We start from the raw sequence: 144,179 nt of genomic DNA on the forward strand, positions 1-144,179 counted from the left end.
CGCTCTGAAGTTCCATAACCGGCTTCAAAGCCTCTCTGACCCCACTCACGAATAGACGTGTGAGTTATAAATTTTAAGGGAAACATTTCGATGAGAATGCATAACGCAGGAGAAATTCGTAAGAGGAGTACAATTATTTCGCGACTAATCATGAAGCCCGTAGAATCTCTACAGTAGCAAGTCTATCACTCTACACAAGTCTAGTCTCAAGTCGCAACGTAAAATAAAGGAATTTAATAGGCAAGAGACAACTCAAATAGTACAGTTATAGCATGGCGGGAACCTGAGTCTACCCGAAGATAACAAGAATCTAGCTACGCACGGACTCTCGTCACCTTGTGTGTACGTAGCCCCTGCAACAAGTAGCACATAACAAATACATCACCTAGGGGTAGTTTCCCCCTCACAGAGTTAGACAGGAGACTTACCTCACTCTGAAGTTCCATAACCGGCTTCAAAGCCTCTCTGACCCCACTCACGAATAGACGTGTGAGTTATAAATTTTAAGGGAAACCTTTCGATGAGAACGCATAACGCGGGAGAAATTCGTAAGAGGAGTACAATTATTTCGCGGCTAATCATGAAGCCCGCAGAATCTCTACAGTAGTAAGTCTATCACTCTACACAAGTCTAGTCTCAAGTCATAAAATAAACTAAAGGAATTTAATAGGCAAGAGACAACTCAAATAGTACAGTTATAGCATGGCGGGAACCTGAGTCTACCCGGACATAACAAGAATCTAGCTACGCTCGGACTCTCGTCACCTTGTGCGTGTGTAGCCCCTGCAACAAGTTGCACATACACAAAAACATCACCTAGGGGAGTTTCCCCCTCACAAAGTTAGACAGGAGACTTACATCTCTCCAAAGTTCCATAACAGGCTCCAAAGACTCTCTAAACCTTCAAACTGATGCACGTCGATCCAAAACTAGTCAAACAAGGTGTGAACCAATCCAAATATACTCTAATACCCATAATTAATCAATTTATAATGATTCCCAAGTCCGCTCAAAAAGCCAATAAGGACAACCCTCGGGCCCACGTACTCGGATTCCAAAGATTTTCGAAGATAAACCTTACTCATAACATTACTAATTCCAATATATAATTTATGCTTAATTCCATTTTCAAAATCATGGTCAAAATCCAAAATTATCAATTCTAGGTTTTCTACCAAAATTTTCCAAAATTTTCTTCCTTAAATCCACATATAAACCTTATATTTAGCTCACAACAAGTGGAAAATTACTTACCTTATGTTACATAATGAAAACTACTCAAAATCACCCAATAACCGAGCTCTAAATATCCACAAGTTTGATCCCTTAATAATCTGCCCAGTTTCGCTTCTGCGAAGCCCCCTGCCCAGTCGCACTCTAGCACCTGCGAAAATAATTCCTCTTCAGCGCCATCGCAGGTGCGAGTCTCCTTTGCGCATCTGTGAAGCCAGCCGCTTCTGCGCAGGAGATTTCCGCTTCTGTGAGTTCACTTTTGCGGACCTTTCTCCGCTTTTGCGCGTCTTCATCTCAAGCCCTATTCCGCTTCTGCGCTCCTGCACCCGCATATACGCACCCGCGGGTGTGGTAAACTCCCCGCACCTGTGTCTCCAGCCAACCTTAAGCCCAACCACTTCTGCGACACCAGTGCCGCTTATGCGGTCTCACACCTGCGGCCCTTTCCACGTAGATGTGATTGCACCAGATCCCAACTGCCTCAGCATTTCTCCCAAGTCCACACTCGATCCATTTTCAATCCGATTCGCACCCGAGGCCCCCGGGACACCGTCCAAACATACCAACACACCCCACAATATGATACAAACTTAGTCTAATCCTCAAATCATGCCAAACAATATTGAAACTACGAATCGATGATCAAAACCCTTCTTTAAACTTTTAAACTTTCAAACTTCGACGAACGCATCCGAACCAAACCAAAATATTCCGGAATGATGCCAAACTTTACGTACAAGTCATAAATTACAATACGAATCTATTCCAAGGCTCGGAACCTCAAATAGACATTAATAACACCAAGGTCAACTTCAAGCCAACTTATGAAATTCTTAAACCTTCGAAACTGATAACTTTCCATAATAAACATCGAAATACTATCGGGTGATCCGATGCTCAACCTGAATATATGTCCAAATCAAAAATAATCATATAAACCTATTGGAACCTTTAAATCCCGATTTTGAGATCGTTTACTCAAAAGTCAAACCTTAGTCATTTCTTCCAATTTAAGGCTTCCAAAATTAGAATTTTCTTTCCAAATCAATCACGAACTTTCCGAAATTTGATTTCGAACACATGTACAAGTCATAATACCTTAACTGAAGCTACTCAAGGTCTCAAGTCAAAATTTCAAATTCTACATTCGATACCGAAACCTATCAAATCAAGTCTGATTGACCTCAAATTTTTTTTAAAGTTAAAAAGGTTGATCGGATGTTGACTTATGTGCAAACGACTCCAGAATAGAGTTTTGATGATTCCAATAGCTCCTTATGGTGACTTCGGACTTAGGAGTGTATCCGAAAAATTATTTAGAAGTTCGTAGTTAATTTTGGCTTGAAATGGCGAAATTAGGAAATGGAAGGTTTGGAAGTTTGACCGGGAGTTGACTTTATTAATATAGGGTCAGAATTTAGTTCTGAAAATTTTTATAGGCCGGTTATGTCATTTATGACTTGTGTGCAAAATTTAAACTCAATCAGACATGATTTGATAGGTTTCAGCATCGAATGTAGAAGTTGGAATTCGTTAGTTTTCATTAAGCTTGAATTGGGGTGCGATTCATGTTTTTGATGTTATTTAATGTGATTTGAAGCCTCGACTAAGTTCGTATCATATTTTAGAACTTGTTTTTGGTGTATCTGGTTGAGGTCCCGGGGGCCTCGAGTGAGTTTCGGATGGTTATCGGATCGAAATTTGGACTTAGAACAAACTTGGAAATTTCTGCCTTCTGGTTCAATCGCACCTGTGGAATTTTTCTTGCAGGTGCGAGCTCGCAGAAACGAGCTTGTCTAGGCGCAGAAGCGGATTGTCCATATACAGTACTGAGTGATTGAGTATTCCGAGAGTGTAAGTGCACGAAGCTTCTAGTGTGGTGCATTACATACAGCATGTTCATTGGCATGTAGATATAGAGAGGTCGTATTCCCTATATCATTCAGAATTGATCTATCTTACTTGCACTGAGTTTAACTGTTGAACTTGAAAGCATGCCTATCTTTCTATGTTGTAATTTCTATAATTGAACTATATCCATGAAGCTCGTCACTACTTTCAGTCCATTATTTAGTCTTGTTACTTACTGAGTTGGTTGTACTCATACTACACCCTGCACTTCGTGTGCAGATCCAGGTGTTTCCGGACACGGCGGTTGCTAGATTTTGGAAATTTATATGTTGGAGACTATCGAGGCAGCTGCTTTGGCATCCGTAGACCTTGACTCTCTCTTCCCTTTCAGTTATTTGTATTGTTCTATATTTTCAGACAATATTTCTATTAGTCAGACTGTGTGATCATTTAGATGCTCATGTACTTAGTGACACCGGGTTTTGGGAGTGTATTGTATATAGATAGTATTTTGTATCAGAAATTGTGGGATTTTACTCTTAAATTTATTTATTGTATTTTCAAACTTAAACGAATTAGTGACTTATTGAGGTGGTCGGCTTGCCTAGTATTAAGATAGGCGCCATCACGACAGTTGTGATTTTTGGGTTGTGACAAGTTGGTATCAGAGCCTAGGTTACATAGGTCTCACGAGTCATGAGCAGGTTTAGTATAGTCTTGCGGATAGGTACGGAGACGTTTGTACTTATTTTCGAGAGGTTGTCGAACCTTAGGAAAATTTCACTTTCTCTTATTCTGTCGTGCGAATTTGTTGATCCCGGAAACTAAGCTTTTGTTATTCTATTCTCTCATAGATGGTGAGGACACGTGCTACCGGTCAGGACAGATAGCCACCAGTGCCATCAGTTGCTCCAGTTCAGGAGCATTTTCCAGATATAGTTAAGCCATCGGGGCCATCTCAGGCACCAGTTATGCCTATTGTATTTCCAGGCCTTCAGGAGGCTTTGGTCCAGATATTGATTGTTTGCACTGGCCTTGTTCAGGTGGTTTTGGCTGAGGCCGCACCAGCCACTTCTTAGGCCGGGGGAGGTACACATACTCCTGTCGCCCGTACTCCAGAGCAGGTAGTGTAGGGACTTCAGATACCGATGATACTACCAACCCAGCCAGTTGCAGCTGCTCTGTAACGACTCGGCCGGTCATTTTGAGTATTACAACCCTGTTTCCCTATTTACTACTCAATTTATGTTTTACAGTTATTTTATGACTTATTGGAATTAGTTGGTTCGGGTCCGGGAGGATTTCAGAGTAAATTGAGGTATGATTTATGTTTTAGCGTTGTTTGATGTGATTTGAGTCTTAGACTAAGTTAGTATGTTGTTTTAGGACCTGTTGGTGTATTTGGTTGCGGTCCCGAGGGCCTCCGGTGAGTTTCGGATGGTTAACGGATTGAATTTTTGACTTGGAACTTTGTTGGAAATTTTTGATGCACCGTCTGGTTTCCTTCTTCACGTTCACGAGAGGGGTCTCGCGTTCGCAAAGAAGAACTGGAGTCATGCGAGTTGTTCTTCGCGTTCACGATGAAAGGACCGCGTTCGTAAAGGGTTGATCTAGTGTTCATTGTGAATGCGTGAAGCCGTTCATTTTCGCGTAGAACGTTTGGGGATAGTGGAACATTAAAGCTTCGCGTTCGCGAAGGGTAGCTCGCGTTCGCGATGGCAAAGCTTGGTAAAACATCATGTTCGCGAGGTTGTCTTCGCGTTCGTGAAGAAGAAATTCGGGCAGCACAAAAAAAATGTGCGAACGCGAGGGTGTTGTCGCGTTCGCGAAGAAGAAACCACTAGACAGAAAGTTGAAGTTCTGAAAATGGGACTTCGTCCCATTTTTCATTTGTACCGATTTGGAGCTCGGAGAGAGGCAATATTTGGGAGATTTTCAAAGAAAATAACGGGGTAAGTGTTCTTAACTCAATATTAGTTAATTTACCCGAATCCATGATTGTTTTTAATATTAATGGGTGAATTACGTTGGAAAATTTAGAAAATCCTCTTGGTTTAATTTGAAGATTTGAGTGTCGAGTTGATGTCAGAATTAAGTAAAATTGGTATGGTTAGACTCGTGGTTGAATGGCCTTTCAAATTTTGTAACTTTTGTCAGGTTCTGAGACATGGGCCCCACGGGCAATTTTTGAGTTAAATTTCGGATTTTTGTTGGAAAATTTGTATTTTCATATGGAATTTGTTTCTATAATTTGTATTGACTGAATCAAATTAATTGGGACTAGATTCGAGCCGATCGGAGACATAAAATAGACGGAAAGGCATTCTTATTGACTGATTAAGCTTGGCTTGAGGTAAGTGGCTTGTCTAACCCTGTGTGGGGGAAATCCCTTTAGGATTTGATACTGTTGTAACATTTTGTGATATGTGAGCGCCGTATACGCGAGGTGACAAGTGCGTACACAGGCTAAATTTGGAAATATCGGTTCTTTCTGAGTAGTCTTCTTTTAAATTCTTTAACTGAGTTGCCTTAGCATATGTAGTGATCATGTTTAGCCTAGTATCACATGTCTACGTTCCTTAATTCTTATGTGCAATATGTGCAACATGCTTAGCTGAATTATCTCCTTCCCTTGATTTGATTTAAATCTTTAAATGTAAGATTTCTTGCTCAAAATTTGTTGTTCCTCCAACTACCTGTTGTATATTTATTTTTGGGACTACGAGGCGGTTCCTCGGGAGATCCCCCTATACTGCATATTTACTTTTGGGACTACGAGGTGGTTCCTCGGGAGATTTCCCTGCACTGCATATTTACTTTTGCGACTACGAGGCGGTTCCTCGGGAGATTCTCCTGCACTAAATATTTACTTTTGGGACTACGAGGGCCCTGTTGTTTACCTTTATTTGCTATGTTGTTCACTTCTCAGTCATTTCGTTATATTATTATATCCTCTGTCTTGCTTTTCTATTATTTCCAGTAGGGCCTGACCTGACCTCGTCACTACTCTACCGAAGTTAGGCTTGGCACTTACTGGGTACCGCTGTGGTGTACTCATACTTTGCTTCTGCACATCTTTTTGTGCAGATCCAGGTACTTCTTACTAGCCCACATATCAGTGAGCTACCTGTGTTCGGAAGACTTCAAGGTACATCTGCCAGTGTTCGCAGACCTCGGAGTCCCCATCTATCTTTATCATGTTGTTTTCCTTATTTTAGTAGACTCTGATTTATAGAGACATTAGTATTTCTCTTAGAAGTTTGTTACTTGTTTCTACCGGGTTTTGGGAGATTGTAGTTCTTTGACTTGCAGTTGTCATTTATTACAACTATTGAGGTTTGCATTTCAGACTCTTGTAATGTTATTCCGCAATTTGTTAGGCATACCTAGTCTTAGAGACTATGTGCCATCATGACATCCTACGGAGGATAAATTGGGGTCGTGACAAGTTGGTATCAGAGCTCTACATTCATAGGTGTTATGAGTCACAAACAGGTTTAGTTGAGTCTCACGGATCTGTACAGAGACGTTTGTACTTATCTTCGGGAGGCTATGGAACTATTAGGAAAATGTTCACTTCTTTGATTCCTTATCATGCGCATTTGTTGACTTCGAAATTCTAAACTCGTCTTTATATTCTCTCACAGATGGTGAGGACACGCACAACTGGATCCGATGATCAGACACCCACGCCCCCTATTGGAGCCACAAGGGGTCGGGGTCGGGGCAGAGGCCGAGAAAGACCACGTAGTGTAGCCAGAGCGCCTGCACGAGCTACTGCAACAGAGCCACCAGTAGCTCTAATTGGAGAGCAGGCACCTGAGACGCCTGTTACTACCCCTGCATTTCAGGAGACTCTTGCTCAGTTTTTGAGCATGTTTGGCACTCTAGCTCAAGCAAGGTTGATTCCACTTGCTCCAGTCACATCTCAGGCCGGGGGAGGACCACAGTCTCTTGCCGGTTGACCATGCCCCAAAGGTTATAACAGTGTAGCCAGTTATCCCAGTTCGGCCCGAAGTTAGGGCAATAGTTTTAGAGGGGGAGAAACTCAAGCTCGAGAGGTACAAGAAGTACCACCCTCCCACTTTCAGCGGTTTGGCTTCGGAAGATGCTCAGGGTTTTATTGAGGAATGTCATTGTATCCTCCGTACTATGGGTATTGTGGATTCTAGTGGGGTTTCTTTCACGGCATTCCAGCTTAGAAGAGCGGCCTACCAGTGGTGGCAGGCATACGAGTTAGATAGTCCGGCTGAGGTAGCTTCACTCACTTGGACTCAATTTTTAGATATGTTCTTGAGAGAATATGTTCTTCAAAGTCTTAGAGATACATGCCGTGCAGAGTTTGAACAGTTGTGACAGGGTTCTATAACATGTCAGAGTATGCGGTCTGATTCAGTGATTTGGCTAGGCATGCACCAGCCTTGGTTGCTACTGTTCGAGAGAGGGTTTGCCGATTTATTGAGAGGCTCCACCCTAGTATCAGATTCAGTATGGACTGAGAGTTGGAGATGGACATCGCATACCAGCAGGTGGTGTCAATTGTTAGGAGATTGGAGGGTATGTGGATCCGTGAGAGAGAAGAGAGGGAAGCTAAAAGACCCCGAGATTCTGGCATGTATAACAGTTCTCATGCCCCATCTACAGCTTGTCAGGGTAGGGGTTATGGGAGTCGTCCTGTTCATTCAGCACTTCCAGCTGCCAGTGGTACTCCGGCCATTCCGAGGCCCCAGGATCCCTATTATGCACTGCCAGTGTCTAGTGTACCTCCTGTACGAGGTGTTTCCAGTGGTCAATCTAGTCGATCAGGACCGAGCCAGTCATAGCAGACACATCCTCCGAGAGCTTGTTTTGAGTGTGGTGACACTCGTCATATGGTGAGGGATTGCCCCAGATTCAGGAGGGGTGCACCTCCATAGATTTTGCATGCTCCACCTATTCTACAGGGTCCTCAGGCTTCTCAGGCCATAGTTACTGCACCAGTTACCACTCCACCCACACAGTCAGCTAGAGGTAGAGGTCAGACAGGTAGAAATCATCCTGGAGGGGAGACCAGGCCAGATATTATGCCATTCCTGCTAGGACGGAGGCAGTTACATCCGATTCTGTTATCACAAGTATTGTTCCGGTCTGTCATAGAGATGCATCAGTCTTATTTGATCCAGGATCCATTTATTCTTATGTGTCATCTTATTTTGTCTCATATTTGGGCGTACCCCATGATTCTTTAAGTTCTTTTTTTTATGTATCTACACCCATGGGTGAATCTATTATTGTTGACCGCGTGTATTGGTCATGTTTGATTGTTATTAGTGGTTTTGAGACAAGAGCTGATTTATTATTTCTCAGTATGGTGGATTTCGATATTATTTTGGGCATAGATTGGTTGTCGCCATATCACGCTATCCTTGATTGTCATGCCAAGACGGTGACGTTGACTATGCCAGGTCTACCATGGCTAGAGTGGAGAGGTACCTTGGATAATATTCCTAGCAGGGTTGTTTCATTTCTTAAGGCTCAACGAATGATTGAGAAGGGGTGTGATGTGTATCTGGCCTATGTGAGAGATGTTAGTATTGATACTCCTACCGTGGAGCCAGTTCCGGTAGTAATGGATTTTCCATATGTATTCCCAGTAGATCTTCCGGGTATGCCACCCGACAAGGATATTGATTTTGGCATTGATTTGTTACCGGGCACTCAGACCATTTCTATTCCACCATATCGTATGGCCCCAGCAGAATTGAAGGAATTAAAGGAGCAGTTGCCGGAGCTGCTTGATAAGGGTTTTGTTCGGCCCAGTGTATCGCCTTGGGGTGCTCATGTCTTAGTTGTGAAGAAGAATGATGGTTCTATGCGGATGTGTATTGATTACCACCAGTTGAACAAGGTTACAGTGAAGAACAGGTATCCATTGCCACGTATTGATGACCTATTTGATCAGCTTCAGGGTGCCAGAGTGTTCTCAAAAATTGATTTACGGTCAGGGTATCATCAGTTGAATATTTGGAACCAGATATTCCAAAGAGTGCCTTCAGGAATCGGTATGGTCATTACGAGTTCTTGATGAATACTGTATTTCATCCCTATCTTGACTTCTTCTTCATTGTATTTATTGCCGACATTCTGGTGTACTCCCGGAGCCGGGAGGATCATGAACAGCACCTCAGGATTGTGCTTCAGACTTTGAGAGAAAAGAAGTTGTATGCAAAATTGTCAAAGTTTGAATTCTGGCTTGATTCGAAGTTTCATGCGAAGGGATCAAGGTAGATCTGAAGAAGATTAAGGCAGTGCAGAGTTGGTCCAGACTGTCCTCGACTACGGAGATCTGGAGTTTCCTTGGTTTGGAAGGGTATTATCGCCGATTTGTAGAGGGTTTCTCTTCTATTGTTGCACCTATGACCAAATTGACACAGAAACGTGCTCCATTCAGGTGGACCGAGGAATGTGAGGAGAGTTTTCAAAAGCTCATGATAGCTTTGACTACAGTCCTAGTATTGGTATTGCCTATAGGTTCAAGGTCTTATACTGTGTATCGTGATACATCGCGTATTTGTCTCGGCACAGTATTAATGCAAGACAGTAGGGTGATTGCCTATGCATCCAGATAGTTAAAGGTACATGAGAAGAATTATCCGGTCCACGACCTTGATTTAGCAGCTATTGTTTATGCCTTGAAGATTTGGAAACATTATTTGTAGAGAGTCCATTGTGAGGTTTATGCCGATCACCAGAGTCTACAGCATCTATTTAAATAGAAAGATCTTAATTTGCGATAGCGGAGGTGGTTGGAGTTGCTTAAGGATTATGACATCACCATTCTCTATCATCCCGGAAAGGCCAATGTGGTGGCCGGTGCCTTGAGTCGTAAGGCGGAGAGTTTCGGCAGCTTAGCATACTTACCGGTAGCAGAAAGGCCTTTAGCCTTGGATGTTCAGGCCTTGGCTAACCAGTTTGTTAGATTGGATATATCCAAACCGAGCCGAGTTTTGGCTTGTGTGGTTTCTCAGTTTTCTCTTTATGATCATATGAGAGAGCGTCAGTATGATGACCCCCATCTTGTCCTTAAGGATACAGTTCACTACGGTGATGCCAAGAAAGTCACTATTGGAGATGATGATGCATTACGGATGCAGGGTAGGCTATGTGTGCCCAATGTAGATGGTTTGCATGAGTTGATTCTCCAGGAGGCTCACAGTTTGCGGTACTCCATTCATCTGGGTGATGCAAAGATGTATCAGGACTTGAGACAAAACTATTGGTGGAGACGGATGAAGAAAGAGATAGTGGAATATGTAGCTCGGTGCCTAAATTGATAAAAGGTGAAGTATGAGCATCAGCGATCGGTGGATTGCTTCAGAAGTTAGAGATTCCATAATGGAAATGGGAGCAGATCACTATGGATTTCGTTGTTAGGCTCCCACAGACTCAGACGAAGTTCGATGCAGTTTGGGTAATTGTGGATAGATTGACCAAGTCAGCTCATTTCATCCCTGTGGTTACTACTTACTCTTCGTAGCAGCTGGCACAAGTTTATATTCGCGAGATTGTCAGGCTTCATGGCGTACCAGCATCTATCATCTCTGACAAGGGTACGCAGTTTAAATCACGGTTCTGGAGGGTCGTGCAGCGTGAGTTGGGTACTCGGGTAGAGTTGAGTACATCATTTCACCCTCAGACGAACAGACAATCCGAGCTCACTATTCAGATATTAGAGGATATGTTACGTGCTTGTGTCATTGATTTTGGGGGTTCTTGGGATCAGTTTCTGTCACTCACAGAGTTTGCTTACAATAACAGTTACCAGTCGAGCATTCAGATGGCTCCGTATGAGGCTTTATATAGGAGATGGTTCCGATCTCTGATGGGTTGGTTTGAGTCGGGTGAGGCTAGGCTATTGGGTACTGATTTGGTTTAGGATGCTTTGGAGAAGGTTAAATTGATTCAGGAGCACCTTCGCACTACGCAGTCTAGATAGAAGAGTTATGCCGACAGGAAGGTCCTTGATGTTGCTTACATGGTTGGGGAGAAGGTTCTGCTCAAGATTTCACCCATGAAGGGTATGTTGAGGTTCAGAAAGAAGGGCAAGTTGAGTCCTACGTATATTGGGCCTTTTGAAATACTTAAGAAGATTGGAGAGGTAGCTTACGAACTTGCTTTGCCACCTAGTCTATCGGGTGTTCATCTAGTGTTTCATGTATCTATGCTTCGGAAGTACGTTGGAGATCCATCTCATGTTTTGGATTTTAGAACAGTGTAGTTGGGACTTGTGATGTGGAGTCGGTGGCCATTTTAGACCGGTAGGTTCGAATGCTGAGATCGAAGAACATAGCTTCAGTGAAAGTGCAGTGGAGAGGCCAGCCAATCGGAGAACTACTTGGGATATTGAGCGGGAGATGCGGAGAAAATATCCACACCTATTTGAGGCTCCAGGTATGATTCTAAACCCGTTCGAGGACGAACATTTGTTTAAGAGGGGGAGAAATAATGACCCGGCCGGTCATTTTGAGTATTACAACCTCATTTCCCCATTTACTGCTTGCTTTACAATTATTTTATGACTCACCGGTTAGTTGGTTTGGGTCTGGAAGGATTTCGGAGTAAATTGAGACACTTAGTCTCATAATTTAAAACTTAAGTTGGAAAAGTTGACCGGATATTGACTTATGTGTAAACGACCCCGAATTTGGGTTTTAATGATTCCAATAGCTCTGTTGGGTGATTTTGGACTTAGGAACGTGTCCGGATTGTGATTTGGAGGTCCTTACTCGAATTAGGCTTGAAATGGAAAAGGTTTAATTTTTGGGAAGTTTGACCGGGGAGTTGACTTTTTGATATCGGGTTTGGAATCCGATTCTGAAAATTGGAACACGTCTGTTATGTCATTTATGACTTGTGTGCAAAACTTGAGGTCAATCGGACTTGATTTGATAGGTTTCGGCATCAGTTGTAGAAGTTGGAACTTCTTAGTTTCATTAAGCTTAAATTGAGGTATGATTCATATTTTTAACGTTGTTTGATGTGATTTGAGCCTTCGACTAAGTTCATCTGATGTTTTAGGACCTATTGGTGTATTTAGTTGAGGTACCGGGGGCCTTGGGTGATTTTCGGATGGTTAACGGATTGAATTTTTGACTTGGACCTTTGCTGGAAATTTCTGATGCACTATCTGGTTTCCTTCTTCGCATTTGTGAGAGGGGTCTCATATTCGCGAAGAAGAACTGGAGGCAGGCGAGTTTGTTGTTAGCATTCGCGATGAAATGACCGCGTTCGCAAAGGGTTGATCCAGTGTTCATCGCGAACGTGTGAAGGCATTCGCGTTCGCGTAGAAGGTTTGGGGACAGTGGAACATTAAAGCTTCGCGTTCGCAAAGGGTAGCTCGCTATCGCGATGGCAAAGCTTGGTAAAGCATCACGTTCGCGAGGCTGTCTTTGCATTCGCAAAGAAGAAATTCGGGCAGCACAAAAAAATGTGCTTCGCGAACGCGAGGGTGTTGTCGCGTTCGCGAAGAAAAAACCAGTGGACAAAAAGTTTATGTTATGAAAATGGGACTTCATCCCATTTTCCATTTTTACCAATTTGGAGCTCGGAGAGAGACGATTTTTGGGAGATTTTCAAAGAAAACAATGGGGTAAGTGTTCTTAACTCAATATTGGTTAAATTACCTGAATCCGTGATTGTTTTTAAGATTTAATGGGTGAATTAAGTTGAAAAATTTAGAAAACCCTCTTGGTTTAATTTGATAATTTGAGGGTCGAGTTTATATTGGAATTAAGTAAAATTGGTATGGTTAGACTCGTGGTTGAATGGCCTTTCAAATTTTGAGACTTTTGTCGGGTTCCGAGACGTGAGTCCCGCGGGTATTTTTGAGTTAAATTTTGGATTTTTGTTGGAAAATTTATATTTTCATATGGAATTTGTTCATATAATTTGTATTGACTGAATCGAATTAATTGTGACTAGATTCGAGCCGATCGGAGTCAGAAAATCGAGGGAAAGGCATTCTTATTGACTGATTGAGCTTGGCTTGAGGTAAGTGGCTTGTCTAACCCTGTGTGGGGGAAATCCCCTTAGGATTTGATACTGTTGTAATATTTTGTGATATGTGAGCACCGTATACGCGGGGTGACAAGTGCGTACACAGGCTAAATTTGGAAATATCGGTTTTTGCTGAGTAGTCTTCTTTTAAATTCTTTAATTGAGTTGCCTTAGTATATGTAGTGATCATGTTTAGCCTAGTATCACATGTCTACATGCCTTAACTCTTACATGCAATATGTGTAACATGCTTAGCTGGATTACCTGCTTCCCTTGATTTGATTTAAATCTTTAACTGTAAGATTTCTTGCAGAAAATTTATTGTTCCTCCGACTACCTGCTGCATATTTATTTTTGGGACTACGAGGCGGTTCCTCGGAAGATCCCCCTGTACTGCATATTTACTTTTAGGACTACGAGGCGGTTTCTCGGGAGCGCCCCTGTTGTTTACCTCTTTGTGTTGTGTTGTTCACTTCTCAATCATTTTTGTTATATTATTATATCCTCTGTCTTGCTTTTCTATTATTTTCAGTAAGGCCTGACCTGACCTCGTCACTACTCTATCGAGGTTAGGCTTGGCACTTACTAGGTACCGCTGTGGTGTACTCATACTACGCTTCAGCATATCTTTTTGTGCAGATCCAGGTACTTCTTACTAGCCTAGATATCAGTGAGCTACCTGTGTTCGGGAGACTTCAAGGTATATCTGCCAGCGTCTGAAGACCTCGGAGTCCCCCTCTATCCTTATCATGTTGTTTTTCTCATTTTAGTAGACTCTGATGTATAGAGACATTAGTATTTCTCTTAGAAACTTGTGATTTGTTTCTACCGAGTTTTGGGAGATTATAGTTCTATGACTTGCAGTTTTTATTTATTACAACTATTAAGGTTTGAGTTTCACACTCTTATTATGTTATTCCGTAATTTGTTAGGCTTACCTAGTCTTAGAAACTAGGTGCCATCACGCATCCTACGGAGGGTGAATTGGGGTCGTGACATGCTCAGGCCCAGGTGGGTCCCGTTATGACTGATGATGAGCAGAAGAGACTAGAGAGATTTGGGAGACTCTAGCCTCCAACATTCAGTGGGGCAGAGTCTAAGGATGCCCAGGACTTTTTGGACAGATGCCAGCGGATTCTTCGCACGGCAGGTATTCTGGAGACCAATGGGGTCTCATTCACTACTTTTCAGTTTACTGGGGCTGCCTTCAGATGGTGGGAGGCTTATGAGAGGCACATATCAGTTAGTGCAGCACCACTTACATGATGTGAGTTCTCCGTTCTCTTCTTGGAGAAGTTTGTGGCGTAGTATCGCACGGAGGAGCTGCGCAGACAGTTTGAGCAGCTTCGTCAGGAGGGCATGTTTGTGACCCATTACAAGATGAGGTTTTCAGAGTTGGCTCGTCACGTAGTTTGGTTGGTTCCCACTGATAGGGAGAGGATTAGGAGGTTCATTGATGGCCTCACATATCAGTTGCGGTTGCTTATGACTCAGGAGAGGGTATCTGGTGCTACTTTTGACGAGGTGATCGATATTGCTCGACAAATAGAGATGGTCCGTAGTCAGGAGCGTGAGGAGAGGGAGGCCAAGAGGCCTCGAGGTTTGGGTGGTCCCAGTGGTATTAATTCGAAGGACAACCTTACCACAACAGGGGTCGTCCTTATAGGCCCACTCAGATAGCTTGTCTTGTTCAACGTGGTGCATCATCTAGCCATAGTTCATACAGTTCTTATCAGAGTCAGTCATCTCTCAGTGCCCTTCCAGTTCAGAGTTTGTCCCGTGCTCCTTCAGTTCAGTTCTCTGGGTCCGTCTCAGTACCTGCCGCCATTTTCAAAGAGGGGTTGTTTTGAGCGTGGAGATTTGGGTCACATAAAAAGATATTGCCCTTGCCTTTCAGGAGGTCCAACTCAGCAGAGGAGTCAGACTACGAATTGAGCACCAGTTACTTCACCACCCACCCACCCAGCTCGGGGTGGGGCTCAGTCAGCTAGGGGTCGCCCAAGAGAGGAGGTCGATCACGTGGTGATCAGGCTCGATGCTATGCTTTCCTTGCCAGGCCAGAGGTTGTTGCTTTAGATACAGTGATCACAAGTATTGTCTCAGTATGCCACAGGGATGCTTCTGTATTATTTTACCCTGGTTCCACTTATTCGTATGTATCATCATACTTTGCTCATTATCTAGATATGCCCTGTGAGACCTTAGTTTCATCCGTTCATGTATCTATGCTAGTGGGCGACACCATTGTTGTGGACCGTGTATATCGATTATGTGTAGAGACTATTGGGGGATTGGAGACTAGAGTTAATATCTTATTGCTTAGTATGATTGATTTAGACGTGATCTTGGGTATGGATTGGTTGTCTACATGTCATGTTGTTCTGGATTGTCACGCTAAGACCGTGATGTTGGCGATGTCGGGGTTGCCAAGGATTGAGTGGAGAGGTTCTCTAGACTATGTTCCTAGCAGAGTGATTTCATATTTGAAAGGCCAGCGGATGGTTGGGAAGGGTTGTTTATCTTATTTGTCCTTTGTGAGGGATGTTGATGCTGATACCCCTACTATCGACTATAGGCAGTTGAACAAAGTTACAATCAAGAACAAGTATCCTTTGGAAATTATTGATGATTTATTTGACCAGCTTCAGGGAGCGAGGGTGTTATCTAAGATTGATCTGAGGTCTGGGTATCACCAGTTGAAGATTTGGGATTCAGATATTTTAAAGACGACATTCAGGACCCGATATGGTCACTATGAATTTCTTGTGATGTCTTTTGGGATGACCAAAGCCTCAGCAGCGTTCATGCACTTGATGAACAATGTATTCCAGCCATATCTTGATTCATTTGTTGTAGTATTTATTGATGATATCCTGGTGTACTCATGTAGCCAGGAGGATCATGCACAGCACTTGAGTAATGTATTACAAAGGCTGAGGGAGGAGAAACTTTATGCCAAGTTCTCCAAGTGTGAGTTTTGGCTTAGTTCGATGGCGTTCTTAGGGCACGTAGTGTCTAGTGAGGGGATTCAGGTAGATTCGAAGAAGATAGAGGCAGTTCAGAGTTGGCCCAGTCTATCTTCAGCTACTGAAATTCAGAGTTTTCTCGGCTTAGCCGGGTATTATCGTCGCTTTGTGGAGGGCTTCTCATCTATAGCGGCGCCTATGACTAAATTGACCCATAAAGTTGCTTCATTCAGGTGGTCGAATGAGTGTGAAGAGAGCTTTCAGAAGCAGAAGACTGCATTGACCACAGCTCCAGTTCTAGTTTTGCCTTCAGCTTCAGGTTCTTATATAGTGTATTGCGATGCTTTTCGGAGCGATATTGGGTGTGTCTTAATGTAGGATGGTAGAGTGATTGCTTATGCTTCACTCCAATTGAAGTCATATGAGAAGAACTACCATGTTCATGATTTAGAGTTGGTAGCCATCGTTCATGCATTGAAAATTTGGAGGCATTATCTCTACGGTGTGTCTTGTGAGGTATTTACGGATCATCGGAATCTCCAGCACTTGTTCAAACAAAAAGATCTAAATTTGAGACAGCGGAGATAGTTGGATCTGCTAAAGGACTATGATATTACTATTATATACTATCCTGGGAAGGCCAATGTAGTGGCCGATGCCTTGAGTAGAAAGGCAGTGAGTATGGGTAGCCTTGCATTCATTCCTGTTGGTAAAAGACCTTTTACAGTTTATGTTCAGGACTTAGCTAACCAATTCGTGAGATTAGATGTTTCGGAGCCTAGTCGGGTTCCAGCTTGTGTGGTTTCTCGGTCTTCCTTATATGATCGCATCAGAGAGAGCCAGTATGATGATCCCCATTTGCTTGTCCTTAAGGACACGGTTCAGCACGGTGATGCCACAGATGTTACTATTGGGGACGTTGGGGTGTTGAGGATGCAGGGTCGGATTTGTGTGCCTAATATAGATGGACTACGTGAGTTGATTCTTGAGGGAGGCCCACAATTTGCGGTATTGCATTCATCCGGGCACCGCAAAGATGTATCAGGACTTGAGACAACACTATTGGTGGAGAATAATGAAGAAAGATATAGTGGGGTTTATAGCTCGGTGTTTAAATTGTCAGAAGGTGAAGTACGAACATCAGAGACCAAGCGGATTACTTTGGAGACTTAAAATTCCAGAGAGAAAGTGGGATCGTATTACCATGGACTTCGTAGTTGGATTTCCACAGACTTCGAGGAAGTTTGATGCTGTTTGGGTGATTATGGATCGGTTGACCAAGTCTGCGCATTTTATTCCAGCCGGTACTACTTATTCTTCGGAGCGGTTGACTGAGATCTATATCCGCAAAATTGTTCACCTTCACGGTGTGCCGGTGTCCATCATTTCAGATTGGGGTACACATTTCATATCATAGTTTTGGAGAGCAGTGCAGTGAGAGTTAGGCACACAGGTTCAGTTTGAGTACAGCATTTCACCCTCAGACAGACGGACAGTCAGAGCGCACTATTCAGATATTGTAAGATATGTTACGCGCTTGTGTTATAGATTTTGGGAGTTCTTGGGATCAGTTTCTACCGCTTGCAGAGTTTTCCTACAATAACAACTACCAATCGAGCATTCAGATGGCTCCGTATGAGGCTTTGTATGGGAGACGGTATCGGTCTTCGGTGGGTTGGTTTGAGTCGGGTGAGGCTAGGCTATTGGGTATTGATTTAGTTCAGGATGCTTTGGAAAAGGTTAAATTGATTCAGGATCGACTTCGCACGGCGCAGTCTAGACAGAAGAGCTATGCTGACCGAAAGGTTCGCGATGTTGCTTACATGGTAGTACAAAAGGAACTCCTCCGAATTTTGCCTATAAAGGGTGTTATGAGGTTTGGGAAGAAGGGAGAGTTGAGTCCTCGGTATATTGGGCCTTTTGAAATACTTAAAAGGATTGGAGAGGTGGCTTATGAACTTGCATTGCCACCTAGTCTATCGGGTGTTCATCTAGTGTCCATATATTCATGCTCCGAAAGTATGACGGAGATCCGTCTAAAATTTTGGATTTCAGTACGGTTCAGTTGGATGGTGATTTGACTTATGATGTGGAGCCAGTGGCCATTTTGGATCGGCAGGTTCAAAAGTTGAGGTCAAAAGACATAGCTTCAGTGAAGGTACAGTGGAGAGGTCAGCTAGTTGAAGAGGCTACTTGGGAGACCGAGCGGGAGATGCAGAGCAGATATCCACACCTATTTGAGACTCGAGGCATGGTTCCAAATCCGTTCGAGGACGAACGTTTATTTAAGAATGGGAGAATGTAACGACTCGGCGGTCGTTTTGAGTATTACAACCCTATTCTCCTATTTACTACTAATTTTGTGCTTTTACAGTTGTTATGTGACTTGCCGGGGTAGTTGGCTCGGGTCTGGTGAGGTTTCAGAATGAATTAAGACACTTAGTCTCAAGGATGAAAACTTAAAGTTGAAAAGGTTGATCGGATGTTGACTTATATGCAAACGACTCCAGAATAGAGTTTTGATGATTCCAATAGCTCTTTATGGTGTTTTTGGACTTAGGAGTGTGTCCGGAAAATTATTTGGAAGTCTGTAGCTGATTTTGGCTTGAAATGGAAAAGTTAGGAAGTGGAAGGTTTGGAAGTTTGACCGGGAGTTGACTTTATTGATGTCAGGGTCGGAATCTAGTTCTGAAAATTTTCATAGGTCCGTTATGATATTTATGACTTGTGTGCAAAATTTGAACTCAATCGGGCTTGATTTGATAGGTTTCGGCATCAAATGTAGAAGTTGGAATTCGTTAGTTTTCATTAAGCTTGAATTGGGGTGTGATTCACGTTTTTGATGGTATTTAATGTGATTTGAAGCTTCGACTAAGTTTGTATCATGTTTTAAGACTTGTTGATGTATTTGGTTGAGGTCCCGGGGGCCTCGGGTGAGTTTCGGATGGTTATCGGATCGAAATTTGGACTTAGAACAAACCTGAAAATTTCTGCCTTCTAGTTCAATCGTACCTGCAGAATTTTGCTCGCAGGAGCGAGCTTGGCAAGGCGCAGAAGCGGAATGGGGATGGCCTGGTTCTGCGGCATAGGTCCGGGAAGACTTCCACATCTGCGAGCCGGCAGGTGCAAGCCAGGCTCCGCAGATGCGGAGTGATGGAAGGGCAGCCAGTGTCGCAGAAGTGGAGCAGCGACCACATAAGCAGACTGTTGTCCGTAGAAGTGTGCTAAGCCGCAGAAGTGTGCTAAGCTGCAGAAGCATGCTAAGCCATATAAGTGAAAGGGATCCTCGCATCTGCGAGACCGCAGATGCGGCCAAGTGTGTCGCAGGTGCAAAATTGCTGGGCAATGTACATTCCAAAGGGGTCCGAGAGTTTTCTCATTTTTGGACATTTCAAACACGGTTTGGGCCGATTTTTCTGAGAGAATTCACAGGGAAACTTGAGGTAAGTCACTTGTGACTATTTTTAGTCGATAATATTGAATTATCATCAACTATTCCGATTAGATTGTGTGTTTTTGAGGTGTAATTCAAGAAATTGGGCCTATGGATTTCAAAATAGAAATTTAAGATTTGGAGGTTGAGTTGATGTCAGCATTTGGTAAATTTGGTATGGTTGGACTCGTGGTTGAATGGGCGTTCATATTTTATAACTTTTGTCGGGTTCTGAGATGTGGGCCCCGTTGTTGATTTTTGGGTGAATTTTCGAATTTAATTGGAAAAATTTAGTATTTTCATATAGAATTGATTCCTATAATTCATGTTGACTGTATCGAATTAATTGTGACTAGATTCGAGGCGTTCGGGGGCCGATTCACGAGGAAAAAGCCTATTGGAATAGAGAATTTGCACGGATTGAGGTAAGTAATAGTTCTAAATTTGGTTCTGAGGGTATGAAACCATGTATTATGTGACATGTGATTGATTTTGAGGTGACACACATGCTAGGTGACGGGCGTGTGGGCGTGCACCATAGGATTTATGACTTGGTCAAATCTATGGAACCGAATAGTTGAAAAAATTATTGTTATCCATATATTCTCCATATGTTATAGAAATTGAACTGCAAATCATGTTAGAAATTATGTTTAGACTATGTGTCGGTACTGTAGGGACCTACAGAGGTCGTGTACATATTGAATTATCTGCTAAATTATTGTTTTGTACTCAATCATAGATTTACTTGCATATTACATCTCAATCTCTATTGTTCATTATTGATACATTATATCATTGATGTTTGGTATGATTATCATTATTATTGAGAGCTCGAGAGACTGGAGAGGTTGATAATTGAGTGAGGCCGAGGGCCTTATTTTGTGAAGATATTTATGGGATCAGGTTGCACGCCACAACATGTTTTATTGATTTATGCTATGATTGGCTTGTTATAGCGCTTGGGCTGAAGGTGCCCCTTCGGAGTCTGTACACCCACAGTGAGCGCAGTTGATTTATATTGAGGGATAGATTTTTCCCGGGCATGGATCTTTCCCGAATCATTTATATTTAGGGATGAATTTTCCCTGGCTGGATTGGCCTTATACAGTACTGAGTGACTGATTGTCAGTCAATATATATATATATATATATATATATATATATATGGGGATGGATCTACCCTGGGCTGGATTGGCTATATGCAGTACTAAGTGATTGAGTATTACGAGTTAAAGAAGTTATTTTATTATTTTATTATAACATCTACTAATATTTTTAATAATTTTTAATTTTGTATTACATGTCATAACTAATCAAAATTCGAAATTGAACTAAGGAGTGCAGTTACAAATTTTTAGTGGAATAATTTGTAATTTATTATGGTGGTACTAATTCGGATATTTCGAATTAAGACCATAATAGGAAGCCTCGTTAATTAAATATTGCGGTCCATATTGTGCCTGAATAATTACGAATTAAATAGAATTCTATTTCTTGGTGGAAAAGGAAGACCCAACAGATTTAGGAAAAAGTTTTAAACCCTAAAACATGTGGCTATATAAAGGGGTCTTCTTCCATGAGGAGGCTATGGTTTTTAGTATACGTTTTTCCTAGGAGAAACTCACCCACACGAGTTTTGCCAATTTCGGGTATTATTTGGGTCACACAGCAGAAGACTGTAGAACTGGAGGATGATCTCGTGGATGGTGTTTGATCTCACTTAAAGGCTCTTTTCTTGATCGCAGTCACGCTTCAAGAGATAAGTATCGATTTTATATTTGATTAAAATTTGTGATTGTGTGTTGTCTATATTACATGCAAGTGATCCTGACTATTTGTTTCCGCTGTTTATACTTATTTTCCATCAGAGACACGCGGCGGCGTTAACGTCAAGTTGGAGGTTTAGAGACATATCTAGGAATATAAAGGTTTAAAGTTGAGCAAGACTAATTCGGAATACTTGGAATGCAAATTAAGTGACGTAACTGATAGGCAGATGTGGAAGTGAAGATTGATATACAAGTCATCCCAATGAGAGGAAGTTTCAAGTATCTTGTGTCAATAATCCAAGGAAATGGGAGATTGACGATGAAGTCACACATTATATTGGAGAGGGATAGATAAAATAAAGTCTCGCATCCTGTGTCCTGTGTAATAAGAATGTGTCGTCGAAACTTAATATTAAGTAAGTTCTATAGAGTAGTTAATAGACCAGCTATGTTGTATGTGGTAGAGTATTAGCTAGTAGAACTCTCACGCTCATTGAGAATAGCGGAAATGAGGATACTGAGATGGATGTGTGGGCATAATATGAGAGATATAATTAGGCACAAAGTTTTTCGGGACAAAATGGGAGTGGCCTCTATGGTGGACAAGATGAGGGAAGTGAGGAAGAGATAGTTCAGCCATGTGAAGAAGAGATGCATAGATGCCCTAGCTAGTGATGAGGTGTGAGAAGTTAGCAATGGTGGGTCTAAGGAGATGTAAAGGTAGGCTGAACAAATATTGGAGAAGTGATTAGATAGGCACATGACATATCTTCAGCTTACCGAGGATATGACCCTAGATAGAAGGATAAAGAGGTCGAGAATTAAGGTAGAATGTTAGTAGGTAGTCGAGTTTAGGACACTATATCTGTTCTTAATTTCCATATCGGTATTATCATTACCATTCTTGTATTATCTTATTATTCGATTTCTATTACTATATGTTGTTTCATTTGCTTCGGATATCTTATTACTTTGTTATTTTATTGTTATTACTGTTTTTGGCTTCTTCACTACTGTTTTACTTTTTCCAAATTGGTCTGAAATATTTTTCTTGAGTCGGGGTCTATGAAAATAAAGTATATATATTATTGTTGTTGTTGCTAAATATATATTGATAGCCTTGTATATTATTGCCAAAAGAAGTTTGCAAGTAGAGATTGAGTAAAATATTTACTCAAAATAAAATTTCATGAGTAAAGCCTAGAATTGTATGAAAACAGTCGAAGTAAAAAAGGAAAATGAATCTTGTAAATTGAAAGGCTAATATAGAAGGAACGTGTTTAGGTTTGCTGCCTAACACCTTTCATAAATAATCCGACAGCAATAACGTGCCTAAAGTTTACTCGTGGCAGGACCTTATAATAGTGAAGCCCCAAAATATCATGGTTCATGCCAACTTTGGTCTTGTTATTAGAAAACTTAATTACTTGAAAAATATTTCAAGCTAACTGATTTTACTCACCGAACTGTAGCTTTTTTCAAGTAAAATTTATATCCAAAAACAACTTTAACTCTTAAGTATTTTTTAAACTTTAACTTCAATCTTTTTCCAACTTCAACCAAATTAATATGCCTAAACGCCACCAATTAATATCATGATCTCCAAAATTTTCTTATTCAATTCACCAGTGCATTTGGTAACTTCCCAAGCTGCATCACAAAAGGAAAATTGAAAGAAAGTGAAAAATATAAAGGAAATTTGGCACTATGTAACAACTTAGCCTATTAATTGGCTAAAATTAACATATTTTTTTATTTATTTGCATTATGTAGCTAATAAATATATATCACAATTATATATGCGTATGTATATTATAACTTTATTTTTTTCTTTGTTTATATCAAAATATATATCAAATATGAAATTATAAATATAGTTATCCAATTATTGTCTCTATATTCAAGTGTATTTAATAAAAATAATTATATTATTTGTATATTATAATATATAACATATCAAATAATATATATACCAAAATGTATATTACTGTTATGAATATATTATATTATGGATGTTCATTTAGTACTCCGCTGTAAATAATCTTCCTGAAGAAGTTTATCCATATGAGACTCCGCCATAAATATGTTTATCTATTTAGTACTCTATTGGAAATAAGCCTCCTGAAGAAATTTATCCTTTCGGTATTCCGTTATGGATAAATATTACCCATGATAGAAGATTATCTATATCTGGCACAACAATTTAGAGCAGCAGCTTACACAGTAGCTTACAAGCAGCTTACACAGCAGCAGCTTACACAGCAGCTTGCAGTAGCAGCTTACACAGCAGCTTCCTTTCTTCTATAAATAGAGGAGAATTCAGTTCATTATGTACAGAAGTTTGAAGTCAGAATAATATATCAGTTTCTCTCTATACTTGTCTTTATTTTACAATCTTTATTTTATAATACGTTATCAGCACGAGACTCTGCCATCTCGAGAAAATACTTTGAAAGTATCAGAGGTACGAACTTTCTTTTTCTAAATAATGTCAAATCTTTCTAAACTTGAGTTTGTAGCCTTGGATATATCGGGCAAAAGCTACATGTCTTGGGTGCTTGATGCCGAAATTCATCTTGATGCGATGGGTCTGGCAGACACCATCAAAGATAAAAATCAGGCATCAAACCAAGACCGTGCCAAAACAATGATATTCCTACGCCATCACCTTGATGAGGGCCTGAAAATGGAATATCTTACTGTTAAAGATCCAGTCATACTGTGGAGTAATTTGAAAGATAGATATGACCACCTGAAGATGGTCGTTCTTCCACAGGCACGTTATGATTGGACTCATCTAAGGTTACAAGATTTTAAATCTATCAGTGAGTATAATTCTGCTATGTTCAGAATTATTTCCCAATTGAAACTATGTGGTGATAATATTACTGATCATGATATGTTGGAGAAAACTTTCACCACTTTTCATGCCTCGAATATGCTCCTGCAGCAGCAATATCGAGAGATGGGATTTAAAAAGTATTCTGAACTTATCTCACATCTTCTTGTAGCCGAGCAATATAATGGGATATTAATGAAAAATCATGAAAGCCGACCTACTGGTTCTTGTCCATTCCCTGAAGTGAATGAGACGAACTTCCACCAAGCTAAACGTGGAAGAGGACGTGACCCCAGTCGTGGTCATGGCCATGGTCGGGGAGGAAACTCTAATCGTGGTAATAATAATGCACCAAAGAACCCTCCTCACCACCAGCAGTAGAAAAGGAAGGAGCAAAAGTATGAAGCGGTGCAAGCAGCAAAGCCAGAAAATGCATGCTATAGATATGGAGGAAAACGGCACTGGTCACGTACATGTCGTACGCCAAAGCACCCGGTTGAGCTATATCAAGCTTCCCTGAAGAAGACAGAGAAAATTGCTGAAGCAAATTTTATTTCTGAAGATAATTTAGACTTCATGCATTTGGATGTAGCTGATTACTTTGCACTCCCAGAAGGAGAAATAAGTCATGTGATCGGTAGTGAATCTGTAGAGATGTAAATATTTTAATTTTTGTTATTTGTAGTAGATAGTATAGTTATGTAATTGTTGTACATAAATAAAAGTTATGCTTTGATAATAATGTTTACTATCATATTTATTTTGTTTATGTCATTTTGAAGAATATGGATAATCCTCAAATTATGTTTGGATCAAAAACCAATCATGAAGATATTTGTGTAGTTGATAGTAGAACAACTCATGCCATATTCAAATATCAGAAATACTTTTCTTATTTGCATAAGAAAAAAGCAAATGTTTCTACAATTTCTGGTAATATCAGTTTGATTGAAGGCTCCGGAAGAGCTATTGTATTTCTGTCTAAGGGAACAAAACTTATTATCGATAATGCATTATTCTCCTCCAAGTCCCGAAGAAACTTGTTAAGTTTTATAGATATCCGCCGAAATGGGTATCATGTTGAGACAATAGATGAAATGAACGTGGAATATCTTTGTATTACAAAGAATATTTCTGGCCAGAAATGCATTGTAGAAAAATTACCAACTTTATCTTCTGGCTTATATTATTCAAAGATTAGTACAGTTGAAGCACACTCTATCGTAAACCGGAAGTTTACTGATTCAAATACTTTTATGCTTTGGCATGGCCGTTTGGGCCATCCTGGATCAATTATGATGAGACAAATTACTGAAAATTCGAGTGGGCATCCATTAAAGAACCTGAAGATTCTTACAAATAATGAATTTTCTTGTGATGCTTGTTATCAAGGCAAAATGATCACTAGACCATCACCAATGAAGGTTGGCATTGAGTCCCCTACCTTTTTAGAACGTATACATGGGGATATATGTGGACCTATTCACCCACCAAGTGGGTTGTTTAGATATTTTATGGTCCTAATAGATGCATCTTCAAGATGGTCTCATGTATGCCTATTATCATCTCGCAACCTGGCGTTTGCAAAGTTATTAGCCCAAATAATTCGATTAAGGGCACAATTCCCAGATAATCTTATAAAGGCTATTCGCCTTGATAATGCTGGAGAATTCTCATCTCAAGCTTTTGATGATTATTGTCTATCAGTTGGGATAAAATTTGAACATCCGGTAGCTTATGTTCATACTCAAAATGGCCTTGCAGAGTCATTTATTAAACGACTGCAATTGATAGCAAGACCACTACTTATGAAAATAAAATTGCCCACTACTGTTTGGGGCCATGCTATCTTGCACGCAGCATCACTTATCCGTCTCAGACCAACACATTATAATAAATATTTTCCGTCACAATTAGTTTTTGGTCATGAACCAAATATTGCCCATCTAAGAATTTTTGGATGTGCTGTATATGTGCCAGTAGCACCACCACAGCGCAGTAAGATGGGCCCCCAAAGAAGGTTAGGAATATATATTGGGTTTGAATCACCCTCTATTATTCGCTATCTTGAACTATTGACGGGAGATTTATTTACTGCTCGATTTGCAGATTGTCAATTTGATGAAACAAATTTCCCACAATTAGGGGGAGAGAAAAAGGAAATCAAAAGAGAAATTATGTGAAAAGTTTCATCATTATCTCACTTTGATCCACGTACCCCTATATGTAATCAGGAGGTCGAGAAGATCATTCATTTACAGAATATAGCAAATCAAATGCCAGACACATTTACTGATTTGAAAAGGATAACTAAATCACATATTACTGCAGAGAATGTGCCTATTCGAATTGATGTCCCAGCAGGACCATCTATTAGCATGAGAGCTACTGAACCTAAAGCACGCCTGAAGCATGGTAGGCCTATGGGTTCTAAGGATCGAAATCCTAGAAAAAGCAAAATCGACAAATGATCAAAATAATATTATGAAGGGATCTCCTGAAGAGACCCAAGATCTGATTAGTTATGAGATTCCTGAAGAAATCAATAAACCCGAGACTCAAGTGAGCGAAGAACTTTTAATAAGTTCTACTGGTGATGGGATTAATTTAAATCGATCTGAAATAGTGGTGGATAATTTTTTTGCATATAATGTTGCACTTAATATTATGCAAGATAGTGAGGATTTTGAACCTCGATCTGTCGAAGAATGTCAACAAAGATCTGATTGGCCAAAATGGCAAGGGGCAATTCAATCAGAATTGAACGCACTTGCTAAAAGAGAGGTCTTTGGACCAGTAGTCCAAACACCTGTTGGTATAAAATCAGTTGGTCATAAATGGGTTTTTGTGCGAAAAAGGAATGAACAAAATAAAGTTGAAAGATACAAGGCTCGCCTTGTCGCACAAGGATTCTCACAACGACCTGGAGTCGATTATGAAGAAACATATTCACCTGTTATGGATGCCATAACATTTCGATATCTCATCAGTTTAGCCTTTCGTGAAAGGCTTGAAATACATCTAATGGATGTGGTTACAGCTTATCTGTACGGGTCACTTGATAATGAAATTTACATGAAAATCCCTGAAGGATTTAAAATGCCTGAAGCATATTCAAAATCTCGAAAAATGTACTCAATCAGATTACAAAGATCTTTGTACGGTTTAAAACAATCTGGGCGCATGTAGTATAATCGCCTAAGTGAATATTTGTTGAAAGAGGGTTACATAAATGATGTTATTTGTCCATGTATTTTTATAAAGAAATAGCATTAGAATTTGTTATACTTGCTGTTTATGTTGATGACATAAATCTTGTTGGAACTCCAGAAGAGCTCCAAAAGGCAATTGAATATCTTAAGAAAGAATTTGAGATGAAAGATCTTAGAAAGACAAAACTTTGTCTTGGACTGCAAATTGAATATTTAGCAAATGGTTTCTTTATGCATCAATCTGCCTATACAGAAAGGGTCTTAAAACGCTTTTACATGGACAAAGCGCACCCATTGAGTACACCAATGGTTGTTCGATCACTTGAAGTGAATAAGGACCCGTTCCGACCTCCAGAAGAGGATGAGGAACTCCTGGGTCCTGAAACACCCTATCTCAGTGCAATTGGTGCACTTATGTATCTTGCTAATGCTACAAGGCCTGACATAGCATTTTCTGTTAATTTACTAGCAAGATATAGCTCTTCTCCTATACGGAGACATTGGAACGGGATTAAGCATATATTGCGATATTTAAAGGGAACTCTTGATATGGGTTTGTTTTATGCTAACAAAGATAGTGCAGATCTTGTTGGTTATGCAGATGCAGGTTATTTATCTGATCCCCATAAAGCTAGATCTCAAACCGGGTACGTGTTTACATGTGGAGGTACTATCATATCATGGCGCTCCACAAAACAATCTATTGTTGCTACTTCTTCAAATTATGCTGAAATAATAGTTATTCATGAAGCAAGTAGGGAATGCGTATGGTTGAGATCAATAATTCATTTTATTCGAGAAAAATGTGGTTTGGAATGTGAGAAAAGACCCACAATTTTATACGAAGACAATGCTGCATGCATAGCCCAATTGAAGAGAGGATTTATAAAAGGAGATAGAACGAAGCACATTTCACCAAAATTATTCTACACACACGATCTTCAGAAAAATAGTGACATTGATGTGCAACAAATCCGTTCAAGTGACAATCTGGCAGATTTATTCACCAAATCTTTACCAACTTCAACTTTTGAGAAGATGGTATACAAGATTGAAATGCGGAGATTTAAATATTTGAAACAAGGTTTTCATCAGGGGGAGTAAAATACGCGATGTATTTTTTTTTCCTTATTAAGGTTTTTTCCCACAGAGTTTTCCTTATAAGGTTTTTAATGAGGCAGTTAGCAATGCGTATTACTAAATATGTGTACTCTTTTTCCTTCACTAGAATTTTTCCCACGGGATTTTTCCTAGTAAGGTTTTAACGAGGCACATTATCTTTTAATGAACATCCAAGGGGGAGTGTTATGAATATATTATATTATGGATGTTCATTTAGTACTCCGTTGTAAATAATCTTCCTGAAAAAGTTTATCCATATGAGACTCCGCCATAAATATGTTTATCTATTTAGTACTCTATTGGAAATAAGCCTCCTGAAGAAGCTTATCCTTTCGGTACTCCTTTATGGATAAATATTATCCATGATAGAAGATTATCTATATCTGGTACAACAATTTAAAGCAGCAGCTTGCAGCAGCAGCTTGCAGTAGCAGCTTACACAGCAGCTTCCTTTCTTCTATAAATAGAGGAGAATTCAGTTCATTATGTACAGAAGTTTAAAGTCAGAATAATATATCAGTTTCTCTCTATACTTGTCTTTATTTTACAGTCTTTATTTTATAACAATTACAACTTTATATTACTTCTTTTTGTATTGTATATAAAAAATAAAAGGAAGCCGAATATAAGAATCACACTGCACCGTATACACCAATAACATCATAAAAGTTCACACTTTATCCATACAACACAAATTCCATTACACCCTAAAAATCATACTGGAAAAAAACATACACACAAATTACATATGCCAAGTAAAAACCAGCTCCGGCGACTAGAGAAATTCGCCGCCGGTAATGAACACTGAACAGTGGCAAAGAAAGTGAAAGAAAAGAAACTTGGAATATAACAGCCATAATTTAAAAAAAAAAAAAATGATTAAACTAATCACTTCTTGCCTAAGAAGTCACCGGCCAACTTAAGATAATCTGGTCCTGATCCTCCTTCAGATGCTTTTGCCGATTCACCATCTCCTGGTTTCAGAAATCCTTCTGCCATTTTCACGTATTGCCCATACCCTTCTCCCTTTTCTTCCTCTGCCGGTGCCTGTGCCGGTGCCGGTGCAGGTGCCGGTGCCTTTGGTTCTTCGGTATCTGTCCAAGAATATACATACAAATCTTATTTTAATCTTAATAATAAAATTTTATTACCACACATATTATAAATATTTAATATCACAAATTTTAAGTCATCTGGCAGTATAAATGTTATAGTATAGTACTTAATTATAATTTTTCAAAGTCTCTCATCTATTTTTTAATCTTAAATAAACTATATGACCATTGAAACAGATAGTACTTCCTCCGTCCTAATTTATAACATTATTTCCCTCCTAATCGCTCCAAGAAAACACTTTTTTATATTGGTACTCTCTACGTCCTAGTTTATGTGGGTACTAATTTATATGGCATTGTTCTAATTTTGAGAGACAAATAAATTATTCTTTCACATCATTTCTTATATGTCTTTAAATATATTGAATGTTAATTGTTGTTATTTATAATAAATTTTAACGTAAATTTTAAATATGTAAATTTTATTTTAATAAGTTAAAAGATTGGGTGTTTAGATTCACGATAAAATTAAAATATTTAACACTCAAAAAGTGCCATATAAATTGCCACTAGGGGTAACAATTTAACTTCAAAATGATCCATCTATATAATTCACTATCTATGACTAATTCTAGATTTTTTTCAAAAAATATTTAGTTCTTTCTCAAACTTCGTGGCCAGTCAAATACATATATTGTGACTGAAAAAGCACTACTGTAATTAACATTATCTTCACCTGCCGGTTCCGGTGGCTTTGTTTCTTCAGTATCTGCTGCGGCCGGAGCCGGTGCCGGTGCCTTTGTTTCTTCGGTATCTGGTGCGGCTGCCGGAGGCTTTGCAGCGGCGGCATCGGTGGTGGTGGAGGGGTTAGCAGAACCGTACTGGTGGAGATAAGTTTCAGCTTTTTCAACATACTGTCCAACACCTTGAGTTTCATCTAATTTACCATATTTCTGTGCAGCGTCAAGAACATCAGCAGCAGCTTCAGCCACCTTTTTGTTATCGACCTTGCCGGAATCTTTGTTGAATTGACTTTGAGCTGCTTCAGCTAACACTTTTGCACTGGAAAAAAGGTCAGTAGTTGAAGCTTCCTCGCCGGCGGTTTTCTTGGGCTCGTCGGCGGATTGGCCGCCGGCGCTCTTAGCCAAAGATGAGAGGAAATTCATGATATTTTCTTGTGAAGAAGAAGTAACTGTGTTTTTATGTGTTGGAGATTGGTTTGAATAGTGAGGAGGTTCATATTATGGAGTTGGTATATATAGAGGTAGCTTTTCGTTGAGTTTCATTATTGATACACCGACCAATAAATAGTGAGGTTTCCCAATTCGGTATAACACTTCAGAATGCAAAAATGCATTTTCATCCCTGATATTTCGTTTATATTTCAATTGAGTTCTTGTCAAAAATTATATCAACCTTATTCTCAAACTAATAATTAGTAAGGAGTACTATAAACCATTTACCTCTGTAACCACAGTCCGTACTCAGGTCTAGTCTTAAAAAATGTAATAACTTATTTCTTTTTCAAATTGATAATGTATTAATTAGTGCATTTTAATGATGTTATTACTTACTTTTAAAAGAAAAAGAAGGTTTGAAATTTTTTAATGGTGTTTGGTTAGATAACAAAAAATATTTTTAAAAAATTATAGGAGTATAATTTAGACAAATATTATGAAAGACCAAAATGGGAAAGGGGTGGGGTGGGGGGAGAATAATAGGTCAGGGTATAGGAGTTGAGATGGCGATGGCGAGGTTAGGGGTGGGGGTGGGGTGGAGCAAGGAATAGGGTGAGAAAGGTTGAAAAAGAGTTTTGAAAAATATTTTTCCTTCTTTTGGTAGGAAAGTCATGTGGAAAATATCTTTTAAAATATTTAATCCAACTAAGTATAAAAAAATTAGAAAATATTTCGGTTAATACAAAACATCCCCTTCGTCTAACTCATTTTTCCTATTATTTCTTTGCTAAATGAAGTTTCATAGGAACGTGTGTATTTTCCAACTGACTTGTAAAAAGAATATCTGCATATATATATATATATATATATATATATATATATATATATATATATATATAACTTCTATATGCAAATAGACTAATAGCCTGTTTGGCCAAGCTGGAAAAATCAGCTTATTTTGAGAAATATTTTTTTCAAAAGTACTTTTGGAGAAAATCATTTTGTATTTGGCTAATCAATTTGAAAAGAACTTTTGAACAATAATTTGTGTTTGACCAAGTTTTTCAAAAAGTATTTTTATGTGTCAAATTACAAATAAGGACATGAAGAGATTTGCTTAATAGTTAATATTGTATAAATAGATAAATAATTACAAATTTTTATTATTAAAGATAATGATTAAGTTTTTTATTTTATTTAAGTAAAATATAAAAATAAAATTGAAAAGTACTTTATTTTTTCAAGATAATTTAAATATATCAAAAATCATCCAATAAATATGAAAGTTCATCCCAATTGTCATTTTATATTACTTAATAGTTTAAACTAAGTAAGGTTATTTTGGTATATATAATATTTTGTAAAGGGTATTTTTGATAGGAAGAAAAGTCAAAACTGTTTCTGCTTCTGCTTCTGGGAGAAGCTATTTTTTTTTACTTCTTCAAAACTGTTTTTGCTTCTAGCTAAAAGCACTTTTTTTTCCAAAAAAAAACTTGGCCAAACATTTCAAATTGAGAAAAAAAAGTATCTTTTTAAAAAAAAATAATACACTTGTGGCATTCTGATAAGCTTGACCAAACAGGCTATAAAGTTCCTTGTTTTAAGACCAAAAGAAAACAAAAGCATGAAATTGAAATTTTAACAAAACTATAGGGACTAAAGTTGAAATTTAGTTAACATGTTGGAGGATAGTGAAGATATTTTCTTGGAAAGCATGGCAAGCTCTCATGGGACCCAGGCCCCCACTCTTCTAGTGGGCCATAACGTGACTGATCAAAATCAATAAGAGGATATGATTTGGTGTCGGCCACACACACATTATACTCGACTTTTCCTCAATAATTCAATTGCTTTTAACTGTAATAAAATGTCTGAGTAATAGGATGTTTGGTCGCTTATTTTTGGCTCAAAAGTCTATTTTTTTTAAAAATTAAGGTATTTGATCAAGATTTTTTTAAAAACAAAATTTAAAAAAAATACAAAAATAGTTTTTGAGAATCAGAAAAAAAAAATTCTCCAAAATTATTTTTCTGAGAACCACTTTTGAGAAAAATATACTTAAAAGCATTTTGTAAAGGTTTGGTCAAAAACTAATTACTACTTAAAAGTATTTTTCAAATTATTTTTTTAAAAAGTATTTTTTAGAAAATTACTTTTTAAAATAAGTGAATTTTATAATTTTGGCCCAACATGCTATTATAAGTCTTCTGAATTTAATGTTCATTGAAAGCCATTTATTGTCTCTCCACTCCACTTCAAGACTTCAACTACTTCCAAATTACTTTTACAGCCCCATCCAAATTTTGGATCACTTCAGTGGGACCCCACCCCAATTGAGGATAATTTCTCCACCATTGCAATTTGCATCATGGGTTCTTTGGAAGGAAAGTATCTTGGTAGAAAATTCCTCATAAAATAATACTTATAATGTTTAGTTGAAGAGGTTAAAAATATAAGTCTTACATAATTGCAATGTTGGTTGGTATAGAAAAATATTTTTTGTATAATTGATGCACCATTTAGTTGTCACTTGTCAGTACTATTAGCATAATGACCATTAATAAATTATTAAAAATTTGTGTATATTTTTATGCTAATAAGAAGAACGTGTATTAAAAGTATTTAAAGATAAAAATACTCTTAAAGTATGTATTAGTTACATAATATTTTTTGTATTATTATTCATCTCATAACATCCATTTGTAATTATTCACATCATGAAATCCTTGCATTATATGTCTAATTAGTACGTGAACCAGATGACACTTAAATTGTAATTTGTAAAGTCTTTAGGAAAACAATTTAGTGGAAGTTGTGTGATTTTTTATTTTTTTTATTTTTTTTTGCAGAAAATGTTTTTGGAGAATTGTGTTTGTTTGTTCTAATTTAATAAAGACATACCTCTGGTTATTTTTTTTAGTTTAAGAAAAATGTTTTGATATAATTCCAGAAAGCAAAAGTTTTTTCTTACAAACCAATATAACTATCTTCAATTTTTTTATACCTTGTTCATTTAAGAACTCAAATGAACAATGTATAAGAATATTGAATATATGAGAAATGCATAACGCGTGAACTGGATCTCATTAATGCCATTGTCTCCACCTAAAATAAAGAACTTATAATAACCACATAATCAAAATTTTATTTTATTTTTTGAAATTTCCTCCTCACAAGAATCTTCCCTATAACTATGGTTGTCCAACGGGACGGGACGGGATAAAATTAACGGGACGGGACGATATTTAGCCGGGATGGTGGCGCGATGGGATGGGACAAAACGGGACGGGACAAACGGAACGAAACGGTAGGTCCATCCCATCCCGCTAACAAACGGGATGGGACGGGACGAGACGGGTTCGCGGGCCTCAAGTGTCGTTTTAAAAAAAATTATTTAAGCATTGAGTTTGGCAACGACTATTCTTTTGACAATGACTAAGTTTTTAAAGTTTGCAACAGCTAGTTTTTTTACTTATTTAATAAACTTAAAAATTAAACGGATATTAGAAAACTAAGTAAAGAATTATAAAATATTAAAACAAAAGACTTGTAATGAAATATTCTAGTAATTATAAATTTATAATAGAGTTATAATTTATTTAATATAATTTCAAGTCATTAAGTAACTAAGTAAGAGTGTAAGACAATTCATAAAAAAAAAATTCAACGCTTAGAGCCTTTTATTTAATTAATAGAACTTTCAAATCTCACATACAAATATAATTCTTTTGAAGAGCACCTAATCTATGCAGCCACCTTCTAGGAAGGGTTTTGTTTGAACTAGGCCTCTTAGTAGCCAATTACAAATTATCATACTAATATTTGTAAGCTCCTATATAATTTCGTTGTAACTTATTTATAATTTCTCTCGAACATTGTTCTAGAATTGGCAATGTTGATTGATGTTCCATGAGTTCCATGCCGTCATCGCTCCCAGTGTTAAGTATCTCATCATATTCTTCTTCTTCCCTAGTGGTTAATTTTTCAAAATCAAGATTTCTTCTTTCTGAATTAATCCAATATTTGAATAATTCGGAAATCTCTAGGCTGTCCTCCGCTAATGAATGTCTATGATCTTCGATTTGAAATCTTGCCACGCTAAAAGCACTCTCCGATGCTACTGATGATGCTTGAATATCAAGGATATCTCAGGCCATTATTGAAAGTGTTGGAAAAGTCTTGCCACGCTCCCTCCACCATGCCAAAAGTTGTTCGTTGCCTTCTTCGTCTTTAATACTTTACAATCCTTGATTAAGATAAGAATCAAGTTCATCATCAATAGAGGAATCAAAACCTGTTATATCATCCATATTTTCCCATAGAACTTCTAATCTAGACTTAGAAGTAGAAGGAGCAGTTTCACCACCTGTTGTTTCCATAGATTTATATTTATCAAATATTGATCTAACATAAGAATATATGTTAGCTTGGCAGTCTTCGAGAGATGGTTGTTCATTTTCTTGAATTGCTAAATTCTCATAAATTTTACGAACAAGTCCCTTTGCACCTCTTAATTTTAAAGATGGGTTAAGTATAGTAGAAATTAAATAAACTTGAGGTTTAGAAAAAAAAATACTTTTTAAATTTTGTAATCATTTCATTAATGGCCGGTGCATTAGTTGGATTAGTTTTATACTTACCAAATACAACAGAAATTCCATAAATATACCATAATATTTGTGTAATAGTAGGATAATATATACCAGAAAATTATTTTGTAGCATAATAAAAAATTTCTAAAATTTAGTAAGCAATTGGAGTCGTTGCCCAACGGCTAGAATTCAAAAAAAAAAAAAGGACTCGGGACGGGACGGGACAAACAGGACGAAATAGTCATCCCGTCTCATCTTGTGTCCCATTTAATATGGGCCCATCCCGTTTAGAATTAAGTGGAACGGGACGGGACGTCCCGTTGGACAGCCTTACCTATAACCATGTAAATTTTAAAGGCTTAAAATTGCTCAAAGACGGAAACTGCGTATTCTATTATGTATCATATCACAAACTAATATGTAGTGATCACATGGCACGACAGCAAATATGAAAGAACAAAAAGTAGTTAAATAAAGGTACTCGAGATGACTACAAAGAAGAATAAAAAAACAATTTAATTTCTGTCGGCAAAATTCCTTTGCAGTTTTAAATTTTCCATCGTGATATCATAGTAGGATATTAAACTTCTATGGCTTCCTTTTTTTTTTTTTCGTTGAAAATCTTTTTTCAATTATCGTGAACCACATATATCATATTTAATATGCATCCACAAGTTGCGGGGAAAAAAAAGGTAAGAAAAGCTGGTCGACATTGTGACACTATGACCCCATTAATTAGTTGATGCCTTGCAATGTTGCCCTTAGGATACCTTGTTTCAATTTGACTTCAGGAAAGAACGATCATATCATCTTTGTTTGAATTTATCATTTATTAGATTATTATTTTTCAAAGATGATGCGTTTCAAAAGTATTTGATGAGTTTGTGAGATCTATGAAAATAATTGCAATGTGTATTTCTATTTATTACTCTGCTATAGGTTTGGTACTCTATTGGTTTATCTACAAGCAGCTGATGCAGACATATTCCAAGCAACTCAATGAAATGATTTGCAATAGCTTCTTATTAAACATGCAGGTTGCAAGCAGCTCATGCAGACAACTTACAATCAGTTCAAGAAAAGTCTTGCAGCTGATTCCTGAAAAGCCTCGCAACTGCTTCCTTTCTTCTATAAATAGAGGAGTTTCCAGTTCATTATGTACAACAGTTTGAAGTTGAATAATATATCAATCTCTCTCTAAACCTGTCTTCGGTTTCTTTACTTTACGGTCTTTATTTTATAACATGTTATCACTCTGTTTTAAAAGGCGTTTTTGGGGCGAGTCCTAGGACGAGGCGTACCAAAAATGTCCCGGGGCGATGGTGTGGGGCAAAAGTCTCAAGAGGCGTACGCCTCGCAATTTGGGGCGTATGCCCGGGCATTCGGGGCGTACGTCCGGGCGTTCGGGGCGTACACCCGGGCGTTCGGGGCGCGATTTTTTAGTAAAGAGTAAGCCCCAGAAATATTTTCAAATTAAAACAAAATTTGTTGAATTAGTCCTTCATATAATACCTAAATTCTCAAAAGTCAGTTTGGTAATTACTCAAAAGGTTTAAAAAAGAATTCAAAAGTATTAAATTTAAAAGTAAAGATCTTTTTTTATTGATTTAAGCCTTAATTCATGGTTTTTCCAATATTTTATCTTGTCCGCTAGTCTGCTAATATCTCCCAAAAGCAACGAATATTTAATTTTTTTTATAAATACAAAGAGAACTACATTCTTCTTCGTAGCAGCAAATTCAAAATTCAAATTGCAGGTTAATCATCCTTTTTGTTCCTCCATATAGAAAACTTATTCTTTGACTCAAATTACTTGTACTTGTAAGTAACGTATAATAGATTGTTTTGATTAGTTTTTTGTGGGGATGGAGCACACATATATATAGTTTTCTTCAATATTTATGCAATTTTACCTGTTTATAAATATTTACTGTCATTATATTATTTTATAAAATATTAAAACATAAATACCTATGGGGCTTACGCTCCACGTCTCGGGGCTTACGCCCCACTGAGGCATATATAAAATGCTTCGTCTTACGCCTACACCTTTTAAAATACTATCAGCACGAGACTCTGCCATTTTGAGCACTTACTTCGAATTTTATTTTTATTTCAGTGTTCATCTCCGATGTAAGGAGATGCTCTTACGTCCGTGGTTAGATCTTGTTCATTCCTAGCATCATAAAGCAGATTATATCCTTGAAGTGGTGAGCTTTTCTTCTTGGCAGTAGCGATGTGGATAACAATACTTATGTGTGGAGTGGCCAAATTTGTGTAAAGTAATTTGAGCCTTTTGCTTATATTTGGTTTAATATCTTTATCATCACTTGCTTGGTTATATGCTACGTATACAGTACATACTTTGGTATTTGTTTTCATCCTTATTGTCTTAATAAAGGATTACAAAGTGGATAACATTGTTAGATCCACTTAAACTCCAGCAGAGTTTGCAAGAAATACACAACCACCAAAAGTGGTTATGTTTCGTATATCTCATTGTAACCAAATTTTGTTAACCACCAGAAGTGGTATATGCCTATGACCACCAGAAATGATAATTTAGGCTTTCTATGGTTACAATTAAAGATAAGCTAGAGAAATATTCTCTATATTATATGTATGCCTCGATTTGCTCCCGAAGTAGTATAATCATAAAAAAGGTTCTAAGACATCACACAATTTGGTGTGATTAATACACGTTCAGATTATAATGTTCCGTTCCCTGAAGGAAGAGAACTTTTGATAAATATTAATCCATTCCCTGAAGTGAATGTGATAATATTAATAAAACTCGTAAATCTCTTGATGTGAATACATTACAATTCACCTCCAGAAGAGGTAATATGATTGAGAGAATATATACTTAACATTTTGTATTTTAAATTTGCTCCTGAAGTAGGAAAATATTTTCAAGCAATGTCTTTCTGTGCTTAAACAAAATAATGAGTTATTCAAAGTTATTTCTGAAGCACATTTTTATTCCCTGTAGTGAAAGAAAAAATAACACAACTCACCTCCTGAAGAGGTAGAATAACAGAGGATATAAATATTATTTTTGTAGCATAAAGATCATTGTCACACGTACCTGTTGTATGTAAAATATCTTGGATAATTTTATTAAGTATCATTCTAAGGCAAAAGCATTCTTGTAGAATACTTTCTACTACAACCACATTGATATATTATGGTTAGTTATTATTAACTACCCCGAATAAAATAACAACTCATGTATATATCCCTGAAGGATGTAATGACTATGTGGTTGCCGCTTTGATATAAAATATTCAGATGTTAATGGCGCTTCTTCCTGAAGGAGATATTTGTCACAAAGTTGGTGGTAAAAATATTGAAATTCTTGATTTCTAACATTTATATATTTAGAATTATCTTTATATTGTTTATTTGATTATGATTTTCTCTCATGATACCAGAAGTGTCTAAGCAATATTTGATAGTACAAAATGTATCAAAAACTCTTGAAGAGCTAACAGTTTGTCTAGAAAATACGTGACACCAGTAGTGTCCGAATAATATTAGATTGTGGATAATAAATGAAGTCTCTCGAAGAGCTTATATGCAAATTTTTCATTCATATTATATAATTATGGTCAAAACATATGTTGTAGTAAACCCGAAGTTTACTGATACAAATGGCTATCATATTGAGACTACAAATGATTGGAAGATTGAAAATCTTCATGTTTTCACAATCATAAGGAGTAAAATAATATGTATGTGAGAAGTTACCCGCCTTTTTTTTAATTTGTACTACATCATGTATCACAGTAAACTAGAAGTTTACTAATGCAAAAGCAGTCACAGTAAACAAAAAGTTTTACTGAGGCAAAAGTAGATACTGTAAACCAGAAATTTACTGATATAAAAGTAGCCACAGTAAATCAGAAATTTACTAATGCAAAAGTTTATGCCATAGTAAATCGGAAGCTTACTAAGAGATAGCACATGCCATGATAAACTTGAAGTTTTCATTTGCCATTTTTAAATGAGCTATTTGAGAATTCAGATAAGCATATACTGAAGAACTAGAAGATTCTTCAAGAATTCTCTTATGTTGCTTGTTCTCATAATAAATTAATTATACCAGGTAAAGTTGGGACAAAGACCCCTGAATTCTGGAATATATAAAAGGTGAATATGGGCCCATTCACCTATTATGTGAACCACTTATAGATGATATATGAGATGGTTACATGTGTGTTTATTGTCAACCTGGCATTTGAAATTGCTTTTCTCAATTAAGAACATAATTTTAAGATTATGAAATCAAGATAGTTCATTTTGATGATGCTGGTTTATATCCAAGCTAGTTTAGCATTGAATACTTCATATTAATGGCTAAACTATTGCTTATGAGAACAAAGTCTCATGTGTTGGTCTAAGATTTTGTAAAGTGCATCCAGCAGCACTTGTATGCATCAAACCAACAAAATATGATAAGTCCTCCTCTCACAATTGGTTTAGGATCAGAAACTAAATATTTTTACTATACAATAACTTTTGATGTGTGGTATATGATTAATTTCTCTACCACAATGCACAAAGATAGGTTTTTCGAAGAAGATTGGGATATGTGTTAGTTTTTCTAACATTTGGGGATGGAATAAATAGCTGAAAAATATGTTATATGAATCAAATTATCATTTATATGATCCTAACATGGAAGATAATTCAAGTCAAATTCCAGAAGCATTTGTTGATCCAAAATTAAATATTATATTTCAGCTGCAAATGCTCCTATTAAAATTAAATTCCCTGAAGGATAAAGTTTACTGGACGCATGAAGCGTAGTAAACCGATCGGTTCCAAAGGTAACAATCCTTGAAAAATGATAGGAGCAAATGATCATAATGAGGAGGAAATGAGCTCTAGAAAATCCCACGACATAACATTTCATAAAACTCCAGAAGAAGTTCAGGTACCTAAAAATAAAGAAAGTGATGAGATCTCATCAAGTTATGTCGCTTATGAACCGATACAAAATGATTGTCAGCGATATATTTGATACAATATAGTACATAATATTATAAATGATTGTGAGGATCGGACCTGTAGTCCAAACACCTGAAGATGTCATGCCATCTAAATGCAAGTCATAACTTATATGACTCATTTGATTAAGTCTATATGAAGATTTCTGAAGGATTTAAAATGCCTGAAGCATATAGTTCAAAGTATCGTGAAATGTACTCAATCAGATTTACAAAGATCTTTGTACGGTTTAAATCAATCTGGGTGCATGTGATATAATCGCCTTAGTGAATATTTGTTGAAAGAGTATTACATAAATGATGTTATTTGTCCATATATTTTTATAAAGAAAATGACATCAGAATTTGTTATATTTGTTGTTTATGTTGATGACATAAATCTTGTTGGAACTCCAAAAGAGCTCCAAAAGGCAATTGAATATCTTAAGAAAGAATTTGAGATGAAAGATCTTGGAAAGACAAAACATTATCTTGATCTGCAAATTGAACATTTAGCACACGGAATCTTTATCCATCAATCTGCTTATACAGAAAGGGTCTCAAAACACTTTTACATAGACAAAGCACATTCATTGAGTACACCAGTGATTGTTCGATCACTCTAAGTGAATAAGGATCTGTTTCGACCTCCAGGAGAGGATGAAGAGCTCCTTGGTCCTGAAATACCCTATCTCAGTGCAATAGTTGTACTTATGTATCTTGCTAATGTTACAAGGTCTGACATAGCATTTTTTGTTAATTTACTAGCAAGATATAGCTCTTCTCCTACACGGAGACATTGGAACAAGATTAAGCATATATTGCGATATTTAAAGGGAACTCTTGATATGTGTTTATTTTATGCTAACAAAGGTAGTGCACATCTTGTTGGTTATACAGATGCAAGTTATTTATCTGACCCGCATAAAGCTTGATCTCAAATCGGGTACATGTTTACATGTGGAGGTACTGTCATATCATGGCGCTCCGCAAAGCAATCTATTGTTTCTACTTCTTCAAATCATGCTGAGATAATAGTTATTCATGAAGCAAGTAGGAAATGCGTATGGTTGAGATCAGTGATTCATTTTATTCAAGAAAAATGTGGTTTGGAATGTGATAAAAGATCTACAATTTTATACGAAGACAATGCTGCAAGCATAGCCCAATTAAAGGGAGGATTTGTAAAAGGAGATAAAACGAAGTACATTTCACCAAAATTATTCTACACACATGATCTTCAGAAAAATGGTGACATAGATGTACAACAAATTCGTTTAAGTGACAATCCAGCAGATTTGTCCACTAAATCATTGCCAACTTCAACTTTTGAGAAGATGGTATACAAGATTGGAATGCGGAGACTCAAATATTTGGAACAAAATTTTCATCAGGGGGAGTGAAATACGCAATATACTCTTTTTTCCTTACTAAGGTTTTTCTTGTAAGGTTTTTAATGAGGCAGCTAGAATTGCATATTACTAAATATGTGTACTCTTTTTCCTTCACTAGGATTTTTTCCATTGAGTTTTTCCTAGTAAGGTTTTAAGGAGGCACAATATCTTTTAATGAACATTCAATGAGGAGTGTTATAAAAATAATTATAATGTGGATGTCCATTTATTACTCCACTATAGATAATCTTCTTGAAGAAGATTATCCGTTTGGTACTCTATTGAAGTTTATCTACAAGTAGTTGATGCAGGCAGGTTGCAAGTAATTTAATGAAATGATTTGCAGCAGCTTCTTATTAAACAGGCAGGTTGCAAGCAGCTCATGCAGACAACTTACAAGCAGCTCAAGAAAAGCCTCGCAGCTGCTTCCTTTCTTTCCCCGCAACTACTTCCTTTCTTCTATAAATAGAGGAGTTTTCAGTTCATTATTGTCACGTCCCAAACTCGGGGAGCGCGACTGGCACTCAACCGAGTGAACCCGGCCGAGCAAGCCTGTTAGATTTTCTTCTACCCAAACTCATCCATGAATAAAGAGGAGATGTACTCCATTAATCAAACATTGAAAAGATTTCATTAACAACTCCCATTTCATTTCCATTAGCAGCTTCATTCATAATTTCCAAAATATTATAAGTTCATAGATATAATGAAAAACATGTTGCCAAATACAACATTTCTAGTTCAATTTCCAACATTCGACTACCACCCACAACTTGTCTACGGAGCCTCTAAGTACAACAGAAGAGTAGTATAAAAGTGCCGGCAACAAGGCCCCGGCTATACCTCAAAATGCAATGTACAACTCGAATGACATCAAGCTCGGAATAGAGTAGGGCTAACCAAAATCTGCTGAATAGAGAGCGACTGCTAACGAGGACCAAAGCTGCTCGCTGATGAATCACCTGCATCCATTAAAGATGCAGCGCCCCGACAAAAGAGACGTTAGTACATATGGAATAGTACTAGTATGTAAAGCTAACTGTCCTCTTTCAAAATAGAATGCCAATGTAAGAAAGGGAAAAACGTGGAAACAACAATCAACAATCAATGATATTCAAATGCCAAGTTAAAACATAATAATTCCCAAAATATGAAGATAACACTGTGAAGTGATAATCAAAATATGTTGATAATATTATTTTTGGTTGGGAGATCTTTAGCACCGATATATCACTGTTCACAATATCCCATTTTACAATACCAATATTCATAATACCAATACCTCCGTACTTTTAGCACGGAGTCCGATCACGACCCGATCGGCTAGGCCATCTCATTAGAGACATCAACCACAATCACTCTCAATACTAATACCACCGTATTTTTCGCACGGAGTCCGATCACGACCCGATCGGCTAGGCCATCTCATTAGAGACATCAGCCACAATAACAATTTCAATTACAACTTCCAGCACAATCACCACCATGTGTGCGGCATGGTGTCCGATCACGACCCGATCGGCTAGGCCATCTCACCACAATTCCCTGTGGATCAACATCATCCTTTTCTATCAATCAATCCCATCCCAATTAAGGGGAATAATTTTATCACATCAATATCATCCCAAATAAGGGAAATAATTTTATCACATCAATATCATCCCAAATAAGGGGAATAATTCACAAAAATAACATAGGTACAAATGTATTTACCTCATCATCTTTCACATTGTATGAATCTCCACTAGTATTTTCAATCAATAACAGCAACAATATTTCCTTGGCTCTTTTGACCATTCACAAGATTCTTTATTCAAGGCATGATGGCCGTATTTGATATTCCACACTTTTATTTCTTCCCTCTCATGTATCATCATCATAAATATCAACATATATAATATTCCGAAAATCACAACTTTAAGTTCATTAAAAATGAATAATTTAAGCACAATAGGTTTTTTTCCGAGAAATGGAGTAAAATAATTGGCAATTGATGCGCAAGTTAAAATCATCAACAAGTAACACACCATTTATTCTTGAAATACTTTTCCCCAAAAAGGGCAATACACAATTTCTACTCACGAATATGTAAGAACGCAAAACACATTGAAAATACTCACAAAGCATAGCATTAGTTAAAACAGCCACATATGGGCATGACTTGTGTTCATAAGCTTTTAGGCAATTCTATTTTCGAAGTCAATTCGGAATATATGAACTTAACCTTTCTCACATCATTTCATTTCATTGGCACCATTAACCACAAGTATAACTTTTACTCTTGGCACGTTGGTCACACTTTATATTCCCAATTCACTTATTTCACTTCCAACCATCTTTATAGATTATCAACAATAAGACATTTCCACTCAAGACTTTAGGTACACATATGAGCAATTAAGAGTCTTAAGCATATTGAGATTTTCTCACACAAGTTGGCATCATAACCTTCATTTGAAACACGACTCAAAGACATAGCATTTTAATATACATATCATTCTTGAACACATTCCCAAAGGATAATATAATGTGATATGAGCATTCATAACACGTTTTGAATATATAATTCTCGACACTTTGCTTATTCGGGACAATCGAATTTATTGGGAACATCTCGGAACATAGAATAAGGAACTTGATACAACCATACTTGGAACTTACGGGAACATCATGGAATTCAATTTTAAGAGAGTAGTTTAGCCTACATACCTCACTTTGAGCTTTTCTTAAATTACTACAATGTTACGGAAATTCTAGCAATCCCAATCTATTTTGAGACATAACAAAATTGAACACAGATTAGGAAGATATTCATGGTTTCAGCTCATTTGAGAATTTTATCAAATACTAGGTGTGCAAACTTGGTTACAAGGTTCTTCTACAAGATTTCCTTCACTCCTCAACCTGCTCTTTACTTATTTTAGCTCAACAATCTTACCACAAACCTTATTGGTACAAGCATGTATAATTAATACTCTTACACCCAAGAATCATACTCCCAATCACCCATCTTTTACCCCAAACTCGAAATTGAAGACTAGGGGTTTGAATCTTACCTCTTGAGTGAAGATCTTGTGAGATTTCCTTGTTGGATTTCAAAGCTTGAACAAGATCTTGGTGAACAAAATACTTCATCTACTTCCTCTCTCTAGAACACTCTCACTTCTCTCTAAAAACCTCAGATAATTGTCTCAAAATAAGCCCAAAAGCCTATTTATCAAAATGGGGTTGGGTTATGAAAATAAAAAAAATAACCCTCCGAACTCAGGTGTGCGGTCGCATAATCGATCGCACAATCGGTATGCGGGTCGCACAATGGACCGCAAAATCGGTGCCTAGAACTGGGATACACTGGTTAGGTTTGCGACCATTTTGCGATCGCATAATGATTCTGCGGTCGCACATCTGACCGCAGAATCACATTCTTCCAGCCTTTGGTAATTTGGTCATAACTTCTTGTAGGAGTGTCCAAATGACGAACGGTTTGAAGCATTAGAAATTAGACTCGAAGATATTTTATTTGATAGGTAGATCATCTCTTTACTCTTTATATATATATATATATATATATATATATATATATATATATATATATATATATATATATATATATATATATGTCCAAAGTTTGGTCTTGTGCGTACTCATTTGGAACTTTAGTCTATCATGAAATTTCCAACTTGACTTAGACTTAGGGCTCTTCTTAGACTCCACATCACTTATAATATGTCTCGTACACTTATTATCATATCCAATTGATATCCATCATATTAATAGTCCTCATCTTCACACAAAATAATATAATTAGCGCACATCAACTTTCTTAATAACGCTTAAGTACTTCGAAATTTTCCTAGGTGTTACAATTATGTACAACAGTTTGAGCTTGAATAATATATCAATCTCTTTCTAAACTTCTCTTCGAATTCTTTACTTTACGATCTTTATTTTATAACATGATCTTATATAATCGTACCTATTTGTTTTTTTTTCTTTGTGATGTTAAATTACGTGATGATTTCAGCTAAAACTTTAAACTATTAAAGAAAGTATATTTTTATTTATCTAATTAAGTCTTTCACATGCCTCCTCCAGTATGGTTTTGATTTTTTTTTTGTACCAATCACGTGAAAATTCTTTTTGATAATAAGTGACGGTAAAATTCAAATCTATAATCTCTGTTAATTTTATAACATATTGAAGTATGCGATTACCACATTGAAAATTTTAAGCATTTAAATGTCATCTATAAGTTTAAACACTTATAGCCTGCGCCCTTTTTAGCTTCAGCGGCACAAATCTAACTTAATCGGAGCTCCAAAGCGAATACGTTTCTTTAACAAGTGGCGTATACAGGTATTATTATAAATATTAGCTCTGCAAAAATGATTTCTCAAAAGGAAACGCTTCTCTATGTAACATTATAATTGTAGCAATATCAACTCTGACTTGTGGTTTCATTGTTAGACGACTCTGAAATTTTTTATTTTGTGTCTTACACAAATTATCAGACACGAATTGTTTGATGATACTTTTAGTTTAAAAAGCTGCTAGTCTCAAGGTTTGTGAACTCAAAAGTATAAAATTTGAGCTTATTAATTTTTGAAACAAAAAGAAGCCTCATATAACTATGTTTCCCTTAAAATACCTTATTTTAGTTTGACTTTTGACATGAATGATTTGAGTATATTCATTTATTTGAATAGAACAATTATTATCTTCTTTTTTTTCAAAAGATCATGTTTTTTAAAAATTGAAGGAATATTTAAGAATCTCAATTTCGTACTTTTTTTTTTTGAGGGAACATGTACACTGTGAAAATCAACTTCCCTAAATGACTCTTGATCAAAGGAAAAACTTCTCTTTGCAATATTATAATAGTAGCAATATCAACTTTTAGTTGTGATTGCATTACTAATAGACAACTCTTGTCTGCATTCGAACTATCTCTGTGAAAATCAAGAAATAGAAAAAAGAAAAAGCACTGAAAAGGACAGGAAAATGGAAATACAACTTGCTAAGGTCGAGTCACAAGTCTCTCCTTAAATACAAATACAAATACAAATACAAAAGATGTGTGGCCCTAGAGCGAGGGTCCGTATACAACTCACTTCCTATAAGTAATCTAACATTTTGAGAAAAAGAAGTGCATAAAATTTCGATTCCAAGACTCTGATTGAATGGACACCTAACAGGTTTAGATTACGTGCCCTATATATTTGTATGTTTGTTAGACAAATGTCTTTTTGATAACTGTAATGTATAATCCATCGAAGAGATCACTTAATATTTTTTTTCTTCGATTGGGGTTGAATTTGGAACTATAGTTCTCAACCCACTTCATTGAAATGAATTGAATCAGTAAACGAGTTATAAATTAAAATTGAAAAAAGTTTATTCGAGTCAAAATAAAATTATATTTAAACAGTGATATATGAGCAAAATTAGATCCAATGAACTTTCTAAGCGAGCCTTCAAAGCTAGAGAGCATAATCCGATGACACATAGTTGCACTCATTCATTCAGAATTAGAATTTTATGAATTTGGATAGAAAATTTTAACGGTCTTTGAAAAGGTCAAGGCAATCTAATAGGTAAATTACTTGAAAAGTGTTACCGTACTTTCTATGTAATCCTTCAACATACACATAAATAGCACTAGCATAAGTATAATCAACTCACGTGTAATAGAAACTTTATCTATTTTGTAAAATTCAATTACTTTCCTTATTTTTATTTCTTTTTGAAATATTTATTTATTAAGCTTAGGGCAGTTTTATGAATATTATACTATAGGTTATGACAATGATTTGGGAAATATGACAACATAATATTCTCCTTGTGTTGATAGAATGACCACATTGTGATGCTGCAATTGCTTTACATGAACACTATAAAAGAAGGCCAAACATATTAAAGTGTATACTCATTATGGTCATTATCAATGAACAATGGTGCACCCCAAAGGAGTGAACATGGGAACACATGTGCATTTTGGTATTTTTGTTTTGGCTAAAATCTAAATGCACTTGTGTTCTCAGGTCACCCCTTTTGGGTCACCTTGCTTCTTCTTCTTTTTTATATTTTTTTTATTCGATGATATATTAGAATCAGATTTTCTATATACATAAAATAAGGATAAGATCTGCATACATACTATTCTCCTCCGACCTCACTTGTGATATTAAAATGGGTTTGTTGTTCTTGTAGCATTTTTCTTTTTAAATTTGCTCGTCAATCATCATTCGCCATTTATATATTTATGAGATTTTCACTCTTTTTACACCATCTCGCCTTTGAGTGCACCTCGATTAAGGTATTGTCATCTCATTACTATAATTTTCTAATGTTTACTAAATTATTATGTTTTTTTTCTCACTCAGCTGCATTGCCGTCCCAATTAATTCAAACTTTCGCCACACAAGATCTATTAAAGGGAAAAAGCTTCAATTCGGAAGACTCTAATACAAGACATTTACTTTAAGATGGAAGGAATTTTATCCATTCACTACAACTCGTGATGTTTATGAAAAACGTCGTCAAATTATTTTTCATAAAAAGTTCATCCAAAGAGCTGGATTTCGTCAACTGCAGCACCTCCAGCTCCAAGAAGCCGCTAATAGCTTGTTTATTTCAGATGGCCTTTCAGCCGATTTTTTGGTTGAAATTTCCAGAAATTCCAATAGTGTCTTTCATTAAATACATTTAGTTGTGTTCACTTTTTTGTTCATTTGAGAATGATATATCACAGTTCACAGCAAAACATCTTTTTATTCTTATTTCTGTGACCAATGTTCTGATTTATCCTATAAATCCTTATTTATAATATATTTCGAATTTCGAAGGTGTGATTAGAGTTTAAAGAGACTTTAAGAGGGGCGTGATTACTGATTACCTACAAAAGATGGGATGGATAGACGAAAATGAAAAAAAGTTAGTAGGGAGCATCTCCTTCTTTAAAGAATTTTATGTCGTAAATTTAAATTAGTCGAAACTCCAATATGAATATAAAATAAAACCAATGATCATTTTGGTTCACTTTTTAACGATTGTAGGCACAAAAAAAAACATATATTATCCTCATTTGAACACGTCAAGGGAGGTCCATTCTTCGGTTGCTTAGAAAAATTGGAAACTTATTCGTGAAAAAAGTAGTTTTAAAAATTAAATTGATACAAATATATCTTGAGTTCTTTGCGTGAATATCAATTGTTGTAAATCCATGTAACAATTATCCAACAACATATCATCTTTTAAAAATATGTTCCTAAAACGTTTCCAAAGAAAGCTTCATTAAAGATATTCATACATAAACTGCAAACGCTAATATAGTAGGCGTTTGGAAATAAAAATTATAATATTTTTTAAAAAAATAGTATTTGGAGTTAAGTTGAAAAATAGTATTTAGAATTTGAAATTATGTTTGAACATGCGTTTCACTTGAAAAAATATTGCAGTTTTGTGAGTGGGGAAAAAAAATTTTCCGAAAATTTTGAAATAATGGTCAAAATCACTTTTTGATTTTTGAAAAACTCATTTTCGAATTTTTTTTCAAAAAACTTGTAAAATTTCATGGACAAACACATTTTTAAAAATAAATTTCGAAAAAAAGAAGAAAAAAAACTTATGAACAAACGGCTCTATAATCCTTTGAATCCAATATATTACTATCTTAATTAATAATTGATCACATCGTCCAATATCAACGCTTTCTTTAGTTTTTCAAATAAATTAATTACGAGCATTTGTTTGCTTACATGATTACATAATTACCGGAATTTTTCTTTTACTTACTCTATTTCACTTCATATCACACGCGTTTTTTTAGTTTATTTAAAAAACGACATACTCCGCATGTTTTATACATAAAACTCCTTAATTTCAAACTTTTCATTTTTACTTTAACTAGTTTCTCGGCACGTGCGATGCACGTGTATTCCGAGTTATGTAAAAATATTTTATAAAATAATGACTACATTATTAAAATAAAGCTTTGAGCAAATAATTATAAGTTTATTTGAATGATCAATATTGTGGAACGTCATATCGTGACTTGTTTGTCTAACCTATTTGACCAAACTTCTAAAATCAGTTTATTTTGAAAAGTGTTTTTCTCAAAAGTGCTTTTAAAAAAATTCTTTTGGTGAGAAACAATTTGTGTTTGACTAATTAATTTGAAAAATACTTTTGAGCAGCAATTAAAATTTGGTCAAGCTTTTAAAAGTGTTTTTAAGTGTACTTTTCTAAAAGTGTTTTTGGGAAGAAGTTATTTTTTTTTGTGCTTCTCAAAAACTTTTTCTACTCAAAAAAATATTTTTTTTCTTCTAAAGGTTTGGCCAAACACCTCAACTTTTAAAAAAATCACTTTTGGCAACAACAACAAAAAAATCACTTTTGACCAAGAAAAAGCTTGCCCGAACAGGCTATAAATGATGATGAATAATTAAAGATTAATTAGACAAATGAGTTTTTTTAAAACTTATTTTGATTGTATGAGGTACACAACATATAATGAAGTGTATCTCATCTAATTAATACTTTCTTATAGATGATATTCATGGTATAATTTCCTTTTATTCATTTCAGATGTTGTATTATCATTACAAGGACTCTTGTCAGTGAAATTTATATCCTCTCTTAAAAGTGTACGTAAAGAGGACCAGGTAAAAAAAAGTGGGGCAGATGCAAACCAACATTGAAGATTTTCTATCCATGTGCTTTACTTCCTCCTTTCCATTTTAACCGTTGCTTTAACTCAAAAAATTATCCCAAAATAATCGTCACCTTGGGAATTCGAAATTAAATTTATCAATTGTTTTCAACTATACCGTTAGTATTAAAGTAGTACTCCCTTAGTTTAAAAAAAGATAATACTTTTCGAATTTCGAGAGTCAAACTTATTAATTTTGACCATAAATTAATATATATAATCTTTAACTTTTTTTGTAAAAGAATAGCTTACTAAGTTAACGCTATATTTAGTAAGCTATATTTTTTATTTATTGTTTTTCTAAATGGACATTGTGAGCACCTAATTTTTTACCGTGCTTGAATATTTCCCGCTCTCATCTTCCCAGGCATGTCCCCACTCCACTTTCATTTGTCCCTCATGCTTGTCCCCCACACTTTGCTCCCTACTCTCTTCATTGTTCCCCACTCTTTGTCCCCCATGCTTGTCTCCTATCACAAACCCCATACCCCATTTTCAGTTATAAAACACACACACAACACACAAAAAAGGAGAGGAACCAAAAAAAAAGGGGAGTCGCTGCTGTCTTCAAAAAGAAAAGGAAGCACCCCAATTTCCTAAATTTCCCCAAGAGATCCTTTGAGTCATGAGATCTTTCACACACTAAAAAAAAAATAGCCACACTCACACAAATAGAAAAGAGAACAGAAAGAAACGAGAAAAGAGGGAGCTGGTTGAACACACGAAAATAGAGTTCAGCAAAAGCTTACAAAAAATAGAGTTCACGGGTCTCTTTTCATTACTCCATTAACGTGGCTCCAAAGTAGTACACAAAGCAGCCATTAGAGCATCTCATTAGTTAAGCTCTATTCCACTCCTAAAAACCAGTCTGTTCGAAGCCATAAAAAATCGTTCTCTGCTAGCTCACTATCGCCGGCATTTCGCCGGATTTTTGCCATCTCCGGCCAGTTCTTTTCCCTCGTGAACAGTCCCCAAAATAGTCCAAAAAATGTAACAAAACCTCCACTAAAGCAGTCCGGAAATCAGCTTCTTACATCACTGAAAGAGCTGCAGTTTAAGCTCCATTTCAGTCGTGTAAAGTCACCGGAGTTTAGTGAGTTTCCTAAGTCGGCTTCGAGTTTCCGACGATTTGGTCGAGTTTCTGTTGAGGTCTTGTACGCAGTTTTGTTGGTATTTGAGCTTCAAAAGTTGTCAAGGAATCGAAGTTCAGACGCATCTATAAAAGGTTCTTTTTTGTTCTTATCTCATCTTATTATAATAGCTTGATGAATGTTATTGATGGATCCCCTATTCTCTGTTAGCATGCTTTCACGTGTGATTTTATCTTGTTTATCAATTGTTTTGGTATTATTGGATCATTGATGTTGAGTTGTTAAGAGGGATTGATCAGATTTCTATGGCTGGCCACTAAAGTAGATCTTGTGTAAATGTGCCTATCGATATTGTTACAAGTTTGTACGTGGTTAAAATTCCCGCTTAACTGCAACCACACGCCAATTTGATATGCTTTCGTAGTTCTAGTTGTCATATTGTATCATATCATTCTCACTATAACAAATTAGATATATATTTGCAGATTTGTTATCTCCCCCTTAACAATTCAAGTGCGTGAGAGACAGAAGTGCATAAACATGTTGCATAAAATGCATTATTTTAATTAGGAAGTCCAAAAGTGGAAAAACAATGGGTTAACTTGATAAATAACTTCATTTCCCATTGGCTTATGTTTTACAGATGACTTTTGCTTGTGTGAGCTATGAGGAAGAACATCGTAGTTTGCTTTAGGCGCGTAAATAAATCAGGCTATGAGTACGGTTCCCGTGATGCGGTTCGCAATATGTACAAAAATAAACGAGCGCGCGACATCGCGACTTGTTCAAACAAATTCCATAAATATTAAAAGCGGATAGATAAAACATAGAAACCAATAAATCACAGTTTATCTAAAATTAATTCAAGCCAAGTTGTAGTCAATAAAGCGACCGTACTAGAACTACGAAAATCGAGGAATACCTTATACCTTCTCCCCGGTCAACAGAATTACTTATCCGGACTTTATTTTCGCATACCAATAATAAAGGAGTCAAACCTTCCTTTGACTAGGGATTCAAATAAAAGGTGACTTGGAACACCAAAAATCAATTCCAAGTGGCGACTCTATAAATAAAAATAATCCCTAATCTAATTTGTCACTTTAATTGGAAAAACTCTTTAACCCACAATTCATAATACACATTATCTTTTTGGGGTAGAAAAAGGGGTGTGACAGCTCTGGCGACTCTGCTGGGGACTTTAAGAATTCGAGCTTGTACATTGACTTTGTTTGGCTTTATTAATTTTTGTATATATTGTGATTTATTTGGGCCTAATGTGTTACTTGTCGAGTTTTTACCGTTTTGATATTGTTGAACTGTACATATAAATTGTATCTTCTCTCGCATCCCTCTGAGTCTTCTGATAATTAGTTATGTTGTGTTTGCCTACCAGCATTACAAAATTTCTGTCTTGAGATAAAGCCAGTTAGCCTACCAGCTTCTGGTGAAGGATTTAGTCACACATGTTTAGGCGGGAGAGCCGTTAGCTAGCCAGTGTTGTTCTACTACTGGTAATGCTTGACGCTCCTCGGCTCGGGTTATCCGCTCGGGTAAGCCAGGTCTAGATACCATCTCCTTTAGGATTTACAAACTTAGAAGAATAAGCCACAAGCAATGAATATCCCTAGTAGGCTACGCTTTATTTGTATCATGTGCATTTGACTTAGCAGCAGTCGACTCATGGGCCGAGTTCTGTTTTAGGACAGGTACCTGGTTGAGACCATTATGTCATGTTATGTGCTACTTGTTGCATTATTTGGGAGGCTTTCATGTCGACCGACTTTAGCATAAATCAGTTGGACGAACAGAGAAAAAAATGATGTGGTCTAGCGCATATGGTTTTTGAAGATTAATTTTCATTAAAATAAAAATAAAAAAAGAAAAAAAAAGAACATAGTCGATTTTTACCGAACTACGCGGGCCTGATTCTCACCGGATGTGAGATACGTAGGCAAACCTCATCGGTTCCGGCCTCAATTTTCAAAAAAAAAAATCAAAAATGTTTTCCTTTTCCTTAAATTCCCTATTTACGATTCTTTCCTTAGAAAATCCAAAAAAAAAAAAATACTAAATCCAAAAATATTTTTTATAGTCCCACAGTTGAGTTTTTATTTATTTATTTATATTCTTTTATGGAGTCAAAACCCGAGAAATCAGAATTTTTGTGTGTCAATAATATGTTTGATCAAGGCCTAACCCCGTGTCTGGTTAGACAGGTATACCATGAGTGGGGAAAGAGGTAGGTCTGAAAAGAGGCCCAGATCAGAAGGGATACCAGATTTTCTGATTGTCGATCAGATACCACAGTTGTTGTGGGATTGGTGGAGAGACTTTAAGGAATATGAGCGGAACCAGATAAAGAAATACTTGGGACATTTGGTTTACATGATTACGATAAAGCCCAGGAGGGATGTGATTGAAGCTTTGATTCCGCATTAGGATCCTGAAAATAATGTGTTCCGTTTTACTGACTGTGAAATGACTCCGACCTTGGAGGAAATCTCCCATTTCCAGGGGTGGGGCCGTAATCTTCGCCGCCAAAGGCCCATAGTACCAAAAAATATGAATGAGGGTAGGTTTCTGAAGCTTTTGAACATAAATTACGGACAATATGAAGGTCTAAGAGGCAAATGGGTTAAGTTGGGCCTTTTGTTTCAGTTGTATGGCCTAGAATGCAATTTCGAAAGGAATGTGGGAAAATTGAAATCAAAGGAAGATAAGGAAACATGGAAGATACATAGAAGGTTTGCATTTATGGTCACTTTTTTGGGGCGTGTAATTTTCCCGGAAAGAGAGGGACGCATTGACATCCGCTTGGCAGGTGTAGTTGAGGCTCTGACCTCAGAAGGGAGTGATTATACTTTGGTTCCTATGATTCTTTCTTGCATTTTTCGTGCTTTAACTAGATGTAAAATGGGCGCGCGAAACTTCGATGGTTGCAACATTTTGTTACAAATATGGTTTTTGGAGCATTTCTATCGTCATCCTACGATCACTAATTTTAGTGAGCTATGGCCCAATCATACTTATGATCACCAGAAAAGAATTGATAAATGTGACTTACCAGAGGGGATTGGCGCCTGGAAAGAACTACTTCTTACTCTGTCTGCCAAACGGATCACTTGGAACTACGATTGGTTCTCCTCCAAAGAGGTCATTTGTGAGTCTGCATACCACTCTTATTTGGTACTCATAGGATTGGATGGTGTTCAGTCTTATGCTCCACTTCGGGTAATGCGCCAATTTGCACGACTACAGGAGGTGCCACCAACACGAGATATGAGCAAGTTCTGTTATGATTTTGGTAAAGATCAACCTCATAACGAAGAAGAAATTATGAAAATTTGGTATGCAAGTAAAGTCTCGGAGTTGAATGATATGGTAGAAGACCGAGATCATGGAGAGGTGATCCCTGAATATATTACCTGGTTTCATAACCCTTCGTTTCTTAGAGATAGGCTTGAAGGATCCAACAGGAGGAGAAACGATCAAAGAACTATAGAAAGGTTAAAAGAGGAATTGGAGCATTCCCGGATGACCATATCTAAACAACAAGTCCAACTGCAAGCCGGAGTCGCTCAGATTCATTTAAATATTGAGAAAGATTATCAATCGGCCTTACGGGGCATGGATAAAGATCTAAAACATGCTAAAAATGAGGCGGCCCGCTTAGAAGAAGAATTGGCAAGCACTATTGGTTTAGTTAGAAGAGTTGAGGCAAATAACAATATTGAAATACACAAGCTGCAAGAAGACTTGAGTATCATTGAAGAGGATGTGCACCAGCAACAATTGGAGTTTGATCAGCAGAGAGCAGTTTGATAGAGAAAGGGCCCATTGGATACGCTCAAAGGGTCAGTTTCTTTCACAATTGGAAGAAATAAAAAGGCATAAGGGAGGTCATCAACATGCAGATTTTGAGGTAGAGCGGCGTCAGTGAATGATTGAGAGAGCTGTGCTAAACCGCCGTATTGAAGAATACGAGGGACGCGAGACTGAGATGGGTAACGCCCTCAACACTACCCAGATATGGTTGCAGAATTGTCACGTGAATATGGGGCTTGCTAGAGAGCAAGTACTTCAATTGGCGGAGAAAGCATCATATATTCATGACGATCATCGTCATCTAAACAATGAGAAAGTTGGTCAACAGGCACGTGCCCTCGTTCCATAATTGCCGGGAGTGTTTCAGAATTTGTACGAGATGTTGGAGGGAGCGTGGAGCCAAGGGATGTAGACCATTGATGATATCAGTTTAAGAAAGAATGCCATTGAAGATTAAAGTTTTAGTGCAGTCAATTAGTTTTTAGTTTCATTTTGCATTTGTCGTATTTTTAATTTTATATTTGTCGCATTTTCAGTCATATCTATGTCTTTATAGTCATTTTGAAAAAAAAAAAATCAAAATTGTTATTATGTCCCCCTGAACTACGTAATGATCTGATTCATCCGGCGACATGATACGTAGGCAACCCACAAAAGGTTCGATCAACATATTTTTTATAATTCTAAGATGAGGGATCAAAATGAGGCGTGAGTAAAAAAAAATGAGAAGAAAATAAGAGCGTCAATAAGAAGCAACCTCATAAGCCGGAATGAAACATGAAGCCTCCAAAAGCATGTTAGAAATAGTGACAATGATAGGAGCATGACGCATTTTGTGTAATTTCATATCTATAAAATGATTAACCCTAACACATTTGATGTCTCTTAAAAGTAAGCTTAAGGTGGTTGGTTTGTGGTGAAACTGGCAACACACCATTACTTCACTAGATCTAAGGGAGCAGTAGTAATGGCCAACGATGATGAGATCGAGCTGATCAGTGACGACCCCCAGGGTCAATCAGTTGAACAAGAGTCAAAGAAAATAAGAAAATTGAGACAACAATTGTCTGATATATATCAAGCTTGGTTGTCTGGTCAGCCTTCACCCCGTGGTCCCTCAGAGGGAACTTCCATTATACCCCTGGCTACTCAACCATCTCTCTATGCAATGAGTGACCACATCCTACCACCAGGGTATGTGCCAAACTACAGCCTCCACGTTGCTCCTGGTACCTCTAATGTGCGACCTCCAGCCGCACCGGTCAGGAACACTCCTCTAGTCGTGTCTGGCGCACCGGCATACACAATCCTGCCTCCACCTCCTGTGACGAGGCCAATCAATGAGCCACCATCTCAGGCTTATGATGGCCAATACTACTCTCCAAATATGGCTTTCGGGGTCTCGGCTCCATATAATCAGACTCCTCAGTACGAGTCATCAGTGGAAAATGAAAAGCTTGCCAAGACGGTTGAGCCAGATGAGATGGCCAGGAAAATGAAAAGTCTTGAACAGAACATAAAGAACATACAGGGACTAGGGGGTCACAAAAGTGTTTCGTTCAGTGATTTATGCATGTTCCCTCACATCCATTTGCCACCAGGGTTCAAGACCCCAAAATTCGAGAAATATGATGGACACGGCGACCCTATCGCCCATTTGAAAAGGTACTGCAACCAGCTGAGGGGTGCAGGTGGAAAAGAAGAATTGCTGATGGCTTATTTTGGAGAAAGTCTGGTGGGGGTAGCCTCCGAATAGTTCATTGACCAAGATATCTCTCACTGGCATGTCTGGGATGACATGGCCCAAGCCTTCGTCAAACAATTTCAATACAATATAGATATTGTGCCGGATCACAATTCTCTATCCAATATGAAGAAAAAGCCGACTGAAAGCTTTAGGGAGTATGCGATCAAGTGGAGGGAGCAAGCAGCTAGAGTTAAGCCACCCATGGATAACCACGAGTTGATCACTGTTTTTCTGGAGGCCCAAGAGCCTGATTACTTTCATAACATGATGTCCGCAATGGGTAGGCCTTTTGCGGAAGCGATCAAAATAGGAGAAATGGTCGAAAATGGCCTCAAGACTGGTAGAATTGTAAGTCAAGGTGCTCTCAAAGCCACCACCAGGCTATCCAAAATGGGTCGGGAAGTTTGGCAAAGAGAAAGAAGAGAGATGAAGGGTCCATGATGACTTCGGGATCCAGGGAAGTTCAAAGAGGGACATCGCACCCTTATGTTCAAGCTCAGCAGGGGCAATCCAGCTACCCTCAACATTACTATCCCCCGCCAATTCCTCAGTACTCCGTGGGACCGCCACAATATACAATGTTTAATGCTCAATTATATGCTAGTCCTCCCAATCAACAGGTACGGGCACCAGCTCCAAGATTCCCCCGACCTCAGCAGCAAAATTTTCGGGCACCCTACAATGCTCGTCCTAGGCAGGATTATGGTCGAGAGCAGAGGCCAGTGGAAAATTTACTCCATTGGCTGAATCATACTCTAGTCTGTTCCAGAAGTTGAAGCAGATGGGCGTGATTGGACCCATCGCTCCCCACCATATGCATCCTGATTCGCATGGATTTCAAGCAAATGCTAGATGTGAATACCATTCAGGTGCTCCGGGGCATAGCACTAATGACTGTTGGACCCTGAAAAGAGCCATAGAAAGACTCATTGTTGAAAAATTAATTGTAGTCACGAATGGCGAGGACCCTCCTAATGTGACCAATAACCCATTGCCAGTACATAATGATGTTCATTTTGTGGGAATGATTGGACAAGATCATGTATACAAGCCGGTTGGTCGAGCAGAAATGACAATGGTAACAATTCAAGAGGGAACCAAACTGGAAGTAAGTCCAAGCCTAGATGCACCGTTGGTTGTGAAAGGTGCCCAGAGCTCAAAGAGGGCAACTTTATTTGTTCCAAAAATCTCGAGGTTGGAGTTTCGCTCCAATGCTCCGCGCCCAAAGTTATACGTCCTTGGAGGTCACCCCATCACAAAGGAGAATCAGGGAGGTACGACGGGTATAATAGAGCCGATCATAATCAAGCCTGCCACACAACCCCATATAACAAATACGAAAACCATCCCTTGGAACTACAACAAAACTGTAGTAACCTACAAAGGTAAGGAAATCATAGAACAAGTGGGGGAAACTAGAGGTTTGACTCGATCAGGGAGGTGTTACTCTCCAGAAGAGTTGAGAAAGGCTAAGCAAATCAGAGAAGGCCAAATGCCAATAAAGAAACCGGTCACTGAAGAAGAGGCGGAGGAGTTTTTGAAAAAGATGAAAGTTCAGGATTACTCAATCATTGACCAGCTGAGAAAGACTCCTGCCCAAATCTCTCTGTTATCTCTTCTTATACACTCAGGAGAGCATGCCCGTGTACTAATCAAAATCCTTAACGAGGCACATGTCTCAGAGAATACCACCGTGAATCAGTTAGAGAAGATAGCCAATAGATTTTTTGAGGTGAACAAAATTTCCTTTACTGATGATGAACTTCCTGAGGAGGGATCAGGTCATAATAGGGCTTTGCACTTGATTGTCAAATGTGAGGGGCATTACGTGAAGCGAGTCATGGTTGATGGAGGCTCGAGTGTAGATGCATGCCCCCTCTCTACCTTGCAAAGTATGAAGATCAATACAGACAGGATCCGACCCAGCAATGTTCATATCCGGGCTTTTGATGGCTCAGCGAGAGATACCATTGGGGAGATCAACCTCACCATGACGATTGGGCCTGTTGATTTTGAAATTGTCTTCCAAGTAGTGGACATGGAAACTTCTTATAACTTTCTTCTTGGAAGGCCATGGATCCATACAGCCCGAGCTGTGCCATCCACCTTGCATCAGATGCTCAAATTCGAGCACGACATGCAAGAAATTATTGTTTACGGAGAAGACGAGTCATCCATTTATAAAGACCCGTTAATCCCATGTATTGAGGCCAAGGAAGGATGTGAGTCTATTGTCTATCAGGCTTTCGAAGTGGTTGTTGTGGACCATGTTGAGGAAGGAAAACCCATTCTACATCCGCGTCTCTCCGCCACATCTATAATGGTAGCTGCACTTATGATGAGACAAGGTTATGAGCCAGGAAAAGGTTTGGGGGCATCATTGCAAGGAATTTCAGAACCCATTTCTCCGTTCAGTAACAGAGGTACTTTTGGTTTAGGCTTCAGGCCAACACAAGCAGATAAAGACAAAGCCAAGCACCGCAAAAAGTATGGGTGGGTCTTGCAGCAACCTATCCCTTACATTTTCTGCACTTTTGTCAAGCCACGATTCAAACATGGTCAAAATGCCTCGGCGCATGCAAACATTGATGAAATTTGCCATGGGCTCAGCCAGATATTTTCTGAAGTGAATATGATCCAGGCTGGTGAAGGCACTAGTCATGCTGATATGCAACTAATTGGCCCAGAAACCATGCTCAATAACTGGGAAGCAACTCCTCTCCCCACAAGGAAAGAGTTTTGGTAGTTGACTTTTGCAGCTTCTTTCTTTTGTACTTTGGGTTACTTTCAGGGTTGTAATCCAAATATCTTAGTATGATTGTTTTATTTTGACGTTAACCCTTCTATCCTTTCAAATTCAATAAAATGCAGTTCAGTTTCGTATTAAATTTTGTATATATTCCTTTTCCTAATTCTTGCCATTTTATTTCCATTTCAGTTTTGTTAATGCCGGCTTTAATAACATGATATGCATGCGGAATTCACGCCCAGATCTCAAAAGGCTGTCTAATTTCGAAATAATGCATCAAGAGGTCGAATATGATGAAGATAAGGTTTTTGATGAAATAAAAAGAGAGTTGGAACAATTTGAAAACAAGCCTAGGCCAAACCTCAATGAAACTGAGCCAATTAATATCGGAGGTCATGAAGAAGTCAGAGAAACAAAGATAAGCATTCACACTGAACAAAAAACCAGAGATGCCTTGATTCAACTTTTATTTGAGTATAGAGATGTGTTTGCCTGGTCTTATGATGATATGCCTGGTTTAAGCGTCGATTTAGTGGTTCATAAACTTCCCACGTATCCTGATTTTCCACTAGTCCAACAGAAGCAGCGAAAATTTAAAACGGACATGAGTGATAAAATCAAAGAGGAAATAATGAAGCAATTGAGCGCCAATATTGTCAGAGCAGTACGATACACCACCTGGGTGGCAAATGTTGTGCCCGTGCCAAAGAAAGATGGAAAAACTAGAGTTTGTGTTGACTACAAAGACCTGAACAAAGCAAGTCCGAAGGATAATTTTCCTTTGCCGAACATCCATATTCTTGTAGATAATTGCGCAAAGCATGAGATACAGTCGTTCGTGGATTGCTATGCTGGGTACCACCAGATTCTAATGGATGAGGGTGATGCAGAAAAGACCGCTTTCACCACTCCATGGGGTACCTATTGTTACAGGGTCATGCCATTCGGTTTAAAGAATGCAGGGGCAACTTACATGAGGGCCATGACCACCATTTTTCACAACATGATGCACAAAGATATTGAAGTATATGTCGATGATGTCATCATAAAATCAAAGACACAGGCTGACCACGTGAATGATTTGAAAAAGTTCTTCGAACGGCTTCGAAGGTATGACCTTAAGCTCCATCCAGCCAAATGTGCGTTTGGGGTTCCATCTGGGGAACTACTCTGTTTTATAGTCAGTCGGAGAGGCATCGAATTGGATCCATCTAAGATAAAGTTCATTCGAGATCTGCCACCCCCGAAAAACAAAAATGAGGTCATGAGTTTGCTCGGAAGGTTGAACTACATCAGTAGGTTCATTGCTCAGCTCACAACCACGTGCAAGCCCATCTTTAAGTTGCTGAAAAAGGATGTTACAATCAAGTGGACAGACGATTGCCAAAATGCTTTTGACAGGATCAAAGATTATCTATCAAAACCCCATGTACTGGTCCCACCTGAACCTGGTAGGCCTTTGTTTTTATATCTATCGGTGATGGATAATTCTTTTGGATGCGTTCTGGGGCAACATGATGCGACAGGCAAAAAGGAACAAGCAATATATTATTTGAGCAAGAAGTTCACAAATTATGAGGTTAAGTACACCCTTTTAGAAAGGACATGTTGTGCTTTGACTTGGGTCGCTCAGAAGTTGAGACATTATCTTTTGGCCTATACTACTTACCTCATATCCAGAATGGATCCTCTGAAGTATATTTTCCAAAAGCTAATGCCCACCGGTAGGCTCGCAAAATGGCAAATCCTGCTCATAGAGTTCGACATCGTCCATGTCACTCGCACTGCGATGAAAGCACAGGATTTGGCCGATCATTTGGCAGAGAATCCAGTTGATGATGAGTACAAGCCACTTACCACATACTTTCTAGACGAAGAGGTCAACTCAATAGAGGAAGTAGTTCCAGACGACAACCCTCTATGGAAAATGTATTTTGATGGAGCTGTCAATATCAAAGGAGTTGGGATCAGGGCAATCCTCATCTCACCTATTGGACAATATTACCCTGTAACATCCCGGCTTCGATTCTTCTGTACCAATAATACGGCAGAATACGAAGCATGTATCATGGGTTTGAAAATGGCCCTCGATCTGGATGTGCATGAACTATTGGTTATGGGAGATTCTGACTTGCTTATCCGGTAAGCCCAAGGTGAATGGGAGACTCGAGACATCAAGCTTATTCTATACAGACAATGTGTACAAGATTTGAGCAAAAGATTCAAATCCATCGAGTTCAGGTTCATTCCTAGGTTTCACAACGAGCTAGCCGATGCTTTGGCTACTTTAGCCTCGATGCTCCCTTATCCGGGAAACACCCATATCGATCCACTAGAAATCCAAGTTCGGAATCAACACGGTTACTGCAATACAATTGAGACAGAACCAGATGGTGAACCATGGTATCATGACATAAAACGATTCCTGAAAACGAGAGAATACCTAGAGCACGCCAAGGGAGATCAAAAAAGAACTATAAGGAGGCTCGCCAACGGTTTCTTCCTGAATGGGAAAATTTTGTACAAAAGGACCCCAGATTTGAACTTGTTGAGATGCGTAGATGCAACAGAAGCTAAGTGGATCATGAGTGAAGTGCATTCGGGGGTATGCAGACCTCACATGAATGGATATGTTCTGGCGAAGAAGATTCTGCGGGCAGGGTATTATTGGCTTACAATGGAGCGAGATTGCTTCAGTTTTGTTTGCAAGTGTCACCAATGCCAGATTCATGGTGACCTGATTCACTCGCCACCTTCAGAGTTGCATCCCATGTCCTCTCCTTGGCCTTTCGTTGCTTTGAGAATGGATGTTATTGGGCCAATTGAGCCAAAGGCTTCAAATGGGCATAGATTCATTTTGGTTGCAATTGATTACTTCACCAAGTGGGTGGAAGCCGTCACTTTCAAAGCAGTCACCAAGAAAGCAGTGGTAGACTTTGTTCATTCCAACATCATCTGCCGCTTTGGTATCCCAAATACCATTATCACTGACAATGCAGCCAATATCAATAGTAATTTGATGAAGGAGGTATGCGAGCAATTTAAAATTATGCATCGCCATTCTACCCCTTACCGGCCAAAAGCCAATGGAGCCGTTGAAGCGGCGAACAAGAACATCAAGAAGATTCTTAGGAAAATGATCCAAGGCTCGAGACAATGGCATGAAAAGTTGCCTTTTGCTCTTCTGGGATACCGTACGACTGCTCGCACATCTGCTGGTGCAACTCCTTATCTGTTGGTATATGGGACAGAAGCTGTAATACCGGCTGAAGTCGAAATTCCCTCTCTTCGGATCATTGTGGAGTCGGAGATTGAAGATGCAGAATGGGTAAAGACCCGATTAGAACAACTAATGTTGATTGATGAGAAACGGCTAGCAGCAGTGTGCTTTGGCCAGTTATACCAGCAAAGAATGGCACGCGCTTACAACAAGAAAGTGCGTCCAAGGTACTTCGAGGTAGGCCAACTCGTTCTGAAACGCGTTCTTCCACACCAAGTAGAAGCTAAAGGAAAGTTCGCCCCAAACTGGAAAGGACCCTACATCATCAAGAAAGTGTTACCAAAAGGGGCCTTGCACTTGGTAGATGAAGAAGGACGGGTACCAGACATGACTATTAATGCAGATGCAGTCAAAAGATATTATGTCTGATATATACCCACTGTGGAACTTTCGCGCATGATTTTCTTAAATCGAGATGACGAAGGCTACCATTGCTCGCTATTCCAAGCAAGTGTCACCCTTTTGTTACCCCTTTTAAGCTATATTTTTCTTCTTCCTTGTTTTCCACTTTTTGGAACATGTGTACTTGCAAAAAAAAAAAAAAAAAAAATTCTGAGTTTATTGAACTACGTCCGACCTGATTCCGAAAGGATACGTAGGCAGCCTTACCCTGGGTTCGGTCCCATTGCAACAAAAATCCATATTCCCAATATTCTAAAACTGGGGCAGAAGTTTGTTTTTATCTTACAGTTTTTTCCTGTAGAAACAGTTCCAAAGGTTGTAATTCAGTTCAAGGTTCCTTTCACCTTTTCCTGTTAAGAACTTCTGATCGATCTTTGAGAATACTTGAAGTCCCCATGCCAGGGCATCAGCCAACCTTCCCGCGTGTCGTATCTTAGTAAAAAAAAAAAAAGAAAAGAAGAAGAAGAAATGAGAGAGTCTTATCGGTGAAAACTCGTATGGGCACTGTAAGGCGCCAGTGATTAGAGAAATGAGAGAGGTCAGCTAGTGAAAACCCGCAAAGGGCGCTACTAGCCGAATGAGGGTCTTCCATGCTCCGACATGAGCACGACTAAGACAGTTTCAAGATGAACATTTGCGACGTATTTTGAGAATTAGACAGCTCGGACAGATCAGGTGTCCAGTCCAAAATGCATGTCATGATTCATTGAAGTCGGCACATATCTCCAGATAAGTCTCCTTATTTCTCTCCCCGAAAGGGACACCTTTTATTTAGACACAATTCCTTTTTCATTTTCAATTGCTCTTCTATTCTTTTCCATAATTTTTCCTAGATTCCCTTCCGGTCTAATCTTGCATCAAAAGCAAAGCAAAAATGGCTGCAAAAATGGCTACAGTTACCCCGTAATACCGAGCATAATTTGGAGCATATACGGCATTGACGAACGCAGGAATCCATATGTGATCTCTTTAGATAAGATGAACAAAGTGTCTCAAAGAAACTGAAAAGGCCGCCTAAGCAAGACCCGCTTCATGGGAAAAGTTGATGAGCACTACAGACAGAAATTGGTTCTAGGTGAAAGACAACTAAGTTTGATTTTAAAGGAAAATTGCCTTGCCTTAGGGACAAGGATTAGCGGTACCATGGACATCCGGGTATGAAACAGCCAGGGGAAACGTCAGAAAGACAATGTCTCTAGAAAGTGATACAGAGTATTCGGGAACCTCGGTATCACACTGACAAAATCAGTTCTTCGATAGTGGAGGGGTGCATTCAAACTACTAAGGGCATCAAGGCCACAAACCGACCACCACTTTAAAAACTCACGAATCTTTCTTTGTTTGAAGCAGGATCAAAGCAGTGCAGAATGGCGATTCCTAAAGGACGAATGTCACCAAAGGTAGGTTTCGTCAAAATCTCCACTTTCCTTTATTTGCAGCATGCATCACTACTGTTCATACCTCCCATTTTTGTAGCTTAACCCAGGTAGAACCATTTCGCCTAGGGCGATCCAGCTCATAGTTCTGGGTAGAAGTACTTTTCGCTCAGGTTACTTTTCGTAGCTTAACTCAGGTAGAACCATTTCTCCTAGAGGGATCCAGCTCATACTTCCGGGTAGAAGTACCCTTCGCTCAGGTTATTTTCGTAGCTTAACCCAGGTAGAACCTTTTCGTCTAGGGGGATCCAGTTCATAGTTCCGGGTAGAAGTACTCTTCGCTCAGGATGTTTTACGTAGCTTAACTCAGGTAGAACTTTTTCGCCTAGGGGGATCCAGTTCATAGTTCCGGGTAGAAGTACTCTTCGCTCAGGATGTTTTACGTAGTTTAACCCAGGTAGAACCTTTTTCGCCTAGAGGGATCCAGCTCATAGTTCCGGGTAGAAGTACTCTTCGCTCAAGATGTTTTATGTAGCTTAACTCAGGTAGAACCATTTCGCCTAGAGGGATCCAGCTTATAGTTCCGGGTAGAAGTACTCTTCGCTCAGGATGTTTTACGTAGCTTAACTCGGGTAGAACCATTTCGCCTAGGGGGATCCAGCTCATAGTTCCGGGTAGAAGTACTCTTCGCTCAGGATGTTTTACGTAGCTTAACTCAGGTAGAACCATTTCGCCTAGAGGGATCCAGCTCATAGTTCCGGGTAGAAGTACTCTTCGCTCAGGTTATTTTCATAGCTTAACCCAGGTAGAACCTTTTCGCCTAGGGGGATCCAGTTCATAGTTCCGGGTAGAAGTACTCTTCGCCCATGTTTGCATAATTTGGTTTAATCCGGGTAGAAGTACTCTTTGTCGAGTCTTGTTTTTCATAGTTTAACCCAGGTAGAACTTTTTCGCCAAGGGGATTCAACATTCTTTTTCCCAGTAATATAGGGCATCAACCCTTGGTTACATTTCCTTTTCAGTAATACAGGGCACCAACCCCTGGTTATATTTTTTTTTTAGTAATACAGGGCGCCAACCCCTGGTTACATTTGCTTTTCAGTAATACATGGCGCCAATCCCTGGTTACATTTCCTTCTCAGTTCTATAGGGCACCAATCCCTGGTTACATTTGCTTTTCAGTAATACAGGGCACCAACCCCTGGTTACATTTTCTTTTCAGTATAGGGTACACCAATCCCCGATATCCTTACCAGTATAGGCTACACCAATCCGTAGCTGTGTTATCCAACATAGGATACTTCATTCCTTAGTTGATTTGAGCTTAAATGCATGGTACACCACTCCCTGATATCATTGCCAATATAGGGTATCCCATTACCTTGCCACATTTTCCCAACATAAGGTACACCAATACTTAGTTGAGACATTCTTTTGGGATCATGACCTTTTCAGGATAAACCATTCCCTTTTATTTGCTTTCAATAAACAAGTAGTTTAGAATTTTGTTACAATAATTCATGAAATTTTCCTAGTGAAAACTGGGGCAGAAAAATTTCGTTCGTTTGTTTGTTATGATGCCTGAGCAGGTTTTACCTCGAGGCACAGTGTTCGAGATGAACAAAAGAAAAGTCTCAATCCAAAATAAAGAAAAGAAAAGGAAAAGAAAGTGAATCCAAATGCAGAAGCAGATGGAAAGGATACGGACTATTCAAGACATGACTGAAGTTACGAGCTTCACATTTCCCGTTTTGCTCAGTAGAAGTCGTAGAAGAATGAACTAGCATTTACAACTAGCAAGCATCAAGGTTCAGATCAGAGTTTGCATGAACAACCAGTCAAGATTCAAGATCAAGCTTCAAAAGACTTATAGATAGGAATCTTGTAACTCATAGTTGATAGGCTTGTTTAGTCTCTTTCAATTTTGATGTAATAGCAAGACCACGGACCGGAGCCTCGACGGAACCTCACTCGATACTCCAACTCATTATTCCATCACTATCCTTGAACTACACGCGACCTGATTCCCTTATAACCCGGGATATGTAGGCAGTCCAAAACCAGGACTCGGTTGCACCCTTTTCTTTTATTTTTCTTCCTCTTTTGAGTAACGATATGGTCAAAATTTAGTCACACGGCTCACTTTATCTTTGCCTGAAAACTTTTAATGTTTCCAAGCAAAGAGGGGCATGTGTGAGCACCTAATTTTTTACCGTGCTTGAATATTTCCCGCTCCCATCTTCCCAGGCATGTCCCCACTCCACTTTTATTTGTCCCTCATGCTTGTCCCCCCCACACTTTGCTCTCTACTCTCTCCATTGTTCCCCACTCTTTGTCCCCCATGCTTTTCTCCTATCACAAACCCCATACCCCATTTTCAGTTATAAAACACACACACAACACACAAAAAAGGAGAGGAACCAAAAAAGAAAGGGGAGTCGTTGCTGTCTTCAAAAAGAAAAGGAAGCACCCCAATTTCCTAAATTTCCCCAAGAGATCCTTTGAGTCATGAGATCTTTCACACACTAAAAAAAAACAGCCACACTCACACAAATAGAAAAGAGAACAGAAAGAAACGAGAAAAAAGGGAGCTGGTTGAACACACGAAAATGGAGTTCAGCAAAAGCTCACAAAAAATGAAGTTCACGGGTCTCTTTTCATTACTCCATTAACGTGGCTCCAAAGTAGTACACAAAGCAGCCATTAGAGCATCTCATTAGTTAAGCTCTATTCCACTCCTAAAAACCAGTCTGTTCGAAGCCATAAAAAATCGTTCTGTGCTAGCTCACTATCGCCGGCATTTCGCCGGATTTTTACCATCTCCGGCCAGTTCTTTTCCCTCGTGAATAGTCCCCAAAACAGTCCAAAAAATGTAACAAAACCTCCACTAAAGCAGTCCGAAAATCAGCTTCTTACATCACCGAAAGAGCTGCAGTTTAAGCTCCATTTCAGTCGTGTAAAGTCACCGGAGTTTAGTGAGTTTCCTAAGTCGGCTTCGAGTTTCCGACGATTTGGTCGAGTTTCTGTTGAGGTTTTGTACGCAGTTTTGTTGGTATTTGAGCTTCAAAAGTTGTCAAGGAATCGAAGCTCAGACGCATCTATAAAAGGTTCTTTTTTGTTCTTATCTCATTTTATTATAATAGCTTGATGAATGTTGTTGATGGATCCCCTATTCTCTGTTAGCATGCTTTCACGTGTGATTTTATCTTGTTTATCAATTATTTTGGTGTTATTGGATCATTGATGTTGAGTTGTTAAGAGGGATTGATCAGATTTCTATGGCTGGCCACTAAAGTAGAACTTGTGTAAATGTGCCTATCGATATTGTTACAAGTTTGTACGTGGTTAAAATTCCCGCTTAACTGCAACCACACGCCAATTTGATATGCTTTCGTAGTTCTAGTTGTCATACTGTATCATATCATTCTCACTATAACAAATTAGATATATATTTGCAGATTTGTTATCTTCCCCCTTAACAATTCAAGTGCGTGAGAGACAGAAGTGCATAAACATGTTGCATAAAATGCATTATTTTAATTAGGAAGTCCAAAAGTGGAAAAACAATGGGTTAACTTGATAAATACTTCATTTCCCATTGGCTTATGTTTTACAGATGACTTTTGCTTGTGTGAGCTATGAGGAAGAACATCGTAGTTTGCTTTAGGCGCGTAAATAAATCAGGCTATGAGTACGGTTCTCGTGATGCGGTTCGCAATATGTACAAAAATAAACGAGCGCGCGACATCGCGACTTGTTCAAACAAATTTCATAAATATTAAAAGCGGATAGATAAAACATAAAAACCAATAAATCACAGTTTATCTAAAATTAATTCAAGCCAAGTTGTAGTCAATAAAGCGACCGTGCTAGAACCACGGGAATTGAGGAATGCCTTACACCTTCTCCCCGGTCAATAGAATTACTTATCCGGACTTTATTTTCGCAGACCAATAATAAAGGAGTCAAACCTTCCTTTGACTAGGGATTCAAATAAAAGGTGACTTGGAACACCAAAAATCAATTCTAAGTGGCGACTCTATAAATAAAAATAATCCCTACTCAAATTTGTCACTTTAATTGGAAAAACTCTTTAACCCACAATCCATAATACACATTATCTTTTTGGGATAGAAAAAGGGGTGTGACAGACATTAAAAGAGCTAAAGCGAAAATTAGACGGGAGGAGTATTTATCTTCATTGAAAAAGAGAGAAGTGCATGAAAATAAAAGATTATGCTTCATAGCTTCATAAATAGCAAAAGCTAGAAAATATCAAGAGTTTAGAGGAACACCATTCGAAGTGAAAATTGACATTATTTTGTTCAATTTGTAAATTAGCTAGGGATCAGAATATCTTACAAGTTACAATGATATCTCCTCCCTCAACAAAATACAAATTGTAAACTATTTAATGCTCATTACAAATACCATATATCTCGCTTTATGAGATCCATGTGACCACCTTTAAAATTCCAATTTTGTAACTTTGAGGTACTTTCTTCCCATCAAACAAGGTGGACCAATACGTGGAATTTGGAGAATTACCAATATTAGTGACAACTCTTTGGACCTTTACAAACCTTTGATTTTGCTTAAGTTTTTGTATAGAGATTGAAGGATAGTTTATGTCTGATATGAGTTGCTTGTCATTAGTAGCATTTCTTGGATAATAAAAATTATTTTTCTTTGATATTACTAATCTATGTTTGTTTCTCTTTGAAGCCATAATAATAGAGAAAGTTATGCTCCCTCCGTTTCAAAAAGATTATTTTACTCAATCTTTTTAAAACAGAGGGAGCAATAATTATTCATGGTTATTTCAAATATTAAGCCTGGATAATTGATATCTAGAGCTTTAATAGGGCTTAATTCCCAGCACCTACTTCATTTGGATTTGCGTGAAGACTTTTAATGTATTTGTCAAGTGCTTTTATCAGATTATTAGATATTGCTATTGTAGAGGGAAAAAGAATTCTAGTTATCACCAATATCTGAAGTAAAATAAGTAATACTAAGGTTTAAAAAAATTAGGGAAAATGGACTATATTTGCAGCAATGTGATGTAAAAAGTAATAGTACATGAAAATAAATAAATAATACTCCTACTAACAACAATTTTTTCTATAAATAATTAATTATCAATTAAATAATCGAAAGAAAAACAAACTCAAAGGAGTAATAGAGGAGATTACCGTATCTTTATACTTAAACAAGTATAGAAACCAAAGTAAATTTACCATCATTGATAAAGCTTATTAGGCAATGTAAAGAGTTTGATTTGATATTTGTTTCCTCCATCTCTCATTAGCTTTAAAGCCAACTGTTTCACTTTTTTATTTAAAAGGCAGCAACAGTTAAACATTAGTAACTAATACTCACATAAAGAATTGCATCCTTCAAATAAATTGGTATTTTTATTTAAATAGTTTAAATTATTTAAAGAGTATTTAAGTAATTTAATTTTTGAGTTTTGGGCTTCCCATAATTAGTTTTTCCAAATTATAAATTAATATTTTTTTATTTTTTTAATTAAAATTTGATTATGGCCGTAAACATTCGATCACAATAGGGCAGACTCCTTCCGTAAATTGAATGGACACAACTTTTTAAGAAAGGACACTTTAAATATATTAGCTTCTTTTTATTTTTATGTGTGTCTTAAAATTTATTTTTAGGTAATTTAGAAGGGCAATTTGGTAATTTAACTTTTAACTTATAAGTTTCCCACTTTTATAATAACTAGTCTTAGGGTACGCGCGTTGCGCGTGTTCCCCACATCAATAAGTAAATAATTTTCAAAAACTCACATAAGTATTATATTAAACAATATCTTTGAGTTCTAATAAAATTAAAATATATAACTTTCTAAAAGTATATATGTTGATCCCAAATCCAACCCAATGAAAGTACTTAAGTTTTGTAAGAATATCTTATGAAATTTTTTGTTATTTTTATGCCTTAATATTGAACAAACAAGTAAAACAATTATTTTTATCACGACGAGTTGGCCTTTTATCACGACGAGTTGGCCTGTAATTCCTATAAAATTTAATAAGTGAAAATTTAAGTTTGAAAATGACTATTTTGTCTAGTCAAATTTTAATTTTAAAGGGTAAAAAAGACGAACGACATTTCGCTAAAGGTCTTTGTACTTTTAATATAATATAGATATGATAACATGCTCCATTAAAAAATTATGATAGGGTATAAAATAAACATAAATAAAATACAAAATTATTCGGTCAGTCAAAACTTATTTATATATATATTAAAAAATATTTATATATATATCAACTATTATAAAAGCACAAAAAATATATACAATTCTCATAAAACACACTACTAATATGCTCACACACTAATCGTTTGTAATCATTTTGGCTTCTGTGGTGAAAAAAAAGGTAGGGGTATAATTCCAATATTACCCTCCATTTCATCTCAAAACTACACATCGGCAAATTCTGCAGTGTCTTAGTCTCAAACCCCACCGTCGCCAGCTAAAACCCTACTAAGAATCGACTGCCCGTACAGATTCCGGGGAACAATGGATTCGGAAAAACTGTCAGCTCAAATAAAGGACAAAGACTTGTTCAAAGCAGCTGAATCTGGCGATTCATCGCTCTTCGAATCACTTACCGAAGAACAGCTCCTTAAAGCCCTATCTCTCCGTAATGAAGATGTCCGTTCTCTCCTTCACGTTGCCGTCTCTTCTGCCCACGCCCAGGTTCTTTCACTCTCACACTAATTAACTCCCTCCGTTCCAATTTATGAAGGAGTGTGACTGGACACTAATTTTAAGAAAGAAAGACTTTTTGATATTTATCTTTAAAACAAGGTATAGAGGTTGTGGCCGAGCTACGATTTTCATTAAGGGATGTCAAAGTATAAAGAAGTAAATTTACGAAGAAGTAAACCTCACATATATACACACATATATATATATATATATATATATATATATATATATATATATATAATTTTTACAATGAAGGGGTGTCAGGAGGAGCCACTGTATAGAGAATTAAAGTAAAATGAGGGGTTTAAACTTAAATTGTTTCATAGAAAAGTGTCATCCCAATCGAAAAAGGAAAATTTGCCACATAAAATTGGACAGATGGAGTATGATAATTGTCTCATTCAAATTAAGTGAAGTTTAACCAATAGTATGAAACGTATCCTTTTTTTCTTTAAATAAGTCAACTAATCAATTGGGTTTATGATGTATCATATTACCATATTGATACAGGAATTGTAACTTATTGTACTCTATTGTAGTTTACAAACATCTGAGTTTTAATTTAAGAAAAAACTAGTCCTGTCATATTGAGTTCTGGAAGTTACTCTAATTGACTTCCTATAATAAGGGGAAAAGTGTTAAAATATTTGGGTAAAAGGGGGACTAGTGTAAATCACATTTTTTTAAAGTTCAAAATCTACCCGACATTTGAATCATCATAGCAAAAAATATTATGTTTGTTTGATTCTCCAGGACAAATTTGGACACACAGAGTATAATTTTTATGTAATCCCTAAATGTGGTGTTTACAGTTTTGAAGCTAGGGGTTGAAGTAATAAGTTTGTGAAATTTGGGTAATTTTGGTGATGTATATTAGGTGGTGAAGATTCTTGCGGCTGCTGATCCCTCAGCGAGTGGTATAAATAGTGGTGATGAAGAAGGTTGGGTGCCATTGCACTCTGCAACAAGCAGTGGTAATGTGGAAATTGTGGAGATTCTGCTCAGCAGAGGTGAGCAGTATAACAATTTGCTGTGCTGTATGAATGTTAACACCTTATCTATGTCATATAAAGGATATATCTTTACAAAACTGGAAAATTTTAAAAATGCAAATATAAGATCAGAAAGATTTCTATACATATAATATAAAGGAATTCTATAGGGTTTTCAGTTTTTTGGAGCTTATTTTAATGAATTCATGTCCAGTAAGTCGATTGAACCGTTGATATTAAGGGGTAGAAGAAATTGAATGGATGTGCTAAACCTGAAAATAGATGGATGTACATTTAAAAAGAGAGCATGGTTGAATTTGTTGAGTGTTAACTCTTTTTTTTTCACCTTGTTGAGTGTTAACTTATATACGAAACTTTTGCATTTTGCCTACTTGATATCAAATCACTTGGGTCGGCCATCTAATGAAATCAAATGAATCACGGCAGAAATTGCACTGTAATCTTTTGCGCTAATCCACCTACCAATTTGTATTTTGCTATTTCTCCAACATCAAGGTAGGATTCCCTGTTCTCACGAAATTTGTTGCAGGGGCAGTTTTCTAAGATGAAACAATGTTATCCTTATCTCAGCTATATGCTATTTGTAACCTTTAATCCCGTGTATCCTGTGAGGATCCTGGTGCTGTCCCACTGGGAGGGTGACCTGTGAAAGTGTACCTGCTTTTGTCAGCATTGTTTAGACAGTTTCAATGAATCCAGTTCAGTGGTTGAGCCATGTATTTGTGATAGTAAATGTGAATATATTTGTAAATAGGTGCTGATGTAAATCTGAAAAATGATGGTGGCCGCACTGCCCTTCACTATGCCGCTAGCAAGGGTCGAGTGAAAATTGCTGAACTTTTGATTTCACACGGTGCTAAGATCAATGCGAAAGACAAGGCTTGTAATCTTATGCTTGGGACTAATCATCTTCTTGGAAAGCTTATTATGGTTTCAATATATTTGAAGGTTAGGGTGTCCGTAACTTCTTGCTATTGGTTTTATTAACATGTGATGTAGGTAGGATGCACCCCATTGCATCGTGCAGCTAGCACGGGGAACTCTGAGCTGTGCGAACTATTAATTGAGGAAGGCGCTGAAATTGATGAAGTTGACAAGGCAGGCGAAACGCCCTTGATGACTGCTGTTGTATGCGGCAATAAAGAGGTGATTCTGCAGAAGTTATTTCCATCAACTTGGATGAAAATATTATTGTTGCTTAACTTAAGTCTTTAATCTTGTTCATGAGCTATATAGCAAAAGGGTCATAAATATCTGACAAGTGAACAGTGCGTAGATCTTTTTTATTCTTAATACTATATAATTAAGCATGTCAAAGTATCAGATATCTCATGCTGCCCTTTTTTAAGTTATTACACCTTTTTATTTGGTTTGAGGAATGAGCCTTCTTCTTTTGCAACTCCTTTCTTGTTATTCTACTACTCCTACCCACTACCCCATTTGGGAAAGAAATAACAGTTCAATCTTTCTCCCCTTTGTTTGTTCGGTCAAACCGCGGAAACCAACTTATATTTGGACAAAGTTGTTTCCCTCAGAAACTTGGTACGGAACTCTGGGTTTACTCACCTATGATGCATTCCTCTGAAAAGCTCACTAGAAATACATCAAATGTATATCGAAGGGTATGACCTAGTGATTAATGACGTTGAAGATCCCTGCGAGACCATGGTTCAAATCCGAGAAAAAAAATGTGATTTCTTTCATTTGCCTAAACCTTAGTGGGCGGAGTTACCCGGTATTTGTGCTGGTGGGAGGCAGTAGGTATCCCGTGGATAGGTCTGAGGTTCTGCTAACTGGCCAGAACACCGCTCTTGTAAATAAACACACATCTTTGTTGTAGAATTAGTGATGCGTGCCTCTCGAACCAAGCACTACTAAATTTCCGAGCCTTAAGATTCTGCTTAAGTGTACCTTGAATTTCCTCAATGTTAGTATTCTACCTAAATCAAATTTATATGAGCTGAAGAGTTCATTGCTGATGCTCTCTTGAATACATTTGGTACTAAGGTTGAATCATTGTGGTGTCTGCAATTATTGAAAAAAAATTTGGTTGTAGAGAACATTCTTAAGGATCAATACATCTTTAGAATTATTATGACATTACGACGTAACAAACAATAATGCACATGGTAATTATTTTTACTTGACAGGTAGCTATGCTCCTCATACGACATGGAGCAAATGTCGACGCCGAGGACAAAGAAGGCTACACTGTGCTTGGTCGAGCTTCTAATGATCTTCGCCCTGCACTGGTTGATGCTGCAAAGACAATGCTCGAAGGTTGAACTCCACGACTTCATCGCCTATCAGAAAACTCAAGCCGACTCTGTAAAGCATTATGTTGCATGGGAGGAAATCTTAATGTTGTTCTGACTAATTTATAGTATTGCTTTCTACTAACTTAAACATACATTTGTTCACCCCTTGGGGAAAAGATTTGTTGATATGTACAATTGACCTTTCAGAAAGTTTGAACAAGTGATACTAGGTGCAATGTTCCCTTCAACCTCTGTAGTGTACATTAGTTTCTTGATTTTTCCTCTGTCAGAATTACCTCAATCCCTATTATGGCACTCCCTTTTTTATTGCAACAAGCGTGACGTTCTTGTTGATGATTGCAGCAACCCTACTGCAAAGAGCTGAAAACCAAAGCTGCCTTACGTTGGGAAAAATCGGACAATGTGTCTTCCAACGATATTTCCTATTTTGTTCTTTTAAGCGTAACCCTTCTTAAAAGTTAGTCACTAAATTTAATTAGAGATCATTACTCAAAAGTCTCTTTTTAAAAATCAGATGAATTTAAATTCATGATATTGTAGTCAGTATGAAAGTTGTACATATTATCCTATAATAGGAATCGTACGAGGTAATATTCGCCTTGAGAACCTTTATTAAATTATATTACTATTTAATTTTTTAAGTTTAGCCAATGTTGACAAATTCCACTGCTACGCTATTGTTCTTCCTTCGCTTCTCCTCCTCCTTCGTAAATAGCAAAATCAAATTTCTGGTCGTCCAAGCAGCTATTTGCATAGCACCAAAGCAGGCCGGTCTTGTCTGAATTTGACTTTGAGTAAACTTTAAAAAATTTGTAAGCTTCGGCTATTCTTTAAATAATGGTCCTCCAAACTCCTATTTGTACAATTGCCCCGATCGTACGTAGCTTCTTTGTACCTAAGATTGGATTTGGGCCTGGCCCAATCCTTGAAAGAGCAAAGGAAAGGGGAATATGATACCAGGTGATGACACATAAGAAAAATTGGCAATGTTTTAGTCTTATATTAGGTTTGACAAAGACAGTCCCAGAAAAGAAAATTTGGCATGGCATGACAACTAGGTCTAACAATTGGCATAAAAAAGCCAACGTTTTAGAATTTGGCATATAATAGCCTAAAGTTATTCTCTCTTTTTTAATGGTTCAACCACCATCCTAAAAATAAGCCCCATCAAAATTAATTTTCTTAAAAATAGCAAAAAATATTTCAAACCCTCTCTCTTCTCTAATAGCAACCATCATCCCATAAAATAGGTTTCATTTCCTTCAGTAGTATTCAAAAAAACTCCCAAATAATTTTTAATTATTTTTTTAGTTTTTTATCTGTATATCCAAATATATATAACACAATAATAATTATATTTTTTGTATATCACATTGTATAACATAATAATAATGTGTATATAAAAAAAAAATTAAAATTTTATTTTTCTTCTTTATATAACACATGTCAGATTGAAAACTCAAGTTCAAGACGACTCCACATGTATATCCTCTATTGTATCCTGTGTATATCTGTATGTACATCAGTGATATCTCATGTATATCATGTGTATCTGTGTAGATCCATAAAAAATTGTGTTATATATAAGATATAGAATGTGATATACATGGTCGTCCGTAAAATAATTGTGTTGTATACACGATATACAAAGTGATATACACAGACGTCCTAAAAACCCGTGTGTGTTATACACTTATGTACACGATATACAACGTGATATACACATATCGCAATTGAATTTTCAGGTCTGATTTTTTTACCTGAAACCAGTCTAATAACTTCTAATCTTGCTCAAATTTTGTATATAGACTCGTCAAGGTATTTTCAACCAATTTTAATCACACCCACTCATTCAATCCAACCAAAAAAAAAGAGAGAAGAAAAACAAAGTTGAAATGTATTTTCTCTCTTAGTTTTTGCTTCTAATTTTCTCTGATGTGAGATTAACCTTACTTTTTCATCTCACTGATTTTTTTGCATAATTTGCAAGAATTTTTGCTAAATTATGAAAGCGAAAGAGAAGAGATAGAAGAAGAAACATAAGGAGAGAAAGGGAGAGGGTAAAGAAAAAGATACATAGGTTAGAGAGAGAGAGAGAGAATAAATAGGAAGTATGTATTTTTTTAATTTGGCTATATAATGCTAATTGTTTTGGGGTTGTCTTTGCCAAAATAATTTATGGCCAATAATTTGCCAATTCCTCTTGCATGTTGTTATCCAGTGTCAATATTTCCTCAAATAATTAGCTTTGGGCTTGGCCCAATCCTTGAACATGAAATGAACAAAGCAAATACGTTTTGGGGATTGTTTCACAAACAGCTAGCTAGATTCAATATTTATTTTTTTTGCCAGTATATATAGATTATATATTGCCTATACACAGTTATACATATATTATATATGAATTATACATATATCTGCGGTTATTTCTAGTTTAAGAGATAGCTGCGCAACTATTTGGTTTAATTCTTCTACGTTTTTTTTGGGGAAATGCACAAAGCTGCTATCAGGACAGTTATTTAAAATATAGCCGAAATTTCCATAGTATTTAAAATTTAGCCACATTATCAAATTTCAGTCCCCATGTCTGAAGCTTGACCACCGTACTTCTGACCTGAGGTTTCAAACTTCAGACCTTCGGGGCGGAAATTAGGCTAGCAGTTCAAAACTTCAAAATTGCGGGAGGAAATTTGAAACTTCCATCCAAAGTTCTGAAGTCTTAAAATGTTATTATTGAATTTGTCTGAAGTTTGCTTCATCTGGCTAAACTTTTTACATATTATAAAAACTGTTCTTTGAAGAGTTTTTTTACACACTTGATCCTTTTTAACTATTATTTAAAAAAATAACATCATTTATTGTTTATTCCATAAAGAGTATTTTTTTATTATTATTATTAGCATATTACAAAAATTAAGCCCAACATTCATCTTCTTCACTCTATTTTTTAAAATCTGATGCATATGTGAATGCCACCTAAATTCAAGATGTATTGATTTATACGTCTTTTATACTTTGTATATCAAGTATCACTTTAATTCAAAATGTATTTTTATGTATATAATTTTTGTATATTTATTTGTGAAGTGCCATCTTATTTTAAGATGTATTTTTAATGTATATTTCAAATATATTTTATATGTCAAGTGCCATTTTAATTCAGGATGTATTTTTTATATATATGTTTTTTGTATATTTATATGCCATCTTAATTAAATTTAAGATATATTTTTTATGTATCTTAATTGAAGATGTATTTTTTTATGTATATTTTTTATATATTTTATATGTGTTAATTCAATATATATATTATTTTATATACGTTTTGTATATATTAACGTATACTATTATCGAAGTAAGATCTTTATGTTAAGAAAAGAAGAAAGAAGGAAGAGAAAAACTTAAGAAAGATAATTAAAAAGAAAACGAATGGAACAAATTTAAAAAATATATTGGCTTTGACAGAAAATAAAATTAAGAAAATGAAGAAAAAGAAGGAAAGCTAATAGATAAAGAGAAAAAAAAAATATGATTTTTGTACAAAACATTATTGACTTTCCATTCAAATTGCTTATGTTTAGAGATTAATAATTAATATTCCTATTTTAATGGGACTGTGTGCTATAAATATAAATATTTTATTGTTACAACTGTAATATTGAATTTCATGGTATGAATTTGTTATATTTCTTTTAAACTGTGACATTTATATAAATTTTCTTTTTGAAACGACACAACGAGAAAATGATGGCCCAAGCCCAACAAGTCAACTACCACTTCATTTCCATTGAAATTAAATGATGACCGTTTGTTTCTTCAACTTCCCTATCTTCTACTTTTGCTGAAGTAAGAGCAAAAGCAGAAGAATGACTACACATATTTCTCCAATGGCATCAACAATTAAGCAATTCCCATCAACTAGCTTCAATCCTCAGCCACTCCAATCAGTTTTCCACGGATTTAGAACAAAACCAACTCAAACTTCTGTTGCTGCTTCCCTTAGAAAAGCTCCCCATCTTCTCTCTTATTCACCTCCATTGCCTTCTCACAACTTCAATTTTCAGAATTCATTTGTTCCACTTTCTGCTTGCCTTGCTATTCTTCTCTGCTCCTCTCCTGGTAATGTAATCTTGGTTACCTTATTTTGCCTCTTTTGTTATCTTCCTATTGTGATTTTTCTGAGTAAGGGGAGCCTTGTCGTAACCATTAAAGTTATGTGACCAGGAGGTCATGGGTTCGAGCGGTGTAAACAGCCTCTTGCACTGCATACGATAGTGGTCGGGCTCTTCCCGACCCGCGCACAAAGGGAGCTTAATACACCGGGCTGCCTTTAGATGTGATTTTTCCGAGACCCTTTGAAACTAAGTGGAATGGATATAGAGGAATATTATAAGAGAAGTTTTTCGAATTCTTGAATGTTGAGATTTGGTAGCAACAAGAAGTTTTTTTCTTGTTGCTAGTTACAAGGAAGCAAAGACCATTGTGGTCCGGCCCTTCTTCAAATCCCGCGCATAGCGGAAGCTTAGTGCACCGGAGCTGACTTAGGGAAGCAAATAGCTTGGTGTCTTGGGTTTATTTTTGGATTCAACATACATGCACTTATATTTTAAAGAAAAATTACATTATTAGTGTATTTTAATCTGTTGTATCAGATAACAAGGGCGGAGGCAGAAGCCGAACTATGGGTTCGGTCGAACTCAATAACTTTTGCTCAAACAGTGTATTTTGTGTTAAAAAATTTATTAATTATGGGTAAAGATTAAATCTACAACCCAGTCATAAATATTTGAAGTTGTCGTTTTAAAATTCAGAACTCATAAAGTTAAAATACTGGCTCCACCATCTCGCAAATAACGTGCATAATATTTTCAGGTTGAATATTCCACTTTTTATGGATGGTTACTTGTATTTAGATTTTTAGGTGACTTGACAGTATAAATGATTTTTACATTACTGAATCGTCACTTGAGGGATTATATTCTATCATCTGCGTTTTGACCTTTGACACTATATTGGTCCAAATGGGAACAATGATCAACTCAGGTTTAAGATAGCCTAGCTTTCTTTGTATTGAATGTTTCTTTTGTTTTTTCATTTACTACTTATCAATGAAGATCTTACGTCAATAGCAGAAACTTCAGCTAATATCAAATCAGAAAAATGCTATTGAACAATATTAAGACTCAACAACAATAACAACAAACCCAGTATAATCGCACTAGTGGGGTTTAGGGAGGGTAGAGCGTACGCAGACCTTACCCCTACTTGGAGAAGATAGAGAGGTTATTTTCGGGAGACCGTTGGCTCAGGAAAGATAGAGAGGAAGGAGTAACAGCAAGCAACAACCCTAGCAAACCAAACAGAAAACTGAAGCGAAAGAAACAATAAACAATAACAGAAATCTAATGATAAGAAGATACAAGATTACCACTGAGGAATGCATTAAAACTACTGGAACGAGCAAGGACAACGCTCGGCTACCTAACCTTCTACCTTAATTCTTAACCTCCACTCCTTCCTATCCAGGGTCATGTCCTCGGTAAGCTAGAGAATCGTCATGTCTTGCCTAATCACCTCTCCCCAATACTTCTTCGGCCTACCTCTACTTCTCCTTAGACCCTCCGAGACCAACCTCTTACACCTTCTTGCTGGGGCATCGTGCCTCTCCTTTTCACGTGCCCGAACCATCTAAACAATTCAAGACTCAAGAAAACAGAAAATGTTATTATGCAAATGGAGAAGTTTGGTCTCAAATGTGCTTTATCATGTCTATTAACTGCTAAATGCTACTGATAAGTTCTGGTATTTTAGGAAGTGTACATGTTTAGCTAGACGGATTGATATAAACTTGAGATGCTATGGAAATTTATGTCACTGAATTCTCATGGACATACAGAATATCTCAAACAATATCAGAATCCGAAATTCGTTTTTTCCGGTTGTCACTGCTTGAAGGCTAATTGAGATGTAGTTGTGTTTTAATTGCAGCTAATGCTGGATTTCTTTCGGGTTCAACCGGAATAGAATCAGTTCCTGGCCCTGAATTACCTCAGATTGATTTTCTTAATCGGTGGAATGGTATGTTCATAAATAACATCGTAAAAAAATTCTGCTGACATTATGCATTAAGATGATATGCAGAAGTTGATCCTTTTTGCAGATGATAATCAGAAAAGGTATGCAGAACTTGATGCGAAATTCAAAGACTCGCCCCTGCTTAAACAGTTACTTGAGAAATCCAAGCAAAACAAAGAGAAGTAATTTCCTTTCATTGCTTTGACTGTTCCTTCAAAATGACTAGCTTTTTTGTTACAGAAGCCACAAGATCATATTGCACTTCTCACATTTTTTATGCCAATATTCTCAAAATATGATTATTTTAAACTCGGAGATTTTCACTATTGTATTTGTTTCTAGTAGTGATTTGATCCGCTTTGCTTGGAGGGGGGTTGACTGACTTTTATTCAGTTCATTTTCCCGTGGTAATGATTAACTGTAATAGGCAGTAGATGAGCCAGGAATTTTAACAAGGGGATTCACAGAAATGCAAGAATACCGCACTTTGGGGTTTCACGTAAGGGGTTTCAACGTGAAACCAAAAGCAATTTTTAGCCACATTTGTGCTACACTAGTAACTTCTCTCTCTCTCTATATATATATATATAGTTGATCAACCGATTCCCCCGAGCTTAGGGTCAATTACGGGGGAGTAGGCCGTCTGCTGCAGATGATCCCCCTACGACCTCTATCTCCTCTCAATTACACGTATTTTAGGGAGTTGAACGTCTTATTCTTATGAGTGGTCTCATCACTTAGTGGTCTGGCGTGCAGTTAAATAGGTTGACCCTGGAAACTACTTTTTAAGTATACTCTACTAGGGGACAATGTAGGTGGACGGTCTTGTATATGAACTTTTTTTTGGGTATATATACATACGTTATGCAAAGCATAATTTTTTGATGGAGGGGATTCAATGGAACCTTCTTTGGACCATATCGCTCTCTTAAGGTTGCATCTTGCAAGTGTTTGCGTTTTCAAAAGCTATGACATGTTGTCTTTCGAAGTTTCTTGAAGTATACGTGCAAAGAACTGACTTAAATCACATACTAGCAACAACCAGTGGTACTTAGTTGTGTGATTTTCAGGAACAAAAAATCAATTGAAGACAAGTATTGCCTACGAGGAGCTGAGTGGGGAGTTGGAGATTGCTCTACAGCAGGAATGACACCAGAAGAAAGAGACAGCTTCATTGCCATGTTGAAGCAGAAGGCAGGAGTAGAATGAACGCGCAACTAAAATGTACCCTTTATCGCCAGTGTTGGTTCGAATATATACTCTTCAAATTTTTCAAGAATGCAAATGGATGATGCAAAGAGTAGAGCATCAACCTTAATGGTGAAACTTCGCGTTATTTTTCTGCAGAGACCGGGAGTTTAATTGAGCCTCAAGATATCAGATGATCAGAAGCTATTAGTATTAGCAGTAGAATATGTCAAGGGCCATTCTGTTATTGTTCAATAGTTTGTAGATATATTATATTAGAAAACTATATATGAACTTGAGAGTGCATATTGATATTAGTTATGAAGCTTTTGCACCTACTGCTTTCTTCTAAAACATCATTTTCTGAGCTAAGTTTGATAGCAAGTAACAAGACTATTTTATTCAGCTATGGTTTCTTGTTAAGACGTGTGATTTTAATAATTTTTTTTTTGTCATTGGATATAAAAGACAATGAAGCTGGGTAATAGAGTTCGTGAATAGGAAGAGATTGAATGCCTTTGATGAATAATTTTCTTTATTATTTAAGAGCTTTCATAATGAAATGTTGGTTGGAACAAGTTGGGACTCCCAGTTATAATACAACTCTTTTGTATAAGTCAAAATCTGCCCTAGAATATTTGAGACAAGACAACTCTTTCAAGAATGCAAAGGAAGAGTCTTCAAGCCGTCATCAGTCGAGGTCGACCAGGAAGGCCGAGATATCAACAAGGGTCGAGGTCGAGCACCGGTAGCAAAGCTGTAACGGCTAGTTTTCGAAATAGGATATTAAAGATAATATTCTAGTGGATACTCTCTGCACTTGTACTATTAGGGTTTGTTAAGAAAATGTCTCATATAAATAGAAAATGAGACAATAGTGTAAGACATGTGATATTCATTTTAACAAGAATAAACTTTTGATTGAAGATTCTTTCTCTCTCTTAAAAAGATACAAACACTACTTTTTCATCTAGATTCTCGTTCGTATTATCCCATACCCTTCCATCAGATTCGAGAATAATTCGAACATTTTGGGATTTGTCTGTCACTCATCGTTGTCAGGAGGGATAATCAACTAGTTCATACTTTATTGGGTGAATCACTCCTATTTACTCGAATGACATTTATTATTATTTATTGCTAACGAGTACTACATTATTGCTCATATTTTTTGGAATAATTAATGCATATTGTTGTTAATCCTCCACCCGATCTGACCAACATTAGTCACCTTTTTGAAAATAACATCTAGAGATATTATTATTAACTAAGTTTAACCCATTATTATATAAATTAAATTGTTTTAACCGAAAGATTACACTTTTTGGTCAAACATCTATCATGTTCAATGTATTAATTAAAATCTACTTCTGTTAACATATCTAAAACCTAATGATTCTGGCCTTTCTTTGTGTGTGTGTATATATATATATATATATATATATATTATATTTAAAGTAAATAAAAAAGATACTCAATTGTGAAAAATAAAAGAGTAACAAAATAGAGAGGAAATACTGTAACCAGTATAGAATCAGAGCCAGAAGCTTAGTCATTCTTAAATTTTTTTCATCTTCTTTTACCAAATTACTTGCATATAAATATCACATCGTCATCAATCCCATGCATATATGGAAAGTTGGTCGTGACGAAAAGTAATGATTGATTATAATCTTTAATGTACGCTATAAAATTATCATTAACAATTCTTATTTTGATAAATAACCTCCCGTTATATTGACATTAATAGGTTGACTCCACCATGATCTTTTTGTTCTTTTCTATACAAGCGATTCAATCCTCACTTGCTTTTTCCTTTTCCTTTGCTCAAAAGGTCAACTGAGAAAGAAAAAAAACTATAGGGGGAAAGTAAAATAAAGGAATATCCACAAAGGTCCTTTAACGAAACCCTGACAAAAGAAAGAAAATTTATTTCACTTACAAGAATAGAAAATGACAAAAACCACCCAAAAATAATAAGTTAAGATAAAAATATTCCACAAATTAGCAAATCCACTCCCCCATCTCCTAAGGGAGTCTTATTTTGCGTTTAGCTCATTAGGACCCCACCTTCTTCCCTCCAGCACAATTCCCTGAATTTACAGGTAATTTTTTTTTTCTATTTGAATTTTCAATACATGCATATAATTTATGTGTTTTTTTTTAAATCATATTCTCGATATGTATTAGTAATTTTTTTCTTTTTTTCTCTGTTTGTGTTAATCTGTTATTTTGAATCTGTGGAAGAACTTCTAAATTGGGTTCTGTAGGTATAGGCTTTATTGAGGTTCTAATTTTGTAAACTTTATTCAATTATATAATTTCTTGATTTAATTTTAAATGGGGTTGATTTAAATGCCAATTAATAGTTGGCAAATAGCTAAAATGTCATGGTTCTTGATTTTGATGTAGTATTAATAATGTATTTTCTCATTGAATATATGGGAATTGAGGGTTAGTTCAGTAAGATGAGTTATTTTAGATGTAAAGATTCGATTTTTATTGGAAGTTATGCCTATATCCAGCCTAATTATTAATGGTAATTGTGTCCTGTATACAAAGTTGTGTAATACATTCTGTTCTTTCCAGGGAATTCATTTCTCTTAGCGGAATTCACGTGGGGTTAGTCAGATTTCAGTATGTGTTTGACTTTAGCTGTAATGAAGGAATAGGAAGTGAAAGTGGAGTTAGGAGAAGCAAATTATGTATCGGCCTGTAGCAACTACTACCCGAGGTGGGGTGCCTAGTGATAGTGGAGATTCTGTGGTGACACTAGACCAAGTTCCACGATGGATTGATTCTGACATTAGGTACTTGTATGAGAATGAAGATCCTAATTCCGACTATCCAGATCCTTTGTCGTCTGCTTCTGGTTCTGAGGGAAATGCAAACGGTATGGTTTCCAAGTTTCCGTTAGATCATGAGGTTAACTCCAAGATATACCTGTGGAGAGGAGACCCCTGGAATCTTGAGGTAGATGCTGTTGTTAACTCTACAAATGAGGTGAGAAGTAACTTTTTTCGCATTTTCTTTGTATTTATTTTGATGTGGTTTGTTGACTTGGGTAGTACTTACTTCTTATGTTGATGAGTTATGTGCATATTTATTTTTTTAATGTGGAGACTAAGGGATCAAATAGCTTTTTTGCTTGTATCTATCCATCTGAATGGTGGCAAAAACATAAACTTGTAGCCAACAGATTAGCAGAAGATTTTTGGTTTTCTTTGAAAATTTTGAGTTCCAAGTAGCTTGTTTGTGTGTCTTAAATGCTGTATTGAGTAGGAGATGCTTAAAGTTAATGTGCTTTTATTTGAGCTAAAACTGTAAATATCCAAAAAGGAGGAATATTTTTCAATCCTGTTTCTATTTCTTTCAAGGGATGGGGAAAGTAGGTTTCGAGTACTTTATCCATAAAAAGTGGTATAAGTGGAAGTATGTTGATTCCACTAGCCTTTGACTGTGCCCGGGGGGGGGGGGGGGTTAAAATATTTATTCAAATTTGTGTTCTCTTTCTACTTTGCAAGTTTATCACCACCGCGGAAGAACCTAGAAAGTGAAGCATGTAGATGTAGGTTATATACCGTTATGGGAGTATATACCCTGTGTTTCTCTGACCAAGGTGACAACTAAATTGTTCCATACATACCTTTGGATTAGTTATGGCTGCGCTTGTTTTATTTTGTGCAATTTCGATAAGAATATTTTTAGAAATGCAGATAGCCATGCAAATTTGCTAGTTGCCTACATCAAGAAACCGCCTTTGCTGTCAGTGGAATTGTTGACAATTATACTTATATTTTGTGGTAAACAGAACTTAGATGAAGCACACAGCAGCCCTGGATTGCATGCTGCAGCTGGACCTGGTCTTGCAGAAGAATGTGCTACTCTGGTACATTCCCCTGTGTGTGCATATGTTTTCCACATTTTTCTTTTATGTTTTCTCCTCAACATTACTTATTTCCTGAACTGGTTCGCAAATAGGGTCTGAAGCATAACTTGTGGCAACCATTTGAACTTCAAACAGTTTCTTTACATTTTATTTTTTACTTTCTGTTTATTCTATCCTAAGGATGTTATATAACACTTTTCCCAACTTTTTACCCTTTAATTCAACTTATGATACTGACACTAGAAAGATATGGATGGTTTACTTTGCTTCATAGGGAGGCTGCCGGACAGGAATGGCGAAAGTTACCAATGCTTATGATCTTCCTGCTAGGTGTGTGATGTTGGGTTATTTTATCAACTCGATGCACTATTGTTGAGTAGGTTTATAACTGAATTCTTCGTTAGTTGATCTGCAATACCTTATCTTTACATATGCAACAACATTTGCGCTTAAATCCCAAACTAGTCGAAGTCGGCTATGTGAACACTCTATATTTATTCTACTCCATCTGAGCCTTGTTTATTCCAGTACTCAATTATTTGTCTTATAGGACAAATCATGGACTTTTTAAGAAATTGTGTTATGTTATTCGCTAAGTCAAAAAGGATTCAAAGACATTGTGTTTTTGAGTACTTTCTTCCATATGATTTTTGACCCCTTTTAATCCCTTCAACGATCATGGTATCACATCTATGGACGGGCGTATCTGGAGATATCCGTGGGAAATTTAGTTGCTTCCCTTGATATCCACTTTTCAAGTATATTCTTATAGTAAAAGCAAGAGAATATAGAGGTGGAAACTGTGAACCTATCTAAGCTGGTCTTCAGTAGGAAAAAACGAAAAAGCGTGTGGACATTGAGGTATGACCTGCATACCATTCAGGGATATCCTGACCTTGTCTACTTCACCGGAATCTTCATACTACGTAGTGTATGAGTTTGTGATGGAATTGTTATATGGAAGCCAAGTTGCAATGATATCTGACATACTGATAAGAAATTTCGTAATCACAAACAATGTGATCCTACTTGTGTTGGATAATCTAAATAAGGATCTGATTCTGTGAGAATTTAAATAAATCTTCAATCATGTTTTTCGATGACATGGTAAGGAGGCAGTACTACCTATCTCAATTCAATGCCATTATGTCTTACTATAATTTTTTTTTCCAGAGAAACTGATGAGAATTGAAGTCGTTGAGCCCCATAATCTTCTCTTGACACTTCTCAGATAACAATTTATTATTTAAATGGTGATAACTGGGTGTTGAGTAGTAGTAGTAGTAGTAATAGTTGCTTTGTATCACCGTTTTTAGCTACTAGCATGCATTACAGTTAATTAAGGTATTAAAAAGAAAAAGAAATATTTAGTTCTCTCTTTCTCTTTGAACTCAGTTCATGATATTTAATCACAATTTTAGCATGGGAATAAATGCAGCATAATCATAAGCCTTTGACATACTTCTGATTGTGTTTCATGTGCAGGAGGGTCATTCACACTGTTGGTCCAAAATATGCGGTAAAATACCACACTGCTGCCGAGAATGCTCTAAGTCATTGCTATCGCTCTTGCCTTGAACTTCTTATAGAAAATGGGCTACAGAGGTTGTCTAATGGTCATATATTCTGCGGTTATTATTAATGCCGTGATTTTGTGTATTGAAAAGGAAAAAGGAAGAGTCAGTCCCTTGATTTCATTTTGATTTTAGGGTTCAATAATTTAAAATGCAACTTACTGTGTTGAATTATGTGGTGCAGCATTGCTATGGGCTGTATATATACCGAAGCCAAAAATTATCCGCGAGAACCAGCTGCTCATGTTGCAATAAGTGAGATCCTCTCTGTTTTCAAAATCAAGTGCTTATTTGTTTGTTTTGATTTTCAAGTTAAAGATAAAGATATTTCTTTCTGTGCTGAGTCTGTAAAAATCTATGATATCTCCATCTGAAAGATTCCTTAATGTGTCAACTATTTGCTTTTTATGTGTTATCTGCCACTTATTAGACTCCATCTTTTTATACTTTGCTTAGGAACGGTACGACGGTTTCTTGAGAAACAGAAAGATAAAATAGAGGCAGTTGTTTTCTGTACAACTACGTCATCCGATACAGAGATATATAAAAGGTATACTTTGTACATTGTTTTCTGCTATATACTTGAGGGTGTGCATGAATTTCTACTGTATCTTAATTTTGCAGATTGCTTCCTCTCTACTTCCCTCGGGATAATCATGAGGAGGAAATTGCCCGTTTAAAACTTCCTGCAGATGTTGGGGATGAGAATGGAGAGACAACTACTGCCGAGCGTAAAATAAGAATAAAACCGTTGCCTAATGCAAAAGTTTCTAGTCCAAGGACCCCCGAAGCCTCTGTTGATCTGTCTGCCAGTAATATTGGTTTGTCGAGAAGGTTAGTGACGGATTTAAGCAGTTCACCACACCATATATCATATGAACAGTGGGTTTGCAGGATATTCAGTTGAAGTGTTAATGTTGGTCAGAACTCAGATATGGTTTCATTGCTCATATCTCCCTCCAACTTTTTGAAATCTATGTGTGTGATAGTAGGATGAAATTGACAAAAGAAATTTTTATTTACGTAAAGAATAGCTCATTGTGGCCCCAAGCTTTTGCGCTGTCTTTTTATGATATCATTACCTTTCAACTTTTTATTTGAAACAAAGTAATTAACCCTCATACTTTACAGATAAATCATAAACCTAAATCTATGACTGAAGTCTGAACTTTCCAGGAATGAAGATGCTAAATCAAATGACATGTTTTTCGATGATTGATAGAGACTTGGGTAATAAGCAGAAAGGGCTTTCTGTATCCAAGCATTATTTAGGTGGGATTAAGCAGTTTTGTAGTTGAGCACAGTGCTGCATTCTCTGAGTTATAATTGGATGAACTTTTCCACCAATATTTTACTAGAAAAGTAGCTTGCATTCCACTTGATTAACTGCTTTGATGGTGGAAGTTCTCTCTCTTGGCCTGGAGCAAGAAATGAAGGCTTATGCTTAAACAGATAAAGATATCTCGTTATATATCTTCTCTGAATATCTTAAAACAGCAAGAAATATTATTTGCGCAGCATATGCCTTTTATATATATATATCAGTAAGCCCGACTAACGAAGCTTTCTCAAGCAGGAGTTCGTCCTACTTGGGTTTATTTTTGGATCCTGCTTTTATGTCCCTGATCAAAGACCCAGACCAGCGACGCAGAGAACAATGGGAAAAAACAGCTCAAGCGCAAAGTAGTTGGAACTGCTTTAAAATGCTTGGATATGGTGACCTTGGGGGACCTCCTTTATCAGCTGCAGAAGAATATTCCCTTCATTCTAGATATCTTGCAAAAGCAAATTCTCTTAATCTTTCAGAAATTGCAGAAATGAAAATCGTGTAAGCAGATTTTCTTTAGTCCATGATTTTGTCTAATAAATGAGAATACCTATATCCAACTGTTTGGAGCCTCAGATATGCATTTGAATTGAGTGAAAGTAGGACGAGATCTGCCTTTACCCGAATGCATCCAAAGGTTTTGTGATATTAATATGACTAATAGCATGTATGACCAAGCTTCTAAAATCAACTTATTTTGAAAAGTGCTTTTCAAAAAAGTAATTTTGGTGATAAGCAATTTATGTTTGGCTAATTAATCTGAAAAGCACTTTTGAGCAGTAATTAGTTTTTGGCCAAGCTTTTAAAAACTGCTTCTAAGTGTATTTTTCTCAAAAGTGCTTATCAGAAAAGTGTGTTTTTGGAGAGAAGCTACTTTTTTCTGCTTCTCAAAAACTGCTTCTGCTTCCCCTCAAAAACACTTTTTTCCTTCTAAAAGCTTGGCCAAACACCTCAATTTTTGGAAAAAAGCACTTTTGGCCCCAAAAAACGCTTGGCCAAACAGGCTATAATTTAGCTACAAAAAAAGGTTATCATGAGTAATAGATAGCTGAAGTATTATTAACATATCGATGGTAAGTGTTTCCTGGTATATGTTAAACTTAAGTTGCTCATTGACTATGTTTTCAGTTACCGAGGAGGGGTTGATAGTGAGGGTCGTCCAGTTATGGTAGTTGTGGGAGCACATTTCCTGCTAAGATGCCTTGATCTTGAGAGATTTATTCTATACGTTGTAAAGGTAGTGATAATTACTTCTATCCATAGCAATTGTGTGATTCAATAATTAGTTTTGCTTCAAAAAATTTGCATGATTTTGGCAGTAAATAGTTATTCTACTTGTCACATGTCAGGAATTCGAGCCTTTGATTCAGAAGCCTTACTCTATCGTGTATTTTCATTCTGCAGCTTCTTTACAATTGTAAGTATGATCTTCTGGCCCATATATTCACTGGCTCATGTCCGTGTGATTAGTATAAGTGAAACAATCAATAATTTAGGCCGTTAATTAGATCGCAAATGTGCATGCATTGCCGGACATCAATATTTTCCTTTTTCTTGTCATTTTGCTTTTAGGATCCATTTCTACAGCTCTCCGTGTTAGTTTGGTTTGGCGCTGAAGATCGAAGCGTAAAACTTAGTTGTTGTTTTTTTCCTTTTTTTTTTTCTTTCTCTTACTTCAATCTCTGAGCTCCATGCGGTTGATTCATTGAAAGAATCCTTTTCTAAAGCTCATTAATAAAGTTTTTGATCTGTTTTTCTTCGGCAATTTGGTTGTCTTTGACCAAAATCAGAGGGAAAGGTGACATTGAAACTGTGTTTCTCACTTTGATGGTGCTAAGCTTTTGCATTGTACTCCAAATTTGGCAATTCTTTTTCTGTTAAATTGTTGATTCCGCATTTTGTTGTTTTGTATCAAAACAGGCAACCTGATCTGGGATGGATGAAGAGATTACAACAAATACTTGGACGGAAACACCAGTGTAACCTTCATGTATGAATGGTTTCACCCTTTTTCTCTTGTGTTTTCCATGGTTCCCCGAAGCCGGACCTTACTCCCGGGTTTTTTGTTATTGCTAAATCTCGTTTTTTTTTGGGAGCAGGCAATATATGTTCTTCACCCTACCTTTGGACTGAAGACTGCAACTTTTGCTTTGCAACTCTTTGTCGATAATGTGGTACTTATATGCTTAGGACCTTTTATCTTTTTTCCTTTGACTAATCCCATTATTACTGGTATATAAACTCAAACTTTCATTTTCTCTGAAAGCATGTCACTGGTGATTTATTCTGCAGGTGTGGAAAAAAGTAGTATATCTTGATCGTCTTCTACAGCTATTCCGTCATGTTCCTCGTGAACAACTAACCATTCCAGATTTTGTGTTCCAGTTAAGTTATCATGCTTCTATCGCTCATTTTTTTCACATCAAAATGAACAAGGATTGAGTGCAACATGCCATTACAGACGTTGTCCGTAGTTTTTTGCTCAATTGTGGTGGGGGTGGGGTGGGGATAATAGTTACTACTTGCCTATCTTGGATTAGGTTTGCCATTGTCTCAGGCAGATGGGGTTTCTTGATATGGAGCACCCCCCCCCCCCCACACACACACACACACACTGAGATTTCGATAGATGTTGAACTCCGGACCCTTAATTCAAACGTTCAATGGGTTAAACAGTAGCAACATAAAGATAGAATCGATCAAAGTTTAAATCGTGAATCTGCTTGTGTAGCAACGATCAATCTCCCTTCTTGTAAAGGGAACTTGAACTACAACTCATCTTTTGATTGCAGGCATGATTTGGAAGTAAATGGAGGGAAGGGACTAATAGTGGATCCTAGAACTAAATATGTTTATCAACGAGCAACTTGATATGGAGCAACTTGCAATCTATGAGCTTGTTGTCTTTTATATCTTTCTTATATCAAGGTAGTTATTTAGTGGCATTTGTTTATTTCTTTTTTCTTTGTAATTTTATTTATTTATTGAAACAATGTGTCTTGTCTCGTGTGGCAATAAATAGTCCCTTCATGTAACATTTTCCATGTAATTATTTATTTTTATAATTTGATTGAATATGTAGTAATCTTTGAAATATTTTACTATGAACTTGACCATATTGTCCTCTCTGGAAGTTATAGCAAGTCCTGGGATTATGAGCAACAGGTTGAAAACAATTCTATATTGATAAAATCAACTGATTAGATCTAAGTTGTTTCTCCGCATTAAATGTGTAATTTTTCTAATAAAAACATTCTGAACGATTTTAACAACCAAACACAAAATAACTTCAACAGAAATAAAATATTGTGTCATATAAGAGAACCGAAATTAATTTTCTTCACATAAATTTCAGTTAAAAAATTTCCATTCTTCAGATCTATTTTGTGGGTAAATTTTTTATCAAGTAAAAAGCCCCACAAGTACAACAAAACAATTACACCTTGAAAATAACAAAAGAAAATGGCTAATATGCTTTGCTAAGCATATGAGAAGAGTAACGACCACTGAAATATAACTAATTAGCATTACAATATGGTTTAAACATTGCAGTAAAACACAAATACGCGTCCATTTTTTCAGCGGAATTTTATTAAAGGATCTATGTAATACGGAGTCAGAATTTGAAATTTGTTGATTTTGAATTTATTGAGTTCAAAATTAAAGTATATATACAGATTTAATAAATTTCTAAAAAATACAACCCCTTCCATAGTTGGGAAAGACAAGGGGCAGAGATTGAAAAAAGAATGAAAAAATAAACACAAAATATAAATGGGGGGTAGCATGAAATTTAGTGGACACCAATTGCCAATTAACAGGGAACACCCATTTTCAGACGCCTAGTCCTCGAGCTGTGGAACTCCGTTCTTCTTCTCCAGTGATCTTTCAGCTAGTGAGTATTATTTTATTCAGTTACAAATACTTAAACTCTGAGGTATAAGATTTTACATTATATATTCTGTTTTTCTTTTATTTTTTGAACTTTAATTATGCAAGGCAGACGGCAGTTATGTGATTTTAGTTTCCCAGAATTGAATTGTAGAAATACTCTAATTCCAATTTAGAAGTTCTTTCTTTAGCTTAATCATTTTCAATGAATGTTAATGTAGTTATGTTATGATATAGAAGATTCATATAGTCGACTCAAACTAGTTTCGGATTGAGGTGTATTGTAAAATGATAAATATTTAGGGTTTTTGTGAAGCTTTGACAAGGGTTCTCCTTTTCTTTTAAAAAAAGTAAAATTCTAAACGACAGTATGAAGGGTATAATTGGTGCAATGGTAAAACTTGCCGCCGTGTTAAGGCTGCATACCTTAGACCTGATGTGGTCCGGTCCTTCTCCCTCACCCCGCGCATAGCAGGAGCTCAGGTCACCAGGCTATTTTTTTTTCCCTAAAAGGCAGTACTAATATATAGTTTCATAAATTGACTACAGAAATGCTGAAGTTGAAACTTTGAAAAAGAATAACTGTATTTCAGAAGTAGATTGAACAGAAAGGAAGGAGTTAGGTGAAGGAGGGGTTATCCTGAACAGTAGACATGCTGCAAACTATGTCAATGAGTACTCTTGCTACTTCTAGATATTGCGGAGGTTGTGGATCCACCTATCTGAGGACGCATTTTGGACAGATAAAAGAAGCCGCAACTGGTTTTGGTGAAAGTCATTTTGTTTGGAATGATTGTCGGAAAAGCTTGTCCTTTTATACCCACTTTGATATGCTAAAGCCAAGAAATTTGAGAGCTCAAGCTGGATGGCTGTTTAAAGGAGGCGATCAAGGCTCAGAAGCAGGTTGTGAGCGTAGTGAGAGTGCCAATGAAGATATCTTGATGTTCTTTTTCCAGCTGGACCTGGCTACACGCGTGCAGGTTGCCATCTAGCTCTATGATTTGTTGTAGTTTTATTTGGTATGTGTTCAACCGTTGCTTCACCAGTTGTCTATCCTGCTTTATTCACAGTATGCTTTGAACGTGGAGCAGTATGAAATTGCACAACAACTAAGAGAGAAGCTTACTGAGGTTGGAATATGGAGATCTTAATTTTCCTATTTCATCTCATTTTTACCTGATTTTCCATTAAAAATATTAAGCAACTGTTGCCACTGTTCTTCCTGTAATTTTATTGGATTTTGGATGTCTGAAAGACAAGCCAATGGATTAGCGAAAATTGTTTACTGACTAGAATCGGCACGCTTCTTATATGCTAATGAAGGTGGAATCAGAGGTTTTGAAGCAGCAGGAGTCCAGAAGGGGATCGGCCTCAAAGAGTGAAGCTCAAGATATGGCCATAAGCATCTTGCGTCTACGGTAAGCATCCTCACTCTTTTTTTTTATGAGCTTTGAGTGCTGAATCTCAAGGATTAGTCGAACTGGTTATGAAGATTCTACCTTTAGTATGTTCCAAAGACATCATCTCTTGAGCTTACCTCTGATCAGCTTTTTGCTTCATCCAGTGCAGACCTGCAAAATGCAGTTCAGAGTGAAAACTATGATTTGGCGGCTAAATTACGAGACGAAATTTCCAAACTGGAGGCAGAATCTCTAACTGCATCAATAAGAGCTCAGGCTTATGTAAATGTGGAATATGCATTTCGATTAGGCCAGAAAGTGAGACACAAGAATTTTGGTATGGAAGCTTTAACTAAGGTTTTGTTTTGCACATTAATGTTTTATCATTTAGGAGAAGTTGCGGCAGATACTTGTCTATGGCATGGGTATCCTAAACTGTTGTCAGTGGGGAATGTTTCTTTATGTTAATACTACATGGTGCAAATGAACTGTGTAAAGCTAATTAATACTACATTTTTGTTGAGCTGAAAGTTACTTTATGCACACTGGGTTCAACAAGAAGCTTGTTTTGCATACTTTTTGGGTCAAAGTAGGCATGATCATCATGCTTGTCATTATTTGCACACGAACTGAAGGGAAAAAATGGTAAAGCTGACGAGGAGAAAAGGATAAAAATTCTGTGGTAGGTCTATAAGGTGGAACGGAAGGAACAGCTTGTTTAAAATTCAAAGACACTCCAATGTTTTAAAAAAAATGATGTAAAAGTTCAGCTAGGTTCTTCATATAACTGAGTTGTAGCTAAAAGTGATATATAATTTGAGAACCTAGTATGAAGTTTCTTTGTGGGATCATCGGATCTTGATAATATGATTATTTCCCAGCCATTGGATTTTTCTTTTTATTGAAACTGCATGAACTACTGGACTGAACCTCACAAAGTGATCAAACCTTTGCTAATTTGACCTTTGAGGATACAAGATCAGGAAGAGCCTCTAATATGTTTCCTTCTGTGCAAGTCGACTTGCACGGATATCTAGTGTCTTAATGTATAGGTTGATATAAGTATTCATTTGGCAACATATTGCTTCCTTCTGGGGAAAATATGTTCTCTTAACTGACATTTATGGAACCCTAGATTCAGCTTGATTAGTAAGTGTTGCTCAAGTTGTTTATAGTATTGCAACCTGATCTTCTGACTTCAGGATATCGTGGTGTAATATGTGGGATGGACCCAATGTGTTGTGAATCAAGTTCATGGATGGAAACTGCTCAAGTTGATAAGTTGAGCCGTGGTCCTGATCAGCCATTTTATCAGGTTTTTCGCATTTTTTTATCAGATAAAAAAATTCAGTTTTTTCCTAGATCTTCTAACATAAATTTCGTGTTTCCTGCTGCAAACAAAGATTTATCACCTCATTCCCATTCTCAATCCAATTCATCTATCTGAATTCTGAACATGATCTGGTATTGTCAGTGATACTTTGTAGCCACATCCCGAAGAAAAGACCAAATAACTTTTTTAAACTGCATATGTCAAATCGTCAACTACTTGTTCAGGTTCTAATCCACTATCCTCCTTATATCTGAAGTTTAATTTACTGCTTATGCTCTAGAAGTCCCACTTCCTGGTTTCATCATCTTGTGGGAATTATGAGATGTTGTCTATCCCCATTGACCTGATAATTTACCAACTTTGGTGTGGTCCTCTAGCAACTGCTCAGTAACTAGCTACTGTAGCATCAACTATACGTGACAACTTTTCATCACTGGCTCACTTGGCAGTACAAACACAGAAAAGTACTTTTACCTTTAGACCCTCATTTTAGGAAAAGTGCAAACAAGTTCAAAAATTGATTCTGAGTTGTGAAAAATTTTCATATTAGAGTTAAGGTGCCGGAATGATACCGTACAGAGCAAATCTGTTTGAGCTTCATCAGAGAAACATTTTAGTGGTACAAACAAAAGTCTGGTTGTCTTGTTGACTTTCCTTTACTTGCGTCTTCTGGCCAAAAAAAAGGCGTGTCAACTCTGCAGGAGGGTTTGTTTAGAGAACTTCTTAAGCATACTGCAAGTTCCTGATCCTAATCCACATTTCAAACTTCAGCTCGCATTTTGCTGCATTAGAGGGACCGAAAGCGCTGCTGCTCCATGTTATATTCTTCTTTATGTAATACTTCAGACCTATTTAGCTTTGATTCGACATGTTTTCAGGTGCTGGTGGATGTACATACAGATCCCAATCTGTTAGTTGCATATGGTAAGTGAAATTTGACACCATGAATAAGCATTTCTTATAATTAGATAATCTTGTCTGAGCTAAGGTCATATACTCTGTTGAATTGTAAAATATCAACCTCTTAGAAAAGTCTGATAATTGTTCATCTTGCAGTTCCTGAGGAAAGTTTAGTGGCCCCCAGCGAACCAGATAAGGTATGTATCCAGCCAATCTAAAAATACAGACGAAGTTGTTATTCGATCTCTAACTTGGTTAAAAATGGAACACGTGTGTAGGATAGATTTGATCATCCCTACACCTCATTCTTATTCTTCGGGATGGATGCTGCTGGAGATTTCATACCAATCAAGCAGCTGCGCGAGAAATACAACAGGCCTCGGCATGAGGTGCCTTACGATCCAGAGGACGAGAAGGGTGGAGAAGGTTCCTAGATTTGGCCACGAGCATGCTCATGCTCTGCTCTATGCAAGATTTGAATATATGAGAAATCTTTTTCCTGATTTAAGAGAAAATGACAGCTTGGGTTTCCGTCATTTTGAGAGACTACAAATCATGTTTTCCTGCACAATGTCCTTAGAATACACATGATTGTGGAGGCTTTGGTGTATAGTTGTGGAGATTTAGGATGACCATGATCAAAGTACATAGAGCTTCTGTTATTATGAGCCACTTTCGGCAGAAAATGGTCTATTTTAGAACAAAGAACAAAATGTGCCGTGTATAATGGATGTATGGTTATTATTCCACTTTTCAGGTCTCCTTTTAAAATAATTTGTAAGTTTTTTATCTTAAGTAAAACAGATGACCAATCTTCAGTGATGAAGACCAAGCACTCCAGTTGGGAATGTTACTATTGGATTTTTTTTCTCATAAAGACATAACATAGATATCTCTTCATTCATACTTTCAGGTACCTGAATCTCTCCTGAGATTTTATTAAGTGTTATGTCATGTGATCTTCTAGGTCACTTGCCTTCTTATTATGATCATTTTGATCATTTGCTCATCTTCTTTATCAAGAATGTTATTTGAAACCGATTTGTCTATACGCTTTAAACGTATCATAGACTTTGTCCTTCCAGGACTTATTCTAATAGGAGCATTTGCAGTGAGAATATAGTTACTTTCTTTGGGTCAGCAAATGCGTCTGCCATGCTTTACAATATAGTGCAGATGAATTATCTTTTTATGAACTTCAAGTTCATATTATCTTCGAGGATCTAGAGGTACAAATGATAATTTATTCCACGTAACTTTTTCTCAACTGTTTATCATGTCTCCCCCTCATGTTAGAAAAACTAAGAGCTCGTTTGGACATAAGAAATTTTTTTCTTTTTTCCAAAAAAAATTTATTTTTTTTCGAAATCAGCGTTTGTTCATAAAATTTCTAATTTTCACTTGAAGATGCATTTTGGAAATTTTAAAAAAATTGAAAAACTATAAAAAAAACTGTTTTTCAAAATTTTCACTCAAATCACTTACAAAACTTCAACAACCCAAAATTATATTCATGTCCAAATACAACTCTAAATTTCAAATACCATTTTCACTTGAAAAAAATTTTCCCCCTATTTTGAAATTTTACAATTCTTATGTCCAAACGCCCACTAACTTGCTTCCTCAACTTTGGAAACTAACCTTTGTGCGTTATAGTGTTAATCAAAATATACACCGCATAACAATAATAATAAGATGGAATTATTTGGTTCCTGACCCTGAACCACTTTTGAGGGGAGAATGTAACATACTTTCGTATATAACGTATATCAAACTGATATAGATAACTTTGTTCTAATAATAAATAGTTTAGCTATTAAGTGGAGGCACTCAATACATTATTTTGCTAAACCAATTGTGAATTAAACCAACCTATCAAGATGAACTGTCTTGAATAAAAAATCTAAAAATTATGCTCTAAATTAAATTGTTGAGCAAGTTACCTCGCAAACACCAGGTTGCAGATAATAACAATCGCACATGTAACCATCCCATATATGCATCTTATGTGGTATACATGGTAGGTAAATGAGCCCATATTCACCTTTGATATTTTAAGCATTCATGGGATTCAATCCCAATTTTAGTTGGTCTATTAATTAATGAGAACAAACAACATGAGAGAATTTGTAAAGAACTTTCTAATTCTTTAATATTTACCCATGTGAATTCTCTTTTATTTTTGCAAATCATACTTAAATTAACATGGTTAAACCAATTGTACCAACTGAATAAATTAGCAATATTGATAAACTTCAGGTTTATACCATGAGTGTGCAATTATCAATAAACTCCAAGTTTATTATGATATGGGTTGTTATATTAATAAACTTATACTTTATTGTGGCATACTTTTATTTATGTGGTACAAACTGGAGAATAAAGCGGATAGCTTTCACATACATATTACCCCGCTACAAGTTGTAGTAATAGAAAATATTAAATCTTTCATTTATTTTTAGTCTCATATATCTAACCGTTTTAGCGAATACTTTAGAAACCCAATAAGTTTCTTTGAGACTTACTGCGACACAATACCTTATTGATAATCAATTGTATTCCTCCAAAATAGTACTAGTTGGCTCTTCTAGAGCTCTCAATTAGTTTTGTAGTACCATATATTCATCAACATCCATAAAGTGAATATCTCTCTCAAAGAGAAAGTTATACCATTATGGTCATGGTCAAAATTATATGCAAGATATGTTTCTTGCATTACTGTTGTCCTTTAATAATCACATTGCCAAAATATTTTGGCGTACAATAGGTACGTGACCAATGATCATTCATGCCATAATAATGACATTATTTTCTTATTTCCTCTCAAACATCCTTCTAGAGGTGAGTGTGGTATATTCACTACCACTAGCGCATTTATATTCTTTCAAGAATGAATATGTATTCATAAAGCACATGGCGTCACATTCACACCATGAATGGACCATAATCATCTATATGTGCTTTATAAAATCTCATGTCAAATCGATGACAAATGTTACTTTCACAGAGTGAAGGATTATTTTGAGAATCGTTATTGTTCTCATTACCACAATGATGACGATTATAATTCCGTTTATTGCCACGTCCACATCCATTGATACCTTCACGGTAATAATTTTGTCTTCTTTCATACTTATCACATATTGCTACCACATTCTCTTTAGGGAACAAGAATGAAGTTGTAACACCCTGAAAAATTTTGAAGTATTTCAGTGTAAAGCCCCGTAAATTTCGCAAGTGAATTCAAGGTTTCGTGGTGCCGGAGTAGGCTTAAGTGTTTGAGGATGGTATAAAATCTTCACGGCGAGCTTGCAAGCCGCGGTTCGAACTTTTTGGGTTGAACAATGCACCAAAAAGTAAAGAAAAAGTTTTGACGGAAAAGCGTGTTTATGCGGTCCATTATGCGACCGCATAATCACTTTGCGGGCCGCATAATGGTCACAGAAGTGAGCAGGAGAAGGGCCAGTCTGGGGGCAATTATGCGGTCGGCTATACGACCGCATAACTGTTATGCGGTGCATTATGCGATCGCATAACAGTTATGCGGACTGTATAGTGACCGCATACACGGACAACTTTTTGATCGTTTTGGTGTGTAATTATGCGACCGATATGCGGTCCGCATATCCATTATGTGGTCGCATATGCGACCGCAGAACCTGTTTCGGAGCTCCATTTTTGGATTTTTAAAACCCGACCTTACTTCGTTAAATACACGCTTTGGGTCATTTTTGAGCAAAATTCTAATATTTTAGAGAGAATGGAGAGGGTTTTAGAGAGAGAAGAAAACCCTAGGTTAATTATTCATCAAGTCTTGCTCAAATCTTGGAAGATTAACAAGGAAAACCCATAAGTTCTTTATTTAAGAGGTAAGGTTCCATACCCTAGTTTTCAATTTCGAATTTGGGTAGAAGATGGTTGATTAGGAGTATGATTCATGGGTATGAGATTATTATTTATACATGCATGTACCAATAAGAATTGTGGGAAGATTGTTGAGCTGAAATAAGTAAGGATTGGGTTGTGGAGTGAAGGAAATCTTGTAGAAGAACCTTGTGGTTAAATTTGCACACCTAGTGTCTGATAAAATGCTCAAATGAGCTGAGACCATGAATATCTTCCTAATTATGGTTCAATTTTGTTATGTCTCAAAATAGATCAGGATCGCTAAGAATTCCGGATCATTCTAGAGTTAAGGAAGCTCGATTGAGGTATGTTGGCTTAACTTTCTCTCTTGGAATTGAATTCCATAATGTTTTCGTAAGTTTTAAAGTATGGGTTGCGTATTAAAAGTTTATGGCTTTGAGTCGTGCTTCAATGAAAGATAGTATGACAAATTGTGTGAGAAAATTTTAATATTATTAAGACTCTTAATTGCTCATATGTGTATCTAAAGTCTTGATTTGGAAATATCTTATTGTTGATAATCTATACAGATTATTGGAAGTGAAATAAGTTAATTGGGGATATAGAGTGTGGCCAACGTGCCAAAAATTTAAGTTATGATTGTGCCTAGTAGTGCAAATGATTTGAGAAGATGTGATAAAGAATATGAAATGAGCCTCGACTCAATTATTTAAAAATGACTTCGAAGATAGAATTACCTAAAAGTTTTTGTACTTAATTCATACCCATTAGTGGTTGCTTTACCTAATGCTTTGCTTTATAAATATATCTAGTGTGATTCGAGTTCTATATACTCATGTGTTGAACCGGTACATTGTCATTGTTAGGGATGAGCATTGTAAGAATAAATGGTGTATTGATTGTTTATGATTTTCATGTGTTTCTATTGGTGGATGGTATGCCTCATTCTTTGGGAAGAAACCATTTGTGTTTGAAGTTTTCATTTCAAATGAATTTGAAGTATATGATTTTATGAAATATCTTATATGTTGATACTTGATGGTGATCTTTGAAATTGAAAGAGGTGAAAGTGTGAAATATGAAATACGGCCATCGTGCCAGGAATAAAGAATCTTGTGAATGGCCTAATGAGCCAAGGAAATATTGTCGTTGCGAATGACTGAAAATACTAATGAGAATTTATACAATGTGAAAGATGTTGAGGTGAATACAATTGTATTTATGATATTTCTGTTTGCAAATCAAATCAAAAATATTTTTGGGAGCATCATTAGCAATACCTAGGAAGGGTGGGTCATAAGGCCTACACCTGAAACTACACGTGCCGGTGTAGGGGTGGATTGGAATTATTTCCCTTATTTTGGGATGAAATTGGAACTTTTGGAAATTGTGATATTATTCCCCTTAATTGGGATGAAACTAGAACATTTGTGGATTGGAAAAGTCAACCCACACAGCATATGTGGGAAGTCAGCCTAGCTGATCGGATGGAGATCAGACGCCATATTGCGCATATGGTGGTACTACTCTTGGTAACAATTTTCTTTCGCATCACATGTCAAACCACATTATTCATGGGGAGATGGACTAGCCGATCGGGCGTGATCGGACTCCGTGCTAACAAAGACGGTGGTATATCAGTGCTAATGATCTCCCAACCAAAATTATATATATGAAGTTCGCATTTTGAAAATTATTATGTTTTAATTGGACGTTTGGATATTGTTGATTATGACTTGTTGTTTCTATGTGTTGCCTTTTTTTATATGGGCATTCTCTTTTAAAAGAGGATTTTTAGCTATACATACTAGTGCTATTCGACAATACTAATATCTCTTTTGCTAGGGGCGCTGCATCTTTAATGGATGCAGGTGGTTCTTCATCAGGTGATATTGATTAGTGATAGCAGTATACTCTTTTCAGCTGATTTGGTGAGCCCCACTTCATTTCGGGGTCATGTATATTTTGTTCCTCATGTACTGCATTTTGAGGTATAGCCGAGGCCTTGTTGCCGATATTTCTATATCACTCTTCTATTATACTTAGAGGCTCCGTAGACAGGTTGTGGGTTATGGTTGATGTTGGGAATTGAACTAAAAATGTTTGTACTTGAAAATTACGTTTTTCATTAATTCTATAAACTCGTAATGTTTTGAAAATTATGAATGAAGATGCTAATGGGAATGGAAAGGAAGTTGTTAATAAAGTCTTTTCAGTGATTGATTAATGGAGTACATCTCCTCTTTATTCATGGACGAGTTTGGGTAGAAGGAAGTCTAATAGGCTTGCTCGGCCGGGTTCTCTCGGTTGAGCGCCGGTCGCGCTCCCCGAGTTTGGGGCGTGACAGAAGTAAATTCAATGGGACGAGTTTTCACTTCTTGTACTCACAATCATATATGAATTTGATCATAGCAAGACATAAAAAATTTACCACTTCGGATGGTTACAATTTCTTACAAACTCTAGTAGAGTTATAAATAAATTTATTGTCTTTGCTTGTATTTAAAATTAAATTATAGAATTTTAAAAATTTAAAAGAGAAAAATAAGGTAAAATACTTACCTTAAATCCGAAATTTATTCCTGAAGGAAGTTCATGGAACAATTGAAAACCATTATGTATTATGTACAAGTTGAGCACCATATACGTATCCCAAAGCCTGGTGACCAAAGCAGATGCCTAGTTTAGGAATATCAATGCATTCACGCAAAAGGCTCACGCAAATTCCTATATCTTCTCTCCACGGGTGGTTTAATTTTTCAAACATTAGACAACTAATTAATAGTATATCTATAAATGAAAACAACTGTCCTTTACTCAATTGGTTCGAGTCTCGTCCAGATAATGTGTTATAAAACAATCAAAGAAGAATAAGAGTATTGAATAAAAAAGAAGAGAAAGAGAATTCTTATTGAGTTGGGATGAATTACATTAGAATAGAACCCTCTATTTATAATGGAAAAGTGACTTAGCCACAAAGTAACAAACTCTAAAATCTCTTTAAAAGATAGATATTTACCATAAATAAAATATTATTTATAACATTTTTAAAATTATTAGTTCATTTTTAAAAGTCTATTTCAATGTATTATTTTGTAGCATGTGGTATAATAACCCACTAATTATGGTAATGATATGTTACATCAGATAAAACTTAATCTTTCACCGTTAGTCTACACTATATTAAGATTTGACTTTGTAGTCCATTACAAATATTTTGTTAGTTGTATGGCATTTTTTTTAAATAATACAAAAAGATGATAAATAAAAAACAAGAGATTTTTGTAAAATTATTTATTTTTAAATTGTAAGGCGCATAAGGGATCATTTGGTCTAATTAGAATTCAAATCCTATAAATATTTCATACTATGAGTAGCTGTAATTGTAATATACCTTAAAAAAAATATGTACAACTTTCTTTTGACTGCCAGCACTACAAATAAATTACTGTGTTCTAAATCAATAATTCATAAATAGATTCTTAATATAAATACAACACTTAGACCAAATAGATTTCTTTACTTTATGTTTTACAAAAAAGAAGTATAGAGAGAGAGAAAAATCACACCTCTCTCCACTCTCTAACCAAACGTCACTGACATGGCCACATACCCCTCTCCGGCGAAGGATCCATCCTCGAAAATCCCATCGGAACCACCGAACCCCCCTACGGAAGCCTCTCAATTTGAGATGGAAGAGGACAATCCTCAAAAACATTCTTTCAAAGAGATCCTACTGGAAAGGAATCTGATGTCCACCACTTCATATGAACTAACCCACTCTTCCCCCTGTTCGAATTAAATGTGAGGAATATCCCCATCCCTTTGTCAAAGGTAGACAGGAACATGATATACCTCCCCTGGAGATACTCTTTAATAGTGAAACTATTTGGGAGGAAAATTCCCCACCAGTTACTGCGAACAAAGATTGCACATTGAACCCCTAACACTAATCGACCTGGGATAGGACTTTTCATCGTCAAATTCAACCTGGAAGCAAGCATGAACAAAGTCCTGACAGAGGGTCCTTGGTTTGTGACAGGCCATTTTCTATCTATACGAAAATGGAAACCAAACTTTGCTCCAGCGAAATCCAAGCTTGCTATTACAGCAATTTGAATTAGACTCCTACAACTCTCAATGGAGTTCTATGATAGGGCGATCCTCGATCAAGTGGGCAACATGGATGGCAAATTACTGAAAATAGATACATGTATAGGATCTGTGTCCAGGTTCCACATCCTCGTCACCACCGATGTCACCATCGGAACCCACAGTCAACCCATCCTATATGAGGGGGAAGGGATTCTCTACAAGGGACGTGGGAGAAGTGTCCATACGCTACGCTACTGCCCATTTTCCCTCAATGCTAATGAAAATAACCGTCCAGTTAACCCAACTCCTACTACCACAAACGTTGGTACATTCCTTAGCAAAGACTCTCTGTGGCAAACGGTCCCATTCAAGCGAAACAAAAAAGGAATCCACAAAGGAAATTGCTTACAACATCCGATCGGAGCAACATCGGAGCAACCCACGACCCAGGTAAATGGGTACAGTGAAGCCGCGGGTACATTCCTCGACCTGGTAGCCACCACCACTGGCGGTAGCAACCCTAAAGCCCACGAACATCTGGACCTAGGTGAACACTTGGTCTCTATGGGGTGGGCTACGGATAATCAACAAGACTTGAGATCTTTAAGGCCCAACTCTGATAAGGACCCATTTTTACAAGTGGGCCAAGTCAAAATAAAGGCAGCCCCGTAAGCCAAACTGATTAGGCTAAAACGGCATCTGCCTAAGTCAGGCACAATCCCAAAAGATATCACTTTAGGGAATATCTCTGTTCCCCAAAATCCCAATACAATCTACAAAAATGGGATTGAAGATTCTACCCCCCCCCCTCCCTTTTGACTCTGCTCATCCTAAATCGAGTACTCTTACACAAAAAGAGAGTATCTCTTTTTTGGAAAGGGATCATTTGTCAATATAATCCCATCCTAAAATGGCCCACACGTTCACGAAAGGCCACTTTACTGTGCCTGTTCCTGCGCCACACACAATCCATCCTCATCTCTTTCCCGATCTTGCCTCTTATAGTGGAGGTAATCAAGTGTCTGTACAAACTCAATGCCCAATACTATCAATGAGGTGACACCCCCAGTCAATCCCTCAAGATTAATTGCAAAAGGCAAATCGTCTAACACGAAACCGAAAGAGGAGATGGATTATAATGCTTTTCCCCCCTCTGACTTTACTCCAAGCCACACCAACAGTCACCTTCACGCTGAGTTTTCCGATGGAAAACAACAATCCCCCTTCTCAAACACAATCCACAACACCGCTAACCATCTCCACCACCCCAATGCCACCAGAACTCGTGCCGAACCATGGTTGAAAATGGCACTCCAAGATCATACCCAGAACCTACAAATGATGGTAGGGTCTGTACAGATGGAAATAACCAAAATCCTAGGTACCTAGCTCGACTGGACACATAGCTCATCCACCAGGATCTAGCAAACTTTGGACACCGGCTATGGATGTCCACATTACTCCAAGCCCAGTACATGGGGAACTAACAACCCCTGTCTTTGGAGGAACTCAACACACTCATCGGCTAGCTTTTCTAGACCATTCCCTTCTTCCCCCTCATGAACCCGGAGACTCCCGTCACATCTCCATCTTTCTGACTCTGGCTACCAATAGTCCAAGTTCCTCATCCACAACCCCATCCACTCACACGCATCGATCTGCTGAGCAGGGGTACCTCCATGACATTGGACTACCTCAGAGAGTCCAATGTGGACCTGGAGAACATGCTAGAAAAACTAGGGATGCCAAAGACAAAGACCTTCCTCATACAGGAACCCCTGGAGATAGAGTTCAAAGAGCAGTCAGGAGAAATGCTTATTGTTCTGTACCTCAAAAAGCTCATAAGTTGCAAACTCGATCTCCGAGTGCACTCATTTCCAAACTCAAAAAACTCAGCAGTGACTCTGGTTCCTTTAGTGGGTATGTTGAAGCCAACCCCAGTGAGCAAGAGGAATGGAATCAAAAGGAAGGCTCCAACCTAAAAACCCATGTTAATGAATTTCATAATATGGCATGCTAGGGGGGAAATAGTGCTGAATTCCGTAGGCACTGTACATCTATGGTGAAGCTATGTAACCTTGCCATGCTCGTCTTGCTGGAGACTAGAACGACAGACCACAAGCACCTCACTGTTAAGCTCAAGTTTGATGCTCAATTCCAATCCCCTACTGTTGGCCAGTCCGGTGGGATTGTGCTTATATGGAAAGATGATCTGGTTAAGCTAGAGGAAGTAGCCACTACTCTACAGGGGGTGCATGTCATGGTCAAGGTATTCCATTCATCCACTAAATGGCTTTTTCTGCTATATATGCTAGTAATTGTGTTAATAATAGAAATAAACTCTGGAATACACTAGAAGACCTAGCTTCTGTCTAGGGGGTAGTTGGCTTGTTGGGGTGGGGGGGGATTTCAATGAACTCCTAAAAGCCAGGGATAAGTTTGGGGGTAATAACTTGAGCACTAATAGAAGCAACAGATTCTGAAAATGCTTGAACAGTTGCAAATTAGTTGATCTAGGTTTTAAAGCTTCAAAATATACTTGGTCTAATAAAAGATACACTAACATGCAAGACCTAATCCTAGAAAGACTTGATAGGTGCTTTGTAACTGATGATTGGATAGAGGAGTTTCCTGAATCAACTGTTACCCATCTTTCTAGGACCCACTCTGATCATTGCCCTCTTCTTTTAAGTTTAATCCATCAAAGTCAAAGCAGGGCCACCTTTTAAGTTTGAATATATGTGGAGCAACCACCCTTACTTCCTTCCTCTTGTGAAAGATAGTTTTGCAACCAATATTGATATTCTGAAAGCTACCTCTGTTTTTACCAATAGTGTTACAACCCAAATTCGCATATTATAGATCACGCCGTAAAGTAGTCGACGTAAATCCAAGAAGAGATTATCTTTGAGATGATAATAAGTTAATCCTATTGGTCTTAAACGATACAAGGGTGTATAAGAGTGGTTAACAAGTATTTGAAGTTAAGCTAATCAAGGATGTTGTAACCCGTATTTTCGGATAACACTAGAGGTGATTAACTGTCCCAAGAGGTCTTGTTTTAATGTATTTGAATCATATAATATCCGCATCATAAGTCTTGAAGTCAAGCGAGTTATGAAATAAAAGTCGATAAAAGTTGTCGCAACTTAGGTTTATAATTTTACTTAAACTTTAGGTCAAATGTTACTGCATTTTACTCCCAATGTGCTTGGAATTATGGGGTGATCTACCTATCAAATTGAAGATCTATGAGTCTAGTTTCCAACGCATTAAACCGTTCGTCGATACGATCTCGGAATAGAGAGATATTCGCGTTTTCGCGAGAGTGCGCCAAGCTGCTCTCTATGGGGCCCACAAAGGCGGTTTAAGACATTTGGACATATATAAGATAACTCAACCCCGTTTTAAGTCATTATTTTTCAGTATATTCAGACCTTATAACCCTAAAAACAGTCTCTCAAGGTTCTCTCATGATCCAAGATCCAAACAAAGGGCAAACAACACAAATCAAATATCGGGAATCCCGTGGCGCTAGTAAGTTTCTTGTTCTTCTTGTTGTTGCTGATTTTTGTGTTGTTCCAGCTCGTGTGGGAGGTTGTTTTAAGTGCTTTATGTTCTGTAAATACACCTTCAAGTTTTTAATATCAACCCTAGGTGATTTCAAGTCTTCTAAAGTAATTCTAGTGCCGAAAAACCCGAATTAATTGCTAGTTTCGCTTCCTTGTTCTTGTGGCAGAATTGAAGGGATATTTCATGGAAAATTAAGGTCAAATTGGAGTTGTTCTTTCTGTTTAAAGGTAATGAACCTCTTACTCTATATATATTTAAGATTATCCAAGTTGTGGCTAAGTCGTTGATGCTAGAACTTGTGAAATATATATCGAAAGGCTTGGTAGTAACGTTGTTAGTTGGTGGACTGTTTTGGAGGCTCAATATGATTATTAATGATGTTGTTTGGGCTGTTTGGTGATTGTATTGACTTGTGTGAAGTCATATAAATAGGGGAGGTGCTGTCCGTTTCATCGTAAAATAGGTTGCGGTCGATACATAATAGTTACGACGCTTAAACGATAATGATAGTGTCATTTCTTTTATTGTAGACTAAGGAGTCGTGATATTTGCATAGCTTGAGGTTGGGCAGTATATACAAGGTATGTGAGGCTATCCCCTTCATTCTTTTGCACGACTCCAATTGTACATAATGTAATGAACGAGCTCCCTAAGATACTCTACTCTTAGAAGCTAGCAGTACTTACATTGCTGCCCTTCTTATGAAACGATTGATATTGATGTTACTTCTCTTATTCTTATATTATCAATGTTGTTGGTAGTTCCTGATTCTTATAAGATTCTTGATGAAGAGTTAATCCTAATAACGTGTACGAAGGATACCGACCTTACGTCACTCTGAAAGGTTCAAAATGTGATTCCAATGAGTCCAGCATGCATCATATATATGTATCTATTTTACTCTACCGAGCCGCGCTATAGTTGGCCGGGTATGGCACCTATTGTGCAACCACTGATCAGTTGGGTTTTACCGAGCTCCACGTGGCCGGGTACGATTCTACCGAGCCCTATGATGGCCGGGTACGTTTTTACCGAGCCTATTATGGCCGGGTACGATATGATGATGGTGATGCCCACAGAGGCGTATGTTTTAAAAGTTTATGTATATATATGTATGTATCATGTATTTCATGTCAGTAGCCCTCAGAGGTACCCAGATGTCACAGGTTTTATATTCCCTATCACTGTTTACATTATTGTTCTTACTTATGCTATTCTGCCTTACATACTCAGTACTTTATTCGTACTGACGTCCTTTTTATTTGTGGATGCTGCATGTCGTGCTGCAGGTCCTGATAGACGGGTAGACGCAGCTCCCCCATCACAGTAGGCTATCCGGTTCAGCGTTATTGGCAAGATCCTTTCTCCGGACTTGCCGTGGTCTTGGTATGCATTTTTGTTATAGACATTATGGGTATGTCGGGGCCCTGTTCCGGCAATGTTGTAGCACTTATGTTCTTTTAGAGGCTCATAGACAGGTGTCGACTCATGTATGGTTTGGAATGCCTTGTCGGCTGATTTTTGTTGTATAGTCTTTCATGGCACCATGGTAGCTCGTACCTTATATATAGTTTCTTGACAGTCGTGTCGTCCCATGTTATGTATGTTCATGACATTATCTTTCATTGTTGGATGTTCATGATCCATGTCTACCATTTATATTGATCTTGTCGGCCCTTAAAGATAATAAGGAAGGTTAGATAAAATGTACGTTGGTGCTCGGCAAGTATGGCCCGGGTGCTAGTCATGACCCTCCAGTTGGGTCGTGACAAACTTGGTATCAGAGCAAGTCTGTCCTAGGGGTTGTCTATGAGCCGTGTCTAGTAGAGTTTTGATTATGGATGTGTAGCGCGCCACATTTATAATCAGGAGGCTACGTGACATCTAGGGTTGTTACCTTCTTCCTGAATCTAGATCGTGCGTAGAGTTGAGTCGTAAGTGTTCATATCTAATATTCACATTGTTTTCTTTCAGCGATGCCTTCGACTAGGAAGCAAGCGATTAGTAAACGGCTTGATACAGCTGTGGGCGAGGGTAACATTCAGGTCCCTCCAGCCAGAGCAGGCCAAAGTGAGGCTCAGAGTGAGATGCCGTCTCATACCTCTCCGTCTCCTCCAGAGGATATTAGGAGGCACCCAGTACATCCAGTTCCACCGTCTGGCACTACAGACCACGATATGCGCAGTGCAGTGCAGTTGTTGACTAGCTTGGTAGCTGCTCAGGCTCAGAGGCAGAATACCGGTGTTGCTGATAAACCGGTTAGTGCGAGAGTTCGTGATTTTATTAATCTAGACCCTCCAGTGTTTACCGGATCAGATCCCAAGGAGGACCCACAAACATTTATTGATCAGGTTCATCGTACATTGCGGGTTATGCATGCTAGTGATACGGAGGCAGTAGAGTTGGCTTCTTATCGGTTACGGGATTTAGCGGTTTTCTGGTATGATAGTTGGGAGAGATCTAGGGGTCCGAACGCTCCTCTAGCCGTGTGGAAGGAATTTTCTGAGGCCTTTCTTCGTCACTACTTGCCAGTTGAGATACGACGAGCAAGAGCTGATAAGTTCTTGAACCTTCGACAGGGTAATATGAGTGTACGAGAGTATAGTATACAGTTTGATTCTTTAGCAAGGTATGCTCCCCATATGGTGTCAGAGATGAGTGATAGGGTGCATCTGTTCGTGAACGGGTTGGGACCACATCTGATAAATGAGTGCACAACAGCCTCCTTGGTAGAGGGCATGGATATTTCCCGTATTCAGGCTTATGCCCAGACCCTAGAGGATCGTAAGCGCCAGCAAAGGGCAGATAGGGAGCAGGATAGGGGCCAGCATAAGAGGGCAAGATTTGCAGGGTATTCTGATGAGTTCAGAGGCAGTATCAGGCCCCAATCTTCGAGGAGTTCGGCGCCACCTGTAGCTAGTGCTCCTCCACAGTTTCAGAGGCCTCGGTATGATCGATTTACCTATTCTGGTTCAGGTCAGAGTTCGAGGGCATCAGGCTCACAATTTCATAGAGATACTAGTCAGACGAGACCCCCAACACCTCGTTGTGATCAGTGCGGCAAGGCCCACTTTGGACTGTGCCGTCGAGGTTCCGATGCGTGCTATTCTTGCGGACAGCGTGGCCATATGATGCGGGATTGTCCTAACAGAGGAGGTGGTGGTATGGCTCAACCGACTGGATCTGTGTCTGGTTCTTCCTCATCAGTTCGACCTCCAGCACAAGGTTTTCAACAGTCGACAGGTCGTGGTAGAGGTAGAGGTTCAGTGCCGAGTTCGAGTGGTGCTCAAAATCGAACCTATGCTCTAGTAGGTCGACAAGATCTCGAATCGTCTCCGGATGTTGTTACAGGTATATTGTCTGTGTTTTCTTATGATGTATATGCGCTAATTGATCCAGGATCTACCTTATCATATGTTACACCCTTTGTGGCTAATAAGTTTGGCATTGAACCTGAATTGATAAGTAAACCACTTGCGGTATCCACTCCGTTAGGAGATTCTGTGATTGCTAGAAGGGTATATAAAGGTTGCACTGTGATGATTTGTAGTCGTCAAACCTCGGCAAATTTATTTGAGTTAGAAATGGTTGATTTCGATGTGATAATGGGAATGGACTGGTTGGCCTCATGCTATGCAACTGTTGACTGTCGTACGAAGATGGTTAGGTTTCAGTTTCCGGGTGAACCCACCATTGAATGGAAGGGGAACATTGCTATGCCGAAAGGTAGGTTTATTTCCTATCTTAAGGCAAGGAAGATGATCTCAAAAGGTTACATTTATCATCTTGTTCGTGTTAGGGATGTGGAGGCGAAGCCGCCTACTCTACAATCCATCCCCGTGGTCAATGAATTTCCAGATGTTTTCCCAGACGAACTCCCAGGCCTTCCTCCTGAAAGGGAGATTGAGTTTAGCATTGATGCGTTGCCTGACACTCAACCGATCTCTATCCCTCCATACAGGATGGCCCCGGCAGAGTTGCGAGAGTTGAAGGTTCAGTTGAAGGACTTGCTGGATAAGGGTTTCATTAGGCCTAGCACTTCACCTTGGGGTGCACCAGTCTTGTTCTGCGGAAGAAAGATGGGTCGTTAAGGATGTGTATCGATTATCGACAGTTGAATAAGTTTACAATAAAGAACAAGTATCCACTTCCAAGAATTGATGACCTATTTGACCAACTCCAGGGTGCCAAGTATTTCTCCAAGATTGACTTGCGTTCAGGGTATCATCAGGTGAGGGTTAAGGAGAAGGATATTCCAAAGACGGCCTTCCGGACAAGATATGGGCATTTTGAGTTCTTGGTGATGTCATTCGGGCTAACAAATGCCCCAGCAGCTTTTATGGATCTCATGAATAGTGTATTCAGGCCCTATCTTGATGTGTTCGTGATCGTATTCATTGATGACATTCTGGTGTATTCTCGTTCGGAGGCGGAACATGCGGGCCACTTGCGGATAGTATTACAGACCCTTCAGGATCATAAGTTATATGCTAAGCTCTCTAAATGTGAATTCTGGCTGAACTCAGTAGCATTCCTTGGCCATGTGATATCTGATGAGGGTATTAGTGTCGACACTCAGAAGATCGATGCAGTGAAGAATTGGCCGAGACCTACAACACCGTCAGAAGTCCGCAGCTTCCTGGGGCTAGCAGGATATTATAGGCGGTTTGTAGAAGGGTTTTCCTCTATATCAGCACCATTGACTAAGTTAACACAGAAAGCTACCAAGTTCCAGTGGTCTGATTCTTGTGAACATAGTTTTCAGGAGCTAAAGAATCGATTGACATCTGCGCCAGTGCTCACTCTCCCAGAAGGAACAGAAGGTTATGTGGTATATTGTGATGCCTCAGGTATAGGTTTGGGGTGCGTATTGATGCAACGTGGGAAGGTGATTGCTTATGCATCACGACAATTGAAGAAGCATGAAAAGAATTACCCGACTCATGATTTGGAATTGGCTGCAGTAATATATGCTTTGAAGATATGGCGGCACTACTTATACGGCGTCCATATTGACATCTACACAGATCACAAAAGTTTACAATACATCTTCAAGCAGAAGGAGTTGAATTTGAGGCAGCGTAGGTGGCTTGAATTACTGAAAGACTATGACGTCGAGATATTGTACCATCCTGGTAAAGCCAATGTTGTGGCAGACGCTCTCAGCCGTAAGTCAATGGGAAGCTTAATACATATTGAGGCAGGTAGACAAGGGTTGACCAAAGAGCTTCACCAGCTGGCCAATATGAGAATCAGATTGTTGGACTCTGATGACGGAGGTGTTACTGTACAGAATACAGCAGAATCATCTTTGGTAGCCGAGGTAAAAGCACGGCAATATGAAGATCCTACCTTAGTAAGATTGAGAGAGGGAATTCAGCAGTGTAAGATTACAGCTTTCAAGATCGGAGGAGATGGGACACTGAGATACCAGGGCCGATTATGTGTGCCTAGTGTGGCAGGGTTGCGAGAGAAGATTATGATTGAGATTCATCAGTCCCGATATTCTATCCATCCTGGCTCGACAAAGATGTATCATGACGTTAAGGAGCAGTATTGGTGGGACAACATGAAGAAGTCTATTGCAGAATTTGTAGCCCAGTGTCCTAATTGTCAACAAGTAAAGATCGAGCATCAGAAACCCAGTGGATTGATTCAGAATATAGAGATTCCGACCTGGAAATGGGAGGTGATTAATATGGACTTCATTATTGGATTACCTCGCTCTTATCATAAGTTTGACTCCATTTGGGTGATAGTTGATCGACTTACAAAATCTGCCCATTTTCTACCAGTTAAGACAACTTACACGGCTGAAGATTATGCGAAGTTGTATATCAAGGAGATTGTTAGGCTTCATGGTGTGCCGGTATCTATTATATCAGACCGAGGAGCTCAATTTACGGCTAACTTTTGGAGGTCTTTTCAGAAGGGTTTAGGCACACAAGTAAATCTCAGCACTGCATTCCATCCGCAGACTGACGGACAGGCTGAACGTACCATCCAGACGCTGGAAGATATGCTACGAGCATGTGTTCTAGATTTTAAGGGGAATTGGGATGACCATCTGGCACTTATAGAATTTGCCTACAATAATAGCTACCATTCCAGTATTAAAATGGCCCCGTATGAGGCACTGTACGGGAGGAGATGTAGATCACCAGTTGGATGGTTCGAAGTCGGTGAGACAGAATTATATGGGCCAGATTTGATTCACCAAGCCATTGAGAAGGTGAAAGTGATACAAGAGAGACTGAGGACGGCACAAAGCAGGCAAAAGTCTTATTCCGACGTCCGACGTCGTGATCTGGAATTTGAGGTTGGTGATTGGGTTTTCCTGAAGATCTCGCCGATGAAGGGTGTTATGCGTTTTGGGAAGAAGGGTAAGTTGAGTCCACGGTATATTGGGCCGTACAAAATTCTTCGACGAATTGGACAGGTTGCTTACGAGTTAGAATTGCCATCTGAATTGGAATTTGTCCACCCGGTATTCCATGTATCTATGTTGAGGAAATGTATTGGAGACCCTTCTCGGGTCATCCCTATCAAAGATGTACAAGTTACAAAGGATCTATCATATGATGAACTGCCAGTGGCTATATTAGATCGACAAGTCCGCAAGCTGAGAACAAAGGATGTAGCTTCCGTGAAAGTATTATGGAGGAACAAGAATATAGAAGAAATGACATGGGAAGCAGAAGAGGAGATGAAGTCTAAATACCCTTACCTATTCCAGAGTGAAAATAACGAGGATACCGGGGGAAAGAAGGATGCATTATAAGGTGAAACGGCTCTATGAGATAAGCAATAGCTTGTGAATACTCTTTTTTTAATACAAAATGGTGATATGCAGATAATGTACATATCCATAATGCTTTGTATAGTCTTGTATGGCCATAGGTTGGGTTTAACTGCTTGCAAGTTTGGCTAGTGTCCATTTTATAAGGGAAACACAGCCGGAAATCTCCGTCGGAATCCACGATGAGTTAGACACCCCATAAACCCTTACATTCGAGGACGAATGTTCCTAAGGGGGAGAGGATGTTACAACCCAAATTCGCATATTATAGATCACGCCGTAAAGTAGTCGACGTAAATCCAAGAAGAGATTATCTTTGAGATGATAATAAGTTAATCCTATTGGTCTTAAACGATACAAGGGTGTATAAGAGTGGTTAACAAGTATTTGAAGTTAAGCTAATCAAGGATGTTGTAACCCGTATTTTCGGATAACACTAGAGGTGATTAACTGTCCCAAGAGGTCTTGTTTTAATGTATTTGAATCATATAATATCCGCATCATAAGTCTTGAAGTCAAGCGAGTTATGAAATAAAAGTCGATAAAAGTTGTCGCAACTTAGGTTTATAATTTTACTTAAACTTTAGGTCAAATGTTACTGCATTTTACTCCCAATGTGCTTGGAATTATGGGGTGATCTACCTATCAAATTGAAGATCTATGAGTCTAGTTTCCAACGCATTAAACCGTTCGTCGATACGATCTCGGAATAGAGAGATATTCGCGTTTTCGCGAGAGTGCGCCAAGCTGCTCTCTATGGGGCCCACAAAGGCGGTTTAAGACATTTGGACATATATAAGATAACTCAACCCCGTTTTAAGTCATTATTTTTCAGTATATTCAGACCTTATAACCCTAAAAACAGTCTCTCAAGGTTCTCTCATGATCCAAGATCCAAACAAAGGGCAAACAACACAAATCAAATATCGGGAATCCCGTGGCGCTAGTAAGTTTCTTGTTCTTCTTGTTGTTGCTGATTTTTGTGTTGTTCCAGCTCGTGTGGGAGGTTGTTTTAAGTGCTTTATGTTCTGTAAATACACCTTCAAGTTTTTAATATCAACCCTAGGTGATTTCAAGTCTTCTAAAGTAATTCTAGTGCCGAAAAACCCGAATTAATTGCTAGTTTCGCTTCCTTGTTCTTGTGGCAGAATTGAAGGGATATTTCATGGAAAATTAAGGTCAAATTGGAGTTGTTCTTTCTGTTTAAAGGTAATGAACCTCTTACTCTATATATATTTAAGATTATCCAAGTTGTGGCTAAGTCGTTGATGCTAGAACTTGTGAAATATATATCGAAAGGCTTGGTAGTAACGTTGTTAGTTGGTGGACTGTTTTGGAGGCTCAATATGATTATTAATGATGTTGTTTGGGCTGTTTGGTGATTGTATTGACTTGTGTGAAGTCATATAAATAGGGGAGGTGCTGTCCGTTTCATCATAAAATAGGTTGCGGTCGATACATAATAGTTACGACGCTTAAACGATAATGATAGTGTCATTTCTTTTATTGTAGACTAAGGAGTCGTGATATTTGCATAGCTTGAGGTTGGGCAGTATATACAAGGTATGTGAGGCTATCCCCTTCATTCTTTTGCACGACTCCAATTGTACATAATGTAATGAACGAGCTCCCTAAGATACTCTACTCTTAGAAGCTAGCAGTACTTACATTGCTGCCCTTCTTATGAAACGATTGATATTGATGTTACTTCTCTTATTCTTATATTATCAATGTTGTTGGTAGTTCCTGATTCTTATAAGATTCTTGATGAAGAGTTAATCCTAATAACGTGTACGAAGGATACCGACCTTACGTCACTCTGAAAGGTTCAAAATGTGATTCCAATGAGTCCAGCATGCATCATATATATGTATCTATTTTACTCTACCGAGCCGCGCTATAGTTGGCCGGGTATGGCACCTATTGTGCAACCACTGATCAGTTGGGTTTTACCGAGCTCCACGTGGCCGGGTACGATTCTACCGAGCCCTATGATGGCCGGGTACGTTTTTACCGAGCCTATTATGGCCGGGTACGATATGATGATGGTGATGCCCACAGAGGCGTATGTTTTAAAAGTTTATGTATATATATGTATGTATCATGTATTTCATGTCAGTAGCCCTCAGAGGTACCCAGATGTCACAGGTTTTATATTCCCTATCACTGTTTACATTATTGTTCTTACTTATGCTATTCTGCCTTACATACTCAGTACTTTATTCGTACTGACGTCCTTTTTATTTGTGGATGCTGCATGTCGTGCTGCAGGTCCTGATAGACGGGTAGACGCAGCTCCCCCATCACAGTAGGCTATCCGGTTCAGCGTTATTGGCAAGATCCTTTCTCCGGACTTGCCGTGGTCTTGGTATGCATTTTTGTTATAGACATTATGGGTATGTCGGGGCCCTGTTCCGGCAATGTTGTAGCACTTATGTTCTTTTAGAGGCTCATAGACAGGTGTCGACTCATGTATGGTTTGGAATGCCTTGTCGGCTGATTTTTGTTGTATAGTCTTTCATGGCACCATGGTAGCTCGTACCTTATATATAGTTTCTTGACAGTCGTGTCGTCCCATGTTATGTATGTTCATGACATTATCTTTCATTGTTGGATGTTCATGATCCATGTCTACCATTTATATTGATCTTGTCGGCCCTTAAAGATAATAAGGAAGGTTAGATAAAATGTACGTTGGTGCTCGGCAAGTATGGCCCGGGTGCTAGTCATGACCCTCCAGTTGGGTCGTGACAAACTTGGTATCAGAGCAAGTCTGTCCTAGGGGTTGTCTATGAGCCGTGTCTAGTAGAGTTTTGATTATGGATGTGTAGCGTGCCCCTTTAGTACCTTCCTTCAGGAGCTTAAAGCCAAGCTCTAGCAAGATTTCTCTGTCATTCTTAGGAGTGAATGGGATTTCTGGAAGCTTAAATCCAAAATTAATTAGTTAAGTGAAGGAGATGACAACACTAAATTCTTCCGCATATCCACACTTAACAGAAGAAAGAGGATTAGGATCATGTCTTTAAAAGATAAGGTAGGGAACAGTATTCAGGATCCCCATGACATTAAAGACTCAATCCTTAACTACTTCACTAAGATCTATACCACTGAACACCATAGCTCAATTCTGAACAAGATCTACATTACTGATAGCGCTAATGTCCTGACTATCAGGGAGCAGAGCACCATTGACTCTACCCTTAGGCTCTCTGAGATCAAGTGTGTCATATTCTCTTTCAAGGCCATGAAGGCACCTGGGCCTGATGGCCTTCACCATTTTTTCTATCAGAAGTACTGGCACATAGTTTATGGTAAGGTAATACAATTCTTCCACACTATCTTCTCCGATTGTATATTCCCTCCTGAAATAAACAAACCAACCTCTGCCTTATCCCAAAGTGCCCTAATGCTACAATGCTGAAAAACTTCAGGCCAATATGTTTGTACAACACCTTGTATAAGCTGATCACCAAGATCATTATCAATATAATCAAACCTCTGGTTCAGAACATCATTGACCCTACTCAAGCTAGTTTTTTAGCCAATAGAAGGGCTGCTGATAATGCCACTGTGGTCCAAGGGTACATTACCCACTTCCAAAACATAAAAGGTAAGAATGTCAATATGATCCTAAAAGTGAACTTAGAGAAGGCTTTTGATAGGTTATAATCGTCTTTCATTAGAAAATCCCTCATCTTCTTCAACTTTCCCACTAAACTAACCACCTTAATCATGTTTTGTCTCACTACAAACTCCATCTCCATCCTTGTCAATGGTACTCAAACTGAATACTTCAAGCCCAGTAGAGGCATTAGGCAGGGGGATCCCATGTCACCCTATTTGTTCATCATATGCATGGAAATGCTTTTCAGAAATATTGACAATATTGTAACTGATAAGGATTGGTTCCCTATCAGCATCAGTAGGGCCCCCTAGAAAATCTCCCACCTGGTCTTTGTTGATTATCTCACTATGTTTGCCAAAGCCAATAAGAGAAACTGTGAGACAATCTTATCCATCTTAGGTAATTTCAATGTTGTATCTGGGCAAAAAGTCAACCTTCAGAAATCTAAAGTGATCTTTTCTTCCAACTGCTAGGAAGAGTGTGCCACAACATGCAGTACCATTTTAGGTATCAAAGATGCCAGAGACTTTGGGAAATACCTAGGTTTCCCCATCTTCCACAGAAGGCCTAGGAATAGTGACTTCCAATTCATCCTAGATAACCTCAACAGTAGAATGGCAGGGTGGAAAACCAAGTTCCTGAACATGGCTGGTCGAACCACTCTGGCCAAATCTTGCCTTAGTAGCATTCCAAACCATGTAATGCAATACATCCAGTTACCTTTCCACATTACCAACCAGATTGACAAAATCCAAAGGAATTTTATTTGGGGTACAACTCCTACAAAAAAGAATCTATACATGGTCAAGTAGGCTACTGTCACCAAACCAAAAAATAGGGGAGGGTTGGGCCTCCAACAAGCCCATCTAAAGAACAAAACATGCCACACCAGTCTTTCTTGGAGACTCTACAATAACACTACCTCCATCTGGGCTAGGGTGCTTAAGGGAAAACACTGCAGTGGAGGAGGGAACGGGGCTAAGGCTAATACTAGGACCTGGAAATATATTCAGGAGGGCTGGAAGATATGCACTAGTTGCTCTATATGGGTGGTTCATAAAGGGGATAGGGTTAGATTCCTTACTGACACATGGCTTCCCAAAATGCAACCACTAGATAAAATCATTAATAGTCCATGGCACCACAGTGACATGAACACCAGGATAAATGAAGTGTACTATAATGGGGTTTGGGATTTCACCTTCATTCCTTACCCAATCCCCCATGACATCAACATCATTATCCAAAACACTTTTATCCCCACCTCCACCTCTGTTGAGGACAAACTAATCTGGAACCTTAGCCTGTTTAGTACCAAATCAGTCTACTCCTTCCTTGATGTACTAATGCACAATGACACTTCTCATGAAGACTATTACAGCTGGATTTGGAAACCAAAAACCCCCAATAAGATTACGTTCTTTATATGGCTCATGCAGCAGAACAGTCTGCCTACAAAGAACCACTTACACCACATAAGCCTGAGAATTAATCCTAACTACTACTTCTGTGATTCTGCCATAGAAGACATAAATCACATCTTCTTTGAATGTGCTAATGTCAAAGGGTTCTGGCAGCAATTGCTGCACCGGTGCAACCATAAGCCTAACCTTAGTGTCAATCCCTTTTCTATTCCAAACTGGGAAGGCACATGCCATAGGCTTCAAAATGTGGAATACAATGCTTGCATCAAATGAAAATAGCCATTGCCTTTTCTGCCTCTGGGCCATCTGGCTCACTAGGAACTCTAATATCTTTGAAAAGAAAAGAAATCACATTAATATGCACCAAACAATTGCAAAGGTTGTTGAATACCACCATGTCACAGCCACATCTAGGCATGTTATAATCACAACCACCTTATACCTGAAGTGGAAACCACCAGATAGGGGCTTCCATAAGTTGAACACTGATGGGGCTGCATGCCTTAACACAGGAAAAGGGGGGTATTGGGGGGTATTCAGAAACAATAGGGGTGACTGGGTTTTAGGCTTCATGGGGGGGCTCACAAACACTGATAGTCTTAGGGCAGAGCTTCAAGCCCTATGGATGGGGCGAAAAATAGCTCTCGATCAAGGCTTGTCACCTATTGTGATTGACACTGACTCTGAAGTGATGCTGAAAATGTTAAAGCATGGTAACTTAACTCACAACCCCATAATTTCTGAATGCAGGTATGTGATCGAGCAGCTGGTGAACCTAGTCATAGGCCATAGCTATAGGGAGCAGAACCAAGTGGCGGACCTCCTCGCAAAGGAAGGAGCTAAGAAGGAAGTTTTTACCAAGACCCAATTTTTGGCAGTTCCTCGGTGTTTGCAAATGATGCAGTGTAGACAAACATCTTAGGAACTGTTTTTGAAAGGAAAATTAATGTTTGTAATATATACACAATGGTACACGTTGATGACAATCAACAGGGACCTCATTCTCCCCTATAATGATGTAATTTTGCGAATGTTTATATATATAAGTATCCAGTTAACCAAAAAATTACTAGCTCGGCCGTGGCACATATATAAGCTCACATATGTTCCCTCCAAAACTCTAAACAAACATGAAAATCAGCAAACTTCAGGTAACAAAATTGAAGAATGATACAGTACATGCCACTGTTCAGAGCATGCTCAAACTCAAGATCATTAGCACAACTCCATGCACATCTCATTATCAATGGTCTCCACAAAGACCCACTTCCTTCCACAAAGCTTATAGAGTCATATGCCCAAATGGGTTCTCTTAAAACTTCGAGACTCGTCTTTTACACTTACCCAAATCCAGATCCTTTCATGTGGGGTGTCATAATTAAGTGTCATGTTTGGTATAACTGCTTTCAAGATTCCATTTTTCTTTATCATAACATGCTTTATCATAGTACTCAAACAAATAGCTTCATTTACCCTTCAGTCTTGAGGGCTATTTCTGCAATTGGTGATGTGGGTATTGGCCAAAAAGTTCATGGAAGGATTTTGAAATGTGGGTTTGAGTCTGATCCTATTGTTGAGACTGCATTACTGAGTATGTATGGTGAGCTTGGATGGACGGTTTGTGCGCGCAAAATGTTCGATGAAATGTCTGTGAGAGATGTTATTTCGTGGAGTTCGATTGTTTCGAGCTATGTAAGGAATGGGAAAGTTAGGGAAGGGTTGGAGGTATTTGGAAATTTGGTTAAGGAAGAGGTTGAGATTGATTCTGTGACTCTGCTTAGTGCTGTTGAGGCTTGTGGTGAGTTGGGTGTATGGAGACTTGGGAAGTCTGTTCATGGTTATATATTGAGGAAGGGTATTCAGGGTGATGGGTCTTTGACGAACTCGCTTGTTGCAATGTATGGAAAATGTGGCGATATGTGTAGTGCAGAATCACTTTTTGACAATGCTGTGGATAAAAGTACCTATACTTGGACAGCAACGATCTCCTGCTACAATCAAAACGGTAGCTATCAGGATGCGTTAGCTTTGTTTGTTAAGATGCATGAGTCTGATGTGGAATACAATGAAGTTACTCTTATGGCTGTTTTATGTTCTTGTGCTAGGTTAGGTTGGCTAAAGGAAGGGAAGTCGATACATGGATTTATACTTAGAAATGGTTTAGATTGTGACGATGATCTTCTAGGCTCAGCCTTGGTTGACTTGTATGCAAACTGTGGCAAGGTAAGCGATTGCCACAAGGTATTTGATACATCCCAAGACACACGTATTGTGTCGTGGAATATGCTCATATCAGGTTATGTACAGGAAGGATTGTCTGAGAATGCATTGACACTTTTTGTGGATATGTTAAGAAAAGGAATACTGCCTGACTCATATACTCTGGCAAGTGTTCTCTCAGCTTCTGGAGATATTGGGTTTTCTGAATTTGGGTGTCAAATTCATAGCCACGTTATTAGGACTGGCTTTTCAACTGAGGAGTTTGTCCAGAATTCCATGATTGACATGTACAGCAAATGTGGACTTGTGGATTGTGCATTCTTGATATTCAAGGACACACAAGAAAGAAGTGTTGTGACTTGGAATTCAGTGATGTGTGGACTTTCACGAAATGGTTTCTCTCGTGAAGCTATCAGTCTCTTTGATGAGATATACTCAAACTCGAGCAAAATGGATGAAGTGACTTTCTTGGCTGCAATTCAAGCATGCTCGACTATAGGTTGGCTGGAGAAGGGAAAATGGCTTCACCACAAGTTAATCATCTTCGGTGTGAGGCACGATATGTATGTCGATACTGCTCTGACGGACATGTATGCTAAATGTGGAGACCTCCTAATGGCTCGAAGAGTTTTCGACAATATGTCGGGAAGGAGCATAATATCTTGGAGTGCCATGATAGGTGGTTATGGAACGCATGGTCAAATCGATGCTGCCATCTCACTCTTTCATGAAATGGTAAATAGTGGAATAAAACCGAATGACATCATTTTAACAAATATTCTATCTGCTTGTAGTCATACTGGTTATCTGGATGAAGGGAAATATTTCTTCAACTTGATGATTAACTTAAACATTGAGCCCAAACCTGAACATTTTGCATGTCTAGTTGATCTTCTGAGTCGAGCTGGTGATATAGATAAAGCCTACGAAGTCATCACTTCGATGCCATTTCCTGCAGATGTTAGCATTTGGGGTGCCCTAGTAAATGGATGTAGAATTCACAAGAGAATGGATATTATTAAGATGATTCAACAAAGGCTTGAAAACATGCAAACAGATGATACTGGATACTATACCTTATTATCGAACATATATGCAGAAGGGGGAGAATGGAATGAAAGTAGGGTGGTGAGGTCAAAGATGCATAGTTTAGGTTTAAGAAAGGTTGATGGATATAGTATGATCGAAGTTGAGAAAAGAATACATATTGGTAAAGCAAATGATACATACTCATTCTCAAATAGGGAAATCTCCAGCTTATGATTTTCCATGGTTTTGGAATTAAAGAACTGATTAGCCTGGGAAGATGCAATATTCATACAGGCTCTGAACTGGAAGTGATTGTTGATCCGACAAAAGCTGGCTAAGAGGGATAGCTTTGTTTCGGTTCATCAGGAGACTATCTTCAACGGCTTCCTAAGGTTAAACTATGCCTGCTATGGAGCTCGCTACTATCGTTCTCTTTCTGTCAAGTAGCTATTCTTATGGATAGAGCAAAAACTTGATACAGGGCCGACTTTTCAACTCCAACCGTGGCATTCAGACAGCACTATGCTAAATGAGACTGCCCTGATGACAACTATGAAACTCTCAAGTCATATGAAGCCAAATCTGAAACTCTCTCATCATATGAAGCCAAATCTGAAACTCTCAAGTCATATGAAGCCAAATCAAGAAAGATGAGAAATGGAATGAAATGCATGTTTTACCCGACACTAAGATGCAAACAAAAATGGAGATCAAAGAGAAGAGTCCATAATCCACTTTCTGATGCGGCATGGAACCATGGTTTTCTACTTGAAACATTGATAAAACCTGACTAAACACAACCTTGCTGTGTCTTCTGACTAGTTGCTGCAAGTGTGAAGCCAATGCTAGCAATGCTGTTGCGGTAAACTTGCTGGTTGTCAGGTGATTTTATTCCATTAAGTGGTCAGCACAAATCTCTCTTATACCTAAAGCAGATTCTCCATATGGTAAAGAACTCAATTGTTACAAAGGTGGTGCCAAAGGCGGATGAAAGATTTAAATTTGATGGGTTCAACTTTTAGGTTCTTAGTACCGGATCTAGTACACTTTTGAAACTATGGGTTCAGAATTTAATATTTTTCGTATTTTAGTGATTTTTCACATATGTACACCCCTAGTAAAAAATTCAGGGTTCAGTTTAACCCATTGGTTATTACACTACATAAGCCTATGTCATTATTTCTGTATTTTACTCTTCCTGTGCTATTTGTCCTTGAGATTTTTAAGGCATTGGCTAAGACAATTTCAAATGGTGTACAATATCAGTTACATCAACGAAATTATGTGTAATAAACTCTCATTCTATACAAATTTCTAAGTTAGCACTTAATAATTTGCTTTCAAAATTGTCAGAGATCTGCCTAGCATGTTTTCTTTTTTTGGTTTCCCACCTGATGTCCGATACTCGCTTTGGGACTCGATTAATCTGGATTCGCACGGGGAAATCCCACTTCGGGGGGTAAACCGCCCCCTACCAAGCTTGTCGCTCAACTTGTGCCAGAAAGTGAATGGCTAATCTCAAATTCTCAATCAGCTCAATGTAGTAGACAGAAACTCATGCTCAAGTGAAAAAGGTTTATTATTGGTGTTACTGTTACTATTACTACTACTAGCCATACAATACTATTACCCTCTGTTGATTACCTCAAATCTGCTAGTTATTGTTGGGAAAAGAGACGATGAAAATCAAAACTTGAAACTCCTAGATATTGAATTGGTGTTATATCAGTAAGCTATTACACAATTCTCTTAAAAGTTGGAAAAAACCATCTAAAAATATCCAAATTCAATTTATAGGTGTGTTTGGTATGACGGAAATGTTATCCATGAAAATAAGGAAAATGACTTTTCTCACTTATGGACGGAAGTTATTTTTCTGGAGAACTACTTTGACATTAAAATTCATATTGCTTGTCCCAAGTAATACTTAAATATTATTATTTATATTTGTTACTCAAAATTTTATCAAAACTCTACGATTTGTGAAATTTTTTATTATTTTTTTTAAAATATATTTTTTTTTCAAAAAGTATTTTCCACTAATGACCGAATAAGGAAAAACAAATTCCAAAAATATATTTTCCAAGTACAGACTTCCGTCATATCAAACACACACGTAATCTTTTGGATTCTTCTGATGATCCACACCTTTGGGCTTTGGACACAAACCAATTACGTATCAGCCACAGAGACAAAGAAGCGGAGAGCCTGCGCTATGTCCATTTATAAGTAGTTCATTACAAAAATTAGCTAATTCATAAAATATTACTAATATTAGCCAATTAGTTATTTGTAGCAAAAAAATATTAATTTTTTGCTTTTTTTTGAATGGGTGTTATTAGAATGGATTGAGTACACTCAGTTTTGGGATGATTTGGTGAAGTTTTGAGGTGGTTTGAATTGAAAATTTGAAGTAAAAACTGAACATGAAAAAAAATGATATGTGTATCACATATGTGGCATATTTGTATCAATTGTGTATCACATATGTATATCCAAGTATAATTGTGTGTGAGATACATGCGTGATACATGTTTGATACATGTGTCATGTGTCGTAGAAGAATTTTTTGAACTCGATTTAATTACGAATTTTGATACAAAACCAGTCCAAATCACCTCCAATCTTCCTCAAATTTTGTATATTGACTTATTTATATGTTTTCAATGAATTTCAACTATACCCATTGAAAAAGTTCCTTTTTTGCTTAGATTTTTGGAATATTGTATATTTTGTTTTGTATTTCATCACCTTATTTGCTACCTCATCCATGAAATTTCTTTTCCGTCTTGCACCTAATGTTGCTTATCACGCTTAAAAATATGAAAGGTGATTTTTGCATGTGGTTCTTTGAGAGAAAGAACCTTATTTATTTGGTTTTCCAATTTTTATATGTACTTGGCTAGTTTTGGTAAGTTTATTACTAATGGCTAGAGGTTGATAAGTTGAGACTTAATTGGGACATTTGTGTAAGTTTCCCACCAAACAATGGGCAAAACGTGGTAGTACATTGTCCAACCTAGTACTTTGTAGGCCCAAACAGGAAATCTATTTGAGACGAGACCACTGATGTCTCTATTATTTGTTGCCTAACAAAAAACAGGAAAGAAAATACAAACTCATTCAAATCCCACAAGTATAGTCTAGGGAGGGAAGTGTGTACGTCGACTTTACCCCTACCCTGCGGAGGTAGAGAGGTTTCCGAATGACTCTCGACTCGAGGATAAATAGAAAACAATCTAATATCAACAACAATGGCCAAAAAAAATGATAACTATATAAGAACCAGAAAAATAAATGAAAGAAAGCACTAGCACTAACAATAGCATCAAGCAGTGACCGCGACAAGATACTAGAAAACCAAAGCGGGAGATAGTAAATTAGAAAGAGATTAGTTAACATAAGGAACAAAATTACTTAGTGGTTAAATTGAGAATGATGTTATCCAAATCATTTCTCTATTAGAAAAGGAAAATAAAGAATCTATTCTCAAATATAATCTTCGGCCTCTTTACAGTAATAATAGCATTTCTCATGAGATCAAATGGCCAAATCTCATGAGAATTAGATGTTAAGATTGAGGAAAAAGCATGTGGAACCAAACAACACCACTGAATAGCATTAATACACAGCTAAAGAAATGCTGTATAAATACACAAGACATTATGCAGCAGCATCTCCTGAATACAAGGTCAGTGATCCAATGTAAGAAACATAATAATGGGGGCTCCAAATTATGGAGCAAACAAAGACATGTACAAAAACAATCCCCATATAGCTAAAAACTCACTCCTGAAACTCATAAACAAAGCTCCCTAAATCCGTTAAATGTCATCTCTATAAATGATGAATCGATAATATTACAACCTCATTTTTGCCTGTGTTTAAGTTAACAGGACAGCCGGAGGATTACCTGCAGGGCATCTTTGCCTCCGCGGGCGCCTAGGTGTTTTTCCCCACCCTGTTAGGTTTTTATCCTCCAAACTGGCTTCAATGTTATTAAGTTGGTGTATTAGTGGAGAGCTCGTTGTGGTGAACACCGTTGCAGGGGTGGTGACCACAACCGTTTTCCGCCTTCCCCTAGCACCTCCGTTTCTCGTCCCGTTCCTTCTAGTCAAACCGCAGTTCCAAGTATGGCCCGTTGCTCTCATCAACCCTCCGAATGTCTGAATGTCTTCGGTCACCTCATGCCTTGACAATGAAACTAGACCGGGAAGTATATCCCTTTGGAAATCCCTCCGCTGCCTTCCCCTCCTTGCTTGCCCTCTTCGGGGTCGGGTTGTTAATGAACTGGCCCCTCCATCTTCCACTGTTTGGACTTCAGGAACAAAAGGCTTTGGCATGTAATCTTCCTCCTTCGTTTCTGTTAGTCGCAATGTCATTTCCTCAAAGTAATCTATTTCCTTAGAACCACAACGTGCAACCATCATGCCATCAAGCTCGGCTGCACAAGAAGAGACCACATTGACAAACCATCGTAGGGATTCCAGAGGATCATCGGATGGATCATTGCATGTTTCCTTTACGGGGATGCATTGACTGGACGATGAGATGGCAACTATAGCTTCTGCTGCAGTCCTGAGAAATTCTTCCTCCGTGTGCTCAGGTTTATCGTCAGGCAGCTGCAAAGATGCTTCACATTGCTTGTCTTCTTCTCCAGGGAAATTGTCTTGTTCAATGTCCATAACTACAGGGACTTCCAAATCTATATCCAGAATAGTTTTCACATTAGCCTTATTGCTTTCAGCAGAAACTGGTTCTTCATCCTCAGTAATACATGAGTTCAAATCAAAGTGATTCTTGATGTTGGTAGTTCCCGTCTCCATAACTTTCTCAGTAACAATTGGTTCCACAGCAGAAGGTTTCTCGGGCTCAACCTCAGAAATGTCACAAGCTATGTTAATGTCAATGACCATACTCCTCCTTTGATGTCTGATACTCTCTCTCTTGGGAGAGGAACAAAGAGTAGCAGAAGTGGAAACAAGTGATGATGACTCATTTCTGGAAGCAGAGGGAATATCAAGGATTGGAACACCAAGAATTTTTCTTATATGCCGCGTCTCCCCCACTTCTTTTGCGGTCTTCATGTGGTGATCTTCAGAAGCTGATGGATCAATCGGTGTATGGCAAAGAGGGCTTGAGTAGGCCTGGACAAAGCCAGAATTTGTTGAAGTTTCACCTATCCTACTATCGATGCCCTCATTTTTACCATTTGCTTTAGCTTTAAGCCATGGCAAAACTGTTACCGGATCTTGAGGCTCTCTTTTTTCATCACCAAACTCAACACCTTGCCTAGGATATTCCTCACTGAGTGCACTCTTTGATAGTACATTTAAGTCGAAACCTTTTCCAGATGTCACAACATCCGTATTGTTAGAGCTAATGAGAAAATTCTCACATGCATTGTTAGAGCACTGAGACCTAAAATGGTCCCCCTTAATATGGTTCAAAGAGTCAAAAGCAACTGTAGGAAAGTGAATTGGTGAGTCTTTGGTCCCAGATGAGGATCCATGGTAAAAACCATTACGGATAGGATGCAACCTAGAATTGCTGTTCACGTGCCAATTGTCACCAATTTGGCTTTGAGATGACTGTGAACCCTTACCAGCTACTGCAGAAGAGTTGAAGAATGAGTTTGCATGCATTGAGGATAACCTCTGAGTAAAGCTACCATTTGACTTCTCCCACGGAGAGACGGAGTGTGGCCACAAACTGCTAAATTCGGAGGAACTCGGACATGGATATGGACTAGCCATCTTGGAAGTAACAAATGGTTCACCATGAGACTGCTCGCCATTTCTGTGAGAGATATCTAAACTATGACCTGCTCTATCTTTCCAAATGCCATCCTTACTATGGTGAATTGGATGAACTCCCGACAGTTGACAGGCTTTGTTAATCATTACTGTTGCTTGATGGGAAGCTACAGGTATCTTCTCTTGTTCAAGACCTCTCGGAAATGAAGCCGAGCTACCTTTGGTGTTACCTGCAAATTGAAGCAAACCTCTTATATATCATCACAGAAATCAAGAAACAAGGAACCTCTCTCTCTCTCAAAAGTAACTAACTCAAGGTAGGTACAAATGAACTCCGGAAGTTGCTAAACTCAAGTAAGATACAGAAGTTTTGAAAGGAATTGTTACCTGTTTCATATGCCGATGCCAACCACTCCCTCTCGTTGCTTCTACTGTCAACATATACGTTACTTAAAGAGTCATTCGGGCGTGCACAATTGGAATTCCAAGGCAAAGTCACAAACGGCGGATTTGACCTAGCAGAAGCATTTATGCTTCTAGTTTCTTTATGATTAGTACCATAACCAAGAAAAGCAACTGGACGGGTGGCTTCGTCAAGCTGTGCTGGTTCATTTAGATCAGCCAACCCAATAGAGCTTCTCAAACACGAATTGGATGCCGAAGCATCTTTTCCGCTATCACTCTTTGCACCACCACCAAGAAACAATTTTGCTCCACTCTCTCGGGCAACTATATAATTTCCATTAGCAGGATAACTGGGAAATGAAGATCCTACATTATCTCGCAACGGCTCATTTTCCTCTGTATCTATGTATTCATCAGCTGGAAGTTGAAGATCAAACAACTTTTTCCGGACCTTCGAGGGCCTAGTCTCCAAAACATCAGAGGTTTTTGAAGAATAACCGTTCTGCAATTGAACTCGACCAGACTGTACACCATTTACTTTTGAAGAACTAAAGGGAGAATTAACAATTTCAGTACCAGATGTAGATGGTCTAGTATAACTGGAATTTTCCAAGGAGAAGTTTGTTATGTGCCATTTCCGAGCATCTTCAGACGGTACTTGAGATCCTAGATGACTAGATGAACACGATGGCTCCATCGATGAGCGAAGTTTAGGCATTCCCTTCCTTCTAATTTCGTCCATCATGTCCCTCTGAATTCTGTAAAGGCGATGAAGTTCCACCACCTACAACCAAACCTTTGCATAAGTATATTTTTGTATGCCGGTTGAAACAAAGCAAAAAAGGGCAATAAAATTTTCCAATTAAATTTTTTCTGAAAAGGCAAAAAGTCAAGATTACCTGATTCTTGAATATGGCCTCGTGTTCAAGCATCTTCTGCTTCAGAATGTCCTTATCATATCCTGGATATGCATCAGTTATAGTCCTTGACGTGAAACCATTACAATATTGACCGTTCGGTAAGGTCTTATCTCCATAAAATAGGGGCCAACTGCTGCTATTAGAGTCCTCATTAAGATCCCTCATAGAGTAATAGCTTGGTAAGTAGCCTTTACAGTGTACTTGTGTTCCCATTCCTGACAAGTTAGGAATCAAGAATTTAATTCAAAACAAGCAGTTTATTCTGAATAAACTTCAAAACTGTTCTAAAAGGATGATCACAAGAAAACAGAATTAAGATATTCAGTCTATCTATTTATGCACATATGATCCCAACACATAACAGCAAACACCAACGGCATTACAAACTCCAGTAGGCATTAAGTAAAGCACGTTAATATTGAGAGGGTAAACATATTATTATGTATCTTTTAGTATGTGACGGAGCTAGTTAAAATCAACCAAAAACTGGAAGCATAGATATGTATATTAGAGAGTAAAGGTTTTAGGATACCGCACGTTTAGCAAAGTGAAAGTTAAGTGAGAGTAGATGGGATTTTGGTATCTAAATGCAGATAATTCCAATATTCAAATTTAGTCGTCTAGGAGAATGAAAACATAACAGGAGCGAAAAGGAGGAGTGCTATGGGAGTGTGATATGATAAGAAGATACTAACAAAGTGAAAGTCAATTTCTATAGAATGGCTTCGGGAAAAAACATAAAACTATAGAATGGCTATGAACAAGTAGCACACAAAGATGATAAGGGAGGTATCCTAAGATGGTTTTGCTATATCCTACGTAGACTTAGCTAAAAACAAAAAAGCATCGATGTAGGCAACAATACTAGTAGCAATTATGTTCGTGTTTATGAGAATTCGATATTCTCTAATTTTAGAGAACCCTTACTTTGTCTCGAAAGACATACATTTTGCCAACTAGTGGATATGTTCATTGATGGGCCTACCCTAAACAAAAATAAAAATATCAGGGCACCTTGAAAAATTGATGAAGAGAAGATCAAACGCATAGATATTGTCCTGAAGAAGAATCTTTCAGTTATATTTTTCCACCATAAAGGGAAAAAGCAACTTTTCTGCTTCAAGTATATCTATCAAAAGCTAACTTCAATGACTTTCCCTTTACGTTAATCAGCAATTAATGCTTTGTCAGCATTCGCAAATGATTGATTGAATAGATTACAAATTAAAGATGCCGGGTCAGCACATGCAAGATTATCTCCAGGTGTGGAAGATTTTGCCTGCATTGTCTCAACCTGTGCACTTCTCTTTTATACCATTTCCTAAGCTTAACATGAGACAATTCTTGGACACTCGGTCATATAACTTTTGTCCACCAAGTAAAATGATCCCGAAGGGACCTATAAAAGTTATTCTTAGAAACCTGACCACATCAATTATAAAAAGACAAATTGCATCAAAGCAACCCGAGTATTACACACACTCTGCACGATTCTCATCAGCAACACGCGGAAAAACTCGAGAAGTTTTCACACTCTTTCAGAAACCAAGATATACGACTTGCATATACTTTTTCAATCACTCCTTTGTCAAATTTATGTGCACACGCACCCCATGAAAGCAGTACTCTAACCACTGAGTTAAGTAGGCCATTTATCATTTCCCAACAGAACCCATTGAAAACACGTCCTCAGTTCAGATTGCAGGCTGCAACTCGCCTGCATGAAGCCGGAATAGCTAGTAATCTCCGATCAGCCATACGGCGGTGAATTCGTTCCCGGGCATTTCAAGACTTAAAAACTAATTGCTCCCTATAGCACACAGAAAGAAGGAATCACAATGTAGGGTCCAAGGATAGCAGAGGAAACAAACAAGATAACAGACTGCGACTAAGATTACAATTAATCTAGAAATTTGTCTCTAAGCGGCACTGAAATCCAAAACTCTCCAATTACCGTAATCTACTAATGAAGACAAGCAATCTTGTAATAGCAGATAAATGGGATTTTAATGTAATCCACTTTCACTATGAAGTTTCTACTTGTCACATTGGAAATTTAATTAAAGCTAGTGTAGTAGGAATCAAATTAACAAAAAAAAAAGAGAGACTAATATAGGACCTTTTTTCTAATAAAGTCTCAATCTTTAACTCATGCAATTTAAACTCTTAACCCCAACTTTTCTTCTTCCTAAAAGTAATAGTTTGCCTACCTAATTCAGACAAATAATTGAATTTAAGAATATCATTGCAATAGATACCACTTTATAAGCAATTAAAGTTCCAATCTTTTTCAATTAGAAGAGTAAATGAGGTAGCAATTATAAACACAAAAGCTAGAAAAGATCCAAAATAGATAAGCTCACCAGTAAAATCCAAGAACTTAATCAAATCTGCAATTAAAGAAATACAGTACATACCATAAGAAAAAATGTACAAACCCAATTAACCATATTGACAAAACTCATAAGTTTAGAATCCAAAACCATTAATTAAACTAAACAAAGCAAAATAGAAATATTCTGTTCTTGGGGGGGTCTTAAAAGTCAAATAAGAATAAATCTAAAAGCAAATAACTGTATATAATAAAAATAAGAAGAAGAATTTACCTCAACCCCACATCTTGAAACCAACTCTTCTCAATACCCTTTACATGGATTGAACAATGAACATAAATTGAAGTAATTCACCAACTCAAGAATCGTGATAAATTGAGTGACCCAAAAAAAAGTGGAATTAACTCAAATAATGGGAAATAAATATTTAATAATAATTATGAAACAAGTAGACCATTGAATTAAAGAAGCTTCAGATCCTAATGAAACTGAAAAAAATATTGGAGATTTACATCTGATGGGGCCACACAAGTATTTTTTTTTTTCTTGGTTCTAATTCTCAGAAAAAGAGAAAAAGAAAGCTCTTTTTTTTAGAGAGAGAACAAGAAGAAGAGAGAGAAAGAGACAGAAGTTGTATAAGACTTCAAAGGCTGTGTACTATATTTTTGTTAGAAAGAAAGAGAGAGAGATCCCAGATAAGAAAATCTTGACACAAACAAACAGAGGCTGCTTTGCTTTGCTTCTAATAAGAACAGTGACATGAAATTTGTCAACATCCGGTCTCCTTTTTATTCCTCTCTGCTTTTTTTCCTTCACTTATACTACTCCTTTTCTCCTTCTATGATTTCCTTATTGCTTATTTAATTAATTTTTTCTGTGTTACTGAGGAAATGAAAAAGAAATGGGGGCATTTCTAGATTCTCTCCACCTTCCTTGTTTTTGGTACAGATATTAATGAAATAAATTTAATACCCCTTACCCCTCTCTTGTCGCCTTATTTTAAACTATATAAATATAAATTATAAACTTGTCTATTTAAGAGGCAGAAGGTTAGTAGATATTCAGCGTCTTTTTTACATACCTGTTGTATTTATATTATTCGTGTATTTTTTTCTTAGATTTTTGTTACTACCAGTTATTTTTTGTGTTTCGCTTATCTTATTACCTTATTGTTATTACTGTTTCTTTTCATAGCTTCTCCAATACTATATTTTTTAATTATTGTTGTGATTATACTTGTCTTGAGATCTTTATTAAGTAAGGATAAAATATACGTACACACTATCATCATCAGCTCCCACTTACGGGATTACATCGAGTTTGTTGTTGTTGTACTTGTATTGTGTGCAGAGGCGGAGTTAGCATATGAGGTGCGGGTTCGACCGACCTCAATCACTTCTACATAAATATTGTATTTGTACTAAAAATTTCTTTAAATATATATAAATATTTAATTATGAACCCAGTAACTAAGACAAGTTATGAGTTCCATGGCAAATTTAGAATCCATAAACTATGATGGTATGTGCTTATTCTTGTGATATATTCGATGGTTTTCTTTGAATAGAGTTTGATTAATCCCTTCGGTTATTAAATGTGACAGTTTGTGACTTTTAATTTCGTAATTAACGGACAAAATGAGATCATTATTATTTTTAATGGTAAAAAAGACCGAGTGCTCAACCGAAACAATGAATATATAACATGTTTCTTTACTCATGTTGTACCACTAAATCCTAATTAATGAAAACAAATTTTTACCTTAATTTATCACTTGACTGTAATAAATTAATATGTTCAGTGTAAATATTGGGTAGTAGTGAATTTTACACTAACTCATCATTGACATCTTTTCGGAAGGATAAAACTTAAAAGTAACGCTCCATTATTTTGAGTCTTTGAAGAAAAAGTCACTAATAGTAACTAAAAATATTAAAAGAGTTAAATTTATGTATACAGGTAGTGTAAAAATTTGTAGATAATCTTTATAGAAGGTAGAATTTGTAATACTTAATATAAAATAAATTATCTGTTACAACAAGTAAAGATAGTGTAAAAAATTCTTTATACAATGATTGTGTATAAGTTAAACTCATATTAAATTAAACTCATGTCTTTACGGTTTAGTTTTCTTTTGAGTTTTCAATACCTTAATTCCTCCAATATAGATATTTCAAATAGAATATTTCCTTTTAGATTGTTATTTTTAGTTCCAACCGTTAAATCTTACATGTACTAGTCGATTGGTGAAGATTCCTTTGTGATCATTATGTCTTTCTCCTATTTTTCCTTTCTTAGCTCCCGTTTGAATATAAATTTCTTTTTACTTTTTCAACAAAAAAATTAAAAATATTACATGTTCATGAAATTTGATTAGTTTTTATATAAAAAAAAATCAAGTTCCAAAAATTGGGTTTTAAGTGAAAATCTTTCTTCCACTCAACAAAACTTTAATGATTTTATCAAATAAAATGTATGTCCAAACACAACTTCAACTAAAAAAACTATTTTTCAACACCACTTCAATTTTTTTTTTTTGAAGTTTAAGCCAATTCTATATCCAAATAATAGCTTAGTCTATTCATTTAAAGTAGTTCAACAATAAATGTTTTGAGAATACAAATATACAATGATAAATGCCAAAATATTTTTGTTTCAAGTGCTAAAATGTTTTATAAGGAATGGAGCATGATTTGAGAAATCAAATTTTTGAAGCCACCTAAGAGGTTAGCTTAATGGAGTTCTCTATTACATTTAAAAGCTGAAGTAGGTATTCTTTTGCAACTTCAAATTAAATGGGTTAATTAGAGTTATTACTCTTTTAATCTATATACTATATTAAAAGCACGCAGATACTTAGCGAAATATTGTTCACCTTTTTTACCCTTTAAAAATAATTTTCACATTAGACAAAACTGTAATTTAATAATTTTTCCTAAATTTTAGGTGTTAAAAAGCAACTAAAATTTTAAGCATTAAATCTTTGTTTATTTGAATTATGCAGAAAGTTCTAAAATTTAGGACCTTAAAATTTGTTAAAGATTTCAACTTACGTGTATCCTTTCCTTATTTGAACCCTTCCACGTTAAAAGTTTTAGTATTATAACTTTAGAATTAAATTATTTCATTTATTAAAATATGATATTAGTTAAATTAACAGGAAATCAACAAATAGATGAAATTATAGGAACTATGGGAAGGAATAAAAAGCACACGAACATATTATGGAGCAAGATAATACGAGAAGGAACATTCGATAATAGTTTATTTTGGAACAAAGTCTATTTCAAGGTTCAACATTCTCTTTAATAATAAATTGAGTACCTAACACAATCATGTCAAACAAATTATTTTCCCATTCAAAAGGAAGTTTTTATTCATTGATTTTTGTAAGACATTATTTTAAAACTACATTAAATAATTAGAACAAATAAAAATATTTAAGAATATAAAAGAAAAAAAAAGTTGTTGGTAGGAGTCAATAAAAATAAAGAATCAAAAGAAAAATGTTAGATCAAATTTTTTATTCTTTGAGAGTAGAATGCTTAGTAGAAAAAATTATAGTTGCAGTTAAAATTATAAAAATTTGTGATGAGCTAATATTTAAAATTTGAATAATGAAAAATAAGCTATTTCATTTAATGTTGAGGAAAAAACAATCATGTGTTTAAATTAAGTTACTTTTAATGTTGAAAAGAAATAACTAAACTCTTAGCATCTAAGAACTTTTGTGGTGCAAGTTTTTTTTCTTTTTTGAGATCAAACATATTATTTAATACTCTATTCATTCCAAAAATAATGACACTATTTCTTTTTTAATTCGTTTATAAAATTAATAATACTTTTAAATTTAAAAATAATTAAATATGAATATTTTATTTTATCACTAATGACAAATTTTTATAGCCACTCAAATATTTTAATATGTGCAAGATCACAAGTTTCAAAAGTCTTTCTTTCCTACTTCCTTAAATTCCGTATCTAGTTAAATTAAATTAAAGAAGATGGCTAATATTAATCTAATTCTTTAAAGGTTTGTATTCATTGATATGATTATACGCGCAAAAGCATATCCTAAGAATAGTATTATAAAAGTGATAGGATACTTTGCATTTTAATATTTTTACGTTACACCTTCAAATTATTGGCTTACGCGTGTTAGTCTTTCTAATTATGTACATCTAAGTTGTAAATGCTAGTGCTCTCTTTTAATAGTAAGAACAAATTTAATGATACAATTTATGTAACGAAACTGAGGCTTACTCAGATGTCTTATCAAAAAATCATGCATTTTATTGTGTAAAAGTAGTTAAATTCCAATACTTGTAACTATGCTTGCTGAAGAAAAACAATCCTAGTTTTAGTGTGATAAAAATGTAATATCATGCAAAAATATTGTAGTAGTTAATATCTTGATATTAATATCATGCTACGTACAATTGAAATGCTCAAAGATCACAGAATCTTAAGATAAGTAGCTAGCCTTTAGATATAGATTCGTTTGAAACTTTAAAAAAGAATTTTTAAGTTGTATTGTGAAATAGTTTTTGGAAGTCGAAATTATGTTAGAGATGCGATTTACTTGAAAAACAATTGATGTTTTGTGAGTGAAAGAAAGTTAAAAAAAAGTTTTAAAAGCTAACCAAATCCATGAATAAATAATATTTTTAATTTTTTTTTATAAAAAAATTAAAATTTATGGCAAAACGGGAGCACAAAGTCATCTTAAGTTCATGCCTGCATAACAGTTGAACAACAAAGACAACCAACTTGATAAACCTTCTAAACTAGTTGTTAATCACAATTCACAAGAATAGTATTTTTAATAATTATAGAGTATTAATGGGGTTCAATTAATTTTTTTGCCTTTTTAAGTGTTGTTTCAATTATCTAAATATACTTAATTTGGTGTTGTAGCAGAGTACTAAGATATCAGACAAACGTGGGACCCACTGTCGCTGTGGGTAGGATGAGGTTTCTAAAAAGGTTTTCTTTTTCTTTCTTCTAGGGCTTAGGAATTTGTTAAAATGCCCTCAGGATTTAGGTATATTTACTGAAGTAGGGAGGGGAAAAGGGAAAAAAAAAGAAAAGAAGAAGGGTACATTTGATTATTCTGATTGGTCTATACTAAGTTAAAGTATAATTTGTAAGCTTTTGGCTAGCTGTCCTGTCCTGTACTGTGTAATAAAAAAAGCAAGTACAAAATACCATTAGATTTTGACGTACCAATATGGTATTTTGTAGCAGCACAGTTTTATTTTTTCTCTGTCCATTCAATGTTCGCTAATCGCTTTAAAGTCTAACTAATTCAAATTCGGGTAAAAAAATTTCACTTTAAAGATAAAAAGCTTCATATTAGAAGAGACTTTATTTTCAAAACTCGAAATCAAAATAACCAATTAATAACGAGGGAGTACTTGTACTTACTCCTCTACAACTTTCTTTGGTGGTGGTGCAGCATAGCCTCACAAGGACTTGTAAGAAAATCCCAACACACGCCAAAAGAAGAAAAAAATAGTTTGAGGAAATTATTAATTTTGGAAAATCGTACCATCAGTGGACCCCCTTTTATATATTAAGTAGACGTTTGAATATATATTTAGTTGAAATTTTCAAAAAGATTATTAATTTTTAATTTATTTGAAAAAAATTAAAATTTTGTTAATGAAAGAAAATATTTTACCCAAAAACTAGCCTAAACTAATTTTTGGAACATTAAAAAAAAGATTCAATTTTTTTTAAAAACTGATCAAATTCCATAAATAAATAATATTTTCAGTTTTTAAAAAATAAATAAATAATATTTATGTCCAAACTGGAGCTTAATGTATTGCTATTTCAAATAGTCAAATAATTTATTCTTTGTTATGATATTTTTGTATACATTCTTTTAAATGTGCGTGTTAACTTTTGCGACTAATAGTAACTTTTGTGTAGCACTTAGATACATAAATTTCATTTTAAATTAAATTAAGAAGTCAATGTTCAATTTCCAAACGAAAATTAGTTGGTTTTTATTTCCTATTCCTGAACTATCGTTCTTTTGGGACACATGGTGTAAAATTTGTGACATGGATTTAATAAGAATATTTGCAGCACTAAAATATTGTAACTTCAATTGCATAATATTCTGAATTACTAATAATCTTGAGCTCTATCTTAATGGAAGCTTATTAGTTATAGATTGTCTTGAAACATTAGCTTACTTAGGTAAATTAGATCAATTGATTTGATATTTAGCTAAACAATAATCTTGAGCTCTAATATGATTTTCATTTACTCACACTTAGTTGGGGACCTTATTTGCTCTAAATAACTAAAATCTCCAGAGTGACTTTTGACCTAAAATATGGAGATAAAAAGGATTATCAAAGAAAAAAAGGAAATAATTAGATGGTTCTCATTTTAATTATAGGTACTAGGTAACAAAATTACAGCGTTGTTGATAGCGGTCAAAGTTTTTTTGTTTTTCTTTTTCAAAAATGGAAATTAACATGTATCTCCTCAATTTATTTCAGATTAAAATTTTATACAAATTTCAAACACATGGAAACACAAGCAAAAAAAACTACAATTACACACATATTATTATTGATTTAATTTGATTGATAGTGTAGAACATTTTTTACACTAGCAGTCCAACTTAATTTTATGTATTACAATCAACGGTAAATTAGGAATGATTAGGAATTATAAATTTTTAAAATTCAAATTTAGGTTAGAAGTTAATAAATACTTACGTCAGTTTGAAATTAATTTTTAATAACAACAACTAATAAGATTCCACAAATCATGAAAATGATATAAAGTTGGTAGGATACAGCTTGAGCAAAAAAAGAAATGCGTACATTACCAAAACTACCCTTCCTTTTTAGCAGTGTTACATAACTTACCGACCTAAAGCTAGCTAGTCACAGTCAAATGTTGATTTCTGAATGGATATATAATTAAGTTATTGCTCCTATTTACTTAAGTTTGTTGATCCCTTTTGACTATTCAAACAAAATTTGTTGCGGAGTTATTAAAGTAATGATTTTTATGTCAATGGATTAATCAAATAAATTAACTTTATATAATCCAAATTGACTTTGCATCTATGTTAGACTCAAAATAAGACTTATAACCTGAGGGGAACTTGTAAATTTGTAATGCAAAAGTCATAATATAGGGATTGTATAAGTTATACGGAATCTATATAAAGTTTAGAGGGTCTTCGTGAGGAGCTTTAATTTGTTAAGAAAACAAAAAGATACTATTTTCTCCAAATTATATGCTAATACGAGTGTAATTCAAAAATAGCCATATTTACAATTGGTAACACGATTTCAAAAGTAATCGAAATTTAATCATTTTTCATATAAAGATAAAATCTAAACAAAAACACTATTAAAATTTAGGAAATATTCCAGCATATTTAGTTCGAATTTTTTACATATGAGCTTCTAGCATAATATGCTTGAATTTTAAAATGTGCTGGAGTTCCACCATAATATGCTAGAATTTTATATGCAGGAGTTCCATAATTCCGCATATTATGCTAGAACTTTCCGTGTCCTAGAGTTCCAACATAATATACTGAAAGTTTATACGTAAGAGTTCCATAATCTCGCATATTATGCTGGAACTTATCGTGTTTTAGCAAAATAATAACTATTTTTTAATGACTTTATAAATGATAGCTATTTTTCGGTCCGAAAATTGGTACTATTTTGACTGCTAATACGTTAATGCATTTACTTCCTTCTAAAGATTACACACAAAAAGAAGAAGAAGAAAGGCAACAACTTGACTGTTTGGAACAAACCTCATAATTCATATTAAACATATTAAATTATAGCACTGAAAAGTTGTCCACGAGATGTACAGTTCTGACCTCATTCCCAACTGTTTTGTTATCGAGATATCTTTAGTCCTACCAAATAAAAATGACTTCACGCTCAAATTTGGCAAGAGTGAGTTACTCTATTGGTTAACACCCTCTACATTCAACTAAGAGGTTGTGAGTTCGAGTCATCCCAAGAGCAAGGTATGGAGTTCTGGGAGGGAGGGAGCTGAGGATCTATCGGAAACAGCCTCTCTATCCCGGGGTAAGGTCTGCGTACATACTACCTTCCCCAAACTCCACTAGTGAAATTATACTGGGTTGTTGTTATTTTTGTTTAATCCTACCAACAAAAGTTATAGTGAAGTGATAATTATGTTAACATTCGGAATTAGAAGTTTCGAATTTTTATTAGGAAATATTTTACCCACAATTAATATAGAACTTGCCAACGCTATTTAGAATTTAAGTAGCGAGCCCCAATAAAAATATCGAAGATGAAAAAAAAAGATATCTTTATTCCCACTTCATTAATGTCTGATGTAACTTGATGGCCCTTGAAGTTTGGCAAATCAATAAGTCTCACATGTCCCCCTTGTTCTTTTGTCACTTATTTCTAGTAAATACTCCCTCCCTCCAAATTTATAAATTTATGTGAATTTATTTTTTTTTAGTTTGTACAAAAAAGAATAATATTTTTTTATATTTAGAAATTATTTATCTTATAAAATTATTTATAACCACACAAAATTTACATATTTTATATATTTTACATCACAAATTTAAATTTCTTTTTTTAAAATAAAATAAAAAAATTATATGTCCAATCAAATAAATTCACATAATAAATTGATACGGAGGTGTAGTACTATATATCCTACTAATTTATAAGATTAAAATATCCTGCACACTTATGTTTGAGTTCATTGCAGGAAGTACTTCCTAGCATAGAATATTATATTACCCTTATTCTATCCCTTAATTCTGAAATGAAGTTCTTTATGTGTGATATTACGACATAAGAAATTGTTGAACGAGTCATTAAAGGTGGCATATATACGTATCGTGTCAACTTTGACGGTAAAAAAATAAATAAATAAGCCAGTGATAGAATTATAAGCATCAGATCATAACCTAACTCGTTTAATTCAGTAAAAATTACTAAAATTAATAGTATGATTTATCGCATGTGATACGGTAATATATATCTAAATCCATTTTTCTGTGATGTTTTTCTTTTATCATCCTACGAAACTCTTATCGAGGTTTGATTTTGATTAGTAGTTTAGCGTATGTTTTACTCAAATCTTTTGATAAGTTGTTTCGTCCTAGACCTATAGATTTTAACATTAAAATTAATATATCACTCATTTAGTCTAACGAAGTTTGGACGGTTTAGATTTTTATCAAATTGACACGTCACACGTCTACTAACCATATTTATAGGACCTTTGTGGACGTACAACAATGTTACTGAAGTGCTCTTCTTAGATTAAAAACAATAAATAGCATTACAGTTTCGAGCTCTGAAAATGAAGAATTTTCAGTAAAGAATATTTCTCTCTTTTAGATGGATCATGATAATATACGGTTGTAAACTCCAACTTAAGAAGCGAAATTTTGGAGTAATAGTAAAATTATTTTCGTGTTGTATATAAATCACGGTTTCGAGTCGTGGAAGGAGCCACCAATGCTTGTATTAGAGTATATTGTTTACATCACATTTCTTGGGGTGAGATCCTTCCTCGAACCCCGAACACGAAAAGCATTGTGCAAGATTTATCCGTTTAAAACTCCAAATTATCTGGACCAGATATCCAATAACGAATGGCTGAAACAGTAAACACGAGAAAAGTATTTACTACTCGAAGGAGACCGCAAATGACTTACTATTTGGTAACGGTCGTTCTCGGAATTAATGCAAAAAAGACGTAAGAGATTTAAAAAGAAAAACAAATAATAAATTAATTCACACCAATTTTACCCAAAAAAATATTGGAGAAAAGATTGCAAAATGCACCACTGTTAAGGCAATAACTACTAAAAATAGATGTAAAGAAAATTGATCCATAAATGTCATGGCTCGTTGTTATTGGTGAGATATTAGATAGAGGCAGCTGTCATTATCGACATATTAATTAAGAAACTCTTATGAACTTTCAGTACATGGGATAGGTTTCGAGTAAATTAAGTTTAATATTTCAGATTTTATCAATAATGTGAATGCTAACAAAGTATACAGTATTGTGGGGCTCAATCTTATTAAAACAACGAATAATTTTTTGACTCTAGTGATACAACGGAAAAAGTTTAATTACCATATATGTGGAATTAATCCCTTTATTTATCTATTTTGTATATTCTCTATACTGTGATGGGCTTGTAGATACTTGTCTTTATTATCGTAATGTTAAACGTACATAAATTATATATATATATATATATATATATATATATATATATATATATATATATATATATATATATAATAGTTTTGTGGAACCTATAACCAAGAAAGTGGTCCCTAGAAGACATGCCATGGTCGCTTTCAATGAAAAATGTGTGACACTTTCCAACTAGTAGAAGATTTTGCTTGAATTGATGCTAAGGGCCCCTCTCCAACTCTCTAAATCACACAAGTCTCGGTTTGATTTGATGTCCGGTATTCGAATTGAGATTCGACTAAATTCAAATTTACATCAAGAAGTTTTACATCGGGAGAAAAAGCGAGCGAGGGGATAAAAAACTCCTTAACAAAGATAATTATGTAGTCATGACTCGAATCCGAGACTTCTGATTAAAGATGTAGTCCACCCCAAGCCACAACCCTTGTTAGCACATAGGTCTCTTATTACTTTTAACTTAATTAATGGTGTTAGGACTTACTTTTAATCTTCCTTTATTTATTCTTCTAGATTTGGATTTTTCTTTTAAATTGTTGCAGATTAATTAAATGGGGTTTTGTTTCTATTTGTGTTACTATCATCCCTATTCAATTGCCAACTACCACCTTATAAGTTGTGTTAAAAAAAGAAATTGACATCTTGACTAATTTCCCTTTTCATATTATATATTGGAAAATAGTCTCAAAAGCTCTAAAACTAATATTATGCTCGGCTACTTTGATTTTATTCTTTAGAACTTAGAACGAGTTTTGGACCTACCGGCTACCTCATATTATAAATTCGAAGTTTTCTGACACTAAAGTTTCGTTAGAGTCTTTATTATTGATAAGCAAATCTCTAAAAGAGGGAATAGGGAGAAGTGAAAGGAATTGGAGAAAGGAACGATGAGTGAGATACAAAACCTTGCACATCGCAAGCTCAACGTAGATGTGGCAAAATTAACTCATTTTTTAGTTATTCATCTAATTCGTCCAAGTTTAAATAGGTCGGATTATAATTTGTTTGTTAAATTGATCTAACTGGTTGAGCTAATAATGTAATACAAATTATCAGAATCCAACCTAAATCCAAACCTACAAAATTAAAGTTGGATTTTTTGAATTATTGAATCCGAAAGAACTTAATCTAATAATTTATGAAAATACATTACTTTCATCTCTTTTTTTTCCTTTCAAAAAGCAGAAAAAATAAGAATAAAGAGGGGATGTAATTAAGTCATGTTGGACGGGTTGGATATAACCTGCTTCTTGACCCACTCATTTTGACTCAAACAAACTTTAAATTAAAGGAGTTGGATCATGACAATTTATTGATTTGATCTATTTTTACCGGTCCAAATTAATGTGACATCCCAAGCGAACCTCACATCAGCAAAATATGGGAGTCAGAAGAGATATCTGGTATATGAGTAAACAAGTTTTAAACCTTAGTGGTGCATTTTA

At 36.9% G+C, this 144,179-nt stretch overlaps 7 protein-coding genes and 1 long non-coding RNA gene across 16 annotated transcripts; 6 read left to right on the forward strand and 2 right to left on the reverse strand.

The window, feature by feature from the left end:
- Positions 1–29,123: 29,123 nt before the first annotated feature.
- Positions 29,124–30,790, reverse strand: LOC107776224 (uncharacterized). Its single transcript, XM_016596094.2, has 2 exons — positions 30,255–30,790; positions 29,124–29,557 (listed from the first exon to the last, which is right to left on the reverse strand). The coding sequence occupies exons 1-2, from the start codon at positions 30,682–30,684 to the stop codon at positions 29,352–29,354; spliced, it is 636 nt and encodes a 211-aa protein (XP_016451580.1). The 5' UTR covers positions 30,685–30,790; the 3' UTR covers positions 29,124–29,351.
- Positions 30,791–47,612: 16,822 nt separating this feature from the next.
- On the forward strand, positions 47,613–48,436 carry LOC107776225 (uncharacterized). The gene is made up of 2 exons (XR_001645906.2): positions 47,613–47,866; positions 48,057–48,436. It is a non-coding gene; the product is annotated as an uncharacterized LOC107776225 (long non-coding RNA).
- Positions 48,437–71,318: 22,882 nt separating this feature from the next.
- Positions 71,319–75,114, forward strand: LOC107778106 (uncharacterized). 2 transcript variants are annotated; one of them, XM_075248023.1, is made up of 5 exons: positions 71,319–71,583; positions 72,473–72,605; positions 73,363–73,491; positions 73,612–73,754; positions 74,759–75,114. In XM_075248023.1, coding segments are annotated over exons 1-4 (444 nt in total). In that variant the 5' UTR covers positions 71,319–71,403; the 3' UTR covers positions 73,614–73,754; positions 74,759–75,114. The 2 variants fall into 2 exon arrangements, with proteins under 2 accessions (XP_075104124.1, XP_075104125.1); XM_075248024.1 differs by lacking the exon at positions 73,363–73,491 and having other exon boundaries at positions 71,333–71,583; positions 73,608–73,754.
- A 3,572-nt stretch (positions 75,115–78,686) lies between these two features.
- Positions 78,687–82,504, forward strand: LOC107778107 (uncharacterized). Its single transcript, XM_016598303.2, has 4 exons — positions 78,687–79,006; positions 80,876–80,965; positions 81,048–81,144; positions 82,033–82,504. Exons 1-4 carry the CDS (start codon positions 78,754–78,756, stop codon positions 82,169–82,171), a joined length of 579 nt encoding a protein of 192 aa, XP_016453789.1. The 5' UTR covers positions 78,687–78,753; the 3' UTR covers positions 82,172–82,504.
- A 1,504-nt stretch (positions 82,505–84,008) lies between these two features.
- On the forward strand, positions 84,009–92,036 carry LOC107778108 (uncharacterized). Its single transcript, XM_016598304.2, has 15 exons — positions 84,009–84,255; positions 84,740–85,153; positions 85,962–86,039; positions 86,314–86,369; positions 87,525–87,644; positions 87,798–87,868; positions 88,070–88,163; positions 88,238–88,447; positions 89,190–89,441; positions 90,069–90,177; positions 90,290–90,357; positions 90,861–90,930; positions 91,040–91,114; positions 91,233–91,324; positions 91,733–92,036. The coding sequence occupies exons 2-15, from the start codon at positions 84,854–84,856 to the stop codon at positions 91,809–91,811; spliced, it is 1,674 nt and encodes a 557-aa protein (XP_016453790.1). The 5' UTR covers positions 84,009–84,255; positions 84,740–84,853; the 3' UTR covers positions 91,812–92,036.
- A 661-nt stretch (positions 92,037–92,697) lies between these two features.
- LOC107778109 (clp protease adapter protein ClpF, chloroplastic) lies at positions 92,698–97,365 on the forward strand. 3 transcript variants are annotated; one of them, XM_016598306.2, is made up of 9 exons: positions 92,698–92,835; positions 93,381–93,811; positions 93,902–93,961; positions 94,155–94,249; positions 94,396–94,568; positions 95,434–95,546; positions 96,443–96,488; positions 96,621–96,661; positions 96,743–97,365. In XM_016598306.2, the coding sequence occupies exons 2-9, from the start codon at positions 93,485–93,487 to the stop codon at positions 96,896–96,898; spliced, it is 1,011 nt and encodes a 336-aa protein (XP_016453792.1). In that variant the 5' UTR covers positions 92,698–92,835; positions 93,381–93,484; the 3' UTR covers positions 96,899–97,365. The 3 variants fall into 3 exon arrangements, with proteins under 3 accessions (XP_016453792.1, XP_016453794.1, XP_016453793.1); XM_016598308.2 differs by having other exon boundaries at positions 92,699–92,835; positions 93,425–93,811; XM_016598307.2 differs by having other exon boundaries at positions 92,760–92,877.
- Positions 97,366–120,865: 23,500 nt separating this feature from the next.
- Positions 120,866–124,407, forward strand: LOC107784174 (putative pentatricopeptide repeat-containing protein At1g69350, mitochondrial). The gene has a single exon (XM_016605257.2). It carries the CDS (start codon positions 121,015–121,017, stop codon positions 123,328–123,330), a length of 2,316 nt encoding a protein of 771 aa, XP_016460743.2. The 5' UTR covers positions 120,866–121,014; the 3' UTR covers positions 123,331–124,407.
- Positions 124,408–126,689: 2,282 nt separating this feature from the next.
- Positions 126,690–133,440, reverse strand: LOC107762455 (uncharacterized). 6 transcript variants are annotated; one of them, XM_016580814.2, is made up of 6 exons: positions 132,784–133,440; positions 132,541–132,567; positions 131,788–131,987; positions 130,157–130,392; positions 129,240–130,041; positions 126,690–129,082 (listed from the first exon to the last, which is right to left on the reverse strand). In XM_016580814.2, the coding sequence occupies exons 3-6, from the start codon at positions 131,834–131,836 to the stop codon at positions 126,981–126,983; spliced, it is 3,189 nt and encodes a 1,062-aa protein (XP_016436300.1). In that variant the 5' UTR covers positions 131,837–131,987; positions 132,541–132,567; positions 132,784–133,440; the 3' UTR covers positions 126,690–126,980. The 6 variants fall into 6 exon arrangements, with proteins under 6 accessions (XP_016436300.1, XP_016436301.1, XP_075103277.1 ...); XM_016580815.2 differs by lacking the exon at positions 132,541–132,567; XM_075247176.1 differs by lacking the exon at positions 132,541–132,567 and having other exon boundaries at positions 131,192–131,987.
- Between the last annotated feature and the right edge of the window lie 10,739 nt (positions 133,441–144,179).

This window comes from Nicotiana tabacum, chromosome 24, assembly GCF_000715075.1.
Source record: "Nicotiana tabacum cultivar K326 chromosome 24, ASM71507v2, whole genome shotgun sequence".
Classification (NCBI taxonomy): Eukaryota; Viridiplantae; Streptophyta; class Magnoliopsida; order Solanales; family Solanaceae; genus Nicotiana; species Nicotiana tabacum.

Coding starts and splice junctions, on each gene's coding strand:
- LOC107776224 (XM_016596094.2), bottom strand. CDS start 30,684: ATGAATTTCCTCTCATCTTTGGCTAAGAGCGCCGGCGGCCAATCCGCC. Junction 29,558..30,254: donor AAAGCCACCGGAACCGGCAG/GTGAAGATAATG, acceptor ATTCTTGGACAG/ATACCGAAGAACCAAAGGCA.
- LOC107778107 (XM_016598303.2), top strand. CDS start 78,754: ATGACTACACATATTTCTCCAATGGCATCAACAATTAAGCAATTCCCA. Junction 79,007..80,875: donor TCTTCTCTGCTCCTCTCCTG/GTAATGTAATCT, acceptor TTTTAATTGCAG/CTAATGCTGGATTTCTTTCG. Junction 81,145..82,032: donor TCCAAGCAAAACAAAGAGAA/GTAATTTCCTTT, acceptor TGTGATTTTCAG/GAACAAAAAATCAATTGAAG.
- LOC107784174 (XM_016605257.2), top strand. CDS start 121,015: ATGATACAGTACATGCCACTGTTCAGAGCATGCTCAAACTCAAGATCA.
- LOC107778108 (XM_016598304.2), top strand. CDS start 84,854: ATGTATCGGCCTGTAGCAACTACTACCCGAGGTGGGGTGCCTAGTGAT. Junction 88,448..89,189: donor AATATTGGTTTGTCGAGAAG/GTTAGTGACGGA, acceptor TTTCTCAAGCAG/GAGTTCGTCCTACTTGGGTT. Junction 90,358..90,860: donor TCTGCAGCTTCTTTACAATT/GTAAGTATGATC, acceptor GTATCAAAACAG/GCAACCTGATCTGGGATGGA.
- LOC107778106 (XM_075248023.1), top strand. CDS start 71,404: ATGGATTCGGAAAAACTGTCAGCTCAAATAAAGGACAAAGACTTGTTC. Junction 71,584..72,472: donor TCTCTTCTGCCCACGCCCAG/GTTCTTTCACTC, acceptor GATGTATATTAG/GTGGTGAAGATTCTTGCGGC. Junction 72,606..73,362: donor GGAGATTCTGCTCAGCAGAG/GTGAGCAGTATA, acceptor ATTTGTAAATAG/GTGCTGATGTAAATCTGAAA.
- LOC107778109 (XM_016598306.2), top strand. CDS start 93,485: ATGCTGCAAACTATGTCAATGAGTACTCTTGCTACTTCTAGATATTGC. Junction 93,962..94,154: donor TAAGAGAGAAGCTTACTGAG/GTTGGAATATGG, acceptor ATGCTAATGAAG/GTGGAATCAGAGGTTTTGAA. Junction 94,569..95,433: donor AGTGAGACACAAGAATTTTG/GTATGGAAGCTT, acceptor TTCTGACTTCAG/GATATCGTGGTGTAATATGT.
- LOC107762455 (XM_016580815.2), bottom strand. CDS start 131,836: ATGATAAATGGCCTACTTAACTCAGTGGTTAGAGTACTGCTTTCATGG. Junction 130,393..131,787: donor TAGAGTACTGCTTTCATGGG/GTGCGTGTGCAC, acceptor CTAACTTGTCAG/GAATGGGAACACAAGTACAC. Junction 130,042..130,156: donor AGGCCATATTCAAGAATCAG/GTAATCTTGACT, acceptor GTTTGGTTGTAG/GTGGTGGAACTTCATCGCCT.